The sequence below is a fragment of the Acomys russatus genome, chromosome 27, assembly GCF_903995435.1.
Source record: "Acomys russatus chromosome 27, mAcoRus1.1, whole genome shotgun sequence".
Classification (NCBI taxonomy): Eukaryota; Metazoa; Chordata; class Mammalia; order Rodentia; family Muridae; genus Acomys; species Acomys russatus.
This window is the reverse complement of record NC_067163.1, coordinates 6,750,794-6,893,238: the sequence shown is the minus strand read 5'-3', so window position 1 is coordinate 6,893,238 and position 142,445 is coordinate 6,750,794. Positions and strand designations below refer to the sequence as shown.

General features: G+C 48.5%; 2 protein-coding genes across 2 annotated transcripts; one reads left to right on the top strand and one right to left on the bottom strand.

The window, feature by feature from the left end:
* The first annotated feature begins 32,314 nt into the window (after positions 1-32,314).
* On the top strand, positions 32,315-90,860 carry Tubgcp3 (tubulin gamma complex associated protein 3). Its single transcript, XM_051169493.1, has 22 exons — positions 32,315-32,502; positions 42,998-43,105; positions 45,398-45,465; positions 48,140-48,217; positions 48,815-49,026; positions 50,617-50,792; positions 51,738-51,856; positions 52,479-52,604; positions 55,689-55,757; positions 56,015-56,147; positions 57,868-58,034; positions 67,023-67,133; positions 67,354-67,462; positions 68,632-68,821; positions 70,697-70,832; positions 71,982-72,050; positions 76,108-76,243; positions 81,585-81,673; positions 81,757-81,888; positions 85,085-85,225; positions 89,715-89,831; positions 90,518-90,860. Exons 1-22 carry the CDS (start codon positions 32,427-32,429, stop codon positions 90,674-90,676), a joined length of 2,721 nt encoding a protein of 906 aa, XP_051025450.1. The 5' UTR covers positions 32,315-32,426; the 3' UTR covers positions 90,677-90,860.
* A 27,024-nt stretch (positions 90,861-117,884) lies between these two features.
* Positions 117,885-131,646, bottom strand: Spaca7 (sperm acrosome associated 7). The gene is made up of 5 exons (XM_051169448.1): positions 131,553-131,646; positions 123,619-123,675; positions 119,673-119,780; positions 118,709-118,816; positions 117,885-117,916 (listed from the first exon to the last, which is right to left on the bottom strand). Exons 1-5 carry the CDS (start codon positions 131,644-131,646, stop codon positions 117,885-117,887), a joined length of 399 nt encoding a protein of 132 aa, XP_051025405.1.
* Between the last annotated feature and the right edge of the window lie 10,799 nt (positions 131,647-142,445).

Here is a 142,445-nt window from a genome sequence, read left to right as displayed (position 1 = left end):
AGCTGGTTCGGTCTTGTGTGGGTATCATTGGAGTACTCACGGTTGCTATGATTTCACGTGACAACCACCCTGTAACGCCCAGAGGACAGAGGTGATAATCACAACAGAGTGATTATTTAAAAATCACCTTAAAAATTTATGGCAGTTGTTTGTGTGCGCATAGCTTTCCAGAGAAGTTGGAAAAGTACCTAAGAGTGTGACCACTGGGTCCAATGGGAAAGACTGTCAAAGATTGTCAAACTGTCTTTCCAAGATGGCTGCACCAACGTCATCACCATGAGCATGGCACAAGGGTTCCTGTTGCCATGCGTTGTTACTGGCTGTCACTGGGGGGTCCAGATTTCGGTCATTACAGCTGTGCCACTGCATCTCGCTGATGTTTCAGTTTGTGGTTCTCTGATGTCACGTGAGCACCTTGTCACACGCACCCATGCTTGTCTATGTTTCTCATTTGATAGTGTTCGAATGTTTTGCCCATTTTTATATTGTCTTTTTTTTTTTTTTTCCTCATCAAGTTTTAAGAGTTCTTTGTGGATTTCGGATGAGTCTTTTGCAGCTATATTTTGTAAATATTTTCTCCCAGTCTGTGGCTTGTCTCCTCCTTCATCTTTCTTCTTGTCTCCTTGTTCCATTTATTTAGATACCAGCTGTTAAAATTTCCATTCATTATTATGCAAATGTCTGTTCTTTTAATCCCGTCAACATTTGCTTTATGTGCTGGGTGCTCTGTCACTAGATGCATTCATATTTATGATCTCTGTCTTTATGAATGATTGATTGCTCTGTTATTATGAAGGGTCTTTCTCTGGTTGCTTTAATTCTCTGCCTTGAAGAGTACTGTGGTTACAACAGGCACTTTCTTGTGCAGATTATTTGTATGACAGACTCTCTTCATCACCGGTTCCCAGCTTCCCTGCTTAAACTACAGCTCTGGAGACAGCTTATAGCTGGGCCTCGCCTTATCAGAGCAGGCGATGCTCTGGTTTTGTTATAATAGATTTCGGATCCGCCATTTGGGTTTTCTGTCTGTCCCTCCTTTTATGTCTTCCTTCGGATTGTTAGACTACAAAAAAACAGTTCCGCTTTATGCCGCTCATTTGGTTTCCATCTATATTTGATCTTAATTTTTTTTTTTTTTTTGTGGTTGATTTAAGGCCCAAGCAGCACCTTGTAAGAGGTAGACAGAAGCCTGCCACGCCCCAGCCATCCCCTTAGACGCTCTATGCCCACCTCTCTCACTTCGGTTGTCATAGGCGTGCACATAAACACTGCAAGCCGCAATGCAGCTAATAAACTAGCGGGAACAAGGATGCCTGTCTTAAATGCTGACTCTTTGCAGTGCTCTTGATTATTTCTTAAAGTTTGAATTGCTATCTGATATAATTCCTTAAATAGGGTCGGGAGTGGCAGCACCTGCCCTTAATCCAGCACTCTGGAGGCAGAGACAGGTGGATCACTGGGAGTTCAAGGCCAACCTGGTCTGTATAGCAGGTTCTAAGACAGCCAGGACTGGGCTGGAGAGATGGCTCAGAGATTAGAAGTACTGACTGCTTTTCCAAAGATCATGAGTTCAAATCCCAGCAACCACATGTATACATAATAAATAAATCTTAAAAGAAAAAAAAAAAAAAAACAGCCAGGACTATACAGAGACAGTCTGTCTCAAAAGACAAACAAACAAAAAGAAAATTAGATGAATTCTTACAAAGTCGGTGTTTAAATAAACTCCACATAGATAAATTTTTGTGAGCTAAAGTCCCTTGCTTTGCCTCTGGTTGTCAGCAGACCAAGCGTGTGCTGTGCCAAGTCCCTGAGAAAAGCTCCCATCCCTGTGAGCACACGGCATGTAGTAACTCATGCCTTCAGCCTCTACAGCTAAACAAGGAAGAAAATAAGCCACTGAGAGTCCGTCTTTTCCTCCAAGGTTTTACCTGGAGGTCACCACACAGACCCTTCAGGGAGTTTTAAATTGTTTAAATTAAAAGTACAGGTTGTTGTTGGGCGGTGGTGGCGCACACCTTTAATCCCAGTCCTCGGGAGGCAGAGGCAGGTGGATTGCTGTGAGTTCGAAGCTAGCCTGGTCTACGAAACAAAACAAAAACACAGGTTGTTTTAAATTGTCCTGACATGTTCACTTTCTGCAGAAGTCTGTCCGAGCCTCTAGCCAGGGAGGAGCTGCTCTGCTCGGTTTGGGTGCAGAAGCAGAGGCCTCTAGCACTGTAGTCTGGCTGTGACTCCATGTGGGAGACCTGTAAATGCTGATTCCAGGTTTTTCTTGGGCCTCAGCAGTTTTCCTAGAAAGGCCCCTTTTCTGTGCTAGAGTCCCAGCCACACAGCCAAAGTTGGCTGTCTTGGCTCCTCGGGGCTCTCAGATTTGGACCAATTCACTGTGCTTGGCTCTCCTGGCTCCTCCAGGTCCTCTGACCAAGGTGGACCCTTCATTATCATGATGTCATGACCTTGGGGGTTGTGAGGTGAACCCGGCATGGAGTGTATGTTCTAGCATTTCTGCACTGTCATGATGCCTTTTCCTTCATTATTGAGAGCCTGGCTCCTCTGTCTACCAATCAGAGAGACTTGTTCCAGTCTGGGGCTCTCCTGAAGCTCTACTGGGGCCCCTCCCACACCTCTGTGAGAAACAGATGCACCAGCTGTGGCACGGCTTTTACACAGCCTGGCTTTCCACTAGGCATGTGGTTTCCAGACCGCCGACTCCCGAAGCAGCCTCGTCCGAGCCTTGCCCCGTGCACAGTCAGGTTCAGTGTCCCAGCCGCATTCCCGTCTCAGATCCCAGCGGCCTCATCTTCCTGATTTGAAAGCTGACCGTCTGGGTGATGGTGCGGAGTTCTGTTTTGGGGGGATCTGGGAGCAGAAAGGTCTCACTCAGCCCGTCAGCTGACCTTTACCTGCCTCCTGGGATGGAGACAGGCAGGACTGAGTTAGTACTTCCAGACCCCACAGGACGTTTGGAAATATAAATAGCCCTGAACCGCACAGGAAGGAGCAGCCACAGCCGAGGCTCAGAGTGGTTCTCTTGCTCTCCTTGAAGGCTCTCCTTGAAGGTGGGGAAAGCAGTCAATATAGGGATCGGTAGTAATCCAAGGCCCCAAAGAGGCTCAACTGTGTCAGCTCAACTGATGCCAGAGGCCTAGGTGGCTGCTCTGGCCATACCCAGCTGAGGTGGGGACATGTCTCAGCCCTTAGACACTGGGTCTGCAGGAAGAGGGCTCTGCGTCCCACACAGGATGGCCTCCACTTTCTCTACATTGTAGCCATATCCTGTGTGGAGACTCAGGAGCTCCAGGTGTCCTGAAGACCAGTCCTGTAGTGAGCATGATTCAACTCCCCTCCCGTATGTTGCTGAGCAGTGACATAGGGGGTCAGGAGAGTACTTGGTGGCACTCGGCTAGCACACCCAGGCAGGACACACAAGCAAGCACTCACCTGTGATTAGCTGCAAAGCACTGCAGGAAGAAGGAACCTGCCTATAACCTTGTGTTACACTCTTTTACTTTCAGCATCGAGCAACTGAAGCCCCTCTGCTGCTGTCTGAGGGGCCATCCCCGTAGGAGGGTCAGCCTGCCAATCAATTATAAGTACTGCCAGGCATAGTGGCACACGCCTTTAATCCTAGCACTTGGGAGGCAGAGGCAGGTGGGTCGCTGTGAGTTCGAGGCCAGCCTGGTCTACAAAGCAAGTCCAGGACAGCCAAGGCTACACAGAGAGAGACCCTGTCTCAAAACACACACACCAAAACAAAACAAAACAAAAAAACCAAAAACAAAACAGAACCACCACAACAAAAAATCAACAAATACCTGGCTCTGGAGGGTGGACCTCGGGCTATTGGATGGCAGAACCATGACAGACAAGCACGTCTCTTTCCCACTTTTCCCTCTGATCATTTTTGTCTAACAGTTGTGTATCAGCTGTTCCCTAAGGACAAAGGCAAGATCACAGCTGCCTCCTTGGTCCAGTCTCTGTGGGTCCACTTTCCTCTTCCTTCTCCCATCACAAGGAAATGGCACCTGGTACAGGCAGAGGTGTTAGTCAGAGCCTCAGGGAGATCCAAATGTTCCCCGTAGCTGCAAGCGGCTTGTGCAGGTCTCATCTGGTGCATATAAAAATGAGAATAGGGCTGGAGAGATGGCTCAGAGGGTAAGAGCACTGACTGCCCTTCCACAGGTCATGAGTTCAATTCCCAGCAACCACCATGTTCATAGCAGCCTTATTCATAATAGCCAGAACATGGAAACAGCCTAAGTGTCCCTCAGTAGAAGAGTGGATAAAGAAACTGTGGTACATATACACTATGGAATACTACTCAGCTATTAAAAACAAGGAATTCCCGAAATTTGTGGATAAATGGATTGAGCTAGAAATGATCATAATGAGTGAGTTAACCCAGAAGCAGAAAGAATCAAATGGTATATACTCACTTATATCTGCATACTAGCCCAAGGGGCATGTCCCACGAAAGCCTTCACTTACCAGGAAACTGGGACAGAGGGGAAGGCATCCTATTGGGACTCTAAATGAGAGACGCATGGGAGAACAGCAAAATAAAAGGATCCAGAGGGTCCTAGAAATCTACAAGTAGAGCAATATGATAGGCAGATTTGGGCCCAGGGGTCCCGCTCAAACTAAGGCACCAGCCAAGGACAATACAGGAGGTAAACTTTAAACCCCTTCCCAGATCTAGCCAATGGTCAATGAACACAGGAAAAGAGGAGACGGGGCCCTCTCTACCACTGTCTTCCCTGTAGACAAAGCTCCTTCCCAACAGCAGCTAAAGATACGTCGCAATTACAGGGGACTAGTCCTGGGATTTGTGATTAAATATTCTGACGATGTGTGACCCGTGCACCTGATCTCAGAACTGGTTCCCTTATTCCCTTTTCTTTTTTTTAATAAAGGTTTTTGTTTTCTGTTTTTTGTTTTTTGTTTTTGTTTTTGTTTTTGAGACAGGGTTTCTCTGTGTAGCCTAGGCCATCCTGGACTCACTTTGTAGACCAGGCTGGCCTCGAACTCACAGTGATCCGCCTGCCTCTGCCTCCCAAGTGCTGGGATTAAAGGTGTGTGCCACCACGCCCGGCCCTTATTTCCTCTTCTTGCTCTCTCTTTTTCTCCCTGTTTTTCAGCTGCTGATGTTAAATTTTTCACACAATGCATGGTACTTAAAGTCCTCTTTGGTATCATTCATTTGTTCCTCTGTTCCTCTTCCTCCTCTTCCTCTTCTTCCTCCTCCTCCTTCTTCTTTTCTGAGTTGTCCAGAGTGCCTTATATCTATTTATTTAATGTTTGTTTTTACATCTCAGCCACTTCTAGGTAAGATTAGGGGTCATTTTCTGGAGGCTAGGATCTCCTCAGCATAGGCCAGGGTACTTCCAGGAATTCCCTGTGCTGGCTGAACAACTTCCTTATCAGCAAAGGGTCAGGCCTGTAGTCTGCCCCGAGGGCTATGGATGCTCCTTACAAAATCTGGGGTTACCAGATCAGGTGGAGTGAGAACCCCACTGAGAAAAGGGGTCCACCAACATAGACCGAGCACATGGTTATCCAGAGAAGTCAGACTTCAGCCTTATCCAGCAAAGTCCCTCACAGTCCTCCTCCCTCTCTCTTCCGTAAAGGGGAGCGGAGTGCCTTTCTTGCTCCATCCTCCAGCAGGTCCGCCCATCTCCATGGGAAACAGCTGCAAAACAGGCAGGAGCATCAGCAGGCTCCCTGAGGCAGGTGCTGCAAACCTGTTTGAACAGTAGGGAAGCCAAGGCAGATGATTTTACTTGTATTGTCTCAGGGAAGAGGCCTGGCCCAAACTCTCTTGTGGAAGTAGGTGAGGTCCTGGCCATGGCTTCATGAACATCATGAGGGTGACATCACGGTGGCTTCATAGAGTGTTTGTAGCGCCTGTGTGCACAGCTGGCCTAGGAACAGCAAGGGTCTGAAAGAGATGGCTCCGGCACAGGATGCTTAGGGTTGAGTACATGGTCCTTGCCTTATCTTTTTTCTCACTTTTTTTGTTGTTGTTCTTGAGATGGGGGCTACCAGTAAACATGAAGGAAGGACAGAGTGGGGAAGGGTAGTGGGAAAGGGGAATCAAAAGAACAAAACGGGGGCTGGAGAGGTGGCTCGGTGGTTAAGAGCACTGGCTGCTCTTTCAGAGAACCTGGGTTCAATTCCCAGCATCCACATGGTGGCTCACACCCATCTCTAACTGCAATTAGATCTGACACCCTCTTCTGGCCTCCTAAGGAATGCACACAGGTGTTGCGCACGCACGCGTGCACACACACACACACACACACACACACACACACACAGGAAAAACACCCATGCACATAAAGTAAAAACAAGAACAAAGCACAGTAACACACACATATATGTATATATGAAAATGCCATAATGATGCCCATAACTTTGCATGCTAACTTTTACAATTTAGTTTAAAAAACAGATGTGGAGGCATGTGAGGTGGCTCAGCAGATAAAGGTGCCTCCACCAAGCCTGATAACTTCAGTTCTATTCCCAACACTCCACATAGTGGAAAAAAGGAGAGAACTAACTCCCACAGTTGTCCTTTGGCCTCCATGCACAGGGGTGGGTGTGGGGCAGATAACTTTAAAAAATAACACGAGAAACAAGCTTGGGAAATGTTAAAACAAAAACTAAAATCCAGTCCAAATGCTTTGTGGCCTGGGATGAGGAGCAGGACGGACTCTGTCACCATGGCTCAATGTAAGGGCAGTACCAGGCATCACATTGTAGAGCAGCCGCGTGCTAGTGTGCTTAGGCCATGAGGGGCTGGGGGACAGGGCTGTCCATCACAGCTCTGGCATGTGACATAACAAACAAACAAACAACAAATGAATTTATGAAAAAAAAATGGATGATCTGGGCTGTGGGGGACAGGGATCAGGTTGGAGGCATTAAAGGTGGCCACAAGCCCTGCTTTGGGGGAGGGACAGGAGTACAGAGGGCACACTAGTGGGAAGGAAGAGGCTGATTCCAGACAGCCCAGGCGAAGGTCAGGAGATGCTTCTGAGCAAACTGTTCCAGCAGAGAAATCGAAATCCTGTGGACTGCTGTGGTCAACAAGAACAGCAGAGAAGATGGCTGAGACTCCTCAGAAAGGATGTTGGAAGCAGAGAAAACAGCTTCCGGCTGATTCTGCACCCAGAAATTGACAGTTTCTCTTGACTGCCAAGCTCGAAAATCAGTGACAAATCTAGGAAAAGTCCAGACGGCAGCCCTGCTCCTGAGCATACAGAGAGACCTCTTGTGAAAAGATTAGACTCCTTAAAACAGTGAAGTCATGTCTCTGAGTCTTTACTGTCACATCTATGTTCTCTCTGGTTTTGTGACAGGGTCTCTCTATATTCTTGGCTATCTTGAAACTTGCCATATAGACCATGTAGCCCCTGAACTTGATCTCTCTGTGTCCATGTCTCAAGCATTGCCACTACAGGCCTTCACCACCATGCCCAGCCTTGAGAGGAAAAAAAAAAAAAATTTTTTTTTTTTTTTTGGCTTTTCAGTTGGAAATTAGAGAAATAAAAGATATCCTTTAGGGATGTCTTAGTCAGTGTTCTGCTGCTGAGAAGAGTCACTAGGGCCACAGCAACTCTTATAAAAGGAAACATTTAGTTGGGGCTGGCGTACGGTTTCAGAGGTTCGGTCCATCATGGAGGGAAGCATGGCGGCACGCAGGTTGACACAGTGCTCGAGAGGGAGCTGTGAGTTCCACATTCAGATCTGCAGGCAGCAGGAAGAGAGACACTGGGCCTGGCTTAGGCTTCTGAGACCTCAAAGCCCACTCCCAGAGGCATGCTTCCTTACTACAACAAGGCCACACCCCCTAATCCTTCTAAGCAATGCCACTCCCTGATGAATAAGCATTGACTACATGAGCTTATGGGGGCCATTCTTATTCAAGCCACCACAGGGGAAATAGGGGAATATGGCAGCAGGTAGATGGTTGATGTGGTCAACATTTCCACAAGAGAGCAGACCTAAAGTCTGGCCAGGATCAGTGAGATACAATAAAAGAAGACAGCCACGGCCACATGTCACTTCCCATGGTGCTCCATTCTGTCAGCATCCCTCACCATCACTGAACCTCAGAGAGATCAAATTGCTTTAGTCACCCTCCCCTCTAGGCAGGCAGAGGTCTGGAAACAAAAGAAGTATAATTTCATATACTGAGCCTCAAAATCTTTGAAGTTTATTTACCTCCAAAGACATCAATATTTCAAACATCCTTCATCTGTAGGTCTATTTTTAGCTATTTTCTATTACTTTTGTTGAATAAGAAATGCAATGGATCTCAAAGAAAATAAGTTCTAGAAGCTGGACATAGTGGTTCATGCCTGGAATCATAGCACTCTGGAGGCTGAGGCAGGAGGATTGTGATAAGTTCCAGGATGGCCTGGTCTACTTTTGTGAGACTCTGTTTAAGAAATATAATCTCCCCAGGCATGGTAGCACATGCCTTTAGTCCCAGCACTCGAGAGGTAGAGGCAGGCAGGTCTCTGTGAGTTTGAGGCCAGCCTGGCCTACCTACAAAGTGAGTCTGGGACAGCCAGGGGTACACAGAGAAACCCTGTCTCGAAAAACAAAACAGAACAAACAAACAAACAAACAAACAAACCAAAAGGAAGAGAGAAAGAAAATCTCATGGTTGATTTTCAAAGATGCCTAGAGCCAGTTTAAGCCCAGATGCAACAAAACAGTAAACCAAACCAACCAAACAAACAAAAAACACCCAAAAACAAAACAAACAAACAAAAACAGAAAACATGAGACCTCTGCTAATGCCTGCTAGCTATCCCCTCATACTAAACTCTGCTAAGCGAGCCCCGCAAGCTGGAAGTTCAGATTGGAAGAATACAAAACAGGCACAGATGCCTGGAGGATCCCATGTCGGATGAGGTTTAAGGATGGGAAATGTAGAGAAGAGCCCGTACGTGGTCTTTGTGAGAACCAGACAGATGTAAGCAGCAGAGGGAGGGATAAGACCTAAATGGTGTGTGTGACATTGTCCCTCCTGATGGCTGTGCAAACTGGGAAAGCAGAGAGGGGCTTGCTTGTGTTAGTGCAAGCGTAAAATAAGCTGCCTCCCCCCCCCCATGTGTGGGATCCCTCCCCCCCTCCCCATGTGTGGGATCTCCAACACTTCTTTTTTGTTTGTTTGTTTGGTTGGTTGGTTTTGATTTTTTGAGACAGGGTTTCTCTATGTAGCCCTGGCTGTCCTGGACTCACTTTATAGACCAAGCTGGCCTCGAACTCACAGTGATCCCCCTGCCTCTGCCTCCCAATCTCCAGCACTCTTATGATGAATTGAGGATCATCACTTCTCACACCTGCCTCAAAACATAAAACAAACAAAAATTCTGGTGTTCCACGTATGTTTTTATTTTTTATTTTATTTATTTATTTTTATTTTTATTTTTATTTTTATTATTATTATTATTATTATTATTATTATTATTATTATTTGGTTTTTCGAGACAGGGTTTCTCTGTGTAGCCTTGGCCATCCTGGACTCACTTTGTAGACCAGGCTGGCCTTGAACTCACAGCGATCCGCCTGCCTCTGCCTCCCGAGTGCTGGGACTAAAGGCGTGCGCCACCACGCCCGGCTTCACCGTATGTTTTTAATATGCTGTTACAGTGTATCAGTGATGTATCAGTGACAAATGTACCAGTGACAAACTGTGAAGTCCTTACAGTTAAAACAAGTCAAGTGAGACAGACTCCGAGTCAAGAAAATCTTAGCAAGCAACGTCTTCACACTGGACTCTTTGTGGCTCATACAAAACATAGACAATGCTGCTGGCTCTGCTCTTCCCCGGGGCAGCTTCTTCTTTGGATTGAGAGCACAGCGCACCATCGCTGCAGTCTTTGGAGCATATTTTCTTTGTTTTCAACAAATCCATCTTAGCTGCTGATTTATTATTTAATGAGCTAATCAATTTAATATGCACCATCAAAGCACAACTTTGGAAAATAAAAACAACAGTCTCCATGAATGTCGGCAAGAAAAAAAACCACGCAGAAGATTTACTTGCAGGGCCATTGGGTCACAGAAACTGAGACTCGGCTCAGATATGGTTTTGGATCCTGCAGGAGAATGATGCCATTCCCAATTCAATTCTCAGGAAGCCATTTTGGCGTCCTGTGCTTTGAAGCCTTTGTCCTGTGCTGGAATCAGTCTCATTGCATATTACGTTTTTCCTTGTTCTGTTTTGTTTTTTACCGTCTCTAATATTTACAGGCACATTATTCTGTCAAGCAACCTTGTTTTTGTGGTGTCAGATCAAAACTGCTGGTTCAATGAAGACCACAGTGTCTTACTCTGGGAAAGCGTCCCCCCCCCCCACCCCCACTGGCCAAAGAAGTCTGAACTCTACACAAGCCAAAGGCTTCCCTATATCCCCTCTACCCAATCCCCACCTGAGCTTGGACAGGACCAAGCCAAGGCAGGAAAGACCAGCACACTCCTGGAGGGAGGGCACAGTGGCCTTCTGAATGCTCCTTGGGTCGGCATGCCTGATAAAAGAGTCCTAAGTCCAGCCTGGGCTGTGGTGGCACTACTGCTAAGGCAGTGGTAAACAGGAGCCAAGGCAGACAGGCCTTCAGTCTAAGAGAAGGAAGGCAAAGTGTTGAGGCACCTTGAGGAGACTAAGTAGAAAGTCTTATTCCCACCGTGGTGTTTGAGGCCATCTGCCCAGCCTTGGCTCTTCTTGCCTGTCTGGACTCGGCCACTCATTTCACTTCTAAAGAGTCTCCATTTCTCTGTGAGTATTTGGCTCACACGATCGTTGGAAGATCAAGTAAGGACTCGCTTAGAATTTGGTGTCGTGATGCAGTAGCCTGTGTTTTCTCACAGACGAAAGGCTCCTTGCTTCCTAGAGCTAGGGGACATAGACTCAGCAATGGAAACCCTTCCTTAGCGTGACCTGAGCACATGGGCACGTTACAATGTCGTAGCTGGTTTATTGTGCTTGTTTACGTCAATCCTGGTTATCTTATGAGACAGCCAGCTCTGTAGTCATAAGCCGGGAAAGTTTCAGGACATGATGGAGATAGACATTGATCAGCACTCAGCCATGTCAGCGCAGATTAACCAGTGTGGAAAGGCATCTTTGCATAACCCTGGAAGCCACTAGGTTCCTAGAGTCCTGTGGCTTCAAGCTTCGGCATCCAAGTTCAGAGAGACTGAGTAATTCAGAAGGAGATGACCAACCAAGAAGACGGAGGATGTGACTATCACCTGACAAATGTCTGGCTCTTTCTGCATCACGCTAATGGGGAGATGGATTGCTGAGGGATGGATCAAGGGCCTGGCCCATGTGAATTATAGCCTGCTTCCCATCTCCTCTGTGTTGTGAAGGCTATTTCCAGTCCCCAGGGTGCCTATGAATGGCTCACTTGTGTGGCCACATGAGGGAACTGGGGTGAATTCTGAGACTTCTGGAAATTCTACCAGGGCCCTGACCATGCTGGGCACCTCATAGGCCAAAGATGCTTCTTGGCGGCATCTGTAAGTTATTGACCAACTGAACAGCACTTAGGTCTCTATCTCAGCAGAGTGTGACAGGCCTCTTCTGTTCCTTTCTGTCCTCCCATCCGCTTCAGCTCCCTGAAGGTCGCGAGGGCCTTTGAAAAGGTTTCAGTGTGCCAGCATCTTTTTTCTATGTTCATTTGAAGGACTGAGAGAGGAGCTTGCATGTGGAACAGGACTGATGTGTGCACAACCCTGTCTGTCACGGTACTTTCCAGAGAAGATGGTGGGGGGTGGCGGTGGGCACAGGTTGGGGGGGAGCCCTCCGGAGGGTGTAGATGCCCAGACTCTGGACTGGATGAAAGCAGGCAGGAAAGAGAGCAGTCACCACCTTGACTCAGCAAACAGTAAGAGAAAAAAATATCAACGTGGGACTGGAGAAATCGGGAGAGATGTTGCTTCCAGACAGGTTTGATGGATTCAGGTCACATGAAGGAGACATTCCTGTAAGAACTGATTGCTGAGGAAGGCTCTGGAATCACCTTCCCTGAAGGTCTTTAAAGACAGCATTAATTTCTACCTGTCTGAGGTCAGCTTGAGGGAAGAAAATGCCTCTGAGTGATGGCCAAGGCCTCTCCTCGCCCTGGGTGCCTGCGGTTTCTCTACCGCTTGAAACTTTCACCGTAAGACATTCTGGGCAGCTGTAAGTTTGTCTGGGCTTTTCCCAAGGCCCCCAAGTGACCCATCGGTGTGTCATGGAGGGTAATTCAGACTTTGTCTCTTGCAGGCATCAGTTGATGGGAAACGCAGGATGGTGCAGGTCATTCAGAAGGACACTGCTGGAGTTACAGCCGAGAGTCCTCTGCTCTCTAGTCAGGATGGCCGTCATTAAGAAAACGTGACAGCAGATGCTGTGACGATATGAGGAAGGAGGGACCCTCATTCAGGGCTGGTGAGAGTGTAAAGTGGTGCAGCCACTATCGAAGTCAGTGTGGAGATTCTTCAACCAATACAGAATTACTATACGGCCCAGCTGAGCCACTCCTAGACCCATCCTTAAAGATTCCATGCCCTACCCCAGAGACATTGCATATCCATGGCTATTGCTGCTCCTTCCAGATTCCCAAGAAAATGCAGCCGATGTAGATGGCTGTCAATGGCTGCATGATGACAGAAATGTGCTACACACACCCACAATGGACGTTTATTCAGCTGTAAAGAAAAATTTAAATCATGCAATCTATAGGACAATGGATGAACCTAGAAAATACTATATTCAAGTAGGTGACCTAGACCAGAAGACAAAAGTCACAGGTTCTGGCTCATACAGGGATTCCAGCTTTCCGTGTTTATATATGTATATATTTGGTGTGAGTGTGGGGATAGGCTGAGAACCTCGAAATGGGACCACAGGAGGGGAAAAGGAAAGGGAGGCAGCAGGGACACAGACCACATGAAAGCAGAAAGGAGGCTCCTGGGGGATGAGGGGTGGGGTGGGATAGTACAAGGGAAGGAAGGGGTGGGGGAGGGGAAAGGAAGGGGGAAGAATCAACAAAAACAAATTATATTCGGAAATCCATAAAGAAGCTTATTACTTTGTATGCTCACTTTATAAATTAAAAACTAAAAAGGCACTGCAGGCAAGTGCATGACCTCAGCACATTCTAGCAGAGGCCTCCCTAAGCCAGCCCCCTGTGGTAAGCAAGGCTTGCCTCCAGATGCAGCTTCCCAGGGCCCATGGGAGTGACTGATGGCTAGAAGGCCTGCTGCAGCACTTTGCAGGAGAGAGACAGGGAGCCCAAGAATCCAGGCTGCAAGAGTAGCCTTCAGGCAGGCTGAGCTCTGAGAACCAGAGACCCAATCAGCATGGGCAGATGTCTTGCTCCACTGAGGATCCTAGAGCTTCCAATAGAGGAGGCTCATTCGCCAGCTTTCCACAACAAACCCATGGGAACCCCCTCTATGACTAACAAAAGCCACTAAAAGAATAAGGTTTACAGAGTGCTGTGCAGGAGAATTGGGCTTTTTAACATTCCCATGTCAGCCAAGAGCGCAATTGTGCTGCTCAGTGTGCTGCGTACTGTGTGCCAGAGTGGTGAGCACTTTATCTCTATCTTGAGGAGCAGAGCCCTTAGGCTGGCTGGATCCTGGGTCACCCTGAGCATCACCTGAGGACCTGTGCAGAGGCTGCTTCTGTCTCCATGGAAACAGCGTGTATTCAGGCAAATAGAAGTCCTTTCCATTCGGGAAGAAATAGCCATTTGCAAGTGAGTGGTTTTGTGCCAAACAAATGGATATCACGCATCACTTACTCTGTATCACAAGGCCAAAATCAGGGTGTTAAAATGCCTTAGCCTTATAAAGTGCTTAAGTATGTGCCTATTTGGCCTTTCCTCTAAATATTTATAATTCTCTAAAAGTCTTTCCCTTAAGTGCCTTTTGAATCGGGTTTACTGAGCCTTCATTTACTGATTGAATGGCAATGCATAGGTATTAATAAGGTGTGACCTCTGCCCTCAGGGAGCGCACAGTCAGGTAGGTAATGACACTGCTGCACAGTGCCCTCTTAGGCCCGGCCTGGCCAAGGAGTGCGGCTTCCTTCTGGGTACTGGAAGGGTGTGTGCGTGCTGCTGCCCAGGCTCCCTCCAGAGGGCACTAACTGTCCCAGCGATGGATGGACAGGTAACAGGATGAGAAGTTCCAGGTCCTCTTCAGCTACACAGTGAGTGCTAAGTGAGCTCCTGTCTTTAAAATAACAGCAACAAAGCCTGGCTAGCCTGAGCCCCTGGGAGGATGATTGACAGAAGAAGGGGCGGTTGACTTGATTTCACAGTCCAGGAAAGGTGGTCCACACACCGACAACTGGGAGGTGTCAAGTGAGTGCGCATGGTCCAAGGCTGAGGGGCACCCGAGCTGGATGACAGCTGCATATGGGCTTCTAAACTGTGCCACTAGGCGCCCATGGAGACCTGGGATGAGGCAAGGTGGCTGTCGGAGAGGAAGACGAAAGAAGGGGGCTAAGCAAGCAGTGTGTGTAGACTTCCCTGTGGTCTGTTGTGTAGTGTGCAGCCAGGCTGCAGGCTTCTGTGAGGACCGCCATCCAGCTTCGGCATCCTCCACATGCACAGGATTCTGAGCTTACCCTGCCATGCGTTTGCCAGGTGACAAGGATGTCCTTGCCACCCTAGTTTCTCAGAGGTAGCCCACTGAAAAACAGAGATAGCACCTTCCACGTGGCAACCTCTAGCTTTCTTCTTAGTACCAGTGGTTTTCCTGGCTAGCACTCTCACACTGCTGGCCATTACAGATGAGTGTGCCATCGTCAGATTTGCTTGGGAGTCAGTGTGCACGTGTGTGTCTATATGCTTGCTCAGATAGAAAAGGCAAGGCTGGGGGGGCGGGGTTGGCAGGGCAGTACAGGCAGAGGACAGTGTTACAGGGCTCCAGGGACCTTTGCAGACATAGTCAGAGGCAGAACTTAAGTTTTTCTTCAAGGGAAGTAGGGTCAGAGGTCAGAGACAGTGGATGTGCAGAGCCATCCCTGGAAAGAAGGAAGAAGAGGGAGCCAGAAGCCTGGTCCTGGGGTTGTAGAGGAATGCTAATTCAGAACACGGCTGTTCTGGCAAGAGATCACATCCAAAGACCTTCTATGTCTATGTGATCCAGCTGGCAAGAGATCTCACCCAGAGATCTTCTAGGTCCGTGTGATCTGGGTGGAACACAAACATGCCTTTAATCCAGGAAACTGAGGCAAACAGATTTGAGCTCAAGGCCAGCCTGGCATAGAGCAAGCATCAGGTAAAGAAAAGCTTAGATCCAGACATGGTGGTGCATGCCTTTAATCCCAAATGAAGGTCCAGTTAATTTGTAGAAGGAAGCCCCCATGTTTGAAAGTGATGTCTAATTGAATGGCAGAAAAGGTGATGAATCAGAAAAGATTTGATAGACTAGGATATGCCAATCTCTCATGAGAAGAGAGAGGAAAGGGAAGCTACTTAAGAGGCAGTTTTTCAGAGAGAGGAGGCAGTTTTACCGGGACAGTAAAGCAGAGATGGGTTGCAGAGAGAGAGAGCTCAGGTGAAGATGGAACAGGTCAGAAAATGGGAAGGAGCCAGAAGATCAGAGTAGATTGCTGAGCTAGTTTGAGGCCAAGCAGAGCAGTTCCGGGCCAAGAGAGAAGTCCGCTGGGAGAAGAGTTTGGGCCAGAACGCTGAGTTGAATCAGATATCCCAGCACTCAGAAAGAACAAGTAACGGTGAGTTTATTAAGCAGTAAGTCTCAGAGGCTGAAAACATTCTAGGCCTAGATTAGATTGTATGGAGGCTAGAAGCTTCCAGGACTAGGCCTAGGTTAGCAGAAGGAGGCAATTAGTCTCCCAGACAACAATTGAGCCAGGAGAATAAAGTCACTTTTTTTTTTTATACGCTGGGGTGGGGAACAGAGGCTGAGGGTGGAGTGGGCTTTATGTGGTCCTGAGAGACAAACACTGGACACACATTCGGGACAGACCCTGACTCCAGCCATCCAATCCCATTAGTGCTTTGGAGGATCTGAGTGAGGGGCGACCTCTCATTCCAGATGGGCACTGCTAGAATGGCGATGGTGGGGCCAATGCCCGGGCCAACTCAGTCCCCAGCACTGCCGGAGGTGGCTGCTGTGGCGCATCCTGCACTTAGTAGGCGCATCCTGCACTTAGTAGGTGCATCCTGCACTTAGTAGGCGCATCCTGCACTTAGTACGGCGGCAGGAGTTTCTGCCCCTTCTTCATATCATTCAAATTCCTTACAACAGCTTTTGTTTTAAACACCTCCCCAGTTCTACAAGCCCTTTAGGAAACCTGTCCTTGATTCTCACTGTTGTGTCCTATGAGATCATTGTCAAAAAAAAAAGTCATTTTTTTTAAAAAAACCATCATTTTATTTATTTTGCCAAAATTGCACTTTTGAGTCTATTGTTGGCAGTATCACCCCAGCGTTATCGCATACTCGACATTGGCATCGTGGAGACCTGACACAAACCACTTTCCAGCCTGCTCGGATATTGATTTAATATCAGAGGGCCATTTTCTCTTCATCCCGACCAGATGCTAAAAGGGACTAAAGGTGGACGGCAAGGACGTGTCCTGAGCAGGCCATCCCTTGCCGACCCAACATTCCCCTCCTTTGAGCATCTTATGTCGCTGTAGAAAGGTGTGTGTGGCTGCCTGGTGAGAGATGGCGGTGCTGTTAAGGGACCCTCTTCAGCTGCTTGGTTCCTAGGGCCCTTTACTTGGCTCCTCTGCTCCAAGGGCAGAGGTCCAAGGTCATTGCATTTCATCATTATGTAGGCCCCTTCAGGGCTAGACCAGGTGAGACCTCTAGCTAAACCCCGTTAACCGCAGCGCAGACACATCAGTCCCGCCCTCCTGTCCGCTAACACTGGCTCCTGGCTTATTTTCTCTTCCTGGGGTTTCCTGGGGCCTCCAGCCCCAGCAATACAGTAGCAGCAACAGGGAACATCTTTATTCCACTCTGCATATGCAACCCCTTTGAGGATATATTTAATAACACAGGCTCTAGAGCTGAGCGAGTCCGTTTTCAGAGCGATTGTGCTTAAGAGGTCTGAGGCAAGCAAGCTGGGGAAATGGTTAGCAGCCTGGGGCCCCGAGTTGCTTGGGCAATAAGCATATCCTTTTCCTAACAGTGCACCTTGCCACCTGTGTCCCTTCAGCCACCCTGAGGCATAGGTGTACCCCACTTTAAACAGTGGCATGAGTTACTCCTTCCTAGTAACTTTTGGAATAATAACTTTCTCTTTGGAGGTTGGTTTCTATTCAAACATATTTCAGAACACATCTGGGTAAGGGAGGCAGGACCAAGCTGTCCTGAACTGGTTTTGGGTGCAGGCACAGTACAACAAGTTGTGAACCTCTTAAGTGAACTCTTAAGGGGAAATCCCCTATTTACCTTATGTCTATGAGTAGTTGGGAGTGTACATTATCAAAATCAGATGCATCATGGGAAAGCACAGGCTGGGTAAACTAAAGCTTACTTAACCCAGGCCTATTAGCAAAATGACACCGGCCCAGATGAAGACCCCAAGCTGTAACTGCAGTCCTTGGGTCCTTGAGCACTCTGACTCAAGGGTCCCTGGGATTGCTTGTGCTTCATGCCATCAGTTTGCCTCTGAGAAAAACTTCCCTGCTACCTTGCAGTCTGTTAGAACACCAAGAACTGGACCTTGGTCCAGACAGCAACACCCAGTGATGGGTAGACAGACGGTTTCCTCATGGAATCCATGCGACCCACAGGTGCCTCAACATCTCCCAGGGACGTCCTCAGAGTTTTTGGCTACCCACTCATGTGGGCATCCCCTTTCTGAGTCCCGCCACCCCTTGACGAAATGTGGGTCACCTTCAACATCAAGCAAAGGCTGGGCAAGCACACATGATTGTATTTGGTTTATTTATTGTTTTCTTTTAAAATCTCTGAGCAGGATTCCACTGTGATTCTTAGCAGTCGGCTGACCTGTTCTCCTGTGCATGACTGGCTGTGTCATTTTTTTTTTTTCTCCCCCAGTTTGGGGATGCTACAGATGGAGCAACTCTGAGCATCGCTGTGTTTGTGAATGTGTTTTCATTCATTTGTTTATGAGCAGGCTCTCTGCTTTATGTAAAACTACGACACGTGTTCAAGTAGCTGCACTGGTGGGATGGTCCTAACCCAAGCCGTGGTTCTGCCGCTCTGTGCTCTCAGCAGCAAGAGTGGGTGTCGGTGTTTAAGGCTGTGGCCATTCTAGCAAGTGCAAAGTGGGAGCAGAGTTCCGGTTCTGGTTTGCGTTGTGTCTGTTGTGTTGTTGTGCTCCGGTTTGTTGTGTGTGGTGTGGCTGCACAGGAGCTGAAGTTGTGTTTGCTGTTGGGCACCAGGCACTGGTGAGCTGTGTCTTGCCTTTCCAGAGGCTTATTGATTTTTCTCTATAAAAAGAATCGTCTTTATAATTTATCAGTTTTCTCCTTTTTCTTTTTTAAAATTGTATTGATTTCGTGTTATTTTCTTCCTCCTTTCCGGCTGTGGATTTATTTTTGCCTTCTTTTCCCAGATTCTTGACTTAGAAACTTACATTATTGTAATCTCTTTCCTTTTACAACATAAACATTGTGTGTGTGTGCACGCGTGAGCACGCGCGCGTGCTTGTGCGCGCTCTTGTGTGTGTTTGTGTGGTGTGTGTGTGTTTATACATGTGGAGCCCAGAAGTGGCCATAGGGTGTCTTGCTTAATTGTTCTTCACCTTATGGGGTGGGGGTAGGGGTAGAGTGATGAGGCTGTCATTGAACCCTGGGCTCACAGACTCAGCAAGACCGGCTTCAGCGGCTGTGCTGTCTCCACACTCCACATTATAGCTTCTAACCTGGTGCTGGGGATCCTGCCCCACATCCTCCCGTTGTGAGGCAAGCTCCCTCTGCCTAAGCCGCCTCCCGGCCCCACAGAATCAACGTTCACAGCTACACATGCCCCTGTCAGCTTCCGCTTCAGCCACACACTCCGAATTGCTGCAGTTTTTGTCTTTATATGGTTTTATGTACTTTCAAATTTTCCTCTCGCTTTCTCCCATCTTTCCTTCCCTTTCTCCCTTCTTTTCTGTTTTCTTCGAAGGGAGGATTTTTGAAACAGGGTCTTGGGTGCTCCTCCTGTCTCTGCCTCCTGAGTGCTAGGATTACAGGTGTGTCCATCAAGCCTGACTCAGTTTCCTTTTGAAACTTCCTCTGACCCTTCCATTGTGTTATTTACTTACAGACTTTCTTTTCTTTTTCTTTTTTAGGTTTTTCAAGACAGGGTTTCTCTGTGTAGACCTGGTTGTCCTGGACTCGCTTTGTAGACCAGGCTGTCCTTGAACTCCCAGAGATCCACCAGCCTCTGCCTCCCAAGTGCTGGGATTAAAGGCGTGCGCCACCACGCCCAGCATGTTGTTTACTTTATGCACGTTGGAGATTTTACTGTTGCTGATTTCTGATTTGGTTCTATTGTCGTAGAAGGGGGCTCCATGAACCTCACAAGGGTCAGCTGTGTGTGGCCCAGGCTGCTGTTAATCTTGTTGAGTGAATAGCACGGTGCTAGCATCGAGTGTACATTCTGTGATCTTTAGAGGCGGCATTCGGGTGTGCTGACCAGAACTTGCTGCTTGTGCGTATTATTTACTCCTAAATCTTGCTGATTTCCTGTCTGGTAGTTCAGTGTCTGTATATGGGATGTTGAATTATCTGAGAAGTCATTTTGGATTCAGCTTTTTTTTTTTTTTTTTTTTTTTTGCCTCCATGTTTGTCCCATGGATTATTGTTTTACAGTTCTGTCCCCTGGTGTTCCCATGTTTAGGGACAGAATGCCTTCTTGGCGGGCCAGCCCCCTTATCTGTGTGCATTGTTCTTCTCTATGGTAATGTCCTTGTTCTGAAGCCACACCTGCCAATTAGGGACCTTTTATCAAACACCCTCCCCCCTCACCCATTGTGAGGAATACTTAGATCAAGTTCCTCATAACATAGAACTGGGCTGGTTTTTTTTTTTTTTTAAGTCTACTTTGCTAAGCTCTGTTTTCCAATTGGCATACTGAGGTGGCTGTTCCCTCCCAGACTCTGGTGATCGGAGCTTCGTGTCTGGTCTCACTGGGTTTCTCTGCACTGGCTCTCTAAGCTGCTTTTATGCTTCTTTTTCTGTGTATAGCGGATGAGACGTTCTGCTCCATTGTGCCTGGGTGTGGGCTACACTGGTTTTCTCCTGGTCACCTCTCTTCACAGGTGTTGTTTGTTTTGTCTGTTTGCTCATGTCTTTCACTAAACTCGGGAAGATTTCAGGTACGGTGTCCTCTCTCCTCGCCTTATCAGACTTGAAGGCTACACACTTTTATTTCTTGTTGCTGCACTGCAAGTTCTTGGTTTTCTGTTTGGTTTGTCCACCTGTCCTTTGCCTACTGTTTAGGTTGAGGAAGTCCTTCTGACTGTGGCCAAGTTGACTGGCCCTGACAACTTAGGTCTTTAACTCACTATGCTCAGCACAGCTTCGCTTGTTGCTGTACTTTTTTGGGGGGGAGGGGGGACACTGGGGATGAAGCCAAAGGCCTTGTGCACGCTAGACAAGCACCCTGCTGCTGATCTGTAACAGCAGGCACAGTTTTATACTTTAGTCCTTTTGGAAGCATGCGTGTGTGTGCGCGACACACACACACACTTTTCCAACTTTTCACTTCTTTCAGCAGAATTTATAATTTCCCACTGAATCATTGTTGTTTTGCGATAGGATTTCACTGTGTAACCCAGGCTGATTTTCTAATCTCAGCCTCTAGAATACTAGGTTATAGGTTTTATCTTGTTGAAGCATTTATTTAAAAATGGCTTTTTAAAACACATGGTCATGCTGGGCATGGTGGTGCATGCCTTTAATCCCAGCACTTGGGAGGCAGAGGCAGGTGGATTGCTGTGAGTTCGAGGCCAGCCTGGTCTACAAAGTGAGTCCAGGATGGCCAAGACTACACAGAGAAACCCTGTCTCAAAAAACAAACAAACAAACAAACAAACAAACAAAAAACAAAAATAAATAAATAAATAAAACACATGGTCAGATTAATTCTACCAAAAGATTTGTTCTGTGGTACGTTAGTTGATTGACTGTCCTTTGTAAAAATCCCAAATCGCTTTAAAAGTTCAAAGTCTCTCAACTATGGACTCCTGCGAAATAAAAAAAAATAAGTTAAATGCTTTCTTACTTCAAGATGGAAGAACCAGGCCACAGCCACAATTAGATCAAAGCAAAACCACACTCCAACAGTGTAAATAACTCAATGTCCAATGTCTGGGCTTTGCTCGTGATCTCCTGGGCTCCTCCGAGGGGCTTGGGTCACTTCTCCAGCTCTGCCCTCGGCAGCACACACATCTTGTCTTCCAGGCTCCCGATGGCTCCACTCCACTGAGGCTGCTGTTCTTGGTGGTCATGCCATGGCACTGGGGGCTCTTGCTGCGGCTGGGCCTCGCTTTTACCTACAGCCTTTCCTGGCTTCTCTTCAGGGACTCTTTGTCACACAGTGCCAAGCCTCAGGTGCTCTCCAGGACCTCTTCACACCTTTAAAACTGGCACCACCTGGGTGACTCTTACTCTACTCTTTCTGGCTGCCAGTACAACCTTGGCCACCTCTGGAATACAGCTTCTGGGAGCTGACTCTCAGCACACTTTTTAATCACCACTAGTTTCTCAGCTCCAGCCGACCAGCATCAATTGCCCAAGAGAAGCAAAGTTCTCACCTCAGTGGTACTGGTCTCTTGTTAGTCACTGCTGACTATTCAACCCAAGTTGGCCAGAACCACATAGCAAATGTGCAATGGCCTCAGACAGTCTTTAAAACACTCTCAAACGGGCCTCTGGAACTTCACAAGCCAGGCCTCCATTATCTGCCTTTCTTTTTTTTCTTTTCTTTTTTTTTTTTTTTTTTTTTTTTTTTTTTTTTTTTGGTCTTTTCTTTTTTTTTTCAACATAGGCTTTCTCTGTGTAGCCTTGGCTGTCCTGGACTTGCTTTGTAGACCAGGCTGGCTTCAAACTCACAGAGACCCATTTGCCTCTGCCTCCCAAGTGCTGGGATTAAAGGCATGTGCCACCACGCCTGGCTTGTCTGCCTTTCTTTTTTCTTTTCTTTTCTTTTTTTTTTTTTGGTTTGTTTCTCAAGACAAGTTCTCTTTGTGTTAGCCTTGGCCGTCCTGGAGTTGTTTTGTAGAAAAGGCTGGCCTCGAACTCACAGCGATCCGCCTGCCTCTGCCTCCCGAGTGCTGGGACTAAAGGCGTGCGCCACCACGCCTGGCTTTGTCTACCTTTCTTTTGACACTCTTTTCTTCTAAGCTTCCACAGAGCAGCTCACCAAGCTTTGACCATTCAGCGATTTTGGAACTTTGCCCAAAGTTCCAAGTTTTTTTCACAAGCCTACCCAAATTGACATGGTCACATCTGTCACATCAAGACCCCACTATCCTGGTACCTGTTTCTGTCCTTGTTAGGGTTTCTTTTGCTGTGATGAAACACAATAACTAAAAACAGCTTGGGGAGGAAAGGGCCTATTTGCTTATACTTCCGCATTACAGTTCATCTCTGAAGGAAGTCAGGACAGGAACTCAAATAGAGCAGGAGCCTGGAGGCAGGAACTGATGCAGAGGCCATGGAGGGGAGCTGCCTACTGGCTTGCTTCTCGTGGCTTACTCAGCCTGCTTTCTTAGAACCCAGGGCACCAGCCCAGGGATGGCACCACCCACCATCAATCACTAACTAAGAAAATTTCCTCCAGCTGGATCTTATGGAGGCATTTTCTCAACTGAGGTTTCCTTCTTTCAGATGCCTCTAGCTTATGTGAAGTTGACATAAAACCACCCAGCGTACTTTTGGGGAGTGGGGGATAACCTTAACTGCCATGACAATTTAGATTCCAGGCCTTGGCAGCTGTACTTTATATTTTGGCAGAGTTTAGATTAGTTACTCAGGAGACTGAGCCAGGAAGATTGCAAATCTGCCTGGGCTACAGAGAGAGTTCAAGGCCAGATTGGACAAGTTAGTGAGGCCGTATCTCAAAAAGTAAGAGCCCACTTGTCAAGCATCTATGAGGCCCTAGGTGCAAGCCCAGCACCCCCAGCCAAAAGTAAGAAGCAAGTAAAGCTCCAGTGTGGATCTACAATGTCTGGTGTGGAAGACCCGAGGTTCATGTGAGAGCCATAGGTAGGGCAGGACAGCAGTGGAGCTGACGGTTTTATGTCAACTTGACAGAAGCTAGAGTTATTGGAGAGGAGGGAGCCTCAGTTGAGAAAATGCCTCTGTAAGACTGGGCTGTAGGCAAGCCTGTGGTGCATTTTGTAAAAATTGGTGTTGCTGGGGGAGGACCCAGCCCATTGTGGGTGGTGCCATCCCTGGGCAGGTGGTCCTGGGTGCTATAAGAAAGCAGAGTGAGCAAGCTGTAAGGAGCAAGCCAGTAACCAGCATCTGTCATGGCCTCTGCACCAGCTCCTGCCTCCAGATTCCTGCTCTGCTTGAGTTTCTGCCCTGACTTCCTTCAGTGATGGACTACACTGTGGACATGTAAGCCAAACACACCCTTTCCTCCCCAACATCTCAGCAGTAAAAGACCTGACTAAGACAATGTGACTCATTTGTGACTATTGAGGGCTCCAGGACACGGGAGCTTTACTGGCTGAGTCTGAGCCTCAACCCAGGCAGGGCTCACTGACCACACCATTGAAGTCAGGTCACCCCTGCAGTTTCTTTGCTAGGTTTTAACTTATCTTTGATTCATTTTTAATGCATGGAATGATATAACATCCATCCTTTTGTTGATAAATAAATTATGCTTTAAAAAAAAAAAAGACTTACTTTATCTTAAATTACTCGCCTGTGTGTGGGTATGTGCGTATGGAGTGCAGGTACCTTCAGAGGCCAGAGGGGTGTCAGATTCCCTGGATCTGGGTCTGCAGGCAGCTGTGAGGCTGACATGGGTGCTGAGCTCTTAACTTGGGTCCTCCGGGAAAGCGCCACTTGCTCTTAGCTGCTGGTCTGTCTCTCCTTAGACTTTGTTTTCAAATAAACATGGTGTGATGGAATGGATCGGCTGGTCTTTCTCGTGGGATTGTAACTCTCCTGATAGGAGGAAAGACATTTTGAAGACCACTTGTGCCTTTGACCATACTTTGAGTACCATATGATTTAGACAATGACCCTCAGGAAACAGTTCCCTGGGAATCCTGTCTGGGGGGAGGGGAAAGGCTAAAGCTCTGGCAGCAGTCAGAGGAGGAACTTGCCTCTCAGAAAGAGACTCCACAGAGTTCCGACTTGTCAGAACACCTTCTGGGAGAGACTGGAGCTGAGAAAATGATGGGCCAGTGATGGGCAGGACCACACCCTAGTCAGGACTGTGTAGTCACGCACACCTCTGCCAATTTAAAACTAAACCTCATGGTAGCACCCAGAAAATGGACTTGGGGGCTGGATGTCACCGGACACCCTTGTTTGTGGGCACAGTGAAAAAAATCTTTCTTTGACTTTCTTTATTGTGTGTTTCTTTAATTGGCATACTGGACACAAACATACAAACATACTGGGCACAAACAGTCTAGTTTAGACTTTCAGAGCCAAAAAACTTCTGTAGCAGAATCTTGATTTTTCTCATCCTGAAGTTTAGTGGCATGCACGGACATTTTGGGCATTTGGGAGCCCACTGAGGTGGGAAGTGTCAGATTGATTCCTGGAACTGGAATTAGAGACTGTTGTGAGCTGTCATGTGAGTGCCAGGAACTGAATCTAGGTCCCCTACAAGAGCAGTCAGGGTTCTTAACTGCAGAGCCAGATCCCCAGCCCCTCACAGGCACTTTTTAAAAAATGTTTTAAAGATAGAATTACATCATTTTCTTCATTTTCTTCCAGCCCTTCCCAGACACCAGTCCTCCAGTCCCTCCCAAGCACCCATGCTCAAGTTGCTGGCCTCTAAAAAACTATTTTTAGGCCGGGTGGTGGTGGCACATGCCTTTAATCCCAGCACTTGGGAGGCAGAAGTAGGCAGATTGTTGTGAGTTCAAGGCCAGCCTGGTCTACAAAGTGAGTCCAGGATAGTCAAAGCTACACAGAGAAACCCTGTCTCAAAAAACCAAAAAAACATTTTTTTTTACATACACATGTAGGTGTGCATGTGTATGTATGCACAGGTATATGTGAATACAACTTGCTGAGTCCATTTTATTGTCTCTGTGTATATATGGTCTCAAGGCTGACTACTCTGCTGTGTAACCAATAAGGGGACTGACCCCTGGGAGAGGCTAGCTCTTCTTCCAGTAGTCAGTAGTTGCCTGTAGGTCTTTGTCTAGGGTAGGAAGCCCCAAGGAAAAAAAAAATCTCTCCCTTCCATGTTAACATGTCCACCGACACTGCCACTGTTCCGGTCTTGTTTGTGCAGCCATTGCCAGGAGAGACTGTGATGTAGCTGACTTCCTGGCATGCTGGCTCTTACAGCCTTTCCACCCGTGCCCCTTCCTCAGTGTTCCCTCAGCCACAGAGGCAGGAGCTGGGATGTATCTGTTGGGACAGGACCGGCCCCGCTCTGTTGATCTTGTGTTGTACTGAGTTGTTTTCCGTGAGGGCCTCTGTTCGATGGAAAGGGAAGCTTCTTTGATGAGGGGTGGTGGCTACGTGGAGAAGGGAAAAATGGCTTGCACACTTCACTGGCACTTTTCAAAAATTCTCACCCTCTCTGTTCTAAGGATGGAAAAACTGAACCTCAAAGCTGTGCCCCGCGGGGAGTTTTGCCACTGGTGGAAAGACTGGAAACAAAGAGTTGAAAGGCTTCTCAGAACACTGCTGCCTCCTGTTCTTACTAGTGACAGAGTGGACCGTCCTTACAGACTTTGGGAAACGCAACACTTTTCCCAGCCTTAGCTTTTCTCAGTAAGACCAAGACTCATCGGTTTAAGTATGAGAACTGCCTCCACAATCCTTTCTTAGTAGGTTTTGTCGAAAAGCAGTCAGCTGGCTCCAACTGCAGGTCTCTTGTTGTAGGGTGCCCCATTGGCCGGCAGAGGGCAGCACAGGCCAGCTGACGGATGGATCAGCACCCGAGCATCCGCCTCCAGCCTCAGCCACCTGTGTGTGAGCCCGGACTGAACCTCCTCAGGTTGGGTATGCACAGGTGCAACAGCTCAGGTTCCAGAAGAAGCGGGTAAGCCTCCCTCTCTTTCGGTTGTACCCTGGAGATGCGACAAAAGTCGAAAAGATTCTGGATTTTCTCCAGCACCTAGCCCACCCCATGGGACCTGTTGTAACTGGAGTGTGGGGTTTCCCTGTATGCACTGAATTAAAGAACACCTTTCCAGAATAGTTCTCATTGCAGCAAGGCTTTCAGTTGGCTTCTTGGGAGCCAGAAAAAAAGAGAGAGTTACAGGGAACTTAAATCTCCTTGCGGCACACAGGGGACTCTGGGAAGAACACGTGCTGCTTTTTATAGAACTCAGAGCAGCACACATAGCTCTGGGTCACCTGGTAGAGGTCAACTGTTTTCTGTTTTGTTTTGTTTTAAATTCAGCTCCTAATTTATTAATAATGCGGGAAAATGAGAAGCACAGCTGTATCTTATAGCCCATCATGACTTTAATGCGAGCTTTAGAACTAAACTCTTGTTGCTAAGTTTCATTTTTGTGTCACAGTCCCCGTTGGGTGGCAAGGCTGTGGTGGTAATCTAGCTAACTGAGGAAGCCCAGCTGTGAGGCCAGGTGCTGTAGCAGGAGGAGCCTCAACAAAGCCCCGCCTCCCTACCAGCCAGTCTAAGCGCGGTGAGGCCTATGTTTCCTTATTTGCTTAGAGACACAGTTTCTCAGCCGGGGCGTGGTGGCGCACACCTTTAATCCCAGCACTCTAGGGAGGCAGAGGCAGGCGGATCGCTATGAGTTCGAGGCCAGCCTGGTCTACAAAGTGAGTCTGGGACAGCCAAGGCTACACAGAGAAACCCTGTCTTGAAAAACAAACAAACAAACAAAACTTTATGACATGAGATATAATCTTATACATGGTTAAAGCGTTCTATGTAATAAAATTGTGCGTGTGTGTGTGTGTGTGTGTGTTTGTGTGTGTACACATGCAGTGGGTGTCTGTGTTATAGAGTTTCACAGTGAGAACCTCCCTGGGTACAGTTATGTCTTAGCCTTTCTGTTTCTGGTTTTTCTTTCTCAGCATGCTGGGAATCTCACCCAGGGCCTTGCAGGTTTGCACTCTACCACTGAGTGGCAACCCTAGCTCTTGTGTTCTGGAGACAGAGTCCCAGTAGCAGCTGAAGCTAGCCTCGAGCCTCTACATATTCAGGGTGGCCCTCAAGCTCACAGTAGTCCCTTGGCTTCAGCTTTCTGGGTTCAGTTCTCACTCTTTGTTTGTTTGTTTGTTTGTTTTTTCGAGACAGAATTTCTCTGGTGGGTTCACTTTTCTAATTCCTCAGTGCACATTTGTCATTTGGAGGGAAAAACTTATTTTAAAGGAATTGTGCATATATACGGCCAATAAAGTGGGGCAGTATTTTTATTTTTGTTTTGTTTTTTTGAGGCAGGGTCTCTCTATGTAGCCTTGGCTGTCCTGGACTAACTTTGTAGACCAGGCTGGCCTCGAACTCACAGCGATCCACCTGCCTCTGCCTCCCCAGTACTGGGATTAAAGGGGTGCGCCACCACGCCCGGCTCGAGGCAGTATTATACAGTAGTCTGAGGTAGAAAGGGCATGTTGTGATTTTGACGTTTGGATGCAGAACATACCTACTGGCCTGTGCTTGAACAGTAGTGCCAGCTGGGGCACTACTTTGGGAGACTACGGAACACTGGGCAGTGAGGCCTCATGGAAAGAACAGGACTCTGGATGAGCTGCCCTATTCGCTATGTCCTGTTCGCTGGACCACCGAGATGAGAGCAAGTGGCCCGGTGCTCTTGCTGCCATGCAGATACAGCCTTGAATCAGTCCCACCATGCCTCCCACCCATGGTAGATGGGCTGTACTCTCAAACTGCTGCCTAGAACCAAGCCTTGCTGAGGTTGCTTCTTGTCAGGTACTCAGTTGTAGTGCTGAGAACATAGCTACTACACCGACACAAACAAGCGATTGCCTAGCTAGGCAGTTGGGAAAGGACAGGCAGATCTCCCATGCTGAGCCTTCATCTCCTGTGCTGAGCCTTCTCACTGGCTAGTCACTTTTTAAAAAAAATTTATTTATTTATTTATTATGAATACAGTGCTCTACCTGCTTGTACTCCTGCAGGCCAGAAGAGGGCATCAGATCACATTATAGATGACTGTGAGCCACCATGTGGTTGTTGAAAATTGAACTCAGGACCTTCAGAAGAGCAAATCAGTGCTCTTACCCACTGAGCCATCTCTCCAGCCCCCCCCCTTTTTTTTTTTTTTTTTTTTTTTTGTTTTTGTTTTGTTTTTTTTTTTTTTTTTTTTTTTTGGTTTTTCGAGACAGAGTTTCTCTGTGTAGCCTTGGCCATCCTGGACTCACTTTGTAGACCAGGCTGGCCTCAAACTCACAGTGATCCGCCTGCCTCTGCCTCCCGAGTGCTGGGATTAAAGGCATGCGCCACCACGCCCGGCTCATTTTTTTTGTTTTTTTGAGACAGGGTTTCTCTGTAGCCTTGGCTGTCCTGGATTTGCTTTGTAGACCAGGCTAGCCTCGAACTCACAGATATCTGCCTGCCTCTGCCTCTGCTGAGATTACAGGCGTAGGCCACTGTACCCTGCTGGCTACTCACTTTTATTGCTTCATTTTCTTAACAGATACAGGGGCTACTGAGTTATAGATTTCCTGAGCTTTGGCTGGTTGTACATTTACCTGAAGTGTAGCTTCTTACTGAGGTTTTGTCCTTGATGCTCATTTGGCATGAGACCTCACGCGGCCACTGCTGTTATTACTCCATCTGTTTGTAAGTCTGTGCATTTTTTCTGGCTCCTTGTGTTGGGGAACTGCTTTTGCTATTGCCTTTACATTCTCATCTGACGGCTACATCTGGCGTCTCTGGTCTTCCCTGTGTCTGTACAGCTTACGTGGCCATCTTGACTCAGACAGAGAACCTGTAAGGACTTTATTCTGTCCTGACAGACCTGTGTGGTCCCACACGGTTCTCGTGCCAGGTCATCTCAGACATTTGTGCATGCACGCACATAAGCGTACCTTAAGGTACTGTCCCTGCTGTGTGGGGCTAACGGAGCTGAGATCCACACAGGAGGCTGTCTCTGTGAAGGCCACCTTGCTAAAAGGTCAGCCTTTTTGCTCTTTTTACTCGGGCTTTCAGTGGGATGGATGAGCATGACCCCGCTGAGGAATGGATCTGTGCTAGTCAAATACCTTTGTCACGCTTCAGATTGGAAACGTCCCCGGGAAGCTCCCTCGGTGAAGGTGTGACATCCCGTGCAGCAGTGTTGAGAAGGGTCTGGATTGTAAAGGCTAGAATTCAGCCAGTGCATGTGAGGTTAATACCGATTGTCAGCTTGACAGTATCTACGGTCACCTGGCATCTCTGGGTGTGCCTGTGGTAGATTATTTATTTTATTGGGTTAGTTGAAGTGGGAAGTCCCCCCTAAGAAAATGGGTAGTACCATTCTCTGGGCTTGGGTCCTAGGCTGCAGCAAAGTAGAAAGCTAACTGAGCATGGAGAGTCATAGCTTTGTTCCCTGTCGATGTGACATGACCAGCTGCCATAGGGACCTTCCTTCATGATGAGCTGTACCACTGTACCACTGAACTGAGTCAAAATACACACACACACACACACACACACACACACACACTCACACACCTTTCTCCACAAGCTGCTGTAGTCAATGTCTTTCATCACAGCAACAAAAGAATAAGAGACCCATTAATAGAGTTTACTAGCCAAATGGGCTACTAGGGGCTGGGGCCCCACTGCTGATGTGCTGCTCCCATCCACCGGACTCTTCCTCTCCCCTCTTTGCTTCCTGAATATTGTAAAGTGAGCAACCCTCTTCTGCTATAATGCACTGCAACCCCTGAAACCATGAGGCAAAACATATCTTTCCTCTTTTAAGATCATTTCTCTCGGGTATTTCGTCAGAGCAGTGGAAAGCTAATTCAAAAGTTTACAGCATCCGAAGAAACATCCAGTGATGCTGCACCCAGCTGACAAAATGAGCCCTGATAGCACAGTGTGTTCTGGGCAAGGAGTCCCGCCTACGGCCTCAGGGAACTGCAGTTTCCTAAGGAGCCTTTCCTCTGTAGCATAGCCTGAACATTGGGCAACACTGTGGACCTCACTGCCTGGGTCTTGAGTTGGGCTGAAGCAGCCAGCCACGAGCGTTGCTGGTGCTTTACACATGTGCACACACACACACATCTATTTATTCACTTAGTTTATGTATGTGAGTATTTCCCCTGCATGTACCATGTGCACGTCTGGTGCCTGAGGTAGTCAGAAGGCAACAGGTATATTGAAACCAGAGTTATAGATGGTTGTGAGCTGTCATGTGGGTGCAGGGAACTGAACCCAGGCCCTCTGGAAGAACAGCTAGTGCTCTCAGCCACTGATCCATCTCCCAGCCCCTCTTGAGGCAGGGTTTCTCCGTATGTAGCTCTGGCTGTCTATGAACTCACTATGTAGATCAGACTTTCCTTGAACTTGGAGACTACCTGCCTCTTCCTCCCAAGTGCTGGTATCAAAGGTGTGTGACACCATGCCTGGCCTGTGTTTTTGTCACTGGCTTAGTTGGTTTCCAGGGTCCTGACTTGACTGACTTAGACACCACATGGACGGTTTGATGATGTCTTCATCCACTACGTCTGGAAAGCCTCTCTTGCTTCATGCGCTTTGAAGCTTCATTAGTAGGCACGTGCATATTTGTATTTTCCTGGTGGGTCAAACTTTTTGTCATTATGGTGTTTATTACTTAGAAAAGTCTTAAAAAAAAAACCTCAGGTTGTATGGTGTGAGCATACATGTGGAGGTCAGAGGACCCACTGAGGGAGTTGCTTTTTTCCTTCTACTATGGGTCCTGGGGAACTCAAGTCACCAGGCTTGGTGGCAACAGCTGCCAAGTGTCTTCAATACCGTGTTACTATCCAAACACCAGTCTAGAGCAGGTACTAACTTTCAGTGTTGCTATCAGCTGGCACGCTGCTCCTAACAGCCACACCTAACAGCAAACCACTCTGGTCATCTGCCATCCTCATAAAATTGTCAACACATCTGCACTTAGATGTGTTGAGTGTTCAGTCCAGAACGCCACCTGAAGACGTCTTATAATAGATCACGCCTATTACCAAGGACAGCGCTAGAACCCAGTCAGCAAAACAGTATCTACCGGGACTGAAGACGGAGAAGTGGCTATTTGGGTGATGGAAACATAAGTGGGAAACACTGAAGGTTAGCTACTGCCCCCGAGGTGGAGGGAACAGCAGGAATGGTTAACATCAGCCACCGTGCCCATATTCTAGAACTTCTGACGAGCATCATCTGTGTGGGAGGCACAAAGTAGGGCAGAGGCGTTGAGAGTCTCAGCTTGTCAGAGTCGGAGGTAATGCGAGGCGGAAGCGGAGGTGGGGGGCTCTCCTCTGGCAGTTTTCCACTGTTGGCTTTAACTGGCTGAGTTCCATCAGGTACCACATTTGTCCGTCCAGGGAGTTTGTCGGCCACAGAGCAGGCAGGGAAGGGTGGCTGAGCGGCCTGCGAGAGAAAGACGAACAAGGGTATGCTCTACATTAAGCCATCTCTGAGTTCCACCGCTATTACAGCTATCCTGACTCAACGCTCAAGAAGTGAGCTTTCATTTGCCGACCGCCGCCCATGCCGGCAGAAGCTTCGGGGCTGAGCCACCAAGCAGCGAGGATTCCGCTCCTCCTGCGTTCCACGGACACCATGGAGCTTCTAGTGTCTGCGTCTGATTCTTTAAGTATGGCAGCGCTCAGAGAAGTCACTCAAACCTCCCCCTCTCACCAGCAGCTGACTGCTAAGGTCCCCGTTTCCAGGACTACCACCCGGTGACGTTAAGGGGCTAGGGTTCCAGACTCAAGAGAGTCCTGCCGTTGCCTGCGCCCCTGTCCCTGTGCCAGGGCTCATGCGCGCTCGGACTCCGCATCCAGATGTGATTCCAGCCGGTGCTGTTCATAAGCATCGCCCAGACCGCAACCTGAGGAAGCGCCCGGCCGCCCGGGCTCCGCATAACAGCAAGCATCGCCCAGCCACTACCCTTACAGCCGCCGCCGCCGCAACTCTTCCGGCGCGGAGAAGCTGCGAGAACCGGCGCCGAGAGGGGGAGGCGCATGCGCGCCTCGCGCGGGAAGCGGTGCATTATGGGAGGCGCGCGCTTTTGCCGCTTCCGCGAATATGGCGGCGCCGTAGTCCGGGCGCGGGATCCTGGGGCAAGGGGAGGCTGTGGCGCGCAGTCCGGGCGCGGTAATGGCGACCCCGGATCAGAAGTCGCCCAACGTTCTGCTGCAGAACCTGTGCTGCCGGATCCTGGGTCGGAGCGAAGGTACGTGCGGCGGGGCTGCGAGCTGTGGACGCTGAGCGCCATGACCCTGGCCGGCGGGGTAGCTGTTATCCCTGGCCCCCGCAGAAGCAAAGGGGTGCGGCGCGCGCGCGGGATATCCCTGCCCTGGGGCCCGGGGCCTGAGCTGCTGTAGCAGGGCTTTGCTTTTGCTTCCTTGTCCAGACCGCACCGCGGACTGCAGCTCTGCTTCTGCGTGCTTCGCGCTCTGCTGTCATTTTTGCCTCTGGTGATGAGTCCAGGGTTGAATGATGCTAGCTTTTTTTTTCCCGGAGAGTTCAAGTAGCGAACAGTGCTTCTAAGAAAGCCAGACCTCAGCGTTTCTGCCCACTTTGCCCACTGTCGCTGTGGCAGGTGGGGGAAAAGATCAAGGATCTAGTCTCTTGAAGCTCATTTTGGCGATGAGTGGGGACGCGTCACGAGGGAACATTTTAGTAATTGACATGACTGGGTTAGTTGCTCCTTATGCCTCAGACCGTTAAGGGCTAAGTAGTTCACGTTTTCAAGACAGGCGTTAAGCAAAATTGCGTTTTAAAAACTGAGGGAGCCTTTTGATCTTTCATAATTTGTAACAACCCGTGTAACAACTTGTCAAAGCCGTGGATGAATTGCCGTGTGTCACTACTAAAGCATTGACTTAATGCAGTTCTTGCTTTATACCCTGTGGTGTTTGATTGTGGAATTCATTCATGTGAGAGATCTCTGAGGCCCCCTCGTCCCGGATATGTCATAAGCGATGCTCCTCCTGTCTAATGGAGGGGATGTGACTGCTGTGTTGATGAACAGCGAAAGGGGCAAAGCGCTAATCTATGTGGGAAGGTGGGTAGAAGGAGTTTAGGAGGAAAGTAAGCCTCCAGGAATTGAAGCGGTTACTCTAGCGACCCGGGAAGAGCGTGTGAGGGTCATTTCAGCATCTGGGGAGAGTGAGTGGAGGACAGTGTACCTTTTTGATCGACTGTCCCAGTCACAGGTGAAATCAGATAGCTAAGATTCTTAGTTATGACCATAAAATCACTTTTCCTTTATTGCATTGGGTCCAACATTTTTTACCTTCCAGAAAGAACCTCATAGTTAAAACTGAATTTTGAAGTTACTCATTATGGATTTTTAAATTTGAATTTTACATTAAAGTCCCTTTTGATTGATAAAAGTTTCACAGCCTACAGGTGATTGGAGCGCTGCTTTTTAGCAAAATTCTGTGTCCTCTGGCCCCCCTCCCCCCATTTATGATTGTCCTTTGGGACTCACTGGTCTCTCAGAGAGATACCGGATGAAGTATTCCATAAAGCTCCTTGAAGATGCTGCTGCCTTTGCTGTGAATGGAGTTGGGGTTGCTGAGTCCACTGCATTCTCTGTTGTCGCAGTCTTTGTTGGTGTTGTGTTGCGTTCTGACAGGTGTGTGGCAATAGCTTACTGTTTCATTTCCCTTCCCCGATGCTGTTGAGTATCTTGTCCTGACTTCTTGTTTGGACACTCGTAGCTCTTCCTAATGCTGCGTCTCGTTTTGTTTCCTTCATAGCATTCCCTTGTGTTCTTGCTGGATTGCGTCTTCCACTTTTATAACTTTGAATGTTATTTTTCTAGGTACGAGTCTATTGTTTTGTGCTTTGAAAACTCACCCTCCCCCCCTCCAGTATTTTAACTCTTAACAGTTGTTTTCTTTGCAGAGCAAAATTTTTAATATTTTTAAAGGCTTTCTAGAAATACTTATGTGTATAGGTATTTTACTCACATGTCTGCCTGTGCACTATGCATGTGCATTGGCTGCAGAGGTCACAAGAGGATGCAGGATCCCTGGAACCTGAATTGCTAATGGTTGTGAGCTGCCATGGGCTGGGGAATTGGACTCTGGTCTTTTGGAAGAGCAACAGAGCTCTTAGCTGCTGAGCCATCTCTCTAGCCCCAACCTCTTGGTGAATTCTCTTCTCCATATTGGAAAGGGGGCGGGGCAGGGAGAAGGCCCAGCCGGTTAAAGAGCTTGCCCTATAGTCTCCAGAACCTGTGTACAAAGCCTTGCTTGGTGGTGTGTGTCTGTAATAACAGCAGTCCTAAGGCAGTATGGGAGGCAGAGACAGGAGAATCATCTGGAAGCTCAAGAACCAGCTAGTCTGGAGTCTGCTGCTCAGTGATTAAAGCAGCAAGACAGACAGTCTCCTGCACAAGGGTGCAGGCTAGGACTGGCTTGGAAAGTAGTCCTTTGATTTCTTTTTTTAATTTTATTTTTGTTTCTTTGTTTCAAGACAGGTTCTCCATGTAGCCTTGGCTGTACTGGCCTTGCTTTGTGGACAAGGCTGGCCTCTAACTCAGAGCTATCCTCTTGCTTCTCCCTCCCTGAGTGCTGAGATTACAGGTGTGCACCAGGACATCCAGCTGGTCCTTTGATTTCTAGCATGCCACCTTTCCCTCAGGACTCCACCCCCCACCCAATAAATAAGAGAAAATGTATTTTAAAATGATCATGATTTTGGTGTTGTGTGAAGAACTGTTATCAAATCCAAAGTCATAAAGATTTCTTTCTTTTCATCTTTTTCCCTGGGAGAGGTTATAGTATATTATTTTGTGTGAAATGAGTCAGTTTTTTGTTATATGGTACAAGTTGAGATTAATTTTTGAGCTTACAAAAGGAACCACCTCTCCCCAAACTGTATTTGTTTTATTCTTGTCTTGAAGACAGAAAGTATTGAAATGGATGCTTAAATAATGTTGATAGCATGGGCTATTCCAGAACAGTTAGAGCCAGGGTTTGTGAAGAGGGGGCCTGATGTTATATATTTTTTTAAAAGCACCTAATGTTTTAGAATGGTTTAGATTTACAAGAAAATTGTACACACACAGATCTCTTGCCCAACACCATCTCTTCTAGTGGTGAAGCAAGAAGCAGTAGCATCTTGCTTACTGAGGTGCAGTGTCACAGTCTGAAATGATACGTTGTAATTGTTGATGCAGAAGCGCCAATTTGTTTTGGAGCTGAACATAAGTGACTGTGGTCTGGGCACAGATTCAGGTTACCCCTAATGCCTTGTAACATGGTAACAGGTTTTTTTTTTCTTTCATGGTAACAGTTTTATAAAGTGTAGCAACAGAGTGAAACAAAGTCATGAGTCAAGGCGCTTTTCACATGTATCCAGGTGAAGGTCAGGTAGGTTGGGTACAGCAAAGTGGGGAGTCTCTGTTATTGGCCTCAGGCTCTATTTGATGACACTCTCATCTGGGGGTTGGTGGAGGCTGGGAGTCTCTGTATTCCAAAACACCTGATAGTCACCAGGGTGGATGGTAGGCCGGACGCCAAGATGGGCAGTGAGTGGGCTCTACGAGGGGTGAGGGTAGATGGCCAGGACAGCTGAGCTCTAGACCTGCACCATTCCAGCTTCTGTAGCCACGGAAGTGATAATAGGTCCATCAGCCTTGGGGAATCTTTCTTTTTCCCCTGAGACAGGGTTTCTCTGTGTAGCCTTGGCTGTCCTGGACTCGCTTTGTAGACCAGGCCGGCCTTGAACTCACAGCGATCCGCCTGCCTCTGCCTCCTTGAGTGCTGGGATTAAAGGTCTGCGCCACCACTCCTGGCTGCCTTGTGGAATCTTTACCATGGATGTGGTGTTTCTGGGAATTCCAGTTCACAGCATTAACCAAGCTCCTGCCCTTTAGGCTCCCTCAGGTGTTACTTAACACTCAGGGTTCTAGTGAGAGGCCACTTGCTCTCATTCTTCCTCTTAGTTGGGTCGTCCTTGGGCTCCTCTGAACTTGGATCTTTCTTGGTGTGTGTGTGTGTGTGTGTGTGTGTGTGTGTGTGTGTGTGTGTGTGTTTGGCAGTTTTGAAGATTAAGGTTTATTTTAGTACCCTTGTCTGATGCTTTCCCCACCATTAGACAGGATTCTGTTTTGGAGATGAAGGCCGCAGAGCTGAAGTGTGGCTGCTAATGTTGGCCATAACTGCTTGGCTTGAGCTTCTCTGCTCTAGAAGCTCAGTTTCTCACTGACCAAGAATTTGACTTTTCTGCTGTGAGTGGGTGTTTCCACATGAGTGGTATTGATATAAGACCTTCTTTCACGGTTCTGTGAGATCAGGGCCCCTGTCCCCCACAGTTTTATTGTTCCCTAATGCATACTTCCAGTTTTGTTGCTCTGTTTTGTAGATTTTCTTGTATAGACTAAAATTACTGACTTCAAGGCTTTGTAGTATATCTGATTTTCATTTTCATTAAATTTATTATCATTTTTTTGCATATGTATTATATATTGATTGGCTCCAAATACTTGGTGTGCTGGCTAGTCTGTGTCAGCTTGATACATGTTGTAGTCCTCTGAGAGGAGGGAGACTTGATTGAGAAAATGGCTTCTTAAGATGGGGCTGTAGGCAAGCCTGTAGGGCATTTCTTAATTAGTGAATTAAGCGGTGGCATTAGTGGTGGGTGGGACCATCCTGGGCTGGTGATCCTGGGTTCTACAAGAAAACAGCCTGAGCAAGCCATGAGGAGCAAGCCAACAAACAGCACTTCTCCATGGCCTCTGCGTCAGCTCCTGTCTCCAGATGTCTGCCCATCCTGACTTGCTTTGATGATGAACAGTGACGTGGAAGTGTAAGCAAACTAAACCCTTTCCTCCCCAAGTTGCTTTTGGTCACGGTGTTTCATCACAGAAGTAGTCGCCTTAACTAAGGCTGTTGGTGATTTTTCAGATTTGATACTGATTTCTGGTTTAATTCTGTTAATGTTAGAGAAAATATGATGGCTAATTGCAGTTACTTAAAAAAAATCTGTGTGTGTGTGTGTGTGCGTGAGCACGCGCACGGGCATGTCCATTCATGTGTGAGAATGAGAGCACATGTGTGTGTGGAGAGCAGAGGACAACCTCTAGCTTCAGTCCTTGCCCTTCCTTCCATTTGGAACAGGTCCTCTTGTTTTTCTGTGTTGAGCAGGCGCGGCCCAGAAGGTGTCCCCTTCCCTCTTCCCCGCCCCTCTTCCCCTCCCCTCTTCCCCGCCCCTCCCCTCTGTATGCAGCTTTGTTTTGTTCCGTTTGCCGTCCTCAGATTATGATGGTATTTAAGGCAGGTGCCATGCTTCTTCGTGGAAGAATTGCCGGAGACCTTGCTGCTGCTGGGAGCTTCGCCAGTCTTTGTCTTTCTTCTTGGCTTCCTCAGGTCCTGAGTCCTGGGGAAGGATTATTAGGGACCTGGCTGCTGTTGGGAACTTGAACTGCCACTGTCTTTCCTCTCAGCTTCCTTCGTCTCTGAGGTCAGCCTCTGACTTTGATCACTAGTCTTTGTTGACTTACTGTATGTCTTATTCTTTGAGGTTTGCCTGGATGGGATCAGTGGTTGTCGGTGATACTGGGCGGGTACTGGCTTTTCCTCCACATATGTGGCTCCTTCCCTTCTTACCTATCCCTTGAGAGGATGACACTCCTTTCCATGCTGCACCTCTCTAGGCTTCTGCAGAGCGTATTTAATGTTTTGTTTTTGTTTTTGTTTTTTGTTTTTTGTTTTCCGAGACAGGGTTTCTCTTTTCTGGACTCTCTTTTTAGACCAGGCTGGCCTTGAACTCACAGCAATCCGCCTGCCTCTGCCTCCCGAGTGCTGGGATTAAAGGCATGTGCCATCACGCCGGGCTTAATGTTTTTTCTTGACATTTGTCCCAGTGGATGGTTAGCTTTAACTGTCATTTTGACACAATAGGGAATTACCTGGGAAAGGAGTGTCAATGAGGCATTCTCTAGGTTTGGGTGGCCCGTGGGCGTGACTGTGGGGACTATGTAGATTGGGGTGGGCCATGGCCGTGACTGTGGGGACTATGTAGGTTAGGTTGGGCCATGGGCATGACTGTGGTGTTATCTAGATTAGGGTGGGCCAGGGGCATGACTGTGCGGCTTTGTGTCTTTGGAACTGTTTGTGGGAAGAATATGGAGAAAAATGGAATTTGGCGCTAGAAAAGCCATCAAGTGCTGTGAGGAGAGTTTCAGGGGCTTTCTCTTCGGATCTCGGATAATGAAGCTGAGAGAATGAGGACAGTGGAAGCCTTGTCATGAGCACTGCAAGAAGGACTGTGTCAGAAAGTGGGTCAGGGACAATCCTGTAATATTTGTTAAGATCTCGCTTCATTTTGCCAGTTCTGTCAGATTTTGAGTGAAGTTGAATTTAAAAACAATGAATTATTTGTTAGAAAGATGTGTGTTCAAGCTTCAAGTTTATAACAAGGAAGAACAGACAGAAAAGCAGCTGTGGCTGATACAGAGCTCAGCACCTGGTGGTTGCACTGGACATCAGGAAAGTGTTTCCTGAGGGATAGCACACAGGAGTTGATGCATCTGTGGTCCGTGGGTGTAGGCTACACCTCCAGATGACGGCTCCCTTTTTTGACAAAGCTTAATCTTTCCCATTGATGAAAATTTAAGACTTCAACTTTTGCTTCACATTGATAAGAACTTAAAGTGTATATTGTCATTATTTTGCCTTATGTATTATAAGTTCATTTTGTTCAATGTTTATTTAATGTATTATTATTCATGTACCACTAATGTCTTATGAAAAACTGATTGCCCCAATGAAGGAGAGACTCCGGTGACTATCCAGGCGGTCTGCTCTCTCTGTCCTATGCAACTTGGAAGTTGCCCGCCAGCACTTCCTTTATTAGATAGATTTTCCTTCTTGAGTCTCTGATGGGATTGAAGACTAGATAGCCACAGTGTTACTAGAAGCTTTAGTTTAAGAATTAAAAACACATTTATAGAGTGATAATTGCAATTTCTCATGAAAGAAAAGGACTCTTTTTGGTAGGATAGTGAAATACTTTCTCTCAGGTTAACAAGTATAAAAGGACTTGGCTATGTACTTGATACCTGATGATTATGTATATATGTATATGTGTGTATATAGTTCTTAATTTTTTTAAAAGAGAAGGGGGATGTGTGGGAAAGATTAAGCTTTGTCACAGGTGGGAGCCGTCTTGGTGGGCTTTACCCTTGGGGCACCCCATGAATACCTTGTGACAGACGGAGTGGAGCCATCCTGGGCCTGGAATTCAGGAAGCAGACCTGGGAACCCCAACTGGGCTATTGTTTTTCTAATTGACCCTCAACGGGAGAAGGAGACCGCCCTTCCCATGTGACTCAGGCAGGTGGGGAGGAGAGAACAACAGGTTCAGCCCGGGCTTGAGCGCGTGGAGAGCAGCGAACAGGCTGGACCAGCACGCAGGCCAGAGAGACACCTAAGGACCCGTCTCGTGGAACGGATACCCGAAGGTTCACTCTTTTATCCCTTTAACCTTTTTTCCTTCTTGTGTAAGCTAGTTGGGTTGTATAATAAAGTTTAATTGTTAAAAAACAGAGCCAACACCCTTTATGCGCTGTTGGTTTTGAAAGTATGAAAGACACAAGAAGGGGTGAGGGAGAGCTGCTGGCAGGGTTGAGGTCCCCAGAGAGAAGCAAGCCCTCAGAGGCCAGTGTTGGGGATGCCAGGATCATGGGACATGTGCCAGGAAGAGCTACAGGCAGGAAGTGGAACTGGATTAAGTTGGAAAGAGAAGCTGTGTGTGCCACAAGTTGAAGGGCTGAAGGAATGGGGCTGCCTGAAGCCTACGGAGCCCAGCCAGCTTCATCACGAGCCCCAGGTGCTGGACATGGAGCTGCGGGGTTTGGTTTTGGCCATATTGGATTTGGAGTTTTGCTTTGATTATTCCTTGCTATGCCCTTGGTTATTCCATTTTGAAAATGGGACATTTGTTCTATGCCATTATATGTTAGAAATATATACATTGTTTTTGATTTTATAGAAAAAATTTGAACTTTCAAAATATTGAAAAATCTCAAGACTTTGTAGACTTAAAATTGGACTGTATTTTACATTTACATTATGAGGGTTTCTTAGTCAGTGTTCTGTTGTAAAGAGATACCATGTCCATGTCATTTCTTTCTTTTTTTTAAAGATCTTTATTATGTATACAGTGCTCTGCCTACATGTAAACCTGCAGGCTAGAAGAGAGCTTCAAATCACATAGATGGTTGTGAGCCACCATGTGGTTGCTGGGAATTGAACTCAGGACCTCTGGAAGAGTAGTCAGTGCTCTTAACCTCTGAGCCATCTCTCCAGCCCCCATGTCATTTCTTATAAAGGAAAACATTTAACCCTGGCTTCACCCTCACAGCTTCAGAGCATGGCCTCTCTGGGTCTCCATGAAGACACACCTGGCACGCCGGGCCTCTGCATCTTTCCTCAGTTGTGGAGGGAGATTCCATACCCTTTTTCTTCTACCCTTTACGCTGAAGCTGCCAGGGCTGGAACTTGCTGCGTTGTTCAAGTACATTTTCTCCAGCTTTCTGGGTTTTGTGTTTTTTTTTCTTCACTGCTTCAGCTTTTCTTTAGTTCTTTAACTGGGTGGGTCTTGTCCTGAGGTCACCACTCCCTTTATTCCCTTTAGCATCGGGCTTTAAGTATTTTTATCTCACTGAGCACTGGACTTAGCTCCATTACACTTCCTGGTGTCTCTTTTCTCCTCAAACTGTACAATTGGTATTTTCCCTTGTTCAGCTTGCTCCTTTTCATTACAGGTCTGCATAAGATTGACTGGCCACTAATAACCATGCAACAGTCAATACCAGGCTGTTTTGAAATTTCTGCCAGTGCCATTAATCTGAAACTCTTCAATTTACCCTCGGGCAGATTTTTTTTCAGACAAGGGCAAAAAAGGGCACTATTTATTTATTTATTTATTTATTTATTTTTGACAAAATATTATAAGGATGGTCTGTAGGCCACTTTCTAATATTCTTTTCGGAAACCTCTTGAACCAGGCAGTTATAATCTGGTTTGTTTTCAGCACCACTGTCTTCCCTGTTCCAATTAGGATGGCCTGGTAAGCCCCACTTAAAACATATAACTGCTTTCCAGTCCGAAGTCCCAAAGTGCACATTCCACCAACTATCAGCATGGCCCGGCCTGTCACAGAAATACCCTGCTCCTAGTACCAACTTCTGTCTTAGTCCCTGTTCTATTGCTGTGAAGAGACACCGTGACCATGGCAACCCTTTAAAAGGAAAGCATTTAATTGGGGCATACTTACACTTTTAGGGGTTTAGTCCGTTATCTTGTCGGGATTCATGGTGACGGGCAGGTACATACAGTGTGGGAGAAGGGGCTGAGAGCTCTACATCTGGATCTGCAGGCAGCAGGAAGAGTGAGAGCCACCTCCTGCTTGGGCTTCTGAAACCTCAAGCCCCCCCACCAGGGACACACTTCTCCAACAAGGCTACCCCTCCTAATCCCTCGCAATTAGCACCACTTCCTAATGGCCAAGCCTTCAAGTATATGGCCCTATCGGGACCATTTCTATTCACACCACTACAGAGAGTAACATGAGACTTTGGGGACAAAGAATAGAAGGGTATGGCTTACAGTGATATGTTTGTGTGTCAAGTTGGCAAGAGGTGAATTAATCTAGAATCAACTGAAAAGGCAATTCCACTGAGAGATTGTCTAGGTTGGCCTGCTGAAATGTCCATAGGGAATTTTCTTGATTTATGGGAAGTCCTGCCTACTGTGGGTGTCACCATTCCCTAGACAGGAGCCTGGGCTGTATGAGTGTGGAGAAAGGGGACTGAGCACCTGCATACAATTTTAGTTTTGCTTTGTCGTGTGTCCCCCACCTCCAGACAGGGTTTCTCTGTGTAGCCTTGACTGTCCTGGGCTTGCTTTGTAGACCAGGCTGGCCTCGAACTCACAGCGATCCACCTGCCTCTGCCTCCCGAGTACTGGAATTACAGACATGCACCACTGTGCCTGGCTAACATACAATTTTAAATTCATTACTTTATTCACTGGATGTACTGTGAGCAGTTGGTTCACGTTCCTGCCCCTTGATTTCCTTGCAGTGATGGACTATAACTTAAAATTGTGAATCAGATAAACCTACTCTCCCTTGAGTTGCTTTGGGTTGAGAATTTATCAGAGCAACAGAAAAGAAAGACAGCTCCGCCTCCCGACCCGTGCCTGGCCTTGCAGACATCGGGCGTCCTCATCCTTAAGTTAGTGCTGCGCACCTGTCTGTTCTCCAGCGTCCCTCCGGCCTCACTTCAGCCTCAGCACATTATCTTAGCTAAACTGCACCTTCTCGTTTTTATGTATCTTTAAAGGAAGCAGAGACACACCTACATTGTAACTCAGGTGCACAGATTCGGCCCCTTTCTTCCTGGGAGCTGGAAGCTGCACAGAGGCCTTTGACCAGCGTATTTTCTAAGCCCCTCGCCCATTCTGTGACTTTAATCACTCCCTTTGAAATGGCTACCAATCCAGTTTAGTTTTTCTTTAGGATTTTTCTGTGTCTCTGCTGTCTTTTCCCAAATTTTATAGAACTCTTCACTCAAGTCACTGATTTCATATGGCTTTTCTGCCCTCTTAGTTAAGACTGGGGACGGTGGTTTGCTGTCTTGACTTGTGTGCTCTGGTGATGAAAACTGTCTAGTTATAACTCGCAGCCTTCTGCTCACCTTCCAGCTGATGTTGCCCAGCAGTTCCAGTTTGCCGTGAGAGTCATTGGCAGCAACTTCGCTCCCACTGTTGAAAGAGATGAATTTCTAGTAGCTGAAAAAATCAAGAAAGAACGTATGTATTTTTCTTAACTATTATGTATTAGATTATGAAACTTGTGAAAACTAAAGATTCTTTGACATGTATATGTGCATATACATATTATACGTCTACATGTATTTGTGCATGCATACATGTGCACATGTGTGTATGGTCACATATATGTGAGTATACATATGTGTGTATATGTGTCTGTCTGTGTTTATATATCCATACATGTGTGCATGTGTATGTCTATATATGCATGTTTGCATGTGTATATCTGTATATGCGTGTTTGCATCTATGCCCATATATACACGTATATGTGAATCTGTGCTGGTCTCAAGCTTGTTTTAATTATAGGTACTATTAAAAATAAGGACAGTTTATTTTTTTCTTGGCATTAACATTATTAAAACATAGTGGAGGTTTCTTTTAAATGCGTCATAATGCTGCAGTCTAGTTTTAGGATACAAAAGATAAAGGGACTCACTTCACTCCGTGTTTTCTGGTTTCCAATGTGTAACGTAACAGTTAAGCCCTCTCTGTGAGGCATCGCCACTTCCTTCATTGTCAGCATCAGACTTGCCGTGGTTCAGGGCTGTGCGAGCATTTCTCTTCTGAGATGGCACTTCAGGCTCTCTTGAGTGGTGGCCCCTGGAGAAGAAGGTTCTCTATTCTTGGCATGTGGTTTGGTAATAGCAGTTGGGTTCGGTGAGGTCGGCTCTGCCACCCCCCTCAGCCTCTGGAGTGGCATCTAGGCTCGCTGAGTGGCAGGCAGTCATCAGCCTTCTGTGGGAGAGCTGACTGGTCCTGATTTGGAGCGCACATTTCAAGGGCGTGCGAGCATGCTGCAGTCAGGGCCTTTCAGAGGGCCTTAAAAACCTGCCGTGGATCTTAGCAGCTGCTTCCTACTGGGGCCTCCTCTTAAACTGTCCAAATGAAGTGGCCTTTGATTTCGTTTCTGTTTGCCAGGCTGGTAATGACACTCCTAGGAAGTCAGTCTGCAAAACACAGCGTCCTACTGTGCTGTTAGGAGCCGCACGGCACAGTGATCTATGTGGGTGTTGTCTGGCAGAGCTGTAACACAGTCCAGGCTGCCTTTCTAGTTTCCTTAGAGCCACACTGCTCAAGTCCTCAATAGGAAAGGCACTAGATCTCACCGTGCTGGGGCCACAGCCTCGGCTGTATGCAGCCAGCACTCCTGAGCTCCAAACTGCTTGCATTCTAAGTTCCACCAAGACCCCTACTGCTGGGTCCTATAAGTATAATTTACTTTGTGAATTTGATTTCCTAGCCTCCCGGTGAGCTCATTGCCAGTGTGTGCCTTAGTTATGTCATTACTATAGATTTTCAAGGAAGTCACATAGTAACAGTAATAACTGAACAATAAAAACATTGAAAATAAGATTAATAAGCTGGGCGAGAGGCAGAGGCAGGCAGATCGCTGTGAGTTTGAGGCCAGCGTGGTCTACAAAGTGAATCTAAGACAGCCAAGGCTAACACAGAGAAACCCTGTCTTGAAAAAGCAAGGCGGGGCGGGGGGGGGGGGAGGCTGGAGAGATGGCTCGGAGGTTAAGAGTACTGGCTGCTCTTCCAAAGGTCCTGAGTTCAATTCCCAGCAACCATACAGTGGCTCACAACCATCTACAATGAGATCTGGTGCCCTCTTCTAGAGTGCAATTGTATATGCAGCTAAAACACTGTATACATAATAAATAAATACTTTAAAACAAAAGAAAATAAGATTCATAATAAATGCATTGATGTTTCTTTTGAAACAGTCATTATTTCATGATGACGCGGTATGGAACACTGCTGTACACTTTAGCAGAAATGTTAGAATGTGACCTTGTCTCATCCCTATGTAGCTTTGGCTGTTCATTGAGGCTGGCCTTGAACTTAAGAAGATCTGCCTGCCTCTGCCCTCTGAGCGCTAGGGTTAAAAGCATGTACCACCTGGCTAGAGTGTGGCTTCTTAAGTCAGATGAACTGCATGTCTGGTGATCCTGTGAATTCATGATTTCCCAGACAATGCACCATCCCTCCCTGCTGGTAGCTCTTATCAGTTAGTAGTTGAGGACAGCTTGCCTCACTCTGGATCAGTATTTGTAGACAACCCAGCCCAAGAGTCTCCATGTTTTACCCATGTCAGACAGGCATGGTGAGTTACCAAAAGATTGCTAAGTCTCCTTGACCTGTTTTTGGGTTCTGGGCTCAGTATTCCTTCTCAGCGGTCTCCGTCTATTAGCACAGATGCAATGCTTTCTTAACACTGAGTCAGGGTGTGTGCGACTAATAGGCTTAATCCCTTTAAATTTTTCAGTCATCCGACAAAGGAGAGAAGCAGATGCTGCATTATTTTCAGAGCTCCACAGAAAACTTCATTCGCAGGTATGTTCTGGAAGTCCATGAATGAGAGTGGCTTGGGAGTGCGTGGTGGCCTTGGGTGCTGTCCTTTATGCAATCAGTAATGGCTTTCAGCTGCAGCTGAAAGGTTCAGGGTTAGATGTGTTAGTTGGACTTCCTGTTGGACGGCTGGTGATTGTCTGTTGCATAGGAAATGGACTCTCCAGCTTGCATTGAAGTTGCCTTGATGGCATTGCCAAGAGTGGGCGTGTGGTGGATGTCAGACCTGGCCCCACAGCAGAAGCTCCGTGGCTGATGCAGTTTTATATAGAGCAACTCATTTTGTTGCTAGAGTGAAAAACAGAAGGGAAAACAATTCTGAACCTTTTGTGATTGGATACTGATAGTTGAACAGTTTCCTAATCTAATAGTTTGATAAAGATTTGTCAGCTTCTGTCACAAAGATACTTGCACCACAGTATAGATTTTGTGATTTCTGGTTGCAAGGAACTGAGTTTACCTAGCTTTCTCCCTCTGCTAGAGAGGACTAAGGACCCAGAGGAGCCTAGGAAGGAAGACTTGAGAGCCTCATGTGCAGTCCATCTCTTCCAAGGTGAATCCCAACAGTGGCAGCACTTTTTCTTGTTTTCAGCCTTTCTCCATCTGTGACTGACTTCTACACTGCAGAGGTGACAGGGAAGTTTATGTGCTGTAGTTAGGGAGCTGCTTGCCCTCGCTGGAATCATGGAGATAGTTTGATGCAGCAAAACCTGTTGTGTGATGCTGTGGCCACTGGATGGAGATGTGCTTGTGAGACTGAAATTTAAGAAGGTTGTTTTCTAAAAGTTTGTTTGAAACTCTATTCCTATGCTTGCTTGCCTGCCTACATCTATCTATCTATCATCTATCTACTATCTATCTTCTATCATCTATCTGTCCACCTCTGTATCTATCTATCTATCCATCCATCATCTATCAACTATCTGTATCTATCAACTATATCTATCTATCTATCTATCTATCTATCTATCTATCTATCTTCTATCAACTATCTATAGCTATCTATCATCTGTCTGTCTGTCTGTCTGTCTGTCTGTCTATCTATCTATCTATCTATCAATCATCTATCTACCTATCTGTCAATACCTATTCCCTATGTTAAAAGAATCCGGTCTTAAGCCCAGTGTGGCAGCACACTCCTGTGTCTCAGAACTGGGAAGGCTGAGGTGGGAAGGTCAGCTCAGCTGCGCATGTTCTGTAGTTAAAAATATATATGGCTTGCTTTCCAACATGTCATTGTCAGATTTTGTATGTATCAGTTCACTTGGGGGACTCTCCCCACCCCACCCCCCAATTTCTTCCCATTCACACCCTTTCTGAAGTGAGAGCTGGGATTCTGGCCTTCACTTTAATTACAGAGGCAGAGGTCTTCCTGCTGTTTTTCCACTGGCACATTCTTTAGGGAACATGTCCTCTCAGGGACACGCAGCCTGGTATCCTCTGAGGTTTAGGGATCCTTCCTTTTGTTTCTTGTTCGTGCCTATGGGTATCCATGTCTTTAGGCAGCCTGCTTTTTCTTCTGTGTTGACCACTGTCATGTTGACTCCTCTCAGCAGTCTTATGTCTGCCTGCCATTGGCTGGTGCCGCCTAGCAGCCAGGTTTGAGTCCTGATGTTTAGCATGAATGGTGAGTCTACGTGCTCTTGTTTCCTTTGTGGGTGAAGAGTGGGTCTGTGGCATCGTGGTGATGACAGGAAGTGGTGCACTTAGAGTGCTTGGTGCTGTGGTTATTTCCGAATGGCAGCTGCTGTTATTGACTGAAATGGAATCCAGACAGAGACACAGAGACAGAGTCAGAGAAAGTGTGTCGTGTGGTGCAGGCAGGGCCTGGCAGTCACTGGCCCACTTAGGCCTGCCTCTGTTCCAGGCTGCTGCAGTCTTCTTTCAGCCGCTCCCCTGTGGAGTGCAGTGCAGTGCAGTGTCTGGGGACTGCAGCAAAGGCTCCCAGGCCCTGTCCACACCTGCAGATGTTTTCATTGTATTTGCAGTTCTAGCCCATGGATCTGTTTGTGGTTCCTGCTCTTCATGGCCACATTGCTAGAGATTCCTCTGGGACCCTCTCCAGTTGTGTCATTTGCCTGCATGTCTGTTTCTGTTAGAAACGTCAGGGTACTCACAAGAGTGGAATACTTTCTGTCCTTAGCTTATCTTTTCGACAGTCCTCTTTTGTGCTCCAAATGGGACATCAATCAAGAAAACCAGTTCACTCCCCCGACCAAAGTCACATTATATAGTCCAGGCTGACCTGAAACTCATTGTGTCGATGAGGCTAGCCTCAAACTCACAGTGATCTGCTTGTCTCTGCCTCCTGAGTGCTGGGATTAAAGGTGTGTGCCACCATACCCAGCTTTATCCACATGTTTTTGGTAATACTTTTTTTTTTTTTTTTTTTAAACCATCACTGTTGTTGGTTAAGTTTTACTAATTCAAAGCAGGGTAACTTTGGGATTTGTTTCCAGGGAGTTAAGGACCTGGGTGTTGGTCACAGAGTCACTTCCAGTCTTCTTGAGGATAGTGCCATTTATGACTGATGAAGTGAGCTCAGAGTGAATGTCAGCAGGTGAATTTTAAAGTGTATGCCTATTTGGGAAATAAGTATAGGAGGGAAAACAAAGTTGACACAATAGCTCTTGTAATATTTTATTTTTACTCTAAACAGGGAGTTTTGAAAAATAAATGGTCAATCCTCTACCTCTTGCTGAACCTTAGTGAGGATCCTCGCAAGCAAGCCAGCAAGGTGGGTGAGCGGGCCCTAGCTGTGTCTTGTAGGCTGGTCATACCATGTTTTCATAGGTAGGAAAGAAAATAATAGAAAAGCTAAAGGCCCACAGGCCTGGAGGTCAAGTCATTTGAATGGAAGTTTCCAGAAGATGTGTTTCAAAACTATGTTATTCTGATGTAGCAGCTGCTAAAGAGTCGACCCTCAAATTAGGACCAACAGCCTAGAAGGGTCGATGTTGTTGGGAGCACTTGTCACTGTCATAGCAGTGTTGTGTAAGTCCTCCTGTGCAGCATTTCCTGGAGCCTCTGGCTCTTCCCTGCTACGGGGTCTAGTATGACAGACGCTCCGCAGCCTTTTGGCTGGCAAGGAGCTGAGGAGTGTGGGTGGAGGGCCTGTTCCTCCTTGTGTAACCGTGATGGGCTTGTTAACTGCTGGAGTTCAGAGGACTGGCACTGTCGTTTCAGCAGTACCTTCATTGACTTGCCTGAATAAGTGTGAGATGCAGATCCAGCTCCAGAAATAGCACAGGAACAGGCACATAAAGCTCCTGTGGCTTTGGGCATGTTGTCCTACAATTTCTTGCCTATGTCTTTACAGTGCATTTCATTTCAGGTAACTAGCTACGCTTCATTATTCGCACAACCATTACCAAGAGATGCTCACTCAACGCCTTACTACTATGCCAGGCCTCAGAGCCTCCCCCTGAACTACCAGGACCGCAGCACACAGGCACAGAGCGCTGGCAGCTTGGGCAGCAGTGGAATCAGCAGCATTGGCATGTGTGGCCTCAGTGGCCCCACACCTGTACAGCCTTTCCTCCCTGGGTAATTTGAGTGCGCGCGTTCTCTCTCTCTCTCTCTCTCTCTCTCTCTCTCTCTCTCTCTCTCTCTCTCTCTCTCTCACACACACACACACACACACACACACACACACACACGCAACATGATAGAATCAGAAGCATCTAGGTGCTTATGTGTGTCCTGCCCAGGCTTCCAGGCTGTTGGGTTATATGTCTGTAAACCCTAAGCTTTTAGCTAGGCTGTTTCTGTTGGACTCAAAACTTGAAGAAGTAGCAGGGTGAGTTGTCCTAGGTTGTGATCTTCAGACTCACGGTTAGTGCTCTGAGCAAAGAGCATGGAAGCCAAGGATGTGTGGCTAAGACAGGCAGTGTTAGCGTCCTGCCATTGTCATTGCTGGTTGTCACGGTGGAACAGGGTTGAGGAGAGTGGTCAGAGACTCAGCATCAAAAGCATGATGTTCCATGTGAGCACGGTGGGATCTCAAGTCACTTTGACTTATATTGTACAGAAGGCACTGAACGTGGCCTGCGTGCACCACAAATTGCCCTGTGATGAGCTGTACCATTTACCAACAGCTGACCCAAAGCCCATATTTGGCTGAAAGGGTCTCATCTGTGACCTTAGAACTTAAGAGTGCTTAGTGCTGTCATGAAAAAATTACATAGACAATTTTGACCTGAATTAGGCTTTTATTTTACATTTATAGTTCTTTTCAGATGCACAGTATTACTGAATGCTCTTAATAAGTCTGTGCCCACCAACCGTAGTTTAGAGGAGGACTAGTAGTGTTCCCTCCACATACTGAGGGTACTGCAAGGTAGGAGGGGTGGGGCTCCCCATACTGAGGGTACTGCAGGATAGGAGTGGTGGTGCTCCCCTTACTGAGGGTACGGTAGGATAGGAGTGGTGGTGCTCCCCTTACCGAGGGTACTGCAGGAGGAGAATGGCTTCCCCAGAGCACTGTATGGACTCTAGGGCAGCAGGTGCAGTTTTGAGCCCAAGGCTGTTTTAGTGTTCTAGGAAGATGCAGTTCTATTACAGTTGTCACTAGAAATAAGCATCAGGTTCTTAGGTTTCCACAGAGTGCCTGTGATGTTTTCTAGGGGACTTTTGCCTTGCAATTCATGTATTTGCGCATTTTCCAAATGAATTAAAACTGCAGGGTGTGTTTGCATAGGTTGCACACAGGGTGGGGTGGGGCTGGTGACCAGAGGATGGGACAGGGCCCAGGTGTTGCAACCTATCAACTAGGAAGCGTTAAATGAATGAAGGTCATGATCTTGAAGTTAAAACTAATTTAGAGTTTCTAACTGATTATGTGTAGGCATGATGTGTGCTTTGTGTTTGTAGAGAACTCAAAGAGGGGAGAGTAGTGCGGGCAGTCAGGTGAGCGGTCCAGCTGGGAGCGGGTCTGAACGCTGGGTCGGTACCAGGACAATCCCAGGGACCTGGAGCTGATTGTTATGGAGATGGGTGGTGTAGGAGAGCCCTGGTATCAGCTTTATAAATTAATGTAGCTAGTTAATAAAGTAAAGAAAATTCCTAGGAACATTTCTGTCTCTTGTGGAGTCTGGGTGTTTGAAGGCATAAATGCTTTTTTCTTTATTTCTCTAGACAGCCTCATCAAGCTCCAGGAGTTGGGGATGGCCTTCGACCGCCATCGTTGGGGCCTCGTCTTGCGTGGACTCTGACTGCAAATCAACCTTCTTCACAAACCCCCACCTCCAAGGGTCTCCCCAGTGCTCTTTCTCGAAACATGACAAGGTCAAGGAGAGAAGGGGATTCGAGTGGTAAGATGTGTCTTGGTATCGAGAAGCCATTTCACGCTCAACACTAGCCAGGACCTCTTCTCTCATACTAGTTTTCATAGACCCTGCCGCGGCCAGAAGCCTTGTGAGCTCGCTCCACGCTGCCCGCTGTTAGTTCTGCTGCCGCCCACTCTCAGCTGTTGTCTGACTGGTTGGTTCCCTCGGTGTTGGACTCTCTACCTCCTTGTACCAGGCCCCTTCCTCCCACCTCATTCTTTTCCTCCTGGGAAGCCACTCAGTCCTTCAGGAAAGTGACTTCTGGTGTCAAGTCCCCGCTCTGTGGAGGGTGGTGTCTGTCTTGATCAGGGTGCTGGAGCGAGGCGTGGCACAAGTGTGGAGGAAACTCACTGGCCGTTTCCATGGTGGTTTAAAGGTTTTAAAGTCCAGTTAGGCTGTCAGGGGGTTGTGAGTGTTTTTCTTGAGTATACACCGTGTAGCAGTGCTTGGCAGGTGGAGTCACCAGTACTGAGGAGCAGGCTTGGCTGGTGGTTCATGGTCTGCTGGTCCTGAGGCTGTGGCTGCTACTGCCATGGGGGCAGTGTAATTTGTAACTCAGGCACGTGAAAGCCTTTGCCCATGCAGCTGTCCCGTGGAGCACTCACACATGTGCCTTCTCAACCACATTAGCCTCCCATGTGTAAGTGTGGGTACTCAGGGCCAAGCATGGAGTAAGCTGGTGTCACACAGCCCCCTGCTGTGCTCTCCCTGTCTGCCTGGTGGTCACAGGAGGCCTTGTCTTCAGAGGCCTCCATGGAGGACATTGCAGGAGCCCTCCCCCTCAGAAGGCCCCGGCGTCTGGCTTGCCTCTTGAGCTCACCGAGTTGGCATATGTGGCCTGGGAGCAAGTGTATGGTACACAGCGAGTCAATCGTGCAAGGCATGTCACACAGAGAGTGTTCCTTACTGTCTTTTAAAAATCTGTTGCAGGCACATTGGAGGTCACCGAAGCGGCTCTCGTGAGGGACATTCTCTATGTGTTCCAGGGCATCGACGGCAAGAACATCAAAATGAGCAGCACGGACAACTGCTACAAAGTGGAAGGGAAGGTATGGTAGCCGAGTGCCGCCTGCAGCGCTCAGGGATAAGAAAAGTCACTAGAGTCAGACTGAGCATCCTACTGACTGGCATCCCTGGGGCTTGGCAGATCTGGGACCGAACGAGTGGCACAGCTGGATTTGCTTCTTGCCCTGACCATCTGTGGCTCCTGTGATCTGTCACAGGCCCCCTTTGGCGAGGCTTGCTTTTCCCCATGAGTCCACTGCTGGGGCTGCTGCAGTGAGGGTAGAGGACCCAAGAAAACAGGCCAGTGTGGTGTGCTGTCCTGGACACAGCATTCCTGACGCAGTCTTCCCACATCCCTGCTCCTGTGAGTGTCCACTCTGCTCCTCTCCACAGGACAAGGTCATCACTCCCCTGTGTCTGAGGATTGTCAAGGTCCCTGGTGGGCAGGCTCCAGAATGCTATTCCACAGGGTGACACAGAAGGAGCCTGGTGTCCTCCCACTCCGTCCTCACTGCTGCCGTGCTTTCTTCCTCTTGGTGGTGTGGTAGCTACTTCAAACTTCCTTGGGCTGCTGTTTAATGCTAGAATATTAGAACAGATGGCTGGAGCTGATGGTGAATTCTACTGGTGGCTTTGAGTTTTACTCATGCTGTGTTTACTTTTTAGGCAAACTTAAATAAATCTTTGAGGGACACGGCAGTCCGGCTTGCTGAGCTGGGATGGTTACATAATAAAATTAGAAAATATGCCGACCAGAGGAGTCTGGACCGCTCATTTGGACTTGTAGGTCAGGTATGTTCATCGTCACTGCAGGCCTGAAGTGCTGTTCTCCTCAGCGCCAGAGCGTGAAGTCTCTGCTGGGCTCTTCTTGCAGAAAGTGTCCCTTGGTAACTGCTAATGCTGTCAGTCAGGGTCCACTGAGAACACAAGGCCTGAGGACTGATGAGGGAATGGCAGGTGGGGTTCATCAAGGCCAGAGGAAAGAGACTTGCAAGTGGGAAGCTTGGGCCTGCCCTGTGCCTACCACTGCCACCTCCGAGGCATAGGAAGGGCCTTGGAGCTATGATCGGATCAGGCGTCCCACAGTTCTAGTGCTACATGTGTGGGATGTGGGGACCCACTGCTGTCACTGCCTGGATATCTAAGGCTGGAACACTGATGGACCTGCATGTCACTTGAAGCAGCCACCTTTCCCTCCTGACTGCTGGATCTTGAGGGGGGCGGCAGATTTAAAAGTCAGTGTGGGAATACCTCCAAAGTCTCGGCCTCCTGCAGATTTTAGTGGCCCGTGCTTTTGGTCCAAGCTGGATTCTTATTCAGGAATTGCTGCCAAGGATATCTATAGAAGTTTACTGAGAGGATCACAGAGGTGCTGCAGCGTGGCTGGTGGCCAGGATCATGCAGGGGCAGCGTGGCTGGTGGCCAGGAGCATGGCAAGACAGTGTGGCTGGTGGCCAGGAGCAAAGCAGAGGTAGCGTGGCTGTTAGCCAGGGGCAGTGTGGCTATTAGCCAGGGGTATAACAGGGCAGTGTGGTAGTGGCCAGGAACTCAGCAGGAGCATGGCAGGTGCAGCGTGGCTGGTGGCCAGGGGCATGGCAGGGGCAGTGTGACTGGTGGCCCGGAATGTGACTTTAAAGTGATGCCTCGGGATGAAATCTGGCTTCATGACTGACAGCATGTCACCTTGCACACTGTTCATTCACCGTAGCTCCTTTTGTACTAGAAGGTGAGGAGAGAATGCGTACTTAGTGCTGGACTTGAGCCTAGAGTTTCCTCATGGTTCTGCCGGCTGACCGCTACCCTTCTCCTTCTCTGAGGGCTGACACTAACAGCACGCCTGGCTGGGCCAGGGTGGAGCCTGTCGCCTTTACTCAGTTCGCTCCTTCTTCTGCCTGCAGAGTTGTATGGCAGATTCTTTAACAGTCTCACTTGTTTCTGGTTGTGTGAATTTCCAGGGTGGCTCTCTGTGCGTCGGCACGTTCCCACATCTGGCTGCTTTGAATAGTGCTGCAGGCACAGACACAGGCCTGCGGTGGGTGCTGGCATCTGGAAGTCCTCCTTTAGTTATTTGAGGAGCCAGTGCTCACCCACCCAGCAGTGTGCTGGCTTCCCCTTCCTCATCTTCCTGATGGTGGCCGGTCTTACTGGAGCTCGGGTGTTTCTCAGGGCTTGGTTTTCATTTCCCAGATAATTGGGAGTTGTGTCTTTTGAGAATGTCCAGTTCTATACTGGGCGGCTTCACCCTTTGTATATTCCGGGCCCTGACAACTTGCTAGATGTGTCTTAGCTGTTTTTTCTCTGTAGTAGCAAATGTCCTACAGTCAGGTATTTAAGTCCTGTGCTTTCATCTTATTGGCCATGCTAGCGGGGTGGTGGTCACAACACTGTCTGCATGTAGCCCCTGTGTGTCCTGCTGCTGAAGTCAAGAAGCCGTGGCTGCCCGTGTTAGACCATTTGAGTGCTCTTGTTGGGGTGATCTGTATCCCTGTTGGGGTGTGTCTGTGCCTGTTGTCATGGGTACTTGCTGTGCACATTCTCCCTGAGGCCTCAGCAGAGCCGTGTCATAGTCCAGATGGGACAAGATTGTGCAGAAGGAAAACTGGCTCCTAGCACAGTTCTTGTCATTACTCCTCCTCTGCAAGCCCAGGAGGTCCAGCCCAGCCAGCCCCACTCCCTCTGGCTGTGGGAGATGGACGCACTCATAGAACCTGGCTATGTGGCCTTGGCATGCAGACCACCTGCAGTTTCAGCTGTGCAGTCTGCAGGAGCGCATTCTCCACGGCTGACAGCAGCTTCAGCTCTTGGTCAGTTGATAAACTGTTTATGTTTTATTTTTTGGCCTTGTCTATGTTTGTGGTTCTGCCCTCTTGGAGACTGGGGTGGCGGTTTTGTAGAACGTGATGATGTGTCTAAACAAATGCCCCATTGCTGCCTCTCTGAATGTCAGGGGAGCTAACAGTTTAGTAAGGACGCCTGTGCCTTGAGCTGGTTGCTTCCGTGTGTGGTGGTGGTGGGAGTTTGGAGGTGTCTGCCCTCACTGGGACCCCAGGATTTCACTCAAAGGCCTTTGTGGTTCCCTAGGTTGGGGCAGTTCACCTCGCAAGTCTGACTTTTGAAGGGTTGGCTGTGTGTCTACAAAGTTGGCGTGTTTATTTTATAGCTACAGGAGATGAAAATGTTCATTTTATGTTCCTTTTTATCACCAGAAGGGTTTTTTTTTTTTTTTTTTTCTGTTCATTTTTTTATAGCTAAAAGAACATTTCATTCTTCTGTGTGGTAAAATAGGCACATATTTTATGGGATTGTGCATTGCATTAAGGTGTGTGGGGAGCCATGAAGCCTGAATATTTCTTTTAAAGATGCTAGGCTTTAGCCTTTGCTGGTCTGTTTGGTAGCTTGACTTGCAACCAGACTTTGGGCTGTGTGCTCTGTTTATAGCCTCGGGTTCATGCCAAGAGGGTCTTATCGCTGGCCTGTAGGCAGTGGGCCCTTCTTTACCACTTCTGGCAGCGTCTGTGGAGCGCAGGCTGGAGATGCAGAGAGCACTGGTAGGTAAGGAAACCATGCCCAAAGTGGGGCTGGTAGAAGTCCCCAGTGCTTGGAAGAGGATTCAAGAAAATTGTTGCAACTGCAGAAACTTAGAAAGGCCACCCTGCTAAAGAGTCCTCCTCTAAAGTGACCACGCTTGTGGCGTCACTCAAACCTGCCACATCCCTCTGTTTCTTTCTGCAAGGTTCAAGCTTCTCCTTACTAAAATCAGCGCTACAGATGCAGGGGCGTAGTTGCCCTGAGCTCTATGGTGGTGTGCTCTTGTCTCAGAGTGAGCCACTGTGAGCGCACGACCATGCTTCAGCCCTGCCTATCTTTCTCACACAGAGTTTCTGTGCCGCCTTGCACCAAGAGCTCAAAGAGTACTACCGGCTCCTCTCTGTCCTGCACTCCCAGGTAAGAACTCCTGGTGACTCCTTCAAGACTTAGAAAACTGTAGACAGCATCTTGTAGCATCCTAGAGCCAGTTGGTTGCTCATTTCAGGGACCTCTCTGCCGTATGAAGACTAATTATGTGTAGCCTAAAACTGCTATGCTTTTACAGGAGGACCTTTGACTTGACTGCTGCACAGCCGGGCCTGGTTTTCGTTTACGTGGGTTCTGGGGTGATGGCTTGACCCCACTTTGCTCACCCTTTCCCTGTTGTTTTTTAGCTGCAGTTAGAAGATGATCAGGGTGTGACTCTGGGACTAGAGAGCAGCCTCACTCTGCGGCGCCTCCTGGTTTGGACATATGACCCCAAAATAAGGCTGAAGACCCTTGCTGCTCTGGTCGACCACTGCCAAGGTCCTCTGAGCGCCTCCTTTCTGTGCTTCTAGACATACTTGGGTGCAAAACTTGCTTGTGGTAGGGCCTGTGATTCTACTCGGTTTGAGGGGCACAGCAGTGAGCACACAGAATAGACACAGGCTCACATTGAGGGGCACAGCAGTGAGCACACACAATAGACACAGGCCCACATTGAGGGGCACAGCAGTGAGCACACACAGGACACACAGGCTCACATTGAGGGGCACAGCAGTGAGCACACAGAGGAGACACAGGCTCACATTGAGGGGCACAGCAGTGAGCACACACAGGACACACAGGCTCACATTGAGGGGCACAGCAGTGAGCACACAGAGGAGACACAGGCTCACATTGAGGGGCACAGCAGTGAGCACACACAGGAGACACAGGCTCACATTGAGGGGCACAGCAGTGAGCACACACAGGAGACACAGGCTCACATTGAGGGGCACAGCAGTGAGCACACACAGGACACACAGGTTCATGTTGAGGGGCACAGCAGTGAGCACACAGAGGAGACACAGGCTCACATTGAGGGGCACAGCAGTGAGCACACACAGGACACACAGGTTCATGTTGAGGGGCACAGCAGTGAGCACACAGAGGAGACACAGGCTCACATTGAGGGGCACAGCAGTGAGCACACACAGGAGACACAGGCTCACATTGAGGGGCACAGCAGTGAGCACACACAGGAGACACAGGCTCACGGGGAGAGAGACCTGGGAGCAGCACAGCCTGCTCAGTAGCCTGAGACTTTCAGGTGCTATGAGTTAAGGCTGGATGGAGGTGCATCTGGTGTTCCAAGGCTGCTCTGTGGGCTGCATGCTATGGCCCTACCTGTGATCCTTACCTCACAGCCTTCTTCACCGTCTCATGCTCTGGGCATCCAAGTTCACGACATACTCCCCAGGGCTAGCCTCCCTCACTTGCTGCGGTTCTGTGCAGCAGGGAGAAGTGGAACTGACAAACATCTCCCCCATCCTCGTGACACTACACCTCTCCCAGCTCGGGCCCCGCCGGCTTCCTCTTATTCACCCCTTTGGGTTCCTCAGCTCTTCAGTAGGAGGTTGGCCTCTGAAGCCCTGCAGCTGGCGTGTAGCAGTCCCATCTGTCCTGTTTGGTCTGCAGCAGGTGTTGCTGTAAGGCTCGCCCCTGGATTCCTAGGTGTCTCTCATCGCCCCGTCTGCTTGCACACCAGAGCAACGTGCATAAGAGTAGGAGCCTCTGACACACACTGCCAACTCCGGGCGTGCATTGCTAGAACCCAGGTCTGCCACTCCTGGACCTTCCTCAGGGTCCTGCTGCAGCGCTGCACTGCTGCTGGCAGGCGGTTGGCCTTGTGTGCCACACCCCACGTCTTGTTATGTTGTCCTTAGAGCCTTTGCTTTTCATGAGTACTTAGGTGTGAGCTAAATTGCAGAGTAAAGTGTGAATCTTAAGACTCTAGACGGGGCAGCTGGTCACTCGTAGTCAGTTTTACAGCTGAAAAGCTTGTTGGCTGACTCCTGCTTGAGTGTTTGTACAGCCAGAGGCTGCATCTCAGTGCCCAGGCTGTGCTGCTACTGTCGCTAGGTACACAAGGTCCGTACTGACTGAAGAAAGCAGAGGCACATTATCACTGTCACTTGCTGTCTTTGGTTAATATTAAGTGATTGTTTGTGTCATGACTTCAAGTTTGGCTATTTTTGTGTATTTTTTTCCTTATTTCCCCTAGGACGGAAAGGGGGTGAGCTGGCCTCTGCTGTCCATGCCTATACAAAGACAGGGGACCCCTACATGAAGTCCCTGGTGCAGCACATTCTGAGCTTGGTGTCTCACCCCGTCCTGAGCTTCCTCTACCGATGGATCTATGATGGGGAGCTGGAGGACACGTACCACGAAGTAAGTACCAAGGCTTGGGGCTAAGTGCTGTGGGCGCCCCCTTCTCCAGTGCGGCTATCTCGACCAGCATCATCTCTCTGAACAGGCCTGTGCCTCCTCTGAAGGCCATGCACCTCTGGCACGGTGCTACTCTGTGATCAGCACAGTCACGTGGTTAGGGGGAAATACGCATGTCCAGGCTCACTGACACAGATCACCGGCTGGCTGATGGCAGAGCACCACCCTAGGGCCTGCGGACACACTGGGGTGGGTGTCTCTTCACGTGGTTATTTTATAAACTTGTCAGCTTGGTGCTGAGTATTTGAGTGAAGCAAGCTATTGCATCTGGGTTTATTTTCCTTTTGAAAAACAGGTAGTTAAGGTGCGATGTAACATGGGTGTTCCTAAAAATCTCTGACACACAGAACCATGCAGCCAACAGACACTAGAGGACTTTGTGGTGGTTGGGAACAGGGCCAGCGACAACACACTCAGAAGTGCTGTCAGTAGCACTAAGAAATGGAAACAGAAACCTGATGAAAGTTGTATCCTATATTCACTTATGCTAAGAGGTTAAGAAATAAATAGACACCATAGTAAAACCTCTGCTGCTTGCCATGGAAGTAAGTGCAGGAGCGGAAGTTGAATCCAGGTCACATGCTTATTAGACAAATTCTCCACCACTAACCCATATCGCCAGGCTTCTGTCTGGAGTTCTGAAATGTGCGGTACATAATTGTTCATTAATTTTATCAGACACTGATTTGCTGTTATGTAGCACAGTGTACACTTGAGGTATTCTTCTGAAGATACCTGGTTGCTGGGAATGTGAGTAAGACTCTAAGATTTGATTTTGTGTGTGTGTATGTGTGTGTGCGCGCACACATGTGTGCAGTCTCGGGTCTTGATCTTCAGACGACTTCCACCTTCACTTTTTGAGACAGGGTCTCTCATTTGACCTGGACCTTGCTGAGTAAACTAGGCTGGCTACCCAGCCTGCCCCAGGAATCTGCCTGTCTCTCTCTCCAGCACTCGGATTACAAGTAGGTGTCATCATACCCAGGTTTTTGTTTTTGTTTTTTTTTTTCTAATGGTGTTGGGTTTTTTCTATTTTTTCCATATAATATATTCTGATTATTATATTATTATCCCTCCCCCAACTCCTCCCATGTCCTTCCCACCTCCCCTTTCACCTAAATCCATACGCTTTCATATATTAGAAAACAAATGAGCACCTAAAAATAAATAAATAAATAAAATAAAAACAAACAGAAGAAAAAGAGTCAAAGAACCTTCTTTTATTTTAAATTGCATGTGTGAGGACAGTGCCCAAGAGTCCAGAAGAGAGCTTTGGCTCCTCTGGAGCTGGAGCTATAGGAGCTGTGAGGCACACAGTGTGGGAGGTGAGAGTCAAACGTGCATCCTCGGCAGTTGCGACACTTGCTCTTAAGCTCTGAGCTGTCTCTCCAGCTTCTGTCCAGGCTTTGTTTGTTTTTCTGTATTTGCTAAGTCATCTCTCTAGCCCTGGGTTTTAGAAGTTACAAAGTGTCTTGGTCCAGTGAGCATGATAGAATAGATTCATCTTGTCACTCGGCAAGTGTAACCTCACTTCTTATCCCATTGAAAGACTTTATTTTATTTTTTCATGCTTTGCTCTTGACTTAATTTAAAATATCTAGAAAAGTGCCATGAGTTGTGTATGGGTCCTTCCCCTGTGTTCCCTGAAAATTAGCATGTTATCACATGACTCACCAATCTTTTCACACCTCCCCATGCTAATTCATAATTGCGGGGGTTTACAAGGCACCAGCAAGACCAAGCCCCTAGTCCTTTGTGTGCCAGTTCCTCTGCCCATGTGACCCTTTGACCCTGGTGCTATTTGCATTGCTTCTTTGCTGTTGCATGACTGACAGGCAGCAGTTCTCTCTGAGCTTAGGTGCCATGTGGTGAGGGCTGCTGTGCTTGTCCCTTCAGTCCACTTTGCTGTGACTTAATCCCTGCTCCATTGCTGCTGGGTCTTCCTCACCCAGCCTTCCCTCTCCCCTAGATCTATATAAAGTCTGGGCCTGTCAAGGGCATTCTGGGAATAGGTGAGGCTAGAGTGAGTCTCTGGAACATTTGGCCATCTCTTGTCCTGAATATAGGTCCCTGATGTCCTTCATTGTCTAGTGAACTCTAAATAGTTTTCATTTAAGTTTTAAGTCACATTTTTTTTTTTAAACTGCAAATAATAGGTTTACCATACAAATTTGGTAGCTTAAAGAATTACATTGTATATTTGGTTGTTGAGTAATACAAACTTGAGGGTTTTGCCTCTGTAGCCCTCTCATAGGCTAATTCTTCCTCAGCATGACCAAAGTGAGCTAGAATTTGATTGTGAAGCTGAATTTTTTTCAAGTGCCAACTCAATGGCTGTAAGTGAGTTGTAGTTTATGGACTGTCTGCAGTGGGAAATGCTTCTGGGCCAGAAGAAGAAGGTGTAAAACCTGGTAAGGAGAAACTGAAAGGGGAGCCGTGTAGACATTGTGAGTTGAAAAATAGCTCTTGCAGTCAGTCTCAGTGGCCAGCCTCAGTGGCCTTAGGAAGCACCTGGTAAAGCACGGCAGGTGGCCACCTGCATGTGTCTGTGAGAAGGAGCCCAAAGGGACTAGTTAGGAGGTTGCACCTGCCTAGAGCCCAATGGGGACTAGTTAGGAGGGTGTACCCACCTGGAGCCCAGTGGAGACTAGTTAGGAGGGTATACCTGATTAGAGCCCAATGGGGACTAGTTAGGAGGGTGCACCCACCTGGAGCCCAGTGGAGACTAGATAGGAGGGTGCACCTGCTTGGAGCCCAATGGGGACTAAGTAGGGTGCACCCACCTGGACCCCAATGGGGACTAGTTAGTAGGGTGCACCCGCCTGGACCCCGATGGGGACTAGTGAGCAGCAGCATCCCAGAGGCAGGCTGGGGCCCAGGTTCTTCTACCAGAGGGAACAGAAAGACAGTGGAGAGGCATCCGTTGCTCTGTATCCTGCCTACCACTGTGGGCACAACCCCTGACACAGGAGCCAGGGTAACTTGTCCTCTCCAAAGCTGTTTTAGCAGGTATTTTGTCACAGCGACAAAAAGCCTAAGATTGTTCTGCAGTAGGCCTGAGCAGGGAGAGAGATGTACCCACTGCCTAAGAGTGAGATGAGGCCTTCCGTTTGACAGACAGGAAGAGTAAGGAAGGGAAAAGACAGCGCCTGAGCCTGTCCATGCACCTGATGGACAAATCACTTATTGTCCATTTTCAGTTGATGAGAAATGTAATGAACAGGTCTATGGAGAGCAACAGGACATGGCATAGTAGAATGGCAGCAGGAAACAGCAGGAACTCAGCAGCTGCCTTTCCATGAGAAGGCCAGAAGGTGGCAGGTGATTGAGTCTGCAGGCACTGACAGTCTCAGGCAGAAAGGGAGAGAGAAGAGAGTCCTCTGAGTACAACCCAAGTGCGTTAGTTCCCAGAAGCAGGACTCCCAGATTGAGTCACTAGGAAAAAGGAATGTGCTCAGACCTCCAGCAGGTCAGTGATCCCCGGAGACTGAGACATTCATGAGGCAAGGCTGCGATGAGATGGCTGTTGAGGGAGTTCTACCAGACAGCTGCAGAGTCTCCACCAACCTCCCCAGACTGCGAAGTGCAACCGGGAGGGACATTTCCATCATTTTATGAGGCCATCACAGTACCACACAAGGCAAATATGTGACCACATCTCTCAGGACTACCTACAGATGTGGAAAGCCTCCACTAATTACCAGGAGCACATTGAAAACATTGTTACCAAAAGGGGATTCATCGTAGTAATACAGAGTGTGGCCCATAGTCCATCAGAGAAGAGCTATAGTCCATCAAAGTAAGAACCACAGACCATCAAGAGTAAGGGCCCATAGTCCAGAGTAAGGGCCATAGTCCGTCAGAGTAAGGACCATAGCCCATCAGACTAAGAGCCCATAGTCCATCAGAGTAAAGGCCATAGTCCATCAGAGTAAGAGCCATAGTCCATCAGAGTAAGGGCCATAGTCCATCAGAGTAAGGGCCATAGCCCATCAGTAAGGGCCATAGCCCATCAGAGTAAGAGCCATAGTCCATCAGAGTAGGGACCATAGTCCATCAGAGTAAGAGCCATAGCCCATCAGAGTAAGAGCCATAGCCCATCAGAGTAAGAGCCATAGCCCATCAGAGTAAGGGCCATAGTCCGTCAGAGTAAGGACCATAGCCCATCAGAGTAAGAGCCATAGCCCATCAGAGTAAGAGCCATAGCCCATCAGAGTAAGGGCCATAGTCCGTCAGAGTAAGGGCCATAGCCCATCAGAGTAAGGGCCATAGCCCATCAGAGTAAGAGCCATAGTCCATCAGAGTAAGAGCCATAGCCCATCAGAGTAAGAGCCATAGCCCATCAGAGTAAGGGCCATAGTCCGTCAGAGTAAGGACCATAGCCCATCAGAGTAAGAGCCATAGCCCATCAGAGTAAGGGCCATAGTCCGTCAGAGTAAGGACCATAGTCTATCAGAGTAAGAGCCATAGCCCATCAGAGTAAGAGCCATAGCCCATCAGAGTAAGGGCCCATAGTCCAGAGTAAGAGCCATAGTCCATCAGAGTAAGGGCCATAGCCCATCAAAGTAAGGGCCCATAGTCCAGAGTAAGAGCCCATAGCCCATCAGAGTAAGAGCCATAGCCCATCAGAGTAAGAGTCATAGTCCATCAGAGTAAGGGCCCATAGTCCATCAGAGTAAGGGCCCATAGTCCATCAGAGTAAGAGCCCATAGCCCATCAGAGTAAGAGCCCATAGCCCATCAGAGTAAGAGCCCATAGCCCATCAGAGCAAGAGCCCATAGCCCATCAGAGTAAGAGCCCATAGCCCATCAGAGTAAGAGCCATAGTCCATCAGAGTAAGGGCCCATAGTCCATCAGAGTAAGGGCCCATAGTCCATCAGAATAAGAGCCCATAGCCCATCAGAGTAAGAGTCATAGCCCATCAGAGTAAGAGCCATAGTCCATCAGAGTAAGAGCCATAGCCCATCAGAGTAAGGGCCCATAGCCCATCAGAGTAAGAGCCATAGCCCATCAGAGTAAGAGCCATAGCCCATCAGAGTAAGGGCCCATAGTCCATCAGAGTAAGAGCCCATAGTCCATCAGAGTAAGGGCCCATAGTCCATCAGAGTAAGAGCCATAGCCCATCAGAGTAAGGGCCCATAGTCCAGAGTAAGAGCCATAGTCCATCAGAGTAAGAGCCCATAGTCCATCAGAGTAAGGGCCATGATGAGAGTGTAAAGGACACAGTCTGCTCTGCGGATGCTAGAGAATTGTCTGCTGACATTCAGTACAACTCAGCAATAAAACACCAAAGCCGTGATCAGAAGAGAGCTGTCTTTGGAACAGTAGCAGCTAATGCATGGGGCTGGTAAGAGGCTGTCTCCCTTGCTCCTGGATGAAGACCCAGACACGGTACCGATAGCCCACTTCTACTCAGTATTCTATTTGTGCCAGCAAGACAGTAGTGAAGAGGGATCCAATCCGGTAGAAAAGAATGGAAGAGATAACCTTCGCAGGCGACATGGTCTTAGCATAAAGAAACCCCAAGTGTGGACTGCAGAGAAGTGCACTGGAAAGGAGGCACACCTGGGTCTAGTGCTAAGGTTCTCAAACTAGCAGACTGCCAGTCAGTGCCAGAAATCCTTGGGTTTCTCAATGCTGGTAAATGCTACACACAGGAAGCAAGGAAGACAGCTCCATGCACATCAAAAACATTCAATACGTAGGGATAAGTTTAGCCAACAAAACTGGAGCCTGGTGCTGCTTGAAACTGTAGCTTGGGTGTTGGCCTAGTCCCTGACCTTTGTGATACGGGGAAGCTGACTGGATGAAGGGGCTGTGAGCTTTTCAAGTCCTAAGCTGGGTCCTGGCTACCGGAGCAGGCAGGTTGCCGTGGGAGCGCCTGGGGACTAAGCTGCACACTAAGCAAATCTCCCCGTGGCTTCTGTTTTGGGTGGGGAGTGCACATTTGTCTAGCAGTTAATGAGAAATCAGGGTACAATGACAATTTTTTTTTTCTCCTAGATTCTTTCTGTGTTTGACATAATAGTAGAAATCAAAAGACCTTGAGGGGGAAATGCATCAATACAACGAAGGCTTAGTGCAATTATGTTCTGACCTCGGTTCTTCCTCTGCCACCATATATGTCTCTCAGTTCATTGTATCCTAAAGATGAGCACACCCTTTGTGCTCACTACTAGCTGCTTGTAGAGTGATTGCACGCCCCTGTGCCCTAGAAGAAGCAATGTGTGACTTCCAAAGATGACTGAATTGTCTGGGAGCTTTTTTTATAATTTAAATTAAAATCCTTCTTGTTCACACTGATAGCAACCCAGCTGCACTCCAACTATCAGGATAAATTGGTGTGCTGTCTGTAAAAACTAGCTCTTGTGTTTAAGTGAGTAACAGAAATACAATTTACATGCAGTTAATCTCATCTGTTGGATGGCAAGCCAGAGGGCAGTTGTAGCACAGGGATGGTCACCGGGAGATGCTTGCAGCGGGCTTAGAACATTTCTGATTTCTCTCAGGGTTAATTTCAGTACGTGTTTTGTGGTAACCTCGTCACAGCAGTGTTTGTTTCCCCGAGCTACCTTGGTTGGTTGGTTAGTTAGTTAGTTAGTTAGTTAGTTGAAAACAGCTGAGCCCTGCTCTGTGACCCCAAGACAGCCAGCATTCACAAGTACGGGTACAGAGTCAAGTGTGAGACATCATGGGCAGCTCTGAGAGAACGATGCTATCTAAAAACAAAATCAGCTAAACATCAACTGTATCGATTATTAAAGTTTTTCTGATTGGCACATTATTTGTACAGTTTAAACATTTCGATTGTAGAAGCACATCTAGCAGAGGAAAGCACATGTTTGGAGTAGTCTGATCACCAGTGAGTAGTGTTTGTGTCTACGCAGTTTCACCTGGACTGCGTCATGTCATACATCGTTTTTCTTGGAAGTAAATAATGAATGCCACTTTCTGACATTAAATTATTTCTCACCGAGTTCTTAAAGTGTTCTTTGAAATCCTGATTATCTCTTACTCTGGCCTGTATTCATAAATGTAAATTTGCATCTTGTTTTTCCTGGAAAGATTAGTACTTTTCCTCTACTTCTCAGGGACCTGTGACAGTGGGAAGCTTTATGATCATTATAGATGGTTGACAAATTCACTTGCTTTTTGATATTTCCCAACAACATTGGCTTTATTCATCAACTGTATGCTCATCTAAATAGGAAACCCAAGATAAACCAGTGTTAGAATTAATGTAGCTAGTAGTTTCTAGCTTTCAGTTATTTGTTTGTTTGTTTTGGAGACAGAATATTACTATGTAGCCCTGGCTGGCCGAGAGCTTGCAGAGATATGTCTGCCTCCATGACTGGGATTAAAGACATGGACCACCACCTCAGATAGCGTTCCACATTTAGCAGCATATTAGAAGTATAACAGGGGCTGGGCTGATGGCTCAGAGGTTTAGAGCACTGGCTGCTCTTCTAAAGGTTCTGAGTTCAATTCCCAGCAACCACATGGTGGCTCACAACCATCTATAATGAAATCTGGTCCCCTCTTCTGGCATGCCGGCACACATGCATGCAGAATACAGTATAAATAATAAATCTTTTTTTTTAAAGTATAACATACTTCAAAAAGATTTTACCAATAAAAAGATAGTATTTTATTTAGAGAAACTAATGATAGAAATAGCACCAAATAATAAAAATAAAATGATAATACATAAAAGGGTACTTCTGTAATCTGGAAATGGGAAATTGTATCAGAGTAAGGAAGCCTGAAGCCATAATAGCAACATCAAGACTGGAACAGGGCGTGCATGCGCACACGCACGCACACCATGGAACATACCTCAAACACTGGCAGATAATTAACATGGGAAGGCTAAATTTGTAATGTGCGGTGATTCCTAATTTTAAATGTATAATGTATGAAGAATCTGTATGTTAATAAAAGTCAAAATAGAAAGCTAGGCTAGAGACAGGTCACAGGAGAACACCTAAGGGCACCTGCGCTGTGTTAGTAGCTCAGTTTCCTTTAGTAAGGGTGCAGAGTACAGGGCTCCCTGCTGCTGGGGGTGCTAGCAGCACAGGCTTTGGAGGTCTGTGTGGCATCACGTACATACAGACTGATCAGTTCTGCTCCCAGAAAACAAATTTGTAGGGACTGGAGCAACAGTGCGTATGAAGCCTTGTGGCTAAAAATGAAATCGACCTCTTTGTACTGTAGATAAGCTAGAGGCTATGGCTGCTGGATTTTCTTCCTGCTACAGAATGTCCTTTCTGGGATGTAGGTGTGGGAGGGAGAAGATGAGCTGTGACTTGGTTGGGTGAGGTAGAAGTGTGCTTGCCATAGGTGCTGCCAGGGGAGAGTCACATGAGGAAGTCTCTCCATTGCCCCTCGCTGGTTGCTCGAGGTTGGCCTGTTGCGTGAGAAGTCCTGAGTGCTCTGGGCTCAGTAGGTGGCATTTTGTGACTAGTGTGTGTGTTCGGGTGCTGCTGTTCCAGCCTGTGGCACTCTGTGAGGTGGAGGTGGTCATGAGCACATAAACCGAGGGCCACTGGATGTGAGTTGATTGCTGAGAAAGCCTTGGAATTCCATGTGGATACCAAGGTAGAAGACCCCCCCCCTGAGCCCATAGAACCTGCAGGACGTGGTCCCTGGAGGCTGCCAGGGAGCGGCTTCATTGTCCTTATGCTAAGGCTTGCTCCTGTCTCCAAGGCAGGGTGCAGCTTGGTTTTATTGTAGTTTGGGTTTAAATGTCTGGGAACACAGTCAACTTAGAGAGCTTTCTGTCCAGAGTGGTATTGTCAAGCAAGCTCATTGTCTAAGTGAGTGGGCTCCTTGCCTCCGAAGTACTTATTTATGGATAACTTCGTAATAGTTTGTTACTAGTAAGTAAATTTCTCATAAATATTTCTAATGCTAGTGTTCTTTTCCTCTTAGTTTTTTGTGGCATCGGATCCAACTGTTAAAACCGACCGGCTGTGGCATGACAAGTACACGCTGAGGAAATCTATGATCCCTTCCTTCATTACAATGGACCAGTCTCGGAAGGTAGGGCTGGGCTGGAAGACACTTTGCCCTTCCTGTAGATGCTGTGACTGCGAATGCTTGGCTGTGTGACTAATTTCCAGCTCCCAGAGCTCACCTGATACAGACCTAGCACTCATGTCCTGTGTTTTTAAATCATAGCTAATATGTAATGTGTGAGTATTTGAATTGTTTGGGTCACTAACTTGTATAAAGGTGAATCATAGCTTATTTTCCTTTTTAGGTCCTTTTGATAGGAAAGTCAATAAATTTCTTGCATCAAGTTTGTCACGATCAGACACCTACCACAAAAATGATAGCTGTGACCAAGTCTGCAGAGTCTCCCCGTGATGGTATGGCTATTGTAATGGTGGTGACAGTGCTGGGATTGTGATGGTGGTGACTGTGAGGTCATGTGGTTATGACGCTGTGAGGTGGTGAGTGTAGGCAGTGGTAGTGGCCCTGGTGGTGATGATCTATTGCTTAAAGCTTTTTACTGTATAGCATTCACACGTTCCCTGGATTACTAAAATGTGCTCATACAGAGCATACATGTACATGCATGACGTATCTATTGTTATGTGGATGCTCAAATGTTTTAATGTGGAGTTAGTAGCATTGGAGTAGAGCTAACTGTTCCCTCCTTATACTTTTCATTGCTTTAGTCCCGCGGTGATAAAAGGGCAGTAAGTCAGGGAAGCAGGTGGGAAGGCAGTGCAAGCCTAGGCCTCAGGGGCTTCAGAGATCCGTCTCTGCCTGCCTTCTAAGGCTTATTTGGCAGCTGCTAGAGATGTGCCCCCTGCTCCTCTCTGCTTGCTGCCTGCCTCAGCCTCAGTGTTCTCCCGTCAGCTTATTTCCTGTTCTCTAGCCATCTTGCCATCTTGATTCTTTGGCTTTACATAAGATGTTGTATTGCCGGTGGCCAAAGGCTAGACCAGAATCTAGAGGATTGGGACGCACCTGTCTCCCCGTGCTGGCTAAGGACAGGCCGAGGCTGTGGCAGGAGCTTCTGAGGTCAGGAGGCAGCCTGTGTAGCCCCTGAGAGCGGCAGCTCCCCACACAAGCAGCTCACATGTGGACTTCTGCATGGCCTCTGGGATAGTCTGGGGGAGAGGTGGGAGCCAGAGCTGGATTTGGGTTTACCTATGTTTAAGAAAGACATGGAAGAGGAGGTGGAAGCCATGCAGGTGGTTCCCCAGGGTCTTCCAGTCCTGTTGGGACTCTGATGCTCTGACGTGGCTGTGAGGCCAGTCAAGTGAGACTTCCTTAGCTACAGCCTGCAGTTTGATCATTAAGCTTGCATGCAGTGCTGGGGCAGGAATCCTGGAAGTCCAAGTGCCAGCATCTACTCCTGCTCCAGGGGATCCTGCCTGGCCTTGAAGGTTCAGCGCTGCTCTGCCTTCACTGGCTGTGGCAGGGTTGGGTCTACATTAATGGTTGGCTCTGGTTCCATAAATGCCTTGACTTCCTGTTAAGACCCATGTTACATATGGATGTGTGCCTGTCCCTTTTGTTTTTACAGCTGCGGATTTATTCACAGACTTGGAAAATGCATTTCAAGGGAAAATTGACGCTGCTTATTTTGAGACCAGCAAATATCTGTTAGATGTCCTCAATAAAAAGTACAGTCTTCTGGAGCACATGCAGGCCATGCGGCGCTACCTGCTTCTCGGCCAGGGAGACTTCATACGGCACCTGATGGATTTGCTAAAGTGAGATGAAGGCCTGAGAATAGGTGGCATCAGAGCAAATGAATTGCTTACAAAGTCTGTGTTTAAAATAAGCTGCATGGATGACATTTTCATGGCTCTCATGCCTTACCTTTTCCTCTGTGGCCAGCAGACCATCAGATGTGTGTGGTGTCCCTGTGGGCACTGTGACATGTGCAGTGGCCCCTGAGTGGATGGAGTTGGAAGGCAGTCACAGTGAACTTTGGCTTCAGTCTGAAGTTCATTGGACAAATACACGTTTTAAGTTGGCCTCTTGGTTCATGTGTTTTCTGCAGCTTGACAAAGTGCTGTCTTGTCACTGTTCCCTGTGGCCATCCTCCTGTTGTGGAACGTCTCTGGACAGGGCTGGTGGTGAACGGGCCACATGCCACAGGAGGCCAGTGCTTTCACTGAGGCATTTGAAGGGTGTTGTCACTTGCTGTGTCTCAGTGGTTCCTTTAAGAATGTACAAACTAACTGTTCCCTGTAGGACAAAAATATAGCAAGTTACTGTTACACCTCACCTGCACTAATGAAGCCAATGTTCTGGACCTGTGGCCTTAAAGTTAGCTTTATCTGACTTCCCAGGAGGTCCAGTGCCCAGCTGTCCATGTTCTCCACCAGGGGGGTTGTGTGGTGGAGCTGCCTGGCGCTGGTTGGAGCTGGTCATTGGTTGGTATGGCTGCCGCAATCCCACTGGGTGCAGAGCATTTCCACACCAGAAGTGAGGGGGGTTTCTTAGAGAGTTAGTTTAAAGGGAATGTGGTGAGGAGCTGTTAAAGGGAGGATGTTCCCTTGGTGCTGGCCTACAAGTGTATGGGGTGCAGACTGGGCACATGTGTAGGCAGCCTAGCCAGGCACAGCAAAGCTGGAGTCTGGAGAGCATTGCAGGCCACCTCCCGTGTTACTGTGTTCCCTCCTGGGGAGGCACAGTGTCTCCTCTCAAAGGTGTGACTTACAAGTAAGGACCACCATCTATCTCCTGTTGGCTGCAGGCCCATTTGAGGATGTGTGTCTTTTCTCCTTGCCTCCACCCAGCAGTGCGTAGGCACACCTGAGATGACTGCAATCTCTTAGTCAGGAGAGTGGGGGCTTCATGTCGGGAAGCACAGCCCTTGGCACTGAAATGGTGTGCTGGTGCTGAGGCAATTTATGGTGTGTTGGTGCTGAGGTAATTAATGGTGTGCTGGTGCTGAGGCAATGCTGTGCTGGTGTTGAGGTATTTAATGGTGTGCTGGTGCTGAGGCAATGCTGTGCTGGTGCTGAGGTATTTAATGGTGTGCTGGTGCTGAGGTAATTATGGTGTGCTAGTGCTGGGCCCTTTGGAACTATGAAGTCTATACTTAGGTACATAGATGCTGGGTCTTTGTAGGAAATCATAATGATCCTATCTGTAGGCCAGTCATAACTTGAAAACTATCAATGTGTAGCACATATAAGTACCTTTAGCCAAGCTGAATGAAAATGAATGTTTTTACTGTTTTGAAGAAATGCTTTCTGCAACCCTGTTGGCAGTTAATGTCATGAGGCTTTCTTTAGTGAAGCATAGTTAGGGTTTTAATGGTATTGTAACAGATTTTAAGCACAGGGGTAAGAGAAAGACAAAACACTCCAAGAGCATGGTGTGGGCTCTGCAGAGTGTCTGCCTTTGTGGTCTTTGCGGTGGTTGCACACAGGGTTCTGGACCTATGCTCCTTAAAGGATTTCTATGAAACCTGACTGAGACCACAGGGTGGTTGCTGGGGACCATAATACTTTTATAACTGTGTTTATCTGTCCCATTTGTCTTTTCAGCTTTTGAACTTTTACTTTTTTAATTAATAGTTTTTAAAAAAAAATCAAATAACATTATCTTTAATTTCAAACACATTTCTTAAGGCCAGAACTTGTTCGCCCAGCAACGACTTTATATCAGCATAACTTGACAGGGATTCTTGAAACTGCTGTAAGAGCCACGAATGCCCAGTTTGATAGCCCAGAGATCCTCAAGAGGCTAGACGTGAGGCTACTGGAGGTACATGTGGGCATTGGGGCACGTGAGGACACTGGGACACGTGAGGGGGCTGGGGGTACATGAGGGGGCTAGGAGCACATGAGGGTGCTGGGAGCACGTGAGGGTGCTGGGGGCACGTGAGGGTGCTGGGGGCATGTGGGGGGTCTGGGGGCACGTGAGGGGGTGCTGGGGGCATGTGAGGGGGCTAGGAGCACGTGAGGGGGCTAGGAGCACGTGAGGGTGCTGGGGGCACGTGAGGGGGCTAGGGGCACGTGAGGGTGCTGGGAGCACGTGAGGGTGCTGGGGGCACGTGAGGGTGCTAGGAGCACGTGAGGGTGCTGGGGGCACGTGAGGGGGCTAGGAGCACGTGAGGGGGCTAGGAGCACGTGAGGGTGCTGGGGGCACGTGAGGGGGCTAGGAGCACGTGAGGGTGCTGGGGGCATGTGAGGGTGCTAGGAGCACGTGAGGGGGCTGGGGGCATGTGAGGGGGCTGGGAGCACGTGAGGGGGCTAGGAGCACATGAGGGTGCTGGGGGCAGCTGCTTCCCAGTGCCCTCTCCAGTATCTTCCTATTATGTCAGGCACAAGTCTGGTCATTCCTGGAAACTAAACATCCTGGGTGTGCTCTGCCCTGTTTTAGAGGAAGCAAATCCCTCTCGTTAGGCCACATCTTACTGAGAGGCTAGCTCCCAGGTTGGATGCTGTGTGTGAGATGGGTCCCACAGAGCATGGGTGCATCATAGGTGCTTAGTGAAGTGAGGCACATTTAATAGTAAATTGAAGTAAGGCACATGTCAGCAGGCTGGGACTGCAGCTGTTCCTCAGAAGGGCTGCACTTGGAGTCGGAGTTATGAATGTGAGTGCTCCCTGCCTGATCTAGTCACTACTAGAGATGCACAGGTTGTTCAGAAGAGCATCACTTACTCCCACATGATCTCAGAGCCCTTGGAATGTGCACCACTTCTGCACGATCACAGAGCCCTGGGGCTGTGCCACTCCCTCTCGCCACTTGAACGTTGGTGCCAGTGAGGAGGCCGATAGTTGCTTGCACAGCAGAGCACTTTTAAAGCCTGCACCTTATTTTACTGCTTTTCTTTGAGCAGTTGACAGGTTCTTTGGCAATAAGTACAAAGCCTTTCAGTTATTTGCTGTTTTGTTTTATTACTGTTAGGTCTCTCCAGGTGACACTGGATGGGATGTCTTCAGCCTGGATTACCACGTCGATGGGCCAATTGCTACTGTAAGATCAACCGTCCGTGTACTTGTGTGCAATGTTCACAGCTGTTTGGATTGCTGGGAATTGCATTGTTTCCAACTGGCTTTCTTTTCTAAGAACTGAGGTTCAAAGTAATTGTGGTGTTAGGCTATACCCACTGAATGAGTTGCATAAGCCAAGACTGTTTCAAATAATTATTAATGAGTGCTGAAATGCTCCATTATTTTAAGAATTCTTAGAAATATCATTTTTTTCTGTCACAGGTTTCAGCAAGTGCTTAATAAATGCATTGTTCATTTTATGCCATTATTCTTAGACTGTAGCAACTAATTTAGGATAATTTGAAAGGAAGCATAGAGTATATTTTAAGGGAATCGTATTTTTCCTACTTAGATGAAATTTGATATTTAGCATTCATTTAAGCTGATGAGCCTCTAGCTGTCGCATTGTTCATGCATTTCCACTCACTTGTTGAGAAGGGCCATTTCTCCTACCACATCGCAGACGCTCGGCTAGAGGAGTCGTCACGCATGTCTGTGGTTCAATTGCCTCTCTAGCCATGATCTCTCTCTTTAGGACTGAGCGAGTCCTGAGTACAGGGCCTCTGAGACTTAGTCCTTTCTGTGTCAAATGCTGGGGAAGTGCATCGTGTCCCTTCTGTTACTGGGGATATTTGCTGAGTTTGACTGGGCTCTAACATCCCTGCTTTAGTGGTTGTGGCAGAGTGGCTTTATGCCTGCCCCTTCTGTGGCATGAGTCACATCCTTTGCTATGTAGTGATTCCATGGAAGCCACAGTCACAGAATGGCAGCCACAGACGTGTCTTAAGTGGCCTGTGGCATGTGGCCTGAGAACTGTTAGGCAGGTTCTTAGCCTCATGAATCCCGTACATGACTTTGATCAGGTCAGAGCTAATAGTTTGAAAGAACAACTGTTGAATCTTTCAACATTCTCTGAGTGTCCTGAGTGGTGGTTACTGAGCATAGCTGCACGGTGTGTCAGCAAATTGTTCAGGACTTCCTGCTGTCTGTCTAGCTAGCTTATGTGCATTACAAAGACAAAATGCCATAGTAAAGACAACTGCACTGATTGTTAACAGAGTGAAAGTGCCTTACAAGGAGGTGGGCTGAGTGTGCTCTAGGCTTGTGCTTACTTACTTATTCGATAGGTTCGTTACACACCTTACTGGCATGTCAGAGCTGTACATGTGTGCTGTGTATAGCTAGAACTCAAAGGTTTTGAATACAATTTCAGCAGGACTAAAGAAAAAAATGTATACCACAGCTTTATTTTAATGACACATCTGTGACAGCCCAGTCACACACAGCTAAGTTGTGACAGGAGCCTGGGCTGCCAGATAGAGAAAAGGGAGAAGGGACTCTGGGCTATGTGGTGGCTCAGCAGGTCAAAGTGTGGGGAAGCATGGCTGTGCAGTTTCTGTTTGTGGCTGGTGAATTTTTAATCCTTGTTGTCACCACAGGCATGGTATTGCACACTATTAGACATTATTTGTCAGGTTTGATTGCACACAGAACGTATTGAGCTGTAACAGGAGGGGCTGGGGCGATGGGGCGGTGAGTTTGCTGTACAAGCTTGGCGACTGCAGTTCAGGTCTCCAGCTCTCACGTGAGTGCTGGGTGGACATGGCAGCCCTCCTGCAATCCCAGTGCACAGGAGCCAGGGCCTCAGAGTGGGCTGGCTGGCCCAGCTGAGCTACACACACACACACACACACACACACACACACACACACACACACACACACACACACACACACGAAAAATACACAAAAGATAAAAGGAAGCCCATTTTATAAATACAGTTATTTTTTTCTGCTTTTCTCTTGAATTTGTGTGTTACCTGTTTCCGTTCTATTCTCATTAATTGAGGTTGTCATTTTTTGAACAGAATTTAATTATAGTAGGGATAGATCTTGTAGCAATCATATAATTATATCTTGTATAATAGCACCGTTAGGTTCTACTAATTCTAAGATATAAAATGTCAGTGAAATTTTTGGGTAAGTCTAATTTGGGACATTGTGAAATTCACAACCCAGGTTACTGAAGAACGCATTAGCTAAATACAGCTCATTAACTATATGAAGTATTTCTGGTTGACCTTGCTTCTCATAAGTCTCAAGTTATTTGTGGTAGAGTCCATCCAGATTTAAGTGTGATGAGGTCATGGAGTCTTGATTCCAGCTGCAGAGGACCAATTGGAGGGCTTGCAGCGGTGCTGTGTGCAGCGTCTCAGCCTGGTGAGGGACACTGAGAACAGGGCCTCAGGCAGCTGCTGTCCCACACTGACAGTCTGGAGACTTGCTCACTGTTGAGTCTCTGCAGATGAGGAGTCTGGAGCTTACTGTATCTCTAGGCTGTAGTCTCCCTTAGCGGAACCAGCCAGCTGGTAAAAGTGCTGTGGTGACTCTTGCTTTCAGGTCAGAGCCATGATGTCTTCCTTTTATGTAGTTGGTACATGAAAGACCGTGGCTTAACTGAACTTGTGAAATCAGCGAGAATATGGCACCCCAGGGGCTACTCTATGGTGTACGTGTAGAGAGGAAATCCTACAATTGACCCGTGGCATCCAGATCAGCTCAGCTTGTGTAGTCACACGAGGATAGTTAATACTGTAGGAAACAAGCAGCTTGCAGATAACCCCCCAGGCCCATGGGTTTGATTTTGGAACTCGGAGCAGTTTCCAGTCACTCCTGTGTGGAGTTGTTTCCTTGTCCTCCTCCTCCTCCTCTTCACCATCACCATCAAGTACCTTTCAAAGCCTGCCATTGAGTGGCGTAAGGGAGCATGAATAGACCGTTGTTCCATGATATGTGTGAGGCACACAGTGGAACACAAGATAAGCTGGTGTACGGGTAAGAGTCCCATGCTAAGGTGAAAGGAGCAAGCATGAAGTTCTAGGAGCCTGCGTGGAGTAGATAGACAGATGGTGAGGTCAAAAGGTAGAGTGAGCGCTGCAGGCTCTCGCGGAAAGGCCGGAGGACAGACATAGACAAGGCAAGGTTTCTTGGAGATCAGAGCTCCTTCAGAGCAGGCTGGCCCTGTCTCCACGCTGCAGGCCTGTGCAGAGTCAGTGCCCGCAGCTCTACAGAGGCTTCCTTCACTGTCTAGTGCTAGGTGGGGCACTTAGTTGAACTAATTTATTTGTAGTTTACCTGATACCTTGACCAGCATGGGAGGGACAACAAACAGGAGGAGGGCTGAGACAGTCTCTATACCAGGACACATCACTTGCCTGAGAAGCCACATCCATGGTACTGAACAGAGGTTTGGAAGGAGTCTGTAAACCTGTGGCAATGACCAGAAAGGCTTGTTAGGGTAGAGGTGCCGCTAGGTTTGCCACTACTTTGGAGATGTCGTTACTAAAACAAGTGATTTCTCTGCCTGTCGCTTAGGAGTTGGGGGTTACAGTCACAGGTTCAAGTTTAGCCTGGCCTGGGCTGGGCTTACAGTCACCTGAGTTATGGCTAGAGAGTTGGCTCAGTGGCTAAGAACACTTCTTGTGCTTCCGGAGGACTCACATTCTACTCCTAGCATCCACACATCTGTAAGTACAGTCCCAGGGGATCCAGTGTCCTTTTCTGGCCCCCAAGGGCACCAGGCATGCCCAGCACATGGTTGCACAGACACACATGTAGGCAAATATAAAGCATAACAAACAAACAAACAAACAAACAAAGCCCAGCGTGGCAGTGCATGCCTTTAATCTTAGTGCTTGGGGGACAGAGGCAGGTAGGTCTCTGAGTTAGAGGCCAGCCTGATCTACACAGAGAGTTCCACCCTGTGTGGGGAGAAAAGTCTTGATAAGCTGTCTGCTGGTCACACCACCTTCATGCCAGTGTCTCCAGCCACAGGACTGACACACATATCACACCTGCTGCTGGTTGGTAAGTAACCAGGTGGCTGCTGTTAGAGCCTGCTTCTTCTGAGATGCACTGCTTTCCTTACTTTAGGTCCCTTGTAAACTGGGCAGGAGTTGTGCGTTTGCTGATTGTGGGAAGGCTAGGCCTGGGCTAGGAGAGTGTTTTGCACATGAGATGCAGCCTGTCTTGTCTCTCTAGGTGTTCACGCGAGAATGCATGAGCCACTACCTGAGAGTGTTCAACTTCCTGTGGAGGGCCAAGCGCATGGAGTACATCCTCACTGACATACGGAAAGGACACATGTGCAATGCGAAACTCCTGAGGAACATGCCAGGTAAAGGCAGAGGAGGCCAGCGAGGCCAGCTGAGAACGGAGCTGACAGGACCCACTGTTGTAGGAAAAGGTTGATTTGTGTCATTGTGTCTTGACTTCATTACAGAGTAAGAGAAAATTAAGTCATACTGGATTCCCCTCCCCCCATACTATAAAGTTTCTTTTAAAATCATGCTTGTTTTTCAGTGATGTCCATGGTGTAGTTTAATTAAAATAACAACAACAATAATAATGTATGTTATGTGTGTGAGTGCCTGATCCTATGTATGTGCACCATGTGTGTGCTTGGTACGCATGGAGGCCAGAGAGGCGTTGGATGCCCTGGAATTGGCATTACAGACAGTTGTGAGCTACCATGTGGGTGCTGAGAATCTAACATGGATTCTCTGAAAGAGCAGACAGTACTCTTAACCACTGAGCTATCCCTAGCCCCTAATTTAATTTTTTAATCACAAATAGTCAAGGAAGGAAAACCTTTCAATAGGTCCCTGGTTTATTCAAAATTCACTTAGTGCCTTAATTATATTCTCTTTGAAGCATTAATTTTCCTTTTGACCACAATCCAGGATGTGGACGTGTTTTATATTTTATAATTTAGAACTATAGTTAGACACTTAGATATTTAGTCGATTGTGTTAATGTTACAATATTGAATGACTTCAATTATGATAATTTTGAGTTCATTATGTTGAAATCAATTATGAAAACATTTCATAAACCTCTCTAAAGAACAACTGAGCTAAATCTGCCCTTTGATTAGTAAAATTAGTCATAAGTAAGATTGAGCAGTTGTTTGGATGAAAAGGTTTCCTCATCACTGCTGTGGGCTGCAGGCTGACTCCAGATAGCGATGGCTACAGCAGACTGCAGCAGTGCTGGCCACCAGGCCAGTGTGGCCATGGAGAGAGTGGCCTTTACCAGGGCTCTCAGCACTGCTTTGTATTCAGTGATGGCTGTTTCCTTGCTGGTAGCTGAGAAGGAAGTAAAGGGAATGCAGCTAGCTTCCTGTTTCACACGCTGAAGCTGGCAGAGTGGTGCATGCTGTCTTCTTCACAGCGTTCACAAAGAAAGCTGGCCTCTTTGGTCCTCAAGGAGAAACAAGTGTCTTCATGCAGAGCTGAGGCAAGGCTTGTGCATTAAGGAGTCCTGTTGTGTGCCGCCCCAGGCCGGACCTGCAATTGCATTTCCTTCTGCTTAAGATGTCCACTGACTTGTGGACATCGGGCTTTTAGAGGAGTGTAGAAGAGTATTAACCCTCTGGTATAGCTGGTGACAAAGCACACTGATTGGTGGCAGTGCAGTCTGCTCTGTGTAAGACAGTAGTACTGCGTGAGCTCAAGAGATGTAAGTAAGTGGCTGGAGACTGGCTGTGGTGTAGAGCACTTGCTGTTCTTGCTGAGGACCCAGGTTTAGTTCCCAGCACCCACATAGTGGCTCACAACCACCTATTACTCCAGTCCCAGAAGACTTGATGCCTTCTTCTGACAGCCTCTGCATGCAGGTAAAACACTCATACAATAAACTTTATTACTAAATAATAAAAATAAATCTAAAGAAAGTAAGTGACAATTGTTTTCAAATAGTGCACAGAAAGCCCCGTATTACACTGGACTGATAGCAGTCCGCGCTTTTGTCTTTCTGACTGCTGAGCAGGGCTGCTCCTGCTGGTAGTTTGCAGTGAGGCAGTGCGCCTGCCGGGTGCTGGGTCTGCCCTGGAGACAACCCCTTTAGGTGCGTCATCACCAGTCGGTCACAGACTCCCTCAGGACTCTTCATGGAGACCTCATTGTAACATGTCTTTCCTTCCAGTGGAGAGAGTCCAAGGTTGAGCAAGGGAAGTGATTGGCCCAGGGTTCTACAATTGATGTCAATACTTAGTGTGGATTCTCGGATTATCGGAAGGCAAAAATGAAAGTCTTGGAGAAAAATGAGTCAAGAACAAGCTAAAATGAATCAGAGATGGAAGGCCCTGTTGGGGAAGCCAAGTCTCCTTCAGCATAGAACCTATGGAGGAACCTGAAAGGAGACATATGTGACAGTTTTCTGGTCACTGCATTATAGGACACTTTGGTGACAAGAGGCTGGAATGGGTGCCTACAAGTCAGTCTTCTGTGTTCAGCCTGTGCCTACCACAAACAGTAGCAGTATGCAGGCTGAGCCAGCTCATTGTCTATTAAAAAGCCATGGGAAGCCAAGGTAGCTCCGAATTCTTTTTGTTGGTTTTTCTTTTACCCGTACTCTATTACTTCTGAAGTGTTGCTCTGTCTTCACTGCAGCCATCCAGGGACTGCACTGCCTGCATGTGTGCCAGCCACAGCATGGTCACTTGCCTTTGGAAAGATGGACGGCACAGTGGTTCTGGATTGAAGTGTAGAGAGGCGGTATGCATTAGTAATGGGAGGGAGCAGGGCAGATGCTGAGAAGTGACTTGAGGCCACAGACTGAAGTGTAGCACAAGCTGGTCTGATTGGCAGCTGCTTTCTTTGTGGTGATGTATTTAATAGTGATACATCTTACAAAGGTGGTACCTTAGGTGCCTTCCTCTTCAAAACTCGTGTGGGTAACTCGATGAGTCTCTGTGTCTAGAGTTGAACAGCTCTTGTGCCTGCCTTGGGTCTGACAGTGCCACTGCCTAGGGTTGCCAGGATTAAATTTGCAAAGAAATCAGCACCCAGCCTGAGTCTAACAGTGAGTTGTTGTCTGTGTGAGTGACTCTTACCTGTAATTCACACACACAGAATGCCATCAGGAGAGGTATGAGGGCAATTGGATGTTGAACACAAAACATGCAGAAAATGCTGGTTCTTAAAGCATCTTTTAAATCCAAAGCATTGGAAAGTAAATTGGTTAAGTGTTTGATCTCGAGCCACTTAAACAGCAGTGCCAGGAGAAGTGGGTAAATACTTGATCAAGCCACCTTAAATAGCAGCGCCAGGGGAAAGTGGGTAGATACTTGATGGAGACACCTTAAACAGCAGCACCAGGGGAAATGGGTAGATACTTGATTGAGCCACCTTAACAGCAGCACCAGGGGAAGTACAAGTTGTGGAGGAGATCTTGAAGCTGTGATGATCACACCAGGGTATTTCTTTAAGGAAATCTTGGACTTAGGGTGGCAAGGTGTCTCCTGCTGCAGGTATGGCCTGCTGAACACGCCTGGGCCACAGAGCTGGGTCAGCTTGCTCTGAAGGTCTTTCGGGAGCCTTTAGAGGGCAGTAGACAACCAAAATGGTCACTAGGAAGGAGATTGGCTTGTCTACATTGTGTGTTGAGGGTGTGCCTGCATCTGTGTAGGTGCACTGTGTGTGCGTCTGCCTGGTGTCTTCAGAGCCAGAAGAGGCTGTTGGCCCTCCCGAAGTTGGCATCACTGACAGCTGTGAGCCGTTGTGTGGGTGGTGAGAAACTGCATGTAGGTCCTCTGCAAGGACAGAACGTGCTCTTAACTGCTACGCTCTCTCTCCAGCCCCAGTAGATCTTCCTAACTGTGTGTGTAAGATTGTGTGTTAACCCCCTAGGGTACATTTGTATGTTCATTGCTCTCAGTGTAGTGTTGCACTGAGGCCGGTCTTAGAATTGGGAGGGTTCTTGCTTTAAGCTTGTATTCTATATGCATTTCCAGGGTACTGGGTAGAGCTGAGGATAGCAGGGACGAGTTAAGTCCTCAGGGGTACAGGACTGTGCTGTGCCTTGACTCAAGCCCGTGCTCCTGAGAGCCGCACAGAGCTGGCAGTATGTTTTCACTCCTTGGCCAGAAAGGACAGCCGTGAGGGTAGCTGATTGCAGTCATGCCTAGAGGATCTGTGCTTGCAACTGTGTTTTTCAACAGGCAGTGACCTCACTGTCAGGTGTCACCATAGAAGAATGTCTCCTTCAGAAGATGAAGTGACAGGCTTTCCTAGGAAGAAAACTATGTCCACTGTGTAGTGAAAACTGAAGGAAGACCACGCGTGTTAACTTTGTTCACTGTGGCCCTGGTCATGCAGGTTCTGTGGGCAGGATTTGAGTACTGGGGTGGAGTGAATGCAAACAGCTCACCCAGCCTGGGGGTGCTGCAGAATGCACCCAAAGCGCACAGATGTGAGGTGCTATCGCCCAGCTCCATGGATGTTTTAGTGTGCACCGCTGTGTTTCAGGGTCCCTTGGGACACGCATCATCAATGTGGGAGAGGCAGAGCCCTTTCATGCCAGCTCTTGGTGAAAACCAGAGTCCTCTGCAGAGTATTTTCTTCTGAGGTTATGACCGTGTCTAACTTTGTAGTGCCTTGGGACAGGTGGCCCTGTGCTCTGCATGGGGAACAAGGTGATTGCATGGCTAGAGGATTAGGTTAGATAGCCCAGCCTCAGTGGAGAAAAACCACACTCTGTCTAGGAAACGGAGAAGCAAAGCCTCCTGGCATGTGTGAGCAGCGTCTGCTCACTCTAGACAGACCAGAGTAGTGTGACCTTGAGTCCAGCCTGGCCAACTAGCGAGTTGGTCGGCTTGTACTGTTGAGGGGCTGCTCGAAGGAGCACACGTGACTCACGTTCAGCCGCATCACTGAAAACCCACCCTGGCTTGGGTGCAGCTAACCCGGGTGAATTCCCGGAGCTCTGCAGACCTGTGTCCCTGAAGACACGCAGGCCGCTTGACAGGTTGGCAAGCCTCCTCCTGTAAAGAAGATGGGCCTCTCAGCTTCTCTGGACTGGGGAGGCTTATTTACTGTCTCATGAACCCCCCTCCTCTGTCTGGTGGGACCATTTCTATTCAAAATAATTGCTATACAACAGCTGTATTCATAGATACAGATTCCAGAGTGTGGGAGAGGCCCGTGGAGTCCTGTGCCGGTGGGCACAGCAGATCCCTCTTCTGGTCTCCAGATGAGTAGGGGAAATAGCTATCCCTTGGTGGTGGATGGACCAGTTGTAGAGAAGACATAAAATAAGGCTTCTATTTATGCGTGACGCTCACTTGTATAAAATAAGCATTTGTACTTAGCCGTGTGTGTACATGAGTGCTGGTGAACAGGCATAGAGACCAGAAGAGGGCGTCTGCTGTTCTCTCTTGTTCTGTACTTTCCTCCTGGCCAGCCTGAGGTGCTCCTGCCTCTGACCCTCTGATACTGGATTGTAGGCATGCGTAACCATGCCCAGCCTTTTACATGGGTGCTGGGGATCTGAACTCAAGTCTGCGTGCTTGCCAAGACGTGCTCTTGCCCACAAGGCGCACTCCTTTAGCTGAAGCACAGGCGTGAGCTGGAAGCCGCTTCCCACTCGGTGTCTGGAATTAGAGGGCAGCTTGCAGGCAGAGAGGACTGTGTGAGCACCAGCGTGTCCCCTCCCTGATGACATTCTGTGTCTTGCAGAGTTCTCCGGGGTGCTTCACCAGTGCCACATCCTGGCCTCTGAGATGGTGCACTTCATCCATCAGATGCAGTACTACATGACCTTCGAGGTGAGCCGGCCTCTGCCCCTGCCGTGTGGCTCAGAGCTGGGAGACGACTAGGCTCTTCCCAACACCTCAGCTTGTCCTTTCAGGTCCTTGAGTGCTCTTGGGATGAGCTTTGGAACAGAGTGCAGCAGGCTCAGGACTTGGACCACATTATTGCAGCACATGAGGCATTCCTGGACACCATCACCTCCCGCTGTCTCCTGGACAGCGACTCCAGGGTAAGGCTCACTCCTGCAAACCAGGACTGAAACTGCCAGTTGTTAGGCTCTGCCACATCTGAAAGAAAGGCTTATTAAACTTGGAGTTTGAGGGTCACTTCCTAACAGAATTGGAATAACATTGGTGAGATGAGAGTGTGCTGTAGCATCTGAGGTGGCTGTGACGACAGGGCAAGCAGCAATGCTCTGTTGATGGTGTACGGAATAGGAGGCGTCGTCATGAATGATGTCCTGTGGAGCTGTGGCAGGATGGACACTAGAAAGGCATCGAAACACCAAAACAGTGGTGGCATGCATGAAAGTCCCAAAGAGTGGAGAGATTACAACGTCCTCCTTCCTCATGCTGGGAGTCAGTCCTGGCCTTCTGTGTCTAGACACACCAAGTCTACTGTTTGATTCTCTTGGTCTAGGGACAGTGGCTTTAGTTAATGGCATATGGCTGCATGACTCTAAACAGACTGTGCGCACTACCCGCGAGCACATCGTAGGCCGGGCTTTCTCCTTGACTTCCTTTCTTGTAGCGAGCCCCTGCTCTAGGAAGGTACATGTTTTGAGCAGCAGGGCTTTCTTGGAGCTCTCATCTCCTCTAAAGGTCTGGGTGGAGAATGACCACTCTCTGAGCTTGAAGCAGGTAAACTGGCCATCAGGTTGAGGTCTTGAGCGTTTCTCAGTGTGCACTGCTCGAGACACGTTCTGGGTTTGTGGGGAATGCTTCTGCCTGGGCTTTACCAGGGCTTTTGTGTTGTTTCCTCTTGGTCTGCATTAGCCCACTATGGTGGGTGGAATTATTGAGTTATATGTGCAACATATGGTGATTCAAAGGTACTTCTATGTGGAATTTGTTTTCTAGATATGGAAGTCATGTCATAGAAATGCTTAATATATGTTGAACATAATTACTAACTCATGAGATGTGCATCTGAAGTAGTCTGGGTCCTGTTGGCCATTCTTGCTAAGTGCAGTCTCTGTGTTGCAGTGGGTATTGCATTGTCACTTGGCACATGTTTGTTATGAATGTGATGGCATCAGTGTCCTGGGAGTGTATGATGGCACCTGCAGGTCCTCCGCCATTCTCCGTGTTGTGCCACGGACATGGAGCACCCACACATGGGTCAGCTTCAGTGTTCAGACAGACGGCAGGTTCTTGTGACTCCAGGGTTCTCCTGTTTTCAGAGGCGCAATGTGACTTTGTGGGAATTATAGGATTCACCATGGTAACTGACTTGTAGCTGCTGTTCTTCAAGCTGTTGAAGTTGTGTTTGATGTTGTTTTGCATGAGTTAGACAGGTGTGAGGTCACCAGGTGTATTGCTCTTCAGAAAATGTTGGCGTTGCTAAGGACTGTACCCACGCTGTCACCCTGTGCCCTCCAGGGCTCTGCTAAGATGGGCTGAGCTCATCAAAGGATGGGAGACGTCTGTGAGACAAGTTGGAACATCCTAATCCTTGCCTTGATAGAAGAGCTGTGGATATGAGCGAAGTCCAGAGAAGCTTGTGCTACCTGCCTGTCGGGAGCTAGTGCTGGAGAAGAGCTGTTTGTGGTGCGTCAGCCAGCTTCACTGACGGAGCCCTGCCTCCTGACCTTGTGCCCTCATAGCTGCTTAATGAAGCAATCGGCTGTTGTAGCTCAGACTGCTCTGGAAGTGTAATCCTCCTGCCTCAGCCTGTGGAGTGCTGAGATTATAGATATGAACTGCCACTTGTGGCTTTTGGGCATTTTTGTCATTGTTTGTTCCTAAGAAATAAATCTGTTACATAGAACAGAGCAAGGCAATCTGTTATGGATGTATTAATTTTAACATGGTATTTTTCAGTATGTCACTTTGTGAGAAAATCAGTTATCACAATACATAGTGAACTTGGAGGGGGAGGAGTGACAGTTGTGTGCGTGCGTGTGTGTGTGTGTGTGTGTGTGTGTGTGTGTATCTCATTGTTTATGCAGCGTTGAGGAAAATATCCTAAGCAGCACAGTGACAAGGTGCAAGCTGTAGGTGCTCCGAGTGTGAGGTCACAGACCAGAGAAGCCCACAGTGCACACTTTACTTAAAGGACATATCAGTTAGTGACCTCGAGTGCAATGCAGTGTTCCAAAAATAAGCTGTGTTTTACATGACTGCAATAGAGAAATAAACTAAAGAATTACATCCTTATTAGAATGTAAGCAGAACCATCTCCATTCTTTGTTGTCTACTTTTGTCATAAAATAAAATTCTGACAAAGAACAGGATGACGCTTGCTTGAGCATGTTTCTCGCACGAGCCAAGCGGCTGCCTGTAGTAATGGCGTCCCCTAACCTGGCCCTTCTGTCTCCCTTAATCGCTGTGAGGCTTGAAGGCCCTGTTTTGCATGAGTGCCTAGGTGAGCTCAGTGTCAGTGGTGCTGCGTGGCATCTCAGCAGGACAGGGCATCATTAACTGTGGAGATCATCTTCTCTCCAAGCTGCCTGGGGCATGTCTTCCACTGTGTGGTAGTTTGAAAGAGGAGGCTCATATGTTCCAACGCTTGGTCCCCAGTCAGTGGAACTGTTTGGGAAGGATTAGAAGGTGTGGCCTTGCTGGGAGAGGCGTGTCCCTGGGAGTGGGCCTCGATGATGTTTCAAAAAGCCCACAGCAGGCCCAGTCTCTCACTGCCTGCTGCCTTTGCATCAGGATGTAGAGCTCCAGGGCCATGCCTGCCTGCTTCTTGCCATGATCACAGAGTAACCCTCTGAAACTAAGGAAGCCCAACTCAAGGCTGTCTTTATGAGTTGCTGTGGTCAGGGTATTTCCTCATAGCAGCAGAGTAGTAACTAAGGCACTGCAAGGAGTAGGAGGAGCCTGTCCGTTTTGTGGTGCTGTGAGGCTTTGGAGGTGTGTGCACACTTGTACACTCAAAGCTCACACTGGTAGTCAGTGTGTCTACATCCTCAGGTCACACTCTGTGCAGCAGGTGCTACTTTACAACAGCCCGCTCTCAAGAGGCACATCAGTCCTGTGAGAACCCAGCAGCACCAGTGAACAGCGGTCACTGCTGTCAGGGTGGAGGCCTCATCCCAAGTGCTCTTAGTCACCACTTCTCAACATGGTTACATTGGGGACCATTTCCCTGAGTTTTAGAGGAGACAGGGAACCAACCCCCAGAGCACAAGTATATCAGTAAGTAGGTGCCTTGCTAGCATGTTGAGGCTCTGTTCATTTAAAAACGCTGTGTCTTTCCAGGTACTTTTAAATCAGCTCAGAGCTGTGTTTGATCAGATCATTGAACTTCAGAATGCCCAAGATGCGATGTACAGAGCTGCTCTGGAGGAACTACAGAGGCGGCTGCAGTTTGAAGAGAAGAAGAAACAGCGTGAGCTTGAGGTTTGGGTTTTAAACTCCTGCTTTCTCACTCCTGGCCAGTTACCATGAGCGCCGTAGCTGCCAGAATGTTTCTGCTGGAATCTCCACAGACTGAGGCTGTGTGCGTCTGCCCTGAGTCAGAGGAAGCTCTGTGCGCTGTCAGCTGGAGAGGTCACCACTGCTGTCATACCAGCGGCCGTGGCGTCCCAGTGTCTCTGTGAGACTCGCAGCTGAGGGACCAGGCACCCGGACAGGTGTACTGCCACATGAGCTCTGTTTCCTTAGGACATTTCTGTGTTCCCAGCGGCCTGGGGTTAGTGAGACCCATCAGTCAATCGGGCTGGAACTGTCTCTGCTGTTTCTGGATGCCTAGGATTGGAGTAATGGAAGCACAGTTAGGCTGGTTCTACTTTATTGTTCCTGTAATGCCCACGTGAGGGGTCTGGTAGCTGCATCACAGACACCAAAGGGTGGAGTTTGGAAGCAGGAGTGTGTGTCCTTTTGGTGCCAATGGGGTATCTCATGGCTGCAGTGGTTTGTGGGTAATTCTGAAGAGCCACTGATTGGCACACACATAATCTCCTGATCCATGCCTAGCAGCCTGTGTATGGCTGAGAAACGCAGGATTCCGCCCTAGCTATTTAGTACCATCTGCCTTTGATAGAGTTGCCATCTGTGACGTGACTTGTAAAGCAATCATGATAAGCAGTGTGATCTCAGGGTCACCCATCTAGAAAGTTGTTAAACTATATATAACAGCCCACTGAGGCAGTGGTGGTGCACACTTTTAATCCCAGCACTGAGGAGGCAGAGGCAGGTAGATCTACGAGCTCCAGGCCAGCCTGGTCCACACGGTGAGTTCCAGGACAGCCAGAGGTATATAGTGAGGCCCTGTGTCAAGAACCCAAGCAAGCAGAGCTGACTGTTCTGATGATAGCATGGCGGCCAGCTGTGTGTGCGGTGGCAGCTCACAAGGTTCATCGGTCTGCAGCGGAGGGGACATGGCGCCCACTCAGCACAGGGCTAGCAAGGGTGCTCCGCCCAGGGACACTTGCGTGTCTGCGGAGAGCTGCACAGCTGAAACTGCCTGCCAAGTTTATTTACATTCAAAGGGTAAGATAACCCTGCAGCAGTCATTCAGGTGTGGGTCCATTGAGCTCAGAAGGATGGAGCCAGCACCTGGAAGGGTTTCAGCATCCTGAGCGCCTCGCTGCGGAGGCTGGCTTCCGCCTTCCGACATGCCGCTGCTAGGTGGAGCAGTCCCAGAGGCCCTTCCTCCTGCAATCCACCGCTCCTTTCTACTCGCTTCCCACTTTTCTTCTCAAAACCACTTCAGTTATTATGATATTTCCAATTCAAATTTAGGATTGAAGGGCTTTTACTTCTTTTAGTTTAAAAAATACATTTTATACATTGACACTCTTGGTTCTAGCATTAGCATACTTAGTTCCTGCTGCCTGTGACACCCACATTCCTGTACACACCCCTGTGTTCAGTGTGGCTCTGGGACCAGGACCAGCCGTAGTAATTGAAAAAGACAGTGGCTATTCCATCCCTGAGAGTCTGTCCCTCTAGGCAAGTGTGTTCAGAACCAACACCGTCCTGTCCTGTGAGGCGGTGATTCCATGTCGTCCCGTCATCTCAGAGCAGATTAACTGCCTTCATTTCTGCTGCTGCGCTCTGTGTGTTAGAACGTGAATGTGAGCGCCAAGAGATGTTCGCTAATTGACATACCAAACGGAGGGCACAATACCGAATGTTTCAGGTTACTCCAGGAGTACAGGACTCTTTGGAGTGGTCTAATAAAGTTGTTATAACTCACTTTTGCAGTTATAAGGAGGAAAGGGAAAAATAATTCCAAGTAGAATCTGATTACAGATCTGTATGGCAGCCCTGCTCATTGCTGAAGTGCTGAGAGCTTTTCCCAAGGTGAAACCGGGAACTGTTGGTTTGGCACACCATGCACCGACAGTCCCACCAGTGCGAGCATGGCAGGGAGACAGGGCCTTTTGCAAAGAGGTTGTGAGCATGAACTGAGTGTCTGGGTGTTTGGGAATCAGATACGCAGGAGTCTGTTTTCTTGTGTCAGTGTCGGTCAGAATGAGATCGCCACTAAAGGTCCATGTGTTCTGCATGTTGTCAACATGGACCGAACACGACCTGGCTTCCTTGAGTTTCAGTGTCAGTGAGGCCCCTGGAGCCAGTCCCCGTGGACCCTGGAGCCAGTCCCCGTGGACCCTGGTTTTCTTAGTTTTCTTTCCAGTTGTAACAGAAGCATCTCGGGGAGATGGGCTTGGTCAACTCTCTGTTCCAGGTCCTCACCCATCAATTGCCCTACAGGCCTTTCTACAGCACAGTCTTATGGAGGCGTTTTTTTCAATTGAGGTTCCCTTCTCTCAGATCACTACAGTTAACATCAGGATGACATAAAATTAGCCATCATACCTTCTACCCTTTGCCCCCAAAGTCTTATGTTACTCTCATAATTTAAAATACAGTCTAATTTTAAAAGTTTCCATAGTCTTGCAAATTTTCAATATTTCAATTCAAAGACTGAACTGTGAACTCCTATAAGATCAAAAACAACTTACATACTTCTAATATATAATGGCACAGAATAAACAGTCCAACTTAAAAATGAAACAATCAAGGACATAGCAAGGAATAATCAAACTAAAACCTTAAATCCAGCAGGGCTAATACCAAACCTTGTAGCTCCATGTCCAGCACCTGGGGCTCATGAGGAAGCTGGCTGGACTCTGTAGGCCTCAGGCAGCCCGTTCCTTCAGCCCTTCCACTTGTGGCACACACTGCATCTCAGGCTTGGGCCTGTTGCTCTTCCTGGCACATGTCCCGTGATCCTGGCATCCACAACACACTGGGGTCTCTACCACAGCTTAAGTTCATCCTCACAAGTTCACAGAGTGGCCTCTGTGGGCTTGCTTTCTCTGGGGACCTCAGCCCTGTCACATAGTGCCTGACCTCAGCTGCTTGCTACCACTCCTTCCTTCTTGTTTTCTTTTATACTTTGAAAATCAATAGGACATAGACAGAGCCCTCATTTAGAAGTCTAGCCTGGCCCCATGGCCCACAGGTCTGTCAGCTTCTGTGTGCTAACCCCAAGGAAACACTTTCCTGATGTCCCAGTGCAGGCTACCAGGTTTCTCCTTCATGGTGCTGAGCTCTGTAACAGCCACAGCTGCCTTTTCTCTTGAAGCGTGTCCATGCACCTTTCTAACTAATTAGTTCATTATCTTTAAGTTCAGTGTTATTCAACATCTTAGGACACTGGCAATGAAGTCAAATTTTGGCTAAAACATCACAGTTTCTGACATAGTCCTTGTTCTTGCAGGCCTCACGAGCCAGGCCTGGGCTGCTGAGATGGTGGGTCTGTAAGCTATTGACTTGTCTAGCTAATGCCTAATGAGAGGGGAAAGCACACATGTAAAGACATCGAGAAAGAAGTAGCATCGTCTTTTCCCTAAGTCTATGGAAATAGACTGAAACTCATGGCTCTAGGTGCCCAAAGTGGACTGCATTTGGATACCCTAAAGGGGAGTAAGCTGTCAAAAGCACAGTTGGCGCTGCTGGGAAACCTCCCACCCCACTTGGTGACAGTGCCAAGTTACAACAACGCCATTCATTGCCAGACTGTGTAAAGTACCCGAGGCCTATGGACTCAGAATGAACAAGTCTGAGTTCTGAATCAGATAAAATGCACGTGAGATTGGGCTGGAGAGATGGCTCAGAGGTTAAGAGTACTGGCTGTTCTTCCAAAGGTCTTGAGTTCGATTCCCAGCAACCACATGGTGGCTCACAGCCATCTATAATGTGATTTGATGCCCTCTTGTGGCCTGCAGGTGTACATGCAGGTGTACATGCAGGCAGAGCACTGTATACATAATAAATTTTTTTTTTTTTTTTTTTTTTAAATGCATGTGAGATACCCTAGCAAAATGAACAGCTTCCCCGTCCAGGGCATATGCCAGAAATGCCAAGGTTCAGATCAGAGAGTCTCGTAAATGGAATCTACTGTGTTCATTGATGAAAAGAGAACAGGCTGGCTGAGCAACTGTGTTCAGTCAAGTTTATCATTCCCTGAAAAACCTTTTCTGGGGGGAAGGGGTGTTGAGATATGGGCTCACTGTGTACAGCCTGTCTGGCCTCCAACTTACCCATTCTCTGGCCTCAGGTGGGGTTACAGTCTACATGCATGCCTGGCTGAGAATGACCTGGTAGAGGGAGAATGAATGGATGTGTCTCTGGGAAACACCTCAGTCCAAGGAGAGGGAGGCGTTCCCACTGGAGTGAAGAGCGCCCAGCACTCAGGACTGACAAGTTCCCTTCATGCTTGTTGTCTGAATGGGGTATGTGGAGGCTCACGGGGCATCTGTGCCAGGCACACCAAGCCAGGAGGAGACTGGCTAGCGATGTGCTGCGCGTACAATGCTGTTAGTATCCAAGCAGACAGGCATCCAGCAGTTAGTCCTGCTGCTGCTTCTGTTTCTAGGGCCAGTGGGGAGTGACGGCGGCAGAGGAAGAGGAGGAAAATAGGAGGATCCGAGAATTCCAGGACTCCATACCCAAGATGTGTTCACAGTTGCGAATATTGACGCACTTTTACCAGGTATGCATGAGCATGTGCCATGGGGTCCTCTTTCCTGACTGGTGTGTGCTTCCAGAGGGTTGGACTTGTGGCTCATTCTTGTCATGTGAGCAGTGGGAGCTGGTGGTCCCCTGAGGACTCACCCTTGCCAGTTCATCCTGACTTAGCTCTCCTCAGGGCGGCCGTACAGCTGGGACAAGAAGCTCGGTGGGAGCTGGGCACTGGGGACCTGTGATTTCTCATGCTTTTCACAGTGACTGCATTGAGTGCCGTCGCATTGGATGGTGTAGGCAGAGCGTGGGCTTGTTTGAGAGATCTAAGCCATGGATGGTCACAGTGACTTTGCTAGATCAGCATCTGGCAGAACTGTGGCCTACCGGAAGGCTGCCTTTCACAGTGGTGTGCAGCCCCAGCAATGGTTCTGGGCTTGAGTGATGATGATTGAGGTGAAAAAGACAAGCAGTGGACACCAAGCTTCCCGCTCAGCACAGAGCAGGGCCCTGACTGCGCATCCCTGTAGCATGTGAGTGCAGAGGGATGGCAGTGGCCAGCTGCTCTTGCACACAGTGTGTGCACTGCCTGTCTAGCTGTACAGTTACTCCTGATGGAAGCCACATAGGCTCAGTCCCTGCTCGAGGCTTCCTGGTAGCAGTGGCATTGGGAGGACATGGTTCTGACCGACCGCCTTTCCTGTGGTCTCTTCCTAGGGTGTTGTCCAGCAGTTTCTGGTGTTGCTGACGACCAGCTCTGATGAAAGTCTCCGGTTTCTCAGCTTCAGGTTGGATTTCAACGAACATTACAAAGCCAGAGAACCCAGGCTTCGGGTTTCTCTGGGCAGTAGGGGGCGGCGCAGTTCCCACACGTGAGTCTGTCTTGGGGTTAGCAGATGCCCACTCAAGCCCAGTCCGTCCAGGCAGCTGGGAGCTGCACACAGGCCACAGTGTTCCAGCACTATGTCCGATAGAAGAAGTCTCGCTATCCACCGGACTTGAGTGTCTGTGATGTTCCCGAGGTCAGCAGGTCACTCGCCTACAATGTAGTCTTGATGGTTGAAAGACGCTGGGACGCATTGGAACATCTTATTTCCACCATGTAGTTTATAGTTGTCAGTTAAAAAAAGATGAAAAACTAACAACAACAAACTTTCTGGCCACAGAAAACAAAGCAGTGGTGTGTTCATAAACGAAGAGTAATGTCACTGCTCTGTTTTAGCATTCTCCCTAGGGACAGTGTTTGTTATCATGATGACACTAAATTGAAACATGTCTCTAAGAAATTACACCAAGTGTTTTGCTTTGGGTTAGAGTTAAAACAGGTGCCTGGTGAGGGCTCCGACACCCGAGCACCGCCTTACACTTGTTCTCACTTTCTCTTCCAAAGTTTACATTTTTATATTTAGTTTGCTATCTCAAATAATGTGTGAAACAGTCCAGAAGAGCAGGAGCCGTGTGGAGCGGAGGTGCCCTAGGCTAGCCCAGCCGTGCAGACCTTGTGCAGACGTGAACGGGGCGAGGCTGAGACTGATCTGTTTTCAAAGTTCTGATGAGTGTTAGAGAGCAGTCAACTTGGATATTGAAGGCTTCCCTTCTCCTTGCCTATTTTTTCATTGTAAATATTTATATATTGCTGACCAGATGATGGAGGGAACTGGTTTTTTGTAAAAATGTCCTATCCGGTCACATAATTATGCCTTTTTTATGTTGCATAAGTGAGAACTTAGAGAATTAAAGACCATTATCTTTCAGATGTTTCACGTGTTTCTTGAGTGCTCTTGGGAAACATGTCTGCTTGCTGGGTTTGTGCGTGGGAACTGATGGACTTGGCTTGGCTGTGCTACAGTGCATTCGCGGTTTAAGCTGTGCGACGTGGAGTACGAGGGCGTGCAGGCAGGCGCTGCTGTGCACTGGTCCCCACCAGCAGCTGGCAGTGCATCCAGATCTGTCTAAAGTTCCAGGGCCCTGGGAAGTCTCAGTGTGACAGTTGTGAGTCCACAATGAAGGCCAGTCCTTAGTACACAGCTTTAGTTTAATTGTACCTTAGGTCCCTATACCAGGTCCTTCTGGAAATTCCGTGTGTGGTTTATTTCCCAGAGAATCTCCAGTGTCATTTGACCATGAGCACTGCTTTTGTCTTACTCCAAGCTGCTCCGGGGCTAGGCTTCAGAAGAAGCCCCACATTCTGCTCTTGGGTGGCTCCTTTCTCAGGAGAGGCTGGCTGGCCCAGGCCTCTTGTGTGTTGCCAGGCTTTTCCAGTGACTGTTGCTTGCTGACAGCTGCAGGAACGCACTCCTTCACCATACAGAGAGGGAGGTATGGCCTCAGAGGGGGTACACATTTTCCTTGGGACACAAGTGGGACTGCCAGTGAACTCATGGTGGCATGGCAGAGAGACAGAGCTGTGCAACAGGCATTTTGTCTTACCAAAAAAAAAAGGGGAGGGGGAGGAGAAAAAAAACCTCTGCCAGTCTTATGTGTGGTGGCAGATGGCACTCTGAGTGAGCCCCTGGGCAGATAGTTTGAAAAGCATGGAACATTGTACCCACCTCTCCTGGGTAGATGCTACAAATGATGTTTTGACAGTGAGTGAGGAAGAAAACAACTCTCAGAAGACACGCATCTGTGAGAAAACATTTTGAAAATGGATTTTCGGAAACATAAAATTTTATGATTTTGTTGATAAGGATGATGTGTGTCTCTGCTTTTCTCTGTCTTAAACACTTAAGAAATATGGAAATCCAATTTTAAAACATGTTCAAAATGTTCCAGTCAGTGAGTTTTGGTTGCTTGTCAAAATTTACAGTTCAACACATTTACCCAAGAGCACAGGTATTTACTGGACCAATTTCAACACAGGCTCAGCCGAGCTGACAGTATGGAGAACTCCTGGCAAGAGTCTGGAGTGCAGCTGCTGAGGCAAGGCATGGCTCTGTCCTTTTTTTTTTTTTTTTTTTTTTTTCCCTTCTGTTTCTTTTTCTTTTTTTTCTTCTGGTTTTTCAAGACAGGGTTTCTCCATGTAGCCCTGGCTGTCCTGGAACTCACTCTGTTGACCAGGCTGACCTCGAACTCAGAGATCTACCTGCCTCTGCCTCCCAAGTGCTATGATTAAAGGCGTGCGCCACCATTATGGGCTCTTCAGTCCTGAGGAACTGTTTTCTGTTTTTCGTTTTTATTCTCCAGGCACCCCAGTCATTGTGAAACTTTGCTGAGCTGAAGTATCTATCACTTTGTATCATGCACAGCAGCAGATGCATCAGAAGCAGGAAAGCCTCTTCCAGCCGCACAGCTCTTCCTAAAACCCTTCCACCCTTCCCCTTATTTTCCTGTAAGGAAGAAATGGCTGCCAGCAAGATTTAAAATCTTATCCCCGCCCTTCAGAAGTTTTAGTTCAGTAGGGCATGTACAAATGTCCCAACAGTTCTTGTTGAAAACTCATCCTCACGCTCACACTCAGACTCTTTCTGCTTGGCCTCCCTAGTGCTGGGGTTGCAGGCGAGTGCCAGGCCTGGCTTTGTGTATTGGAGTCCTCAGAGCACGCTGTTCTCTGTCACACAGGAGCAGCAGTGGATTGGGCTGGGGGAACCCAGAAGCATGTGGTACCCTTTCTGTTTGTACAACTGAGCAGAGCTGTCCCCCGGGAACCCTTCCTTGGCATCACCCAGAAGCTCCTTGAGGGACAGATGGCATGAGTATCGGCAGGGATGTGAGGGAGGTTTGGGTGGTGGTACCCACTGTGTGTCACTGGGGAAGAGAGCAGCAAAGCCTGCAACCACGATGCCCATGTAATCTATATGGAAGTCGGTTGCCTGCCAGCCTCCGTTCCAACCCTGAGGTCTTCCAGACGCAGACAGTACATGGGGACCCCAGTGTTGCTAGGATACAGTGTTCATCTGCTTGTCTTGTGGGGTAATTCAGCGAGATTTTGCTAGGTTCGAGCAGACTGTAACTGCCCCTGCCAGCAGTCCCTGCAGAGCCTATGTTGACCAAGGGTTGGGCCAGGCACTGGGGCCAGGTGTGTGGCTGTTCCCTCCCCAGGCAACCTATTAGTCATCAGTTGTATGTTATCTACCGAATTGATAATGTTCTAGATACATTAAGTATTACCATCCCCTATCTTCCATTTCTTTTTACATTTTACATGATGGCCACCAGTTAACAGCGGGCAGCACGAGGCTGGCATTCATGGCTTGTGCCACCGTGGCTTTGCACTCCCACCTTGCGTGCTGCGGCTTGTGTGAGCAGAGCGGGCACACAAAGGCCATTCATTCTGAGAGCAACACACTCCCTTTGCTCCCCCAGCTTCTCTGCCTGTTCCTACCTTTTTCTTGGTGAAGTTCAGGGTGTGGCAGAATGACATCTCCTCATTCGTATAGGCACCGCTTTAGGAGATGCTTAGCAGTTATCTACTGAGCCTGGGGACACCTCTTAACAGAACCTGGCCTGTGCTGATAAGACCAGTGGACCTGTACTGAGGACACTGGGGAGGCAGCGATGGGATTACCACCTCTCCAATCAGCTCTCCTCCATACTGTCTTTTGTTTGTTTGTTTGGTTGGTTGGTTTTTTCGAGACAGGGTCTCTATGTGTTAGCTTTGGCTATCTTAGACTCGCTTTGTAGACCACACTGGCCTCGAACTCATAGCGATCTGCCTGCCTCTGCCTCCCGAGTGCTAGGATTAAAGGCGTGCACCACCATGCCCGACTTTCCATGCTGTCCTAATGCCGGTTTTCTGAATGTACCTTGTATGATTATGCGTGTGTGGCCCAATGTCCCCAGTCCCATACATACCCTGTGTGTATCCCTTCTGTCGGAACAGGGCTGACCAGCTTTAGGAAGTGATGGGCCTGGGCCTGATCTCTTTTCCTCTGTGCACAGGAGAACCGCTTTGGACTTCAGTCCATCTTGTGTCAGTGAGTTTATGGAGTCAGACTGAAGGAAGGGCTACAGGTTACAGCTTGGGAGGGGCTGGGTGAGCCCCAGGCAGCACAGTAGGCCTTAGAGACGTTGCGGGAGGTATCCCTGAGGCAACAGTGACGTGGCCAGTGATGGCCATCGGGTTCTATGTGGTCAACATAGCACAGAGAACAGAAAGATGCTCTACCCACTGGCCAAGCCATGCTGGGGCAGGGGGCTTTTTTGCTGAAGATGAAGCTGGGCAATGTCGACCTGGCACTTGGAGGAACATTTGATAGTGGTGTGCAGACAGCTAGGGGAGGCAGGAGTGCATGGCGGGGAAGCAGGTGACTCTGAGATGAGCGGGGAGCATTCAGGTCCCCAGCTGGGGGCTGGGCTTTGAGTGAGGACCAGGAGAGCTACCACTTTGGGGGGCTTGGAGAGTCACAGCCTGAGGTCTGCCCTGTGAGGACCTGTTTTTGACGTTGGGCACAAATCTGAGTCTCTGAGGTGTGCAGGCAGAACTTTGGACAGCGGTCCCAAGGGAACATTGCATCGTGTCTGGCTTCAGCCCTTTGCATGAAGAGTAATGGCAGGACAGTGTGGTACCAGAGCAGGAACAGACACAGATCAGTGGGATGGCATAGAGGACACGGACATAACCCCACGCAGCTTTAGCCACCTGAGTTTTGACAAAGAGGCTAACCTTTAAAAAGGAAGTTTAAGTAGCAGTTTAGTATCCAAACTATTGCTATGTGGCCTCTACCCTTGGGGTGAGAGCAAGTTTGGCTGGCTTTGTGGAATAAGCAGTTGGGGGCTGCCCCTGCTGAGCCCCTCTGTCCCTGACGCCCTAGCAGTCAGCCCAGGGCAGCTCCACCACAGTTCACCTCAAACCCTCACTGTAGTGGCTCACAGGGGTTCTTGGTGTGGTCTGTACACACATTTATTAATTTCCTGTGAAGTGGAGAGAGCCTTGCCAAGCCTGTGTTTTCCCTGCTGCTGCCTGGCTCTACAGGCTGGGGGCTTGGCGCTTGGAGACCACAGTCTCTGTGTCTCCAGACGCAACACTCAGCCTCCCTCGTGGAAGTTGTTGATGGGTGAGTTGGACAATCCTGTCCCCCAGGATCTCTGCCGTGCTGTGATCAGACTGGACTTAACAAGGATGGGCATCCTGAAGCTGGGGGCCCAGGGCAAAGGCACAAGTTCCCAGTATGCCATTGGCTTTGCAATGGGGCTGGACCTACAGGGCTCCTGTCTATGCAGAGTCAGGCTCCTGGGTCCCTTCGGATCCTGCGTGACCTCCATGACTTCATAGAGTCCGGTCTGAGAGGTATTCTGGATGGGGCTAGAGAGTGCGGTTGCGGCCATCTATGGCTCTCTTAGCCAGGCCCCCTGACCTCAATGCACCAGTGAGACTGAGTCTCCCTCCTGCCTCCCGCAATCCTGTGACCCCAAGTATGCATCAGACAGAAGACGCGTGCAGCGCTGTTCAATCTCACGTGAAACTTTGGACTTGGGCCACAGCACCACCCAACCTGGCTGTGGGAGGCCTCATCCAGTCACTACCTTCCCTCCACCTCCTGCCTCCTGCTTTGGCTGAGACTGGGGCTCTGCTGCCGTGGAGCAAGGCCCATCTCTCTGGTGACCCTAAACTGAAGTCACACAGCTGGCTAGTAAATCAAATTTGATAAATAAACAAGGCATTCTTTTGAGTATTGTCCGTAGGTCTTATTTCTCATGTCTCCCTTCATTAGAGGTTTTTATTGTCATCTCCCGAGCTCAACAGACAGTGCAATCTGCCCTGTTAATTTTGTAATTGAGGTCTGTGCAAACATTGCCACAGCCCCGGGGAATGTTTTCTCTCCCTCAGCTGAGCACACAGTACAGTTTTAGTTGAATAAGATCCAACTGAAAAGGCACAAATCAAGCGTTTAAAAATAGAACAAGGGCTCAAAACACTGTGTCAATATCCCCATTGGGTGTCGAATGACGGGAAGTGGAGGTGCTGGCTCTGGATTGAGAAGCTCCCCGTAGCTCCTGGGGTCTCCTCCCCACAGATACCCTGTGGAGCTGACAGCAGTGAGCAGTGTGGCTCAGTTGAGGAGACCATGTTTTAAACCGTTGCCCTTTTCTTCAACGAGCTACCACCTGTTGCGATGGGAGTGGAAATGTTTATTGTGATAAGCTTGGGGGGGGGGGGAGCAAGCTGATGAGTGAAGCCCTGCAGAGTCATAAGGCCCAGGAGGCTGAGAAGGACCGTGCTCAAACCAACCGACCCTGGGGAGAATGAGAGCAGAAGAGAGTCTCTATGGAACTCTGTGCTTGGGGCCAGTCTGAGGTCTGTGCCCAGGCAGGGTTAGGATGGAGTCCCTGCAGCCTGGGGCAGCCTGTGGGCCCTGGAAGCAGCAGAAAGCCTGCATGCTCCTCTCAGGCGTCCCTTTTCTGCAGCACCAGCTAGAGCTGCATCTGCAGCCTAAGTATCCTTAACACGTTAACAAGCATCTAAATTGACAAGTGTGGGGTAGCCGGCCTTTATAACAGCACAGTAGCGAGGACTTACTGTGATTTGCCATTTTTCCGTTGGATATTTTCATTTGCATGGTAAGATCCTCGAAGTTAGACTTTCAGCCACTAACCTGAAGGCGACAGAACTACCCAGCCCTCAAATCCAAGTCTCCATCTGAGGGGGAGTAAGAATGTGCTTGCTATATCTGACCCGTGAGGGACTGAGTTCTGAAAGTCCTCATGGCGACTACATGTGTGCAGTGACATATAGGGAAAGTCATCAGGATGTGCAATGACATTGTTTTGTGGGAAATAATCGATGAGGCGTGTCCCCAAATCCTGGAGGAGATGCTAGGCATGGGCAGACTAGAGGAAGGCTTGCAATGTGTGCAGTTTCAGAGGGTGAGAGATTTCAGTCAGCAGCACAGGACACAATGGCTGGTGTCCTCATACACCTGCGGTATGCCGCAGACACGGTGAGAAATGCCATGTGGACTGGCTGCCCTCCGGCATGGGCACTTCATCTGCCACTAAAGGGTGCAGGGACATCAGCTACTGGGTCCAACTGGGACCGAGAACCAGTCTGCAGGGACACCTGGGGTGGGCATGAGGGGCCACCTGGAGGCACATACGCCCAGGAGGAAGTGTTTACTGTGGATGGACCCTGGCTTGTCCTTGTGGATGTTGCCATGACCTCATCGTGGCAGTCACTCACAGCTCAGGCCAAGCTGCACCTGGAGCACCTGGCTCCCCTCGGCTTTGTGCCCAGGTCAGCCCAGCACACCTGTCAACGTGTCCTCCGTTCTGTCCAGCCACATCTGGTGCCCAGGAAGTGAGAGTTAGAGATGTCTCAAAGAGAACTGGTATCCTCTGCCGCAGGGAGTCAGCGTGCCTTTGATGTCTGTGATGGGGGAGTCCTGCCTCCTCCACAGCACTCCTGAGACCCCCCCCCCAACTCACTAGACTTCCAGATGGCAAAACCTCAGAGCTGTGTCAGTTCTGTGTGCCCTTGCAGAGAGAGCTCCAAGGTCACAAACAGGATGAGACCATAATGGCCTCTTTCCCTCTGAGACTGTCCACGGGATCGGGGCTACCCTTGGAGGACCGGATCACCAGGACCCTGTCCAGGTGTCCAGCACCCTTGGTGAAGGTTCTAAGTTCTGGACCATGTCCCCCCCCCCCCCCCCCGGCAATGAGTACACACAGTGAGGATGGCACCTTGATGTCCACCATTGGGTGTCCCCATAGCCCCTTTCAGTGTTGGTGTCCTCCTTATAGGCTGTCCATGTGACACTTAGCTCTTATCTTTCGACTTCCCTGGGCTGCTCCTAGCTCCCCGATCCCCTCCAAACCATTTTCTTCTCCCCAGGGCTGGCTGTGTTGGGCTCACTTTTCCTGGTTTCATCTGGTGTGCCCTGAGCTGGAGGAATGACAACAGGGAAGAGTCCTTCTGGTGGCTCCTCCCAATGTTGACCCCTGAGATGCACCACAGGGCAGCCCCCTGTTGCTCTGGTCCCTCCCACCACGGCAGTATCTCTGTGAATGGGAAGAGGAGGGTCTCAAACCAGGTCCATCCACAGACCAGACCACCTCCCTGAGTCAGCTGTGTCCTGCTCTGTGTCCTTTGTGGGCTTTGCTGCAGACACAGCGAGATGGGGGCTGGGGAGCCAGTATGTGAATCTAACACTTCTTGATGGCTGCTGAGGAGCAAGATTGTTGGAGGCCCCATGGCTCGTGTCAGGATGAGGAACCTTCAGGTGGGAGTGTGGGATTGAGAGCACTTCCCCCACCCCACCCCGGTGAGCAGAGGCCCTCTAGTGGCCTCCTGTCAGATTGGACCTCCCTTGGTGGGCAAGGTGGCTGCTATTTTCCGAGAATCCATGGGGAGGCAGTGCAGGACAGTTGTTGAGGTCATGGACAAGGGCAGCGCCTGGATCAGCAGGTGCCTGTTTGTGACCTGGGTAGTGAAGATGTGTCAGTGTGGCTACCTCACAGCATTCCACGTGTTCCCCCCCCCCCCCGATCCCAGTTGGATGTCCCAAAGTTAACAATGTACTAGACTGTCATCCTCAGGGAGGGGGCGTCTCCCTTTCTATGACTGTAGCTCAGGCTCTTTTGTGAGTCTGCAGCCTTGATGCTCACGTCCCCCACATCGGACCTACTGGCCTCTGCAACCACTGAGCCAGCTGCCCAGCTTTCCTATTAGCTATAACAATTATATCCTCAAACGTTGTTGCTTCTGTTTCTCGGTCTGTATTAGTTCTTACAGCAACAGCTGTCACCTTCAGTTTTGAGGAAAAACAAACTCTGCTTAGGAGTCACCATGCTGGCCAGGCATGCAGGTCACACTGTGGGGGAGCTGGGGCTGCCTTGAGGTCCCCTCCCAGCCACACCTCATCTATCCACCTGCCCGATGCCCATGTTTGCTTATGGGGTGTGTGTTACAGGCCCTTTGTAAAGCTCTATCCCCGATGATTGGAACGGAGCCGAGGAGTGTTACGTGGGGACTTCAACTAGAAAACACATCTTACAAGTAGTCAGCCACTTTACACAGGATGGCTTTTTAAACCGTCTCATTGGCCTGATGCTTGTAGCCTTCGAGGCTCAGATAAAACTTTTCTTTCATAGGGAAACAGTGTGCTACTTCTGCTGTCAGGGAGTACTAAGGATGGGACATACAACCGGAAAACATCTGGTGCAGTGGACGTGATGGGTGTGTTCCAAGAGAGCTGTGGGGTCCTGTGAGGCACAGTGACTGCTTAGTCACGCTGAGTAATGTGGCTCCCACTTCAACAGAGGGCAGAGGGTTTACTCTGGAGCTAAGTATGAGTGACCATGGACCAGAGCCCCCGAGTACCATGACTGAACATGGCAGCTGTTCCATGAGATCTTTGAAGCAACAGAACTGGAGAGGTGGCACAGTAGTTAAGACGTACAATTCTCTTGCAGAGGACCGGGGTTCAGTTGTCAGCACCCCCACCAGGTGCCTCATAACTTTCTGTAACTTCAGCTCCAGGGGATTTGATACCTTCCTCTGGCCTCTGTGCGCACTGCACTCACATGCACAAACCCACAGACAGACAGACATATATATATGTATAATTAAATTTTTAAAAATTAAAATTAAGTGTGCTGTCTAGCTTGATATCAGCTTGACACAAGCTAAACGTGTCTGAGAGGAGGGAGCCTCCATTGAAAAATGCCTCCCTAAGACTGGGCTGTAGGCAAGCCTGTAAGGCATTTTCTTCGCAATCCATTGGGGAGGGCCCAGGGCATTGTGGGTGGCACCATCTCTGAGTTAGTGGTCCTGGGTTCTATAAGAAAGCAGGTTGAGCAAGCTGTGAGAAACAAGCCAGTAAGCAGCACCCCTCCATGGCCTCTGCCTCAGCTCCTGCCTCCAGCCTGCCCTGTTTGAGTTCCTGTCCTGACTTTCCTTAATGGACTGTGCCTCTAGATATGTAAGTCAAATAAAGCCTGTGTGTGTGTGTGTGTGTGTGTGTGTGTGTGTGTGTGATCTCAGCAATAATACCCCTAACTAGGACAAAAATTGGTACCAATGGAGTATCGCTGTGACAGACATGACCATGTTGTTTTGGGGAGGTTTGTGGAAGGACTTTGGAACTTCGGGCTTTGGAACTTTAGGCTAGAAAAGCCAGTGGGTTGTTCTTGTAGATGCTTGGAAGACAGCAATGTTGATAGCAATGCTGACAACGGAAGCCTGGTTTGTGAGGTCTCAGTCGGAAACAAAGACTCTGCTGGGCCTTCGTGTGAGGGATCTGTGGAGTGTGGTCAACTGGAGAAGCTAGCAGTGACAACAAGAGACCAGCGTTGTTGGGGTGAGATCTTCTGGGAAGTGTTTCCTCGGGGTCAGCATACAGAAGCCATGTTCCAGAGATGGCCAGCGCTGTGCCTTGCACTGGCAGCTGAACTCAGTGCTGGTTTTGAAGGCTTCGAGGGATCATGGAGAGCAGCTGAGGCTTGGCAGTTTGAGAAGCTAGGAAAGGCTATTGGTGAAGACATAGCTGAGGTCTCAGCCGGAGCCCCAGGATTCTAGGGGCTTGGCACCATGAAGAGAGCGCAGGAGAGGCTACTGGTGAGAGTGCAGCCCAGTTGCAGAGGAGGACCCCAGCGTTTTGGAGATGTCAGCACTACAGGATGACCACCAAGGGCAGCAGTGCTGGTGGAGTGGAGCCAGCTGGAGCCTACAAAACTGTCTGTGTGTGCTGAAGAGGGCGGAGCTGGAGCCCATTGTAAATGAATCCCAGCTACTGGGCACTGAGTTATTCCCACTGTTGAAGCCTGGCTTAGCCTTGTTCAGATTGTGAGTGTGGTCCAGTTCTTCTCTCTTGAAGAAAGGAAGTACTTTATTTTTTATTTTTACAAGAACCCACAGTCAAGAGATTGAAACTTTAAAAAAAAAAAACAAGAGATTTGGGAGTTTTGCGGAGACTTTTGATTTTAAGAGAGACTAGATATTATTAAAGAGATAACTGCTAAGGTGTTTTGAATTTGTAAGGCTGCGAGACTTTTAATGTTTGTAGAATGTTTTCTATTTTGTCTTTCTTAGTGTGTGATCCTGGGATGAAGAAAGGAAACGCTGCCTGGGCTGTCCAGAAAGAGGTCTGGAGCACTTCAGTGAGAAGCAGGAGCAGAATGCCTCCCATTCCCAGCCCTGTCCCACAGACGGATTTGACTCTGAGAGGCTGTTTCCAGGGCAGGTCACTCACTGGAGAAACCCAAACTCAGCCTGGGCACAGCACCCACCCATCCCAAGTGCCAGCCTTCATTAAAGAGTCTGGCCCTCACAGACTCCACAAAAGATACCTGGGTATCCCACAGATTCTGGTGGGCACCCTTCCTGGTGTGAACTGCCATTGTGGTAACAGCTGGCCACATTACATCCAGAGAGAGTATGCTGATGTCCAGTTCACTTCCCCTTGTCCTGTCCAGGCCTCCACCCCGTGGGATGGTGTGGGCCATGTTTAAAGGGAACCTTACTTCTTCAGTTAAGTCTTTTCTGGAGACACCTTACAGTCACACCCAAAGATATGTGTTGCCATGGCGATTCTCCATCCAGTCAAGTTGAAGAGGACTGATTACCACAACCGTGAAGACAGGAAAACCCACCCAGACCTGTAGTCATCAAGGATGCTAAACAGATGGGCAAAGTGGGTACCCACAACATCCGGATGCTTGGTTTGTGAAAGAATTACAAGATATGCGCATGTCGCAAATGAGTGTGTGCATCGAGCATTTGAGGGAGGCTTTGCAGTGCATGGTCAGCAAGAACTGTATACTGGGCTTTGATATCACTCTCTAACTGGCAATATACAGCACGGCTCTCTAAGGCACAGGGGCCATGGGACAGTGCTGGGTCCTGGGTTGCTCTGCTGTGCTGTGCAGGAGACAGCGTATCATTTCCTGACTGAGGATGACTTGGGGGATGGAAAACGTCGTAAGTAAATCAAGCAGTAGCTGCACTCGGGCTTTGTAGTTCGTAGTGCTCAGCCAGTTGTTTTGTTGCCTTAAAAAGAGCCAGTTAAAATCCATTCACACAGTTAAAGGAAAAACTTGAAATAATAATGACACATCACATGGTGCCTTTTGATCCGGTGTGCCTGGGAATCACTTATTTTGCACCAGGTAGGGAGAATCTCTTCCTCATGGCTTTCTCATGGCCCTGCCACCATTCCCAGGGGGTGTAGTCAAAGACATGTTCCCAGTGAAGCAGACAAAGCAGACCCCCATCACTCTGAATCGCCATCTTCCATCCTCTTCAGTCCCCCCATACCTTGTCAGATAAGAGTCTCCTGCCCTTCTTCCCCTGGGGCACACTGAATAAGCCCTAGGGCACGTCTGGCCCTGATTTCCATGCTTCCCTGTCTCAGGATGCTTGGAGGATGACGCCTGCTCTACAAGCAGCTCTTGGTCCTTGGTTCATGGTGGCTAGTCAGTGAATGACCCAGGGGAAATCTCTTTCCCTTTTTGCGGAGTAAGGCAGTGCTGTCCTTCATGAGAGCCAGATAGGAGAAGAGCATCACTTATGAGGGAGGTCTCGTCTCTCGGCCCCTCCTCCCAGCTAGGTAGGAAAATAGCCACGTCTTGTGAGTTTCCCTTTGAACATTTTTCTTTCATTATTTGTCCATACCATCTGAGCTACTAGCTCAATATAGAGTTCCATTTCTGTAATGGTGAACTGGTTTATAGCTGACTAGCTAGTCGGCTGAAAACAAATATATAGATATATGTATAATAAATTTCTATCTATCTATCTATCTATCTATCTATCTATCTATCTATCTATCTATCCATCTTACCAAGACAAAACATGAGGGGTCAAGACTCAGAGAGGAGGGGAATTTACTGATGTGGGTGTAGTGAGAATTTTTTGGCTTCTTTGAAAGCATAGAAATGTTACAGGAATATGCTTTTTGATCTTTGGCCGACAGGATAGCCAATTTCTTCTTCTGGTCCCTTTGCATATACTTGACAAACTACAACAACCACAGGTGGCAGCGGCAGTGGGAGCAGCAGGAGGAACAGCAGCAACAGCAGCAGGAACAGCAGTAGCAGCAGCATAGGCAGCAGCAGGAACAACAGCAGCAGCAGCCACCCCAGCCACTCTCAGGGCTCTCATATTTATATATCCTCTCAAGAGTCCCCAGAATTCCAAAAGTCATACACTTGGAGAAATTATCTGCAACTGGCAAAATCATGGCCCGGCTAGAGCACGAGGCAAATCATAGCTGCTGTGGGCAATCTGAAGCAGTCCCATGTCCTACACCTGGCACTAAAGCAAAAAACATATTCACATAACAATATTTCTATGTGATTGGTAAACTGTAATTGACTCTGTTGGATGCTGTAACTGCAGAACTCATCTTTTGTGCTCCAAGTGAAAAACAAAAACAAAAAACTTCCATATGTGGCCAGGAAGTAAATTTCAGGAAAACCCAAAATCCTATTTTTCAACATCTTCCCCAGACTGTGGTAACAAGGGGTCACTCCAGCTGTAGTGTGCATCATGGGTAACTGTGCCCCTAAGTGCCGCCATGTCTGTATAACTGTGTGACCTTTTCTCCAGCAAGGGCTTTTCACTCCTCTGAGGCCGACTGTACACTGCCCAACTGCAGCCAGCTCATCTCTTGCACTTTGCTAGCGGAGCTGAAACCCTCACTTCTGTGCATGGATTTGGTTTTTAACAATATGTGACCAGGGGTGGGGAGGGGCTGTGTATTTGACAGATGGAGAAAAACCTGTTCTTTAAGACCCCAAGTGTGGGATTGGAACGTTCTCTTGAGAGAACAGGTGATGTTAATTTACTAGAAGAGCAACCACCTTGTGCAGGAGCTTAATTGCTGTCAGCTGAAAAGATCCAGTGAACAGACTCTGGGAGGAGATATATAAATGAGCCCAGAACTGGCAGCGGGGTGGATTGAAGACTTGGGATAGATTTTGCTGTTCATCGCTGCCCTTCAAGACGGTCCTAGAGAGAACCACTCGAGGGGAAGGCTTCAGAGCTCCAGCTCCTGCTGAGGCTCTGGGGTCTGGTTACCCCAGGTTCCAGTGGAAGAAATCCTGCGGCTCCTGACTGGAGAATCATTCCTCGGAACTGATATCCTTAAGGTTTTGTTATTGTGTCCATTAATCCTCATTTCCTACTGTTTTGGTTAATCGGGTTATAATTGAAGTAGGCTTGGTCACTAAGTTGTTAATAAAATATTCTGGTTAAGAAAATTGGGTCTACAGACAGCTCTCGGTGGATGCTTAAGCACATCCAAGTTCTGCAGACACCAAGATGCAATGTTTTGCACTGGGCTGTGGTGTCATTGTGGAGAAGAGACTGGCGAAGTCAGAGGATTTTCTCCTTTTGAAGATAGCTATAATCCGGGATGTGGTGGGGTTAGAATAAGAACTTTGGAAAGGGAGATTCAGTCTGTGGTAATTTATAAACAAGACAGAACTCCGCAAAACCCATGCCCTTCAACACCTAAATAATTCAATCAGGATTACATGGAAAAAACAATTGTCTTTTATGAATGGATACGCATTTCCTAAGGCTGGGTGGTGTGCTGCTCTCCAGTGGCCTCATGCCTTTGCAAGCTCAGGAGTGCCTGCGCCACGCTGTTCTCCTGGGCTTGGTCCTCTCCTCCTAAAAGATGCTTTCTGTTTGGAAAGAGCAGGTTTTGCCATCATTTCCTAGACAAGGCTGAGAACAAACAGGCCACCTTTATCTATGTGTGGCCAGATGTGGGCAAGAATTTCTGGGCAGGCGGTCTCCACTTAAAGCACCAGAAGGTTTACACTCTTCTAAGGGGTCACTATGAGGCTCTCAGGGACATACAGTGACCAGGTGCCACTCGCCCACCCTTGGCCAGTAGTAACCAGATTGAGGTGCCGCCTAGGTTATGAGTCCCTGTGCTGGAAGCAGATGCCTCCTTAACAGAAACTGTGCCTTTGGGGTCCTGTGGTGGTATCCTTTGTCAGGGATGATGCTTGGGGCCAGAGGGAGGCCTATGGGTAACTCTGAGGGCTATGATGAAGAAGGGCTATGAAGACATCCGGTCCCTCCATAGCCCCCATGGGTCACCCTAGAGGCCCTGCACAGGCCAGCCATTTATTAAAGCAAAGCAAATGCACAGACCCCAGGCCTCCCAGGCCAAGAGCTAGCCATCACTCCTTGCCCTACGGCTGCTGTGCTGTCGCCAAGTCCAAGTGAGCCCCCAGAAAACACTGGACCGAGGGACAGAGCCCTTCAGGCCAAGAGAGCCTGTTGGTCTGTGGAGTTGCTAAAGGGGGTCTTCAGATATCTACTAACCCTCACTGGCTTCCCCTGGCAGTTACCAGATATGACCCCTCCCCCAGGAAGGGCAGGTGGGTCCTGAGCGCTCCCCTGGAGCCAGGCCGTTACTCATGCCTTGCAACATAACTCCATCCTGACCACCAGGCGGGAGCTCAAGTTGCATTGCGTTGAGTATTCAGAGCTACAGTGCAGGACGTGCTTTTGCTGGCCAAGACCTGTGTAAGGCCTCATCATAGCCAGGCTCGGATTCAAACCCAGGTCGGGCCGACTTCAGAGCCCGTGTTCTTGCCGAGGCCACACTCCCGCCCCGCTACCAAGCCAATTCCTCTCAGTCCACATGGGAAATGTGAAAGAGATGGAGCTGCAGGGGTGAGGCGGGGTGGAGCTCTGCCATGTGAGGGTGAGGAGTGGGAGAAGTCAGTCCCAAGAGGAGCAGATCCAACAGATGTCCTGGTCGTGACTGGGACAGGCCATCAAGCACGGCGGTTGGGACTGTGGCATGGCTGACACTCACTTCGAGGGCGCTAACTGTTTCTGGGAGGAGGGGGAACCACACATGGGATTTGGCTGAGGACGGAGGAAGCCCCTCAGTGATTTGGCTGAGAACCTCTTAATTTGGATTTGCAGAGTCAGATCCCCCTGCGAAAGCCCAGCTCATCTCAGCTGTGCTCTGAAGAGGCTGGTTGCTGCCCCCCGGCCTGGCAGGGGGCCAGCTGATCTGGGGTCACTTGCCTGTTAGTTCCAGGCTGCCTTCAGATCTTCGTATGTTTTGAAGGGCATTTTCCAGAACAAACGGTTTCCCATCAGTGCTTGAACTCTTCTTTTCTGTGGGGAAAAACAGACTGTGACCACACCTTGATGGATGAGCACAACACGGTGCCTTTCTCTTTAACTCCAGAAACTCAGGTAGCTGACTATCCAGCTAACGGTGTTAACAAGGCGCAAGGTATGTTCTGTGGCAACACAAAAACAACAACAACAACCAACAGCAACAACAACAACAAACCCCCAATATCCAAGACCCTGTGAGAAAAATCACAGTTGTAGAAGAGCTTGGACGCTGACTCATAGTCTCCAATGTGACCTCCTGGAGACTCGGCCTTTGCAGATAAACTGGCTGCGATGAGGACCTAGAGCTTCCTAAAGCTGCGACCCTTTAGGACAGTTCCCCGTGTTGTGGTGACCTTCAGCCATCAAATTATTCTGTTGCTACCTCATGACTGTGATTTTGCTAATTTTATGAATCCCAATGTAAACATTGGATGAGACTCCGAAGGGGTCGTGACACACAGGTTGAGGATCGTTGCATTAGAGGAACCGTTTGGCCCTACGCCACTGTGGCCATGTCCTTATAGAACTGGACAATCTGGACACAGACACCCATGAAGAATGTTGAGTGAAGACAGAGGAAGGACACCAGAAAAGCAGGGATGGCCACCAGGACAACCAGCTCCACCCATCCCGGCACCTCAGACTTCAGGCTCTTAGATGCAGGGGAGAATGAATGTCTGTGACCGAAACCACACGGCATGTGGACACTTGTTAGAACTGCCCCAGGACACAGGCGTGACAGATGAACTGCCATGTGGAGATGACAAGGCTAATGTTTGATTAAGATGTGGAGCATATTGCCACGTGTGGTGGCGCACGCCTTTAATCCCAGGGAGGCAGAGGCAGGCAGATCTCTGTGAGTTCAAGGCCAGCCTGGTCTACAAAGGGAGTCCAGGACAGCCAAGGCCACACAGAGAAACCCTGTCTCAAACAACAACAACAACAACAACAAAAAGATGTGAAACACAAAACAATCTCCCAAGAGCCCAGTGGCCTCCAGTGTAGACCAGACAGTGGGGTCCCTCCAAGTTAGTGGCTGCCCCAACTTCAGTGCCATGACAAAGGCTGCCACTGTTTGTAAGTGGCTCTGCAAGATGGTTTCTCAGGTCTCATGGATACCCTGGATCTCTGTGATTCAATAGTTGAACAATGAGCCCCCACTTTCTTCGGGTTTCACAGTAGAAAATTCACGCTGTGACCAAATCCACTCTCAGTGTTCGCACTTTTAAAAAAAGTGCTGGAGCCAACTTAGGAGATTTTGAAGAGCTGTTCCTGGGTTAGATCAGTTTGGAAACTGGCAGGTGGAGCCAAGGGAGGCCATCTGCCCTAAGTCAGGGGGAAGACGCCTTGCTGCTGCTTGGGTTTCCTTGTCTGAGCCTTTCTGTTGCAGTTTCCGTTGTATCTGCCTTCAGTGAGTGTGGGGGAGAGCTTCCCCTCGACTCCTCCCAATGTGCCATTTCTTAGTTGTTCCTACAAGGCTCTGCACAGGCACGTAGATAACACACAGGTGTGGAAGAGATTGGAGCTGTCTCTCCTTGCCAGTGAGTCTAGGGACCTTTCTTTGCTTGTCAGGTCTTAGAGAAGTGTCTCTGTTGGGCCTTGAGCCGAATATCGGCTGGAGTTCTGTGTGCCCCTCGGTGTGAAAGCTCACTCATTCATCCAGCCTGTCAACCATGCCCATGCTGTGTCAGGGACCCACTGGGGCAGTGAGGAAGAGCTTCAGGCTCCTGCAGGAGGCCGTTTCCACAATGGACACTCACACTCCAGGGTAGCAGACACTGGCAGGAAGCAGGAACAGAATCCTTCCTATGCCCACGAACCCAGTGGCTCTGAGCTCCACCTGACAGCTCTCTTTTAATTTTTAGGAGAAGGCTAAATTGGGAGCTGCGCCTTGCTGCTTCCATTTAGCTTTTTCTAAAATCACAAGGTGTGACTCAGGCTGTGGGAGGCAGGGGAGCCACAGTGGTTGCCCACGCTGGGGCCACAGAAGGCTACAAGTGGAGCTGAAGGCTCTGCCGTGTTAGGCCTTTCCCATGAGGGAGGCTGTGGGCTATAAGGTCAATTTTCTCTCAGTGTTAAGGCCCCTCCCACCTGGAGTATCACTGGGGATGTATCATCCTTGTGGGCTTCTTCTGCCATTCCCCGGGCTGTCTAGAGCACCCCAGGGCTCTGTCATCCCCTCACCCTAGATGTACCCAAACTTCTCTGGGATAAAGACAAGGAGAGTTGTGGCTTAAGATATGTCTCAGAAGCCTTGTTTTAGATCGGAGAGAAAGGACAGCAGGGGATCTGCCTGCAGTTTCTGCAGAGGAGCACTTCCCGGGTGCCCATTGTGTCCCCAGGCCCAAAGAAGTCCCCGTGGCATTGTGTGTGACCCCGATGATGCTCCTCTCCATAGCTGGAAGCACAGCCTGATGGCTTATGAGCAGTGATACATTATGTTATCCAAATGCTTAACTGAGTGGATGAAGCAACCGTGATAAGAAAAGGGCCCCATGTATGTTCGTACAGACAGCTCTCTTTTGGGGGGATATTTCTGATTCCCAGTTTGTTGAATCCTCTCGTGTGGAGCCTGAGGCCCAAGGATGAGGAGAAGAGCATCATTATTAATAGAACACGGTGGAGAATCACTGGGGAGACCTTGCCTAGCCACACCGCCACGTGGGCCGCTGTCATGAGGGCAGCTTTGTGTTGTTGCTGTAATTGGGGGATCTTAGGGTGTGTCCCCCACATCTGCCACCTCCTTGTTCTTCCCTGCTTCTGCATATCACTCTGCCATTCCTCCTCCGCCACTGACAAGGCTTCCTTGTGACTGAGCCTCTTCATCAAGGCACACAGAGAGACCACACTTCAGCTGGGCTGTCATTCTAAGTCGGGCGGGCACTGTGCTTTCCTCATTTCTTCCTACCTCAATACTTTGCTTTCAGTTCTTTTTCTCATGTATGAATGGTTTTAGACATATTAGTAGAAATGTTTCCGGCTCTAAGTTTTCACGCAAGCACTGATTTGTCTCCCACAAACTTCAGCATGTGTTTTCATTTTTATTCAATTAAAAATATTTCCAAATTCCTCTTTTGACTTCTTTGCACAGTGGGTCATTGAGAAGCATGCTGTGTAGATTAGCAAATATTTAGACAATTTCCCTGTGTCTCTTTATATCGTTCATTTCTCATTTATTTATGTTGTGGCCAGAGAATGGTTTTGGTGCGCTTTCAATTATTCTAAATTGTTTGCTGCTGGTCTCCTGGCTGAGCCGCCCACGCGTGCTGGGGAGTGGCCCACATGTGGCTGTGGAAAATGAGACAAAGTCAGATTTGAAGATTATTCCCCTCTTTCTCCTCCTCTTCATGGTCATCTTCTTCTGCCTCCTGTTCCTTTCCCTCAATTGTTTAATGACTCTGTTTAGTCCCCTCTGCTGACTTGTCCTGCACACCCTGAATTGTTACTGCTGGGCTTGGCCTTTATAAGAGGACCACGGCTTATCACTGTGTTCTTCAGGCTTCCAGCAGGACCTTAAAGTGGCTGCTGCTGCTCCCCTGTGCTGCTGAGGACAAGTATTTGCTGCTTTTATGCATTCCCTCCCTCCCCCTCTCCCCTCCTTCCCTCCATCCCCCTCCCTCTCTCCCTCCCTCCCTCCCTCCTGCACTTCCCTCCCACTTCCTTCCTCTTCCTTCTCTCCTTTCCTACGTTTCTTCCCCCATTTTGGTGACTGAGTGATATATTTAATGTTTGTAAGTGGCTTTCTACCTTTATTTATTTTTTGAGGTGAGTAAAAGCTTATTGTCTTCATAACAGAACTGGCTTAGACCTGGATCGGTCAGCCCTTTCTCTTCTTATTGCCTCCCAGTTTAGAATCCCCGCACCTCTTACTAGCCAGCCTTCTTTCAGACCTGCAGCTGGGTTCAACACAGTCCAGGCTTGGCACTATCTTTATGGTTTTAGCTGTTTTGTAGAAGACAGACGTAGTCTGCCCACCATAGGCATTCTGTGTTCTGTCACAATGCAGCTTTCCCTGGCATACAAAGCGTCCTTACCCTTCTTGTACTGTGTCACTTTGTAGAGTTGGTGCTTGGCACATTCCCCACAGAATGTCTGGCGGATCTTAGGGATGTTCGCCGTAGAAGCCGGTACAGAAAGAGGCCAGGCCAGCAACAGTTATTTATCTATTTTTGACACTTTTATTCCATCCATATTTCAGGCTCTCTCAACATTTCTAATCCCACAGAACTGTAAATGATACTTATTCTGGCTCATTCTCCTGAAAAACTTTGAAAGATGCTATCACTGGGCATGGGCTTCATACTGTTTTGCTTTGGTGACACTAGTCCATCATCCTTTAGAGTGTAGTGTAGGATTTCTGAGGAGTTTGGTATATGCATACAGACGGCCAGCAACCCCAGTGTGCGTGTGGCAGCGAGAGGGAGCTATCATCGGTCACATCACTGGTGGAAATGGCCTTTCACTAGTCCTCAAAATAGTTTCCTTGGAAAGTAAGACCCAAGTATGCGCTGTGCACTTAGAGAGACGCTGAGTGGTTAAAAGACGTGGGTACACCAGTTTTGCTTATTAGTTCAGCTGTTGCCGGGGAGTCTAGCAGTCAAGCAGTTGGGAATTGGGGTTCTATGAATATGGGCAGGCAAAAACACCTTCCAGATTGTTCAGTTCCCCTGGGTACATGTACATAAGTATAACTGTGGCACCGTGTGACACTGGCACATCTATCCTTAATATTGTGAGGAAGTGCTCGACTATTTCCCCCTGCGGCTCTCCCACTGTGTCTGCCCACAGGGAAGGCGTGCAGTCCCATTTCTCTACATCTTCCTCTACAATTGCTATTATTGTTCACCATTTTGGTGACAAAGATGATGCCTTGTTGAAATTGAAAATCTATTTATTTAGTGAATACACTTGTAAAAGTCCAACACCTGTAACAGGTCAACAGTTAGAACCACTTCCTCCCACAGAACAGCGTGGGCTGTAATCACAAACTCCAGTTCTGAGTTCTGCGCCATCATAAAAGCAGTCTTTCCTATTGCACATGGGACAACACATGCTGGCAGGCGCTCGTGAGCTCTCAGGACTTTCTGAAATAGCTCCGTAGTTGGAAGAGCCGCCCCCCCCACCCCAGGTCGGAACAAGCAAATTAATTCTGCCCTCTGAAAGGCAGGTGGCAGCGTGGCCACAACATCCCACTTCTGGTTCCTCATAGTCATGAACTGCAGAAAGTGTCCCAGGGTGTGGTGTTCATTGAAGACCACACATACCATGTGCCGCCTGGACCATTTCCAGAGCTGTCTTCCTCTCGCCTTCAGCCACTGAGGTCTTCAAGCCCCATGTTTTTCATCACCGGCTTCTTGCCCATCGAAAGGCAGCTTCCATGTCCTCAGGCAGAGCTGGGAAGCCTACTGCAGTTCTGATTTGCATGACACCATAACTGATGGTGGCGGTGCCTTTGCTGGTAGCTGCTGTCTAGCGGTGTATTGTTTTCTTTGGACTGTATAGTCAAGTCCTTCGCCAATCTTGGACGAGGCTGCTTGTGTATGCTAAGTTTCAGTTCTCCACATATCCTAGAAATGACCCCTTTTATAGGGTAATGACCTGTCAGTTATTCAACCCTAAAAAGGAAGGAAAATATGTAGTCTAGTACAGCACAGGTCACTGTAAGAACATTGTGGTACGTGGACTAAGTAGATTGTGAAAAAGACATAAACTGCATGAGTCAACTTATCCAGACACCCTCGTAGAAACACAGAGAAGAATCGTGGATCCAGGGGGTGTAGGGTCGGGGAGCTAAGGGGCGCTAGGGAGTCATTATCTAATGGGTGCAAGATGAAAAAAAAAGCCCTTATTCAGATCTAGCCAATGGACAGCGCATTCTCCCCAGTTGTGTGGAGAGCGGGGATTGCCTCTGACACGAACTCTGGTGCCCCCTATTGAACCACTTCCCCTTGGTGTGGAGGCCTGGTGGCACTGAGAAGAAGAGAAAGCAGGCTATCCAGATGAGACCTGATAGGCTGTGGTCATATGGTGGGTGAGGAGGTCCCCTTCTGTCACAGGCCTAGAGGAGGGGAACAGGGTAAAAGAGGGAGAAATGGGAAGATACAAGTGAGGGAATAACAATCGAGATGTAATCTGAATAAATTATTTTAAAAATAAGAATTAAAAAAAAAAAAAAGATGAGCCAGGTGGTGATGGGGCATGCCTTTAATCTCAGCACTAGGGAGGCAAAGGCAGGCGGATCTCCATGAGTTTGAGGCCAGCTTGGACTACAGAGCTAGTTCCAGGACAGCCACAGCTGTTATATAGAGAAACCCTGTCTCGAAAAACAAAACAAAAACAAACAAACAAACAAAAAAGATGAAAAGAACTCTGGAGAGAGGTGTGGTGACAAGCGTGCATTACAAACACATGTAATGTCACTGGAGTGTGCAGTTAAAGCGATTGTGATGGCAAGTTTTATTACATATGTGCTTTTAATGAAGAAAAATGTAAGTGAATTAAATGCTGAAGAGTGGACAAAAATATATCAGACAAACTAAGACAACCAGAAAGTAGAGGAAGCGATCCTTATGCCAGAGAGAGCAAAACACAGACCCTAAAACTTCAACCACAGGGCAAGTTCTTTTTAGTACCAAGACCTGGGAGTCATAACAAATAGAAAATATCCACAAAGATCTATGTGTAAAATAGTAGATACCACACTTAGGAGGTAAAATCTACAAAGGAACATGGAGACATGGAGAAGATGTTTGTGTCAGGGTGACAATGCAGGACTCTCAGTAGAAGATTCAGTGGATGGGTGGGTGGGGGGGGGCGTGGAGAGAGAGAGCGAGCGCAGAGGCCAAAAGAGTGTGATCAATAAAGTAGAAGTCACAAACATGCCTTGAGTTCTCGAGGCATGGTGACATTAGGGACATGTCTCCTTTATGATGGTTTGTGATCATGTGCTTGGTGGCTGTGATGGAGTTTATATGGTGGTACTGTTACAAATGCTGTGTTCTAAACATGATCTAATGAAACTGTATGTTACCTTTGTAAAGCAACATTAGACATTTTTATTGGAAAGCCTGTTTTAGTTTTCTTTTTTTTTTTTTTAAATCTACAAACTAAAGTGATGGAACTTCTGGAAAAATAGTGAGAAAGTATGAATGAGAATCTGTAGGAGTCATTAAACAATGGATGGAGTTAGACAGCTGTTGGTAATAAAAGAATTATTCATACCTAAAAACTAGAAAAGGGGCAGCAAAGCAAAGAATACGAGGTCATAAGCGAAACATTAGCAATGTTGAAGAACAGAATGCAATGGGATCCATAGGTCAAACCCCGGGGAAACAGCCAACGAGACAATCCATTGTGATGGAATCAAAAAGGGGGGGAAACGGGTTAAATCTGCAAAATAAAAGGTATGAAGAATTTAAAACAGAAAAGCAATAAAAATGGCATATGTCTTGAGACACCCTAAGGACTTTGCAAGACTACAGGTGAAAAGTCAGGATCAGTGGACAATTTCCCAAGGAAATACAGATGGACAAGAATAACACTTGAACTAAGAAATAAATTTGTCTAGAGGGACTAGTCATCAAGGAGCACCTCAGAAAGCAGCGCCAGAATAGGTCACTGCATGGGGCCTTTCTAATAAACCTTGGAACCAGATGTTTTCAATGCTCTACAAATTTCCCCAGAGTCAAAAAGAAGAAGAAGAAGAAGAAGAGGAGGGGGAGGAGGAGGAGGAAGCAGAAGAAGAAGAGGAGGAAGAAAAAGAGGAAGCAGAAGAAGAAGAGGAAGAAGAAGAAGAAGAAGAAGAGGAAGCAGAAGAAGAAGAGGAAGCAGAAGAAGAGGAAGCAGAAGAAGAAGAAGAGGAAGAAGAGGAGGAAGATCATCTTTATTCTTCACTACAGAACAGTATCACCCCAATAGTGCAGCCTGCTACAGAGTTGAAGAACCCACAGATAATGCCACATCTTCATTTAGATTTAAGAATAAATACTAATAAATTATAAGATTGATCAAGTGCAGTCCAGGAATGCAAGGTTGACTTGATATTAGGAAATCATTTACAGATGAACATATGTACAGAAGAACTTTCCTTTACGAAGAAACAAGGGAGACTACATAGTTAGCAATAAACTGAACACAAAAACCCAAAGCCTACACAAAGAAAACCAAGAGTATCCCATAATATACGAAAGCGGACTTTTTTTTTTGATAAGAACACCTCAACATCATAAGGGTCAATTCTTTTCCTAAGTTGTTTTTTAAAAAGTAATGCAATTAGAAAGCTTTTATAATAAGAACACAAGTCCTTTGCGCTTTTATGGATTCACTGCCATGCCAGCACGAAGGTCTGAGTTCAAATTCCCAGGACCGATGTATAAAGAACAGATACCAGCAGGCCTGTCTGCGGGAGGGAGCAGGTTAGAGACAGGTGAGTTCCTGCACCTTTGCTGGCGAGTCCCGCAGAAGAAGCTGCAAACCCAGATAGCGGTCCTGAGCCGCCCTAGCGCAGGACCCACAGTTGTAGGGTGTTTCACAGCTCCCCGTACAAGCTGAAGACCCTGTAGGAGACCCACCCTGACCTAGGACAGCAGCGTCTCACACTCAGGAAAACATCAGGGAAAGAACGCCTGGCCCTGATACCAACTTATAGTGAGAAGAGAACACACACTTCCGGCTTGACCGAGTCACTTCCTGAACAATGTAAACATCTCCACTGAGAGAAGAAAGGGGTGTGAAATCTTAAAAAGAAAAAGTCAGGTAATAAGATGGCTCCTGATGCATAAATCCAGAGCAGAAATAAAAATAACATTAAAAAAAAAAAAAAAGGAAAGTAGACACAAAAATGCAAGAATAGTCAGGAAAACCAAGGAGAGGGAGGGTGTGTGCGCACCCAAGAAGCTAAATAGACCTTAATGAAACTGTGTGGGATCAGCACATCACCATGGGGCACAAGCCAGAAAAAGACGGCCACACATCTGGGGCTGTGGTGTATTGGGTCTGCAGATCATGGGGACAAGACAGTCTTTGGTAAGTCACACTACAAGACGTAGGGAGCCACTTGTAAAGAGATGAATTAAGAAAAAAAAAAAAAAAAAAAAAAGAGATGAATTTCAAGGGCATCTTACTCAGATAAATGCCAAAGCAGTTAGAGATCACGTGGGACCAAAGAGGTGACGTAAGTGCAGCACAGGAAAGCGGGGGCTCCTCTCTAGTGTTGGCTTCGTCTGATGCTTTATTACAAACAACAAAGGGGGTATTTATTAGGGCTACACAAAAATGGTGGGGGTTTTGGATTAAAGAGTCAAAAGCATCATCACAAGTGCATTGACTAGGGCTGAAGAGCCGGCTCAGCGGCTAAGAGTTAGTAACACAATCACTTGTAACTCCAGTTCCAAGGAATCCAATGTCCTCTCCTGGGCTCCATGGCCCCCACACACATGTGGCATACATAAACTCAGGCAGGCAAAACACACATGCATACAGATAAAATAATTTTTAAAAGTAAAGTCAACTGACGAATTCGAGAGAAGAAAAAACAAAACAAAACATATTTATAAGCATCACAGACTTGGTTTGTTTACATGTCAAACTGCACCTCCCCAAACAAAAAAAACCTACCAAAAATGCACTTCAGAACTGAAGAGGAAAAAAAAAAAAAAAAAAAGACAACTCAAAAAACTAACATATATGAGACAATAATAGAAACAGATTTATAAAAGCAATAGGAGAGTGGCCTTTAAATATGAAACAAAAAGTCATTTGTAACTAGAGAACTGCAGATGAAAACAACCCCAAACAGCACCCCTCCCCCATGAAACAGCACCCTCCCCCATGAAAACCTGAGGGTGAAACCTCTGCCCCAGCGGAGGCTGCACGTGGGGGAGCTGCTTCCCAGGAGTCCTGCAAGGCAGGGATGGGGGGTGGGGGCTGGGGTGGGGTGGGGTAGGAGGTGTGGTGGGGTAGGGTGGGGGACCGTTAATTCGGATTCTGTTCTCACCTTCAAAAGAGAAGTGAGGCTCAGGCTTAGTCTGAGGGCTGTCGTCTTTAACCATACTTTTGTCTTCAATGAAGAACATGAAAAAACAGACAAACAAAACAAAGAAGGATCATTTTCTAAATAATACACTGGTAAACACCGGTAGGCTTTCGTCTTAAAATGCTGGTTGAAATGCTACCATGATTTCTGAGCTTTATCTGAAAATGAATTTAAGAAGTCACCATGTGAAGACTGCACCTGCCCTCCTTCCTTCATCCTTTGACGCCCCCATCCCTGGTGAAGAGCTGACCCATGGATACATTTCCAGTATATGAAAATCCCTAAGCATTAGGCAACTAAATAGTCATATCTGCTTGCAAAGACAGAGACTGAAAAGACCCTGCACAGGCCTGTGGTTTCGTGAACTATAGGGAGGTCAGAGGGAGGAAGATGTTTGAAAGGTGTGTGTGTGTGTGTGTGGTGTGTGTGTGTGTGGTGGTGTGTGTGTGTGTGTGTGTGTGTGTGTGTGTGTGTGTGTGTGTGTGTGTGTATGTGTGGTGGTGGTGGTGTGTGTGTGTGTGTGTGTATGTGTGGTGGTGTGTGTGTATGTGTGGTGGTGTGTGTGTATGTGTGGTGTGTGTATGTGTGTGTTGGTGTGGTGTATGTGTGTGTGTGGTGTGTGTGTGTATATGTGTGTGTGGTGTGTGTGTATGTGTGTGTGTGGTATGTGTGGTGTGTGTGTGCTGTGGTGTGTATACAGGCCTCCTGACTTGGCTTGCTGAGCAATGTCATCCTATCTGGTTCTTGGTCTTTTTAAAAGCGAGGCCTACCTAGCAAAAGCGGCTTATCAAAAAGCTAGGCAGGGGCAGGCAGGCACCAGATAAACCACAGCATCTTGGGGGTGGACAGTGAATATAGGCCAAGTCTAGGACGATGAAGTCAGCACAGGAAGAAGTAACTCGGCTACAGTTGTCATCAACCATGGTTGCCATGACTGCCCAACATTAGTGACTGTGCAAGGATCATGAGGAAACAAGAAGCGGCGGCTACTGCCTGGCTCAGAATCCTAACTACTAAGTGATGCTAAGTGGAAGACGAAGAATCTCTGTTCGGCAGACACAGTGTCAAATCATCAGGCAATTTGTACTGAGCTTGGGGCTGTCAGACATTCATTTTAAACAGAATTCTGTTGACATTTCACCGTGAAACTATTACTTAAATCCACCCAGACACCGGAGACTAGTCCTTGGAGAAGCTATGTGGGGAGCAGGTGGGAAAGGCAGGATCCGGGGCCCAACCAGAGCTGTACAGCAGGCCCAGGGGTGTGTATTGCTGACCTCCTCTGCCCAGTGCCGGAAGCCACCATGCTTGGAGCCTTGGTCTAATCTAATCTAAGATTTAGGGCAAACAAAACAAAACAAACTCTATTGGCCCCGGAACATCACACTTGCCAGAGCCACTGCACACTGCCTCTGTTAGGAGGCAGCCCTTCCTGACTCCTCCCTCAGTCTGTTAGGAGGCAGCCCTTTTTGACTCCTCCCTCAGTCTGTTAGGAGGCAGCCCTTCCTGACTCCTCCCTCAGTCTTGCCATCTCCTTCTGCCAGGGAAGCAGAGCTGACTTAGCTGGAAGCCTGCAGCAAGGCCTCTCTCTCTCTCCTCTCTCTCCCTCTCTCTCCCTCTCTCTCCTCCCTCTCTCTCTCCTCCCTCCCTCCCTCCCCCCCCCCCTCTCTCTCCTGGCTTCCCACACACCTGCTGGTTGGGGGAGGGCTGAGTCCAGGGCAGCGCTGAGGAGCAGGGGACTCTCAGCCTCAGGGCAGGGGAACTTAACTACATCTGACGCTGGCTCCCTCCCTCATAGCCTCTAAGCTCAGCAGGGAGACAGCTAGGTCATACTTACCATTATTTTCCGTTTTCTCCTTCTGCGTATCAGAGTGTTCTAAATTCTCCTGCGATCCATAGTTACTCTCAGAGGCATCCTCTTGGTAGCTCTCATCAGCACCAAGATCTTGGATGAAGAAGATGGAAAGAAAGTGGGAAAGGTTTCCTTGTTACACACTTGTGAACATTTTTTTTTTTTTTTTTTTTTGTGGGAGGGTGGCAGATAATCCCTACTTTACAATATTGGTCTGGAAGGACGGCAGAGTGTTCAAGTCCTTCTTGAAAACGTGTTGGGAAATTGATACTTTAAATGGCACAGTATCACCCAGCTACCATGAGCCCAGTGGTTTGTATCTAGGCGTGTGTGGAGTGACAAATGCTTGAAGTCTAGTCACATCTGAACATGAAACTCCCAGGAAGTGTTGAGACGTCCTGCCTTTGAGAGCATTTCATTTCCCACAGAGCCTGGGGGCTTCTTCTTCAGCCAGACCTCTCCTTGCTAATACCCATCGCACCATCTCTGTGCAACCTCGCAATGTGGAGCTGTGCGTTGCAAAGCATGCACTTTGTCTCTGTCCGTTGCTCTTCTCAGTCTTGGCATGTCATATACGGAACCTTGGTTTTTACCTCAGCCACATGGCATAACCAAAGGGCTGTGCCCCTCAGGGGCTGGAGGGTGAATGCAGTGTGGTGGTGTGGTGCCCAGGATGTGGCTCATTCTGTAATCCTGTGTTCCTGAAGTGACTGAGCCCCATTCACAAGCTGAGCCCCAGTAGGAACATGAAAGTGACTTAGAGATCATCCCAGGGCAAAGTATGCCACGCTGCCTTAGAGGTGACTCTCTCCTTGGCCTCAGACCACAGCTTCTCTCATGTAGACATAGCTGGTTCAAGTAATGATCAAATAAAGTCAAACAGTCAACACCTTAGGTCTCTAGGAGCACATATAATTAATTATAGGGGTCAAAAGGGGGGTATACTTGCTTTTTTCCTTGGTTTGTGATGTGGCTTGTGTCGTTAGTTTTGTTGACGTCAGTGTCTCAGACACTGCTGTTGTGTTTGGCTCCAAAATCTCTTGGGATAGAATTTCATCTTGAAAGGACATAAGAACATGTTAGAGCCATGAAGGAGGACACGTCTGGACTTTGAGCAGCCTGTGGATACTGTAGGTAGAGAGCAGGAATCCTGGGCATGCACGGACTCTCGCGAGAACCCCATCTTAGATGGCTGGCCACTGCCTCCCTAACTAATTTAAAAAGATGGACAACATCTGGATATCTCCTCAACCTTGCCCCTGCACATCCATGTCTCAGTTAGCGTTGACATCTCTGTGGCCCAATACCTCCAAGGGAGGAAGGAGTCATTTTGCTCCCAGCTTCAGCGGCTTTGGCCCATCGTGGCATGCACAAAGCTGCTCATGTTGTGGCAGCCAGGAAGGAAAACCAGCAGGAAGACCAGCAGGAAGAAGACTGGGAAGGAGATGCCCCTTAACCCACTTCCTCCGATTCATGTCTCATCTTCCACAGCACAGTTCCATCGCATCCCGACAATCTATTCAAATTTGGAACCCACTGACGTTAAAGGAGCCATCATGTCACAGCCTTCATGATCTCACCATCTGTGGGAATGCCTTCACATACACAACACACAGAGGAAAACACTGGACCAGCCACCAATTTCACGGTGGCTGCCTGCAAGAAGCCACTGCTTGGGCTTGTTCACTGCTGCCATTCCCTCATGGAGTGAGGGAAAGGGAAGGAAGAGTCTGGCTGGAAACTTCCATCAAACTGCAACTCTTGCATTTCCCATGTCCACAAGGCCAGCACCATGTGGATGAAAACAAGGTGTTTTTTTGACAATTTAAGCAACATCTGTGTCCACTTGGACCCTGGCAACACTGGCATCTTAGGGCTAGGCGATTAAGCACTGTGAAAAGAATACCAGAAAACAATTTCCCAGGCAGCCCGAGTGGTGAGCACTGTGCCCCAGGGTCATTAATGTCTCAAAAGAAAAAAAAAAAATCAAGTAAGTTTGCCCTTTCAGCCTTGAGCTTATGGTGGGTCTGGTCAACTCCCACAAGGCCCTTGATACATTAGGGCCCTTGGCTTCTTTTTGATAGCCACACTCTTTTCAGAAACCATGCCTTCCTTAGCGCCAACTTTACACAGGTTTTTCTGATCAACCTGCACGATTTTCAAGTCTTTCTGCTCTGGCCTTGCTTATGGTTCTCACTGGATGTCTAAAAGCATCCAGTAGTAGCCGTGCTGTAGCCTAAAAGTGGGACTGACTTATAATTTCCTCTGCTGGGTTAATTAGCTCACTACATTTAACTCACTTTTCCACAAAGCCGCAAGACATGAGCAAGAGGGTTAAGTTTCCTGGTGAGAATGTACAGACTTCAGTACAGTTCCCAATATAGTCTTCACTTCATATGGAACTTTGTGAGCCTGGTATCTTAGTTAGGGTGACCACTGCTGTGACCAAAACCAAGGCGGGGAGGGAAAGGCATGTTTGGCCTACATGGCCGATTACAGTCCGTAATGGAAGGAAGCCAGGATAGGAATTCACACAGGGCAGGATCCTGGAGGCAAGAGCTGAGGCAGAGGCCACGGAGGGTGCTGCTTACTGGCTTGCTCCTCATGGCTTGCCCAGCAGCTTTCTTAAGAGAACTCAGGACCACCAGTCGGTGAATGACTCCACGAGCAAGAGGCTGTTCCTCTCCCCTACCAATCACTAATTAAGAAAATGCCCGACAGGATTGTGCACAACCCGATCTTACTGAGGCATTTCTTAATTGAGTTCCCTTCTCTCAGATGACTTTAGCTTGTGTCAAGCTGACACACCCCCACACACATTTACACACACCCGACACCCCCAGCCTACATCCCCCCACACCTACACACACACTCACACACACACTCACACACACACACCCCAGCCCACATCCCTCCCACACCCACACACTCACACTCACACCCACACCCTCACACACACACCCCAGCCCACATCCCCCCACACCTACACACACACCCCACCCCCAGCCCACATCCCCCCCACACCTACAAACACACACACACATACACACCCCAGCCCACATCCCCATACACACACACACACACACACACACACACACGCACGCACGCACGCACGCACGCACACACGCACGCGCGCGCACGCACAGCACTCCTGGCCTCCATGGTCTACATTCCTACTGCATTCTGAGCTCCTAACAGAATCACCCGCTTTGTGCACGTTCATAGTACCTCAAGGTCTCTCTAGTTCACACCTTCAAGCTTTCTGCCCCCCACATGCAAACCAGTTCCAGAGGCTAAGGAACCATAATTTCAGAGTTAGTCATAGCACTGACCCTACATCACGGATTCCAATTACAGCTCTCGACACCATTTGCTTCTGGGCCTTTGTTGATGCAAAATTTTTATGGTAGTTAGGAGCATGTGCCATGTCAAGAGGAAGCCGATCAGAGAGCAGCAGCAAGAAGGGGCCAAGGCAGGATATAGCACCCAAGGACACACAGTAATGTATTTCCTCTGATTGGTCCCATCTTCCAGAATTCTACCATCTCCTACTAGTCTGCTCAAGTTTAGAATCCTGTGGATTGAACCATTCAGCAGTCAGAGCATCTGTGATTGGTTCTGGAATTCCTTCAAAGGCCTAGAGCTGTACTGTACTGATCTTCTAGACACCTCCCCATCCAATTAAGTACTCAACCAAGTGCAGCCATCATAGCTCATGTGCTAAGAGCTTGCTTGCCAGGGCGACACTATTAGGAAGCGGTGGAGCCTTTGGGTCACTGAGGTGTGCCCTCTTTTTCCCTGGTGTGCACTGGGTACTTCGCTTCACCGCTCACTGCATTCATGACATATGCGTTTTCAGCGTCAAGGCTAACAAGGCTCCACAGACTGAGCCTAAATCACCCTTTTTCTCGTCATAAGTTTACTACCTCACACATTTCATCACAGTGACATGAAGCTGACTAATACATCTTCCAAAACAAAACACAGAAAGCCTGGCTGTAGCAATGGCCATAATGATCCTTCTTCCTACCCTGCTGTCATTCCATCCCATATCTGTCCCCACATATGAACGAGCATCTTTTCTTATTTTTACCTAAATTTGACCGTATTTGATTCACTGTGCTCTTCCGATCTCTCCTATTAAGCCACTAACATAAGTGTCCTGAATGCAAAGCCAAATGAACTCAGACTCTTAATCTAGGTCTGTTCTCAGTAGACAGAATCTCCGATGGTTTTCTTTACCTCTCCGATCTTCAGTGGCCCTTCTGTAAAATCCGGGACACGTTTATCTTTTTATAAGGCGCACCCTGTACGGTGCGGGACCACAGTGGGAGCTAAATAAGCAACATCTAAAAATAGTCTCAGTCTCTCTCTCTCTCTCCTGTTCTCTCTCCTCTCTTCTTCTTCTTCTTCTTCTTCTTCTTCTTCTTCTTCTTCTTCTTCTTCTTCTTTATCTCTCTCTCCCTCTCTCTCTCTCTCTCTCTCTCTCTCTCTCTCTCTCTCTGTCTCTCTCTCTCTGTCTCTCTCTCTCTCTGCATATGCTTTTCTGGATCAGGAACAGTGCTGGACAGAGCCCATGGGTGAGCTGCCCATGCTAGTGTCAGGAGCCTGGTCCAGATGGTTACAGCTAGTGTCCCTTCCATAGTCTTTGAAATATGGCTTCCAGAAAATGTAGCAGCATCAGTCCAATCAATGGTACTCCCACTGTAAGGTAAATCTGACTGCTATTGGCAATGAAGGTGCAGGTTAGGGAACCTGACTCTGGCCTCAAAACAAGTCAGTCTCCCCAATGTCTGCAACTGGTGACAGGTTGTTTGGCAGAGGTCCCCTGAGCAGCATCCACCCATTCTCTCACACACACCAGGTTGCATCCCCACCAGGTGGGGAATCCTTACCGAATACTTCAGGTATGTTGTCAGTAGTTGAGTTTAATGAGTCATCAGTGATTGGACCTGGGAGAGGATAAAATTCCATAGCTTAACAGCGGTCATCGATTTCCAACCACCTCTCTGAGAACGGACAGTTGTGAGGGATGGCTCCAGCCTATTCTAGAGAAAGGGCTCAGTGTGGAGTGCGGGTCTTTCCCATGTGTGCTGAGGGAAGCCCTCTGGGACTTGAGCTTCGCATGTGAAAAATGGGAAGGCATTACCATCCTACAGCCGTGTGGGTGGAGCCCATGATTTCCCAGATGCCCCGAGTAGAGCCTGGTCTCCCGGTCACTGGAGCCACCATGGTGGATGGTGTACAGTGTCCATGCTCAGGAACAATTCAGCGCTACCTCAGGGGAGGGTCACATGCTTCGTTCTGTAGGAAGCAGTGCTTTGCCTCCTGCGTGGCTGGTGACACCATCTGAGTGGCCACCAGGCCAGGAAGCTCCAGCCCCGGTCCCACCCGAGCAGGCCAGAGCCCAGCTCAGCACACAGTGAGGAGAAGCACTTGCCCAGCCTCTGACTAAGGCTTCCCACGTCGCCAGCCAAGGACTCGCTTATCCTGTGTGCAGACACCTCATGCGTGTTTCTCTGAGACCCCTGGGAGGCCCTGCACACACGCTTGTGCCACCTGAGAGGTCCTATGGGGATGGAAGATGGGGACCAGAGACTGGTCACCTGGTTCCTCCTGCATGAGCAGAGCCCTCCAGGGTGGTCTGGCTGCAGGTAAGGAGTGGAGTCTGCTGAGTGTGCTGCAGAGTTCTGGATGGCCGTTGTCACCAGAGCCCAGGGCTGTCTTATCTGTGATGTCCCCGGGCATATGGTCCTAGCTAGATCTGGACACCATGGGAAGTCTGAGGACCAGTTTCTCCCTGTAGCATCCACCACACACTTCCTCCATCTGACATGACCCCTCCGTCAGGGCCTGTGGTGTCTCTTGATCTGGTACATCCCTTTGTTTGAGCTCAAGGCTGACCTCTTCTTCCAGCTCCCAGGTCGTGGGACCCCCAAAGACGACAAGCAGGGCCACCGTACCTTCCCTTTCTGGGGTACAGAGCTCTGTCTGGGAGAACTAAAGTTGCAGCTAAACCAATGACAAAGCTGTTCTCAAAGGCTTTAATGATGGACAATCTGCATCCCAATGCGCTCATCTGCATGGCTCAGAACAATGGGAAATATGTAAGGAGGTCTGTGATGGTGATGACAATTGCTTCCCAGTGTGCTGACCTCGGTAAACCAAACAAACAGTACAGTTTCTCTTTGCACGAGACATTAATGGATCATTACGAATGGGTACAGCTGCGCAGCGCCAGCACTTTGTTAAAAATATTCTTTTCATCTCGTGTCTGTCCTGTAATCACAATGGGAGCATTGTGCAAGTCAGCCATGTGCACATGCGTGGTGTGTATGCTCACGTTGTCCGCGCCTGTTAACGCGCATTGTCAAGTGTAGCTGCTCTACCATGCTTTTCCTGTCGTCACCTCCTCCTGAGAGTCGCAGCCTCCAGACGGCACACACTCACAAGGTCGGGACACTCTGATGACTTCTCATTGTCCACATCAGCACATTCTGGCTGCGTGAAGTTGGCTGTGGAGTTCTGAGTTCGCTCCGGTTAATAGAGTGGACGGCTCTTTCCACTGTGAGGGTCATATCAACTGCTGTCCTTCCTCTCCGTGGCCAACATCTCCCTGTGAGGGACCCACGACCCACACACTGTAGCAGCCACAACTCCTCTTCTGGCAAGCAGTGGGGGTGCCCTAGGACAGGATGAGGCTACGTGGGTTACCCCAGGGAAACGTGGCAACGGCTCTTTCTTTGGCTCAACTGAAGACGACCCTGAGGGCTACACGGAGCTATGGCCAGGTCTCAAGCTGGGAGGACCTTAAGAGTCGCCCAGATTTCATCCAGGCCGTAAGCTGCTAAAAAACCTCAGGAGTCATCCAGGCCTCTAGCTGGAGAAGATGCTGGATGTTATCAAGGCTTTGAGATCGTGGCCAGCCACAGTCACAGCGGCAGCCACAGCCACAGCCATAGCTACCACCACTGCAGCAGCAGCAGCAGCAGCAGCAAGTTCATCAACAAATACCTGCTCTGGGACGATCAAGAGCTGGGCTGGGCAGCTCTGTGTAGGCGTGGACACGTGGTTTGGCAGAGGCCTCAGTGAGGATGTGCACTATACTAACTTTAAGCCCTCCAAGCCCCAGGACCTCATAACACTTTTCTAGCAAGCATCCCAGAACGTAAGTAAAAGGACATATTTCGCGCCATTGTTGGACCATGGGGACCACCTGCCCTTGTACAAACAGTAAACCAGGCTAGACTGGCCTGTCCGGACCAGCACTGGCTGTGGCTCTTAGCACTTGGGGCCAGCACAGCATGCTGTACTCAGAGAGCTCAGTGAACCGTATGGAGGGGTCAGAGATAATTTGCTCACCCTGAGAGATGGGGCTGGGGACCCTCGTTGGGCTCATTTTGTGAGCCCTGGTCCTTGGTTTTCTCTGAGGAAGGCTGAAATGGGGGAAGGGGGTGGCCTGAGTGTGCTCAGGAGTGTGTTAGAACAAGAGAGACCTAGGCCGCTGCTTGTGGTCTGGCTTCAGCTGACCTGAAAGGTGTTCTGAGACTACACTTCAGTATGGACTGGGTTTCTGAGGCAGGCTAGAAAGACAGAAAACTAAAGGAACACGAGAAAAGGAAAATGCCTCTTAACCCTGGATTTGGTTTCAGAATCACAAAGATGGCTGACTCAGTTACCTGCAAAGCACAAAGGCCCTTTTCTGAGAGAGAAGTAGGGTGTGTGGAGACAGCTCAAGGCTGAAATGACTCTGATCCTTTGAGGTCAGCCCTCACTGCTCTCTTTTCTCGGCAAACTGCTCTTTTGAGGGTCACAAACAAGACAATCCATGTTTATAGTCAAAGCCTATGCTTAGACATGTCATGAGCTACCTGTGGGAAATCCTTTTCACTCATGTATGACCCATTGTCTTGCTGGCCTGTAGGTCTTTACGGTGTACCCCAGAATGCCTTGTGATCTCACATATTAACAAAAATCCTGTAGAGAAAAGCAAGTGTACCGAGACAGACGGCAGCCTTAAGACAGTGTCATCGTAAAGGCCACCAATGGTCATGCACGTAGCCACGGTGAAGACGCTTAAACTCAAGCCTGCCCTGAGAAGCCCACACTCCCTCCTGCACATGTGCTCCTTTCCTCTCCTGAAGCGTCTCTCCACACCTGTGAGGTCTGTGGTTTGTGATGCTCTGTGAATATCTCAGAGTCCCCTGTCTGGTCTTTGGGGGTTGAGAGGAAGAAAGATGCTACTTCCAGGCAACTTCTAGGCAGCTTAATGGTCCCACAACTAGTAGGGCTTTATAGAACGTCTAAATAATCTAAACTCTTGAGACATCCGCTGCAAAGCACAAGCTTACATTTATACTCTTGCCTTCTTATTTTTTATATGCAGAGAAGCTAAATATAGTTGGGTCTGCTAATAAGTATGCTGCTGTTTCTCCACATTAAAAATTATGAGTGATGGGGCTGGGGACATGGGCTAGTTGGTACAGTACTTCCCTTGTAAGTATGAGGTCTTGAGTTCACACCCCTTAGAACCCGCAGAAGCAGCCAGATGTGGTGGCATGCACTTCTAGCAATGGTGACAGGGAAGGTAGAAATGAGTAGACTCCTCAGAGCCTGGGAGCCAGCTTGGCCTGTATGACAAAGTTCCAGAAGGAGAGATTCTGTCTCAGAGAGGTTGTGGAAGGCATCTGAGGACCAGCACAGGACCTCTGACCTCCACACACATGTGAATGCACATGTATGCATGCACAAACCTCCTACACAGACACACACACACACACTAAAATGACACAACCATGACTCTAAGCTCTGTAAGATGGAGATCCAAGAAACTTGCCACCAAGTGCCAAAATGTGGCCAATAATTCATAGCTTCTAAGTTTTCTCCATTAAAATTACTACTTATGTGGGTAATTAAACCTCCCATGACTCGTGGGAGGGAGAGACTGGCTTTGCAGGCAGGTTCCAGTGAAAGCGGCCTGTGTTTGATAAGGCAAGCTGAGAGACATGAAGGACGAACCTTTGTTAAGGAAAGAAGAAAGTCATTTTGTAATAAATAGTTTAAAAGTTATTTAATAAAAGAAAAAAGAAAAAAAGAAAAAAAAAAAAGGAACAAAAAGCCTAAATGGGTAGGGTAAGGTGTGAAGGGTCTACGAGAAAAAAGAGAGAGAGAAATCTAATCTCCCGTGGCCGGGCTGGCTAAATGGACGGCCATTGTCACCAGGCTCTGAAATGAGCTTCAGTAGGAGATGTGCGCCCATGTGGAACGGTCTGAGCGTCTCTCTCTGCTGAAAGGACACAGTTGCTTGGACTATTGGCCGCCTCTTAATAAGAGATTCTAAGTGTTTTCTTTACCCGTTGAGTAACCTCCCTTGTAGACAAAGGTTCTGTCCTTCCCAAAATAATTTCCTGTGCCTCGTATTGCCTTTTCAAACTCTTTATTACTTAAGAAAGTGGGACCCTCTCAATATTGAGAGCAGAGGTTGGCTGTTTTCCCCTTTTAACACCTACGTTTCTTCCTCTAGTTTCCTTGGGAAGCTAGTCATTTTGGTTAGCTGGGTAGCTAAGTACTATTTCTTAGTAACCTGCGATCTCAGGGAAGTCTTCAAAGCCCCTGACAATTTTTTGACACCTCAGAATTAAATGCTAAACGCAGTCTTTCTGACCTCAAGCTAACTTTGAAATTTCCCAGAGGCCCCTGGAAAGTCCCCCAGGGGGTTGTCCTGCCATCGTGTGAAAGACAGACTTTGAGCTGACTAGCGTAAGTGTCATGTGAGCGAGCAGCCTTGAATCCTTTGCAGCACACCTGTGTGAAGGTGCGTCAGGTGCCAGGGGTTGCATGAAATCTCCAGAGACCGGGCCTTGTCTTCACTGTCCACCATAGGTCCCTGGACCGGCATGACCAGCCTTCATCGCACTCACTGACGCAAAGACACCGCAGGCTGTGAGAATGGCCGCTTCTCCCTGCTAACCACAGAATGGTGTGCCTGAGGCAGGTCTCAGGGCCTGGCTCCTTTACTTTGCTCGGGTGCTTTCCTGAAAGCGGGCACACTCAGCTGTCACCCACGCTTCTTTTTAAGGAGTCTCAGGACACTGACGCAGAGACCAGAATAAGACTGCGTATGGCTCCGAGGTTGCCTAACGGGCTTCAGGATCCTGCCCAGACAGAGGAAGACGCAGATGGGTCCCTGAAGCGTACAGACTGTGGCCAGATGGAGCAGAGTCAAGGGTAGCTATGGTTTCCAAGTGTCTGAAGCATTGTTAGCGCTTTGGCACTTGTTCTGCACGTTCAAAGACAGTTGTCCTCTAAGGCAGAGGAACTCTGAAGTCGCTCCTTTTGTCTGTTTGGTTTTGGAGATGGGTCCACTCTCCACGGTTGTGGCTGTCCTGGAACTCACTTTGTAGATCAGGCTGGCCTTGAACTCACAGACATCCACCTGCCCCTGCCTGTGCCACCATGCCCAGCCGGAAACTATACTTTTAAAAGTCCATTTATTTTTTTTTTTAAAGATCTACTTATTTATTTGTGTGTGCATGTGCATGCATGCTTGCCTATGAAGGTCGGAAGAGTTTTAGATTACTAGATATCTAGGTGGTTGTGAGCCATTCAACATGGGCGCTGGCACAAGGGACAGCAAACGGTCTTAACTGCTGAGCCATCTTTCTTGCCTCCTCATAATTACACTTTTACAAATAAAAAAAGAAGCAGTGATATTCTCTTCACCTGATCCCTCTAGGGTCTCTATCAACACTTCTTTACTGCTATGTAAGCATTTGCATAACTTTAATAACATGTTACTCTTTATTCTTAATTTTTAAATAACCTGTTTGTGTTGTGTGTGTGGGCTGGTTGCCTTCAGGTATGACTATGAGCCACCTGCATGCCAGGTGTCAGTGGAAGCTATAAAAGGGTCTTGGATCCCCTGAGACTGGGGTCGCGGACAGGTGCGAGCTGCCATGTGGGTGCTGGGAATTGAACCCAGGTTTCTGGAAGAGCGGCCAGTGCTCTTAACTCCTGAGACATCTCTCCAGCCACACAATGCTATTTCTCTTGGGCCAGGTAGATAGCTCAGATGGCAAAGAGCTTGCTGTGGAAACACGAGGACCTCAGTTCAGATCCCGGGGCCCACATAACATCAGGATGCGGTTGCCATGGCTGCAGTCTCAGCACTGACCTCTTGGTAAACTTCATCTCTCCCTGCCCTCCTTCCATTCTTTGTTTCTTTCTTTGTTTTTTAATTTACTTTCTTTTTCCTTTCTTTCTTTGTTTCTTTCTCTGTTCCTTCCTTCCTTTCTCTTTCTCTCTCCCTTGGCCATCAATCTAGACTGTGTCCTGAACTTGGGCTCTCCTGCTGCCTGCCATGGGCAGCCCTTCCTCTTGCGGTTGTATGTGTTTTCTTTCACTCCTGACCTGGCACTGACAGTTGGAGTCTGCACTCACTGAGGCTCATCCGGAGAAACTTGAGACATAGGAGCCGCTCCTGCGCACTCTTCGGGCACAGCAAACAGCCCATGCTGGCGTTCACGCTATTGCCTGTAGTGGGCCACTTCCACCCTCGCTGTTGGCCAGAGCAGCTTCTGGCCTGGTGGCTGGGAACCCTTTCCATTGTTCTAGGCTCTGCAACTCGCGGTCGCCCTGGCCCTGCCTCCCAAATGCTGGAATCACAGGTGTGGGCTGCCATACAATACCTGGTTTGTGGCTCTTTAAATGTTTTTTTAAATGTATTGTGTATGGAAATTGCTTGTCTTGGTTTTTCTCTTCCTTTTCACAGAAATTGTCCTTGCTACACTCCTGGCTGTCCAACAGCAAATCCCACAAGGGAACTCACAAAACTACTCCACAGCTCAAAGGGCAAACACTGAAGAGGGACTGACTCTGGACCTATTTCCAGCTGGGTCTTTCTAACTAAGCCTGTCTGACCTAGGCTCTGTTTTAGCCTTCCCAGGCGTGCCACAGAGTCAGTGCCTGTGAAAGTCCTTGTCACTGTTCCATCGCCATTGCAATGCCTGACCTCGTGGCCCCTTCCCCATTTTCCTTCCTACTGTGCCCACATCTGAGCGCTTCCCCCCCCCCCCCCCCCCCCCATCTGAGCACTCTTAAGTCATCTAGCAAAGAATTACTCGACCTCTTAGAAACTTGCATGCACCACCTGCCTGGTCCTAGGCTCTGGACCCGTCTTGTCATTCCTGGGCCATGAACCCGGTGGCATCCACCCTGATTAATGCAGACCAGGCTGGCCTCAAATGCACAGCGATCTACCTGCCTCCGCTTCTGCCTGCTAGTGCTGGGATTAAAGGTGTACGCAACCACACCTGGCTACCTGGCCATCATTAACAAGCACTGGTATTAGGTGCGACAAAGAATGTAGCTAACTTTGTTAGTGTGACAAAGATAAACATATGGTACCCACTTCACAGAGAGCAGTGGGACATAGAGACGGTGCTAACTGTTCCTCCAAAGGGAGGGTGTGTGCGCGCGAAAGCATTTGGTGTGTGTATGTATTAATGTGTGTACGTGTACACGTGTATATGTGGGTATCCGTGTACGTGTATGTGTGGTGCATGCAAACATATGTGTATAAAAACAAGTTGGGACACGTGTAGCTCTTAAAACCGAAGATGGACACATGGCGGTTTCTGACATTATCCCTCCACCTTGGAGTAAGTTAGAACATTTCCACTAAGTTAATAGAACGTGGGTAGTGTATGTAGCTGCCCCATGGCATTCCTGGTTGAAATGCATTCAGAGAAAGAAAACCTTTCAATTCTCTCCGTTCCCCAAATCCTAATGATGGAAGCCCCCCATGCCTTCCGGCCTCCGCGCGACCCACCTAAAGTTGTATTGATTGTCGGTAGCTCAGCGCCTCGCCAACAGCACAGCAGAAGGACAGAAAAGAAGGTATCTGCTCCCCTATTCGCTGCCATGGTCCCTCTAGTTACAGGAGGAGGCCCTTCTCTGGAAGGTCTTCGGCTTCCCGAGCCTTGGTTTCCTGGATACGTGGAATGTCAGGGACCTGTGACATCACCACAGGACTTGACCTGGGTTCCTACCACATTAGCGTGTAGGTGTAGGCAGCAACACAGCCACCCCAAAGGCCCTGATGCCCGTAGGAAAACAGGCAACACCAAAGCCACTCCAGAAGCAAGTCATCAGAAACACGTCACCGCCAGAGGGCAGGACTTAGGTCCCCTAAACCAGGTGTGCACCCATCTGCGCATGCGTGTGCGCTTTCTACGCATGCGCTCACTAGGTAGCTTCCAAAGGGAACACCTTATGCTCTTCTTCGTGTATCTGCAGACTGTCTCTTAAATGCATCTGCCGGGTGGCGTGATTTCCATTTCACCGTACCGCCCTGCCTCATACATACCAATAGTATGTGTTACGTCATGGACCAACGACAACATGCTTAGGAAGTGAGCTAGGATCCTGTTCTCTGTGGGGTTCATTGCCCTATACAGTGCTGTTGGCCGTTCACACTCCCTGTGGGCCCTCCCCGCGGGCGTGGTGTCATACGCCTTATCTCTTCCACTCGTGTGTACATGGCCTCAGCACAGCTGCTGGGATGAAGGGCAGGAAGTGGCCTGGTCACCAGAGGCCAACAGTGTCTCCCAGATTTAGTGGGGACCCTAGGACAGCTGGCTACCATAAGCCTCTGCTCTTTATTGTCGGTGTAGGGAGTTGTGGCCGTGATGGTGTGTGAGGCTTTCTTGGTAGACATGCTGGTAACTCATCAACCTCAAAGAGTGAAGCCTATTCTAGGCCCCCCCCCCCAGTATCAATAAAGACACTGAGAACTGTGGACTTAACGCGTGTCACGATTTACGCCCTATGAATTAATAAAGGGTCTGAAATAGGATCCAGGCACACGGCCACATTTCTCCAAGCTTGTGACTGAGTTGAATGACCAAAGACAAAGATAGATGTAGCCAGAGGACATGCACGGCCAGTGGTGCAGCTGTGACCTGCCACCTCTACAACTGTCTAGGAAGTCAAATGCCATACCTTAGTGTGAACCCATCTATGCTGGCTCCGCAGGACCAGTGCTCGCTTTAGGAACCTGGCCCAGCTCACTCCAAAAGTCAGTCATCCTAAAACCTGGTCCCCTAAAGAAACTGAGGTGATCCATCTTCTGTAACGCTCTGGGTTAGCCCTGCAGTGCTAAACTGTCTAGTGTGGCCCTGGGTAACTGCTCAGGCCCCTTGCTGCCTGTTGGCAGGGGCACTGGGATTCCTGGGAGAGGCAGCCAGGCTACCAGTTGCTTTTGGGGGATTCAAATCTAAAGACTGGTCCTCCAAAGTTTTCTTTGATCTTTGCTGCCCTTTAGCAGAAATCTTATATATTCTTTCCTTTGTATGGATTTTTTTAAGGGGCATCGGGATCAGGAGGGGATTCAAAAAATTGATCTGTTGGCACCCATCTCATTGAAAGTACTTTAACTCACTCACACATCCGGCTTGGGACATGTGGATGCCCACCTGCGTCAACCTCGGTGGAAAGGCTGACATGAGTCCCAGGTATTCGGTCCCTGCATCTTCTGGGATGGTTTCAGGAGACAGAGGCAAATATTTTTTTAAAGTAGCTTTTTAATTAAAAGGAAAAAAAATCCCATAAAGGCAGGGTCTCATGTACGCCATGCTGACCTTGAACTCAGGATGCAGCCAAGAATAACTTTGAATTCCTGATCCTCCTGTCTCTGCCTCCTAAACACTGAGATCACAGGTGTGGGCCATCGTGCCCAGGTATGGCTCTTTTAAAAATAATTATGTGTATGAATGTTTTGCCTACATGTATATAATATGTGCACCACAGAACAGGGTGTCAGATGTCCTGCAACTAGAGTTATAGATGTTTTTAGCCACTATGTGGGTGCTGAGAACTGAACCCCAATACTCTGGACAAACTCCTAACCCTAGCCCTGAGTCATCTCTCTAGTCCCATGGCGCTCCCCACCCCCTCTCCAGTTTTCTTTTCTTTTTTTTTTTTATTGCTTTAACTTAGAAATATAAAAATTCAGATAGAAGGAAGAAAATTGTCATCCTTGCTTCTGATGTTCAACACTGACAGCACCTTGGAGCATTTTGCTGTTTTAATAAATAATTTAGCACGTACTCATCATGGAGACTTCGAGCAATTGAAACACAAAAGGGTGATAGCTTAGAAAATATCCTGGCTCCTGCTACAGGCAGTGATCTGTGGGACTGATGGTCCCTGGGGATCCCAGCCTACCTCCTGTTTCCAGGTGGGTTCTGAAACTTGCTTAGGCTCATCTTGTGCACAGTACCCTGGGTGAAGAGCAAAGCAGATGTCTGCCTCAGTTTCCCTCCAATAGAAGTCCCTTTCTGCTTAAGGGTGCTCCTGAGGGAGATGTCTCAAGTCCAGTGGCTCTTTGGACAGGCCATGTTGACTGTGGCCAAGGCCCCTGAGTGGTCAGATTGCCTGATTTACTTCCTGGCTCAGCCACTTACCAACTAATGGTCTGGATGTGTGGCTAAGTCTGAGCCCCAGCGTCCTCTTCACCCACACACCACAGTTTCTCAGGGTGAGCCACTGTTTCCCCCTAACACTGCAGGGCAGAGGGAGGCCTCGGAGAAGCTCAGTGTTGAGAGCTCTGCCATCTCTTCAACTCCGTGGGCTGTGCCTTGTGGGGTTCAGTGGGACATGTGACTCAGGGCTGGGCTCGCTCAACTGCTCCCATGCACTCTGGTCATTGTCATCTCTCAGCTGGGGTGACATGGATGACCTGTCTCTCAAGGTTGGTTCTGGCATATTCTCATGGTCTTGACAGAAGAGGATTAGAGGCAAGCCAGGCCCAGAGCCCAGCAGGGTCTCTCTGCCTCCACCCCTTTGTGAGTGCTAGGTGGCTGGGCATGCAGGAGTGGGGGTGGGGGTGGGGGGCACCGGGCGTGGGGGGGGCACACAGATGCCCTTTACATTGCACGTTCTCGGGTCACAGACTCCCAACTGAAGATCCTTCTCAAAGCCCCTTTGTGTTGTTTTCGCTTATGAAAATATCCCACAGACCCCATAATTTGGCAATATACATACAACCAATTGTTTTAAAAACAGAAGTGACGCCGGCTATTATAATGTAAACTGTTTTCTAAATGGAAGAATTAAAGGAATGTAATTGGAGAAGTACACAAACAGTGGTTAAGCCGCTGTTTCTGGGAAGACATATTACAACTTATAATCTTCCTCTATGGGTGTGCGTTGTTGGTGTCTGCTCAGGCATGTGAATGGATTCAGGTGTTCCGTCCTATTAGCTGGGAACTGCTCTGTTATTTGCTGAGCTGTTTGTGTTGCATTGTTACTGGCTCTGAGCTTCTCTTTCTCTGGAGCTCCTTCCCTTGGTCCCTGCAATCTGTATAATTGTCTTCCTCACTTTTGTCTTTAGAAAGCTTTAAATAGAGCTCCCGGATGATGCACAGTGTCAGGGTGAGAGTTCTGGAGCGTTACAGAAGCAAAAGAAGCCATCGCCAAGATGCTGCAGCAGGCAGAAGAGACCAGCTCCATCTCATAAGGGTCACTGTGGGGTTGTAACTAATAGCCTGTGCCCTCCAGGAAGGGTCACAGGGGAGCCCATCCAGATCTGCTATGGAGTACCCCCACAGACTCTGTGGTAAGGGTGTGACCTCAGTAGACCACCATAGCTTTCTGTTCCAAGGACCCCTATACTGAGGGCTGGGTGACAGAGAAGCGCCAAGGAAGCTTGCCTTTTCTGGGGAAGCAACAATGAAAGGTTGGCTGAGCAAGGAAACCCTTTCTGGTTTTGTTCATTCACTCATTCACTCGTTTTCCTCTGCCTCTCATCGGGAATGCTTCCAGCAGTTCCTCACTGATACTACCGGACATTAGATGAGTGGTCAGTTTCTCCCCCAGTTCAACACCACCCAATGTGTGCTGTGTGGCAGACATCCAGGGCCACCAGTGTGGGAGCTGCTCCGGACAGTGCCCAGCAGCAGGCAGATGTGCTCACAGTGGTCAGGCCCACGCTATGCGGTGCTGACCGCGCCGGCTTCCAATAGCGCTGTAAGAGAGAATGTTGGCAAAATCAAACGTAGTCGCTACCTGGACACATTTCAGGGGTGATATGACGTAAGTGATGCCATTGCTGTGTGGCCATCAGAGTGCCCTTATGCAAGCTGTGAATCCTGAGGCGGGGTAGCTTCCTGTCACCTCCCCACACCCTGTTCTTGACCAAAACACAGAACACAGCTCTCGGACAGTGGAGCAGCTGTGTAAGGAAGCTTCTGCTGAAAGGGAAAGTTACTCCATTGGCACAACTGAAATGCAGTTTTCCTGTATGGATTTATACATGCAGGGGAGAGGGTGCAAGAGCAAGGGAAGGGGGGGGGGGCAGAGTACCTGACACTAGATAGCCTCGGGTATTCTAGACCTTTTTGTTGTGAGAGAGGGCCTCTCTCTAAACCCGAACCTCACTTCTTTGGACAGCCGGGTCAGAGAACCCCAGAACTTCTCATCCTGCCTTCCTTAGGCTGAGATTACAGGGGAGTGCCATGAGCCCTGCCGTTTACTGCCGAACTCAAGTCCTTATGCCTTTTCTGCAAGGTCGCTGACTGAGCCATCCCCCCCAGTCCCCAGTTTTGTGCTTTGTTTTGCCTTTTTTTTTTTTTTTTTTTAAGAGCATCATTAACTAGAAGAACAAACAGCGCTCAAGAGACCGAAGGTACAGTGCCCCCTCACAAAGCTCTGGCTGACAGGGCTGCAGCACCCCTCCCATGGCCCTGCAGCTGTGGGGCACAGGACATAAGCACTTCAGATGCCCTCTGTGGCATCCACTCATGGGTCAGGTCTCCAGTTATTGGGACTAATAGTAACTAAGAATTAAGACTGGGAGGCTGTGGAGATGGCTTGGCTAATAAAGGGGCCTGAATTTCTGAATTTGGTCCACCAGAGCCTACATTTAAAAAGCTCAACACCACTTGGGAGGCAGAGGCAGGCGGATTGCTGTGAGTTCGAGGCCAGCCTGGTCCAGGACAGCCAGGACAGTTACACAGAGAAACCTTGTCTCGAAAAACCTAAAAAACAAAAACAAAAAAAGCTCAACACTGGTGAGATTGAAAATTGCTGGGCAGCCAGCTTGTAACTGGTGAACCATAGGTCCTAGATAAAGATCTTGTCTCAAAACAACAAAAGTGAATGTTGCCCAGGGCCCTACACCCAGTGTTGATCTCTGGCCCATTCGCAACATGCATGTGTGCGTGCATACACATATGTGCACTTGCACACACAAGAACACACATGCACACTCACTGTGGGACATTATAGGATTTATCTTTTTAAAATTAAGTGTATGTGTGTGAGCCTGGATGAGTTCAGGCACGTTAAGATCTCAAGGAGAGGCCAGAAGAGAGGTCGGATCTCTTGTAACTGAAGTAACAGGTACTTATAAGGCTGTGAGCTGCCCGACAGATGCTGAGAGCGAAACCTGGGTCCTATGCAAGCACAGTGAGCAGTTCTTAGCTGCTGAGCCATCTCTCCAGCGCTCCCCCAAAACTATTTTTTAAAAAAACCTCAAATCCACAGTGTAGCTCAGAAGCCATGGAGGGTTTTCTTTCTCTCAACATGGTACTGTTTTCTGGACAAGCAGATCTGGCAATGACTGGTCTAGGGTGGCTCCCCTGACTGGGGCTCATGGCCATGGAGGCAAGGCTCAGGGGCCCCCACAGGGCAGAGCAGGGTGAGCAGCTGCTGAGGGCCTCTCACTGCCAGACTGCTCTGTGAAGGGGGATAGTGTTGGCAAGTGACAAAGAAGAGAAAATTGGTGTTACACCCCATAGTTAACGTGACAACGCGCAGCTAATGAGCACTTAATGACCCCTCCCTGCTCATTTTTGTCACCCCTTTGAGAACGTCACTTGTTTTATACTTAGCCTTACAGTGTAGGATTAGCTCTCCGCTAAAGTGAATTAGTCAGGGTTCTTTAAAACTCAGAACAAAGGTGCTGGAGATGTGTGGGGCTGAGAGGAGCTGAGCTGTGTGCCCCTGCAGGCCAAGCCTCGCCAACAGAAGGGGGATTTGGCTGAGGCATGTCACCTGGGACTAAAGTTTTAGGTTACACTTAGACTGTCACTTCACACATGACGTGTCTTCCTTCTTGAAGTCATCATTAAGGGAGATGCCAAGGTCGCTGAAATTCTCAAGGCCCAAAGATCCCAACCGCAGAAGAGCAAACAGTCTTCAAAATATCTTATCTCAAAACACAGAGAGCCAGTCATTTGTCACACACGGAGAGATATAGACACAAACATGCATTCATACATATGCATGCACACACTTGTATACACCTGTGCACATACACACATGTGCATTCACAAGTACACACACACACACACTTCCACATATATGTCTACACAGATGTGCATCCATGCATGCCACGGGCTCACACTTACACACAAATGCGCACTTTGGACCCTGGCATTTCAGTTTCTTTCATATGCCCTCCTGAGCTCTTTTCTGCTCCTCTGGTAATTTCATCCAACTCCAAGGTTACAGGAAAGAGAATCTTTCCCCTATGGGTCAAAGATTGTTTCCAGTTACTCAAATTTCCCACAGAGAAGTTCTGCCTGCTGGCGTGTCTCATGCCGAACAGGGGCTAACCTCATAGGATGGTACAGTGATTCTAAGCTCTCTTCCTCCTGAAACCACGCCCAGCACCACCCATCAGTTCCCGCTGCATCCAGGCGGCAGCTAAGAACAGGAGTCTGCATGCAGCCTTGGAGCTAGAGCACTGACTGGAGGGACCAGGAAGGCCTTCACAACTGCCCCATGGCGGCTTCTGCTGATCCAAGTGCGAGGGCAGCAGGGATTCTGCAGTTCACAGAACCACCCATAGATGTCGACACAGTACACAGCTCCTTGGGATCCAGGGGCACAGAGGAGCCTTTTTCATTAGCGTAGGTGCTGAAGTTTCACTATTAGACTTCTGTTTGAAATAGTTGTGTGGGACCACTTACGAACCACAGGCTCTCTGGGGATTTGGCTCAGTGGATAAAGCACTGTCTTGGCAGTGTGGGGACTGCACGTAAAACCTGGCCAGGTGGGACACTTGATAAGCAGAGGCGGGGGATTTTGAGGTGCAAGGTAGCTGGCTAGACTGGTGCAGTCAGTGAACTCTAGGCTCAGTGAGATGCTTTGCCTCAATAAATGAATGGTGAGCAACCGAAGGAGGCAGCTGATGTCGCCTTTAGGACTCTCTGCACCGGTGCCCGTGTACATTTGAATATCCATACACCCAGACACAGAGACACACAAAACAGGGGGGAAATCATATGCTATGTATGGAGCAGGGTAGCAATTAATAATGGGTCAGCCTTGATGCCAACGAATGAAATGAAAATAATGAAATAACTTAGGGTTGAATGAAAATAACTTAGGAAATGGCTTTCCAATGAGGCGGAGAGTTGTGGAGAATTGGTGGGTCTGAAGGAATTGGGGTAGGAGAGAGTTACCCAAGACACTGAGGCCCCTGCCCCTACTGGTTGGCTAGAGCTTGGGGGGGCAGAACAGGCCAGCGCTTAATAGGGTACAAAGTGTGCATTTGTGTGTAAGTGTGTGCACTTGTGGCATACATGCATGGATGCACATGTGTGTCTATATATATGTGCAAGTATGTGCACCCGTGTGCTGTGCATATGTGAATGTACAGGTTTAGAGTGGTACCCAACTCTGAACTTCCACTGTTTCCTTTTTGACAGTCTCATTATCCCTGTGGGACTAAGGGCTCTGGGTATTTAAGCCTCACACACACAAAGGTATGTGGCAACGGGCCCTGGGGACAGGCACTATTCTGGCATGTCCAATTGAAATTGGATGCCCAGTGAGGCTGTTTCCACATTCTGATATCTAGTCGCTCTGGGAGGGGAGCAGGCCAAACTGTAATCCCATTGTAATAAACCTCGCCCTTAACCTCTGCTCTCAAAGGCTGCTTCATCCATTAGTGTGCCTGACCCAGCCACAGGGAGCTCAGAGTCTCCAGGTGGGCGAGAGGGGCCATGCAAACCTGTCTTGCACAGGGTGATTAGTAAAAACAATCTAGCCACTTGGTTTTTATTTCCTTTCCATCGATTTACACTAGTAGATTTAATTCTACGTCTTGGAAATGGCTATTCAGTCGGAGCTTTGGAGGAAGGAAGCCATTAAGACAAGAGCAGTAGAGCCGCATGGCTCCCACTGGGATGAAGAACATCAGGCTTAATTTCATTTCAAGATCTCACTGGAGCCCAAAGCTTAGCAGGACACAGACCAAGGCCAAGTGTCAGCACTTGTCATGCCCTGCTCTTAGCTCCTGAGCACAGATCCTGGGGTGCTTTCCTGCTCTTAGCTCCCGAGCACAGATCCTGGGGTGCATGCCTGCTCTTAGCTCCCGAGCACAGATCCTGGGGTGCATGCCTGCTCTTAGCTCCCGAGCACAGATCCTGGGGTGCATGCCTGCTCTTAGCTCCCGAGCACAGATCCTGGGGTGCATGCCTGCTCTTAGCTCCCGAGCACAGATCCTGGGGTGCATGTCTGCTCTTAGCTCCCGAGCACAGATCCTGGGGTGCATGCCTGCTATTAGCTCCCGAGCAGAGCCGGGCAGGACCTGGGATGCTGAGGCTACAGGGCACCCAGGGCCACGAGGCCTGTGTTATTATCAGCTAATGTGAAAGGCTCAGGCACTTTGGTTTGCACAGCCTCCCTTGACTCTATTTATGGGAATAGCATGCAGTTAAAAATTTAATTTGGCCAGCACTCGGGAGGCAGAGGCAGGCGGATCACTGTGAGTTCAAGGCCAGCCTGGTCTACAAAGCAAGTCCAGGGCAGCCAAGGCTACACAGAGAGACTCTGTCTTGAAAAAAAAATTTTAATTCGGATCTTCAGAGTGTCACCTTTCTTCATGTTAGAGCTGTGCTGGGTACAGGCCTGTCCCTTACAGGGCATGTACTCTGAAGTGCATGCATTGCTCGCCTCTATTAGAAAGAAGGTGTGGGCCCTCTGCAAGTGGCTGGTATGGTTCTGTGCCATTCACTCCTGTCCCTAGGGAGAGAAATGACATAAGGGTATGAATTCACTGAAACTCAAACTGGCTTAAAGAATTTTTTTATTCACTATAATTTATTCAGATTACATCCCAATTGTTCTCTCCTCGCTTGTATCTTCCCGTTCCCACTCTGCCTCCCTCTTCTGCCCTCTTCCCCTCCCCTAGGCCTCTGACAGAAGGGGACCTCCTCCCCCACCATCTGACCGCAGAGGTTGGGGCCCTGGTCACCAGTGCTTGAAGGGTGCTGCTCTGGCCATGCATTGAGCCAAGGCCCGATGGTGCTGCTCTCCATCTGTCCCGAGAGTGCCAGATGGAGCTTTACTGTCCCCATGGCCATTCTTCCGGCCTCCCTGGCACAGATCTCAGACCTATAGGATGGCGCTTTGGTGACTCCCCAAGTAGCCAGCCCCAATCCCAAGGACCATGATCCTGGATACTGGCAGAGCTGTCAGGCCTAGTCCTACCTGGCTGAGCTGTTGCACGCTATCTCTCCCAGAAACCCAGAGAAGCTTGTTGCTTCTTCAGCGGATGAAGGAATGCAGAACGGTTTAGAGGGACCTGATGCCCCAAGCAGGAAGGCCTCAGGGTGGACATTCATGGCAGATGGAGCTCACAAAGAGGCCTATATGTATTCTTGGGGAGCCTACCCCTGCCACGCTTTTTCTTCTTGCCCATGGGTGCAAATCACCTGAAAGCATTTGAAGATCTTAGTCTTCTAAGACCAGAGTCTATGCCTTTGCTCTGGTGGACAGGCAGGGTCCTCCTGCTCCTGTGTGGCAGGGTGTCAGTGGAAGCAGCAGAGAGATGTACACTTTAGAGGCCTTCCCAATAGGAATTTCTGAAATAACTTCAGGGAAAACGAGTATTTTGATGAAGCGTCAGGCTTGGTGCCCTCTCGCAGAGCCGGTGGTCCTGAGGCTGTGGTGGGGAGCATCTAAGAGATGCTGCGCAGCTTCATTGCTACTTAGGTGGGGTCTGCTTCCTTGCTCCACAGCTCACGGATACCTAGGTAGGGTCTGCTTCCTTGTCTCCAAAAGTGTCATCCTTTTGGTGCTTGCGCTAAAAGTCAGACTCCTGGGCATTTGCTGTGTTGGTGGGACAGCGTCGGAGCTCAGGAATGTGACAGCTCTGAGAAGCTGGAGCATGAGGGGGCCGTGGGTGACTCTTTGCTTCAGCTAAGGCACTGTTTGTACATCTGTCGCCAGAAGCCCGGGTTTCCTGGAGAGAAATAGAGCACCGCCCCTTTATTAATCTTTTAACTTGTAACTCAGTATGCCACCCAAAGCTGTGGTCTCCACACGGAATGGTTGGCATATGAACACTTGGCCTATAGTTCCTGGTGCTGCCTGGCAAGGTTTAGGAGGGGTCTTGCTAGAATAGGTGTGGCCTTGTTAGAGTAGGTGTGGCCTTGTTAGAGTAGGTGTGGCCTTGTTAGAGTAGGTGTGGCCTTGTTAGAGTAGGTGTGGCCTTGTTAGAGTAGGTGTGGCCTTGTTAGAGTAGGTGTGGCCTTGTTGGAGTAGGTGTGGCCTTGTTGGAGTAGGTGTGGCCTTGTTGGAGTAGGTGTGGCCTTGTTGGAGTAGGTGTGGCCTTGTTAGAGTAGGTGTGGCCTTGTTAGAGTAGGTGTGGCCTTGCTGGAGGTATCACTGGGGGCAGGCTTCAACGTTTCAAAAGTCTCTCTCTCCC

Coding starts and splice junctions, on each gene's coding strand:
- Tubgcp3 (XM_051169493.1), top strand. CDS start 32,427: ATGGCGACCCCGGATCAGAAGTCGCCCAACGTTCTGCTGCAGAACCTG. Junction 32,503..42,997: donor GATCCTGGGTCGGAGCGAAG/GTACGTGCGGCG, acceptor CTCACCTTCCAG/CTGATGTTGCCCAGCAGTTC. Junction 49,027..50,616: donor GTACAGCCTTTCCTCCCTGG/GTAATTTGAGTG, acceptor TTATTTCTCTAG/ACAGCCTCATCAAGCTCCAG.
- Spaca7 (XM_051169448.1), bottom strand. CDS start 131,646: ATGGCAGCGAATAGGGGAGCAGATACCTTCTTTTCTGTCCTTCTGCTG. Junction 123,676..131,552: donor GACAATCAATACAACTTTAG/GTGGGTCGCGCG, acceptor ATCCTCTCCCAG/GTCCAATCACTGATGACTCA. Junction 118,817..119,672: donor ATCACAAACCAAGGAAAAAA/GCAAGTATACCC, acceptor TCTTCATCCAAG/ATCTTGGTGCTGATGAGAGC.